The sequence below is a fragment of the Chiloscyllium punctatum genome, chromosome 27 (genome assembly GCF_047496795.1).
Source record: "Chiloscyllium punctatum isolate Juve2018m chromosome 27, sChiPun1.3, whole genome shotgun sequence".
In the NCBI taxonomy this organism is placed as follows: domain Eukaryota; kingdom Metazoa; phylum Chordata; class Chondrichthyes; order Orectolobiformes; family Hemiscylliidae; genus Chiloscyllium; species Chiloscyllium punctatum.
Genome location: NC_092765.1, coordinates 12153331 through 12296060, shown reverse-complemented (window position 1 = coordinate 12296060; position 142730 = coordinate 12153331). Strand labels below are relative to the sequence as shown.

Sequence of the window (142730 nt, the reverse complement as noted above, 5' to 3'; positions counted from 1 at the left end):
CTGTCCCAAGTCAAGGACCTTCAACAAAACAGAGTAGGAGAGAAATCTGTTTTTAAAAGTACAACTGTGTGGATCTCCCGCAGCAAGCCGAGCAGCAAACCAAGTCCAATATTGTTATACTATGTGACATTTACAAAATCATTGGGCTCATTTTAAATTCTATGGGCGCTGAAGAAAATGTAAATGCACAGTTGCAGATGATAAAAGAAATGCAAAAGCACAGCCTGGTGTGGATTGAATAGTTCAGGCAGGAAGGCTTCAAGCTATATCTCAAATCTGTGCTGTGTCAGCTGTAGCTCACAGTGGGAAGTACGCCTGCTTCTTAGGCTCAAGATTCAAGCCCCACACGAGGATTTAGAGAACAAAAACTCAGCTCCCACACCAGTGCAATGGGGAGGGAGGGCTGCACTATTGTCAGTGTGGTCTTAAACTGGAGCTAACTGCCTTCTCAGAAGGATGTAAAAGATCCCAGTGCACTATGTTGAAGAAGTGGAGTTCTGCCATGGCCAATATTTAACACTCATCTGGTATCACTGGATAAAATGCTCGGATTGCCTCGTGACTCATTGCTATTGGTGGGAGTTCGCTGTGCAAATTGGCTGCTATGTTACCTACATTTCAACCAGAATGGAGAGCTGGCTGTATTTTCACTAGGCTAGCAATCCAGGGCTCTTAAATTAGCACTGAGGATGTGGGTTTGAATCCCCTCCTCCTCCAAGGCTGCTTATGGAATTTGAATCCAATTAATTTAAATTTCTGGAACATACAGCTGGCCTCTGTAATGATGACTACGACAGTGATCATTGCCTTTTGTCAAAACGCATCAGGCTTACTAAGGAAATCTGTACCCAATCAAGCCTACATGTGACTCCAAAACCACAGCAATGTGTTTGACTCTTAACTGCCCTCTGAAAGGGTGAACAAGCCTAACCATTCAAGGGCAATTAGGAATGGGCAAAAAACAATGCCAACAATATCCAGATTACATGAAATGATAAAGGAGAATGGGGCTACGGAAATGTACTTATTTTAAAGTCTTCAATTGTTGATGTTTGGAAGTCCTAGTCTATGGAAATTAATGTGAAATTGGCCACATGTCTAATTGACAACGTGGAATCTTTACCACAAAGTATCCAGGAATAGAGAAAGCTTCAGCAAGTCTCCATGGTTGTAGAGTCAGTTGGATTGTTTGTGAAGAATTTCCATTTGACAGCAGCTGGTTCATAGACCCAACAGCCATCATTGCAACACATTGTGTGGGAAAAGAAAGGTGCAAACAGCAAATCTAAAACATAAAATGCAACCACTGCATCATTGAAGATTTTTCATGCAACTTCCCGCATAAATATTGTTCGCTTGTTTTCTGCAGATTAATGGAAATAATCTGCATTTCCATAATGCCTTGCATGACCAGTAATGTCCCAAAATTTTTACCCAGCCAGTGAAGTGTTTCTGAAACATAATAACTATCACAGGAAAGATAGCAGTCAACTTGTCCACAAGATGATCTCATAAGTAGAAATGTGACCATGGCTTTATCATTTATTTTTAGGTATTGCATCTGGCTTAAATGTTGACCAGTCTCAAATTGTATCCCTTAGAAACCACCAAATTGGAGCTAGAAGATTCAGGGTTAATGTCAGGAATGTCTTCAAACAAAGCTGTAACTCTTTGGGTAACAGGAAAGAAAGTGGCATTGCAGTACCATCAAACCAACTGGCACAATGGCTCAATGGTTAGTGCTGCTGCCTCACAATTCCAGGGACCTGGGTTCAATTCCATCCTCGGGTGATTATCTATGTGGAGTTCACACATTCTCCTCTGTGTCTGGTGGGTTGCCCCTGTCTGCTCTAGTTTCCTCCCACAGTCCAAAGATATGCAGGCTAGGTGGATTGGCCTTGCTAAATTCTAAATTGCTCACAGTATCCAGGGATGTGCAGGCAAGGCGAATTAACCACTGTAAATGCAGGGTTATGGGGATAGGATGGGTCTGGGGTGAGATATTCTTCTGAGGGTCAGTGTGGACTCAATGGCCAAATGGTCTGCTTTGACACTGTAGGATTTCTACAAACCATGATCTCATTAGATTGAAGCCTATAAAGTTCTGACAAGAGAAATGTAGAAAGAATAGTCCAGAACCCAGCCTGAGAATATGGGGTAGGCCATTTAGGATTGAAATAAGGAGAAATTTCTTCACCCAGTTGGTAGTGAGCCTATGCCATGGAAAGCATTAAAGCCAAAATATTGAATGATTGCGGATTCTATGACAGGTGCTGTTTAAATGGTCCCCCCTTTCAATATTCAACTAGCTATCTATAATGGCAATGAAAGGAGAGTTCAGATTCTGTACTGTATTTAGAAACTTTGTGCAACAGGGAAACCATGCTTGGCATATTGAAATAATCAAGGTCACTTGAATTGAATGTGCCAATTTTTAAAACATGGTCAGCTGTTTTACACTGTGCCAATTTAATTTCTTCATGGAAATCTGACTCACTTAGCTACTAGGAAAAAGTGAGGACTGCAGATGCTGGAGATCAGAGCTGAAATTGTGTTGCTGGAAAAGTGCAGCAGATCAGGCAGCATCAAAGGAGCAGGATAATCGACGTTTCAGGCATGAGCCCTGAAGAAGGGCTTATGCCTCAATGTCGATTCTCCTGTCACTTAGCTACTAGCCCATTTTATGCTGCTGGCCTTAAATAGTTTCACACCTTTACAGTCTCACTTTGTGTTTGTGAAGGTTGAATGTTGGAGGTTTTCAGGTGAATTTGATGTGCAAGTAATCATTAGATACTAACAACACCTAATAGGTTGTTAAATTGCACAGTCCAAACAGGAGAACAGTAGGAGTAGAGTACTTGCCCCTTTTAAAAATAATATAATGTATAAGAGGTGACAGTTTGCTAGGATCTCTGGAATGACCAATAACTTTCAAAAAGGTGATGGAGGCAGGTTCAACTGAGGCATTCAAGAGAGCATTGGATATAAATAGTGTACACAGGAATGGGGGGGGGGGTAAGCAGGAGGCTGGCACATGGTGATGATGCTTGATTGAAAAGCTGGTGCAGGCACGATGGCCTGAATGGCCTCTTTCAGCACTGAACCATCCTGTGATTCTAGCATATAGGGAGAAAGCTGGAACAGGCTACTCAGTTGGATGACCATATTGAATAGCATAGCAGGCTGAAAGGGCTGAATGGCCTACTCCTTCTCCAATCTGCCATGTATCTAATGGCAGACAAGGCTCAAGAAGCTCTTTAGATCAAGTAGATTGGACGGGGCAGTGTTTGTGCAGTGTGTCCAGGAAGCTTTTCTAACTCAGTATGTAGATTGTCCGACCAGAGGGGAGGCCATATTGGATTTGGTACTTGGTAACGAACCGGGACAAGTGATGGGCTTGTTAATGGGTGAGCATTTTGTTGATGGTGACTACAATTCTGTGACTTTCACCTTGGTTATGGAGGAAGATAGGTGCGTGCAACAGGGTAGGTTTTACAATTGGGGGGGAGGGTAAATACGATGCTGCAAGACAGGATCTGAGGAGCATAAGTTGGGAGCATAGGCTGTCAGGGAAGGATGTCATTGAAATGTGGAACTTTTTCAAGGAACAGATACGATGTGTCCTTGATATGTATGTACCTGTCAGGCAGGAAAGAGATGGTCGTGTGAGGGAACCTTGGTTGACAAGGGAGGTTGAATGCTGAAACTGTGTTGCTGGAAAAGCGCAGCAGGGCAGGCAGCATCCAAGGAGCAGGAGAATTGACGTTTCAGGCATGAGCCCTTCTTCAGGAATGAGGAAAGTGTGTCCAGCAGGCTAAGATAAAAGGTAGGGAGGAGGGACTTGGGGGAGGGGCGTTGGAAATGCGATAGATGGAAGGAGGTCAAGTTGAGGGTGATAGGCCGGAGTGGAGGTGGGGGCGGAGAGGTCAGGAAGAAGATTGCAGGTTAGGAAGGCGGGGCTGAGTTCGAGGGTTGGACTGAGACAAGGTGGGGGGAGGGGAAATGAGGAAACTGGAGAAATCCATAGCAACACGATGGCTGGAGGAAGAGCACCTCATCTTCCGCCTAGGAACCCTCCAACCACAAGGGATGAACTCAGATTTTATCTTAGCCTGCTGGACACACTTTCCTCATTCCTGAAGAAGGGCTCATGCCTGAAACGTCGATTCTCCTGCTCCTTGGATGCTGCCTGACCTGCTGTGCTTTTCCAGCAACACATTTTCAGCTCTGATCTCCAGCATCTGCAGTCCTCACTTTCTCCTCGAGGGAGGTTGAATGTCTAGTAAAGAGGAAGAAGGAGGCTCACATAAGGTTGAGGAAACAAGGTTCAGACAGAGCGTTGGAGGGATACAGGATAGCGAGGAGGGAGCTGAAGAAAGGGATTAGGAGAGCTAAGAGAGGGCATGAAAAATCTTTGGCAGGTAGGATCAAGGATAACCTCAAGGCCTTTTATGCGTATGTGAGAACATGAGAATGACGAGAACGAGGGTAGGTCCGATCAAGGACAGTAGTGGGAGACTGTGTATTGAGTCAGAAGAGATAGGAGAGGGCTTAAATGAGTACTTTTCTTCAGTATTTACAAATGGGAGGGACAGTATTGTTGAAGAGGACAGTATGAAACGGACTGGTAAGCTATAGGAGATACTTGTTAGGAAGGAAGATGTGTTGGGCATTTTGAAAAACTTGAGGATAGACAAGTCCCCCGGGCCTGACGGGATATATCCTAGGATTATGTGGGAAGCAAGAGAGGAAATTGCAGAGCCGTTGGCAATGATCTTTTCATCTTCACTGTCAATGGGGGTGGTACCAGGGGACTGGAGAGTGGTGAGTGTTGTGCCCCTGTTCAAAAAAGGGAATAGGGATAACCCCGGGAATTACAGACCAGTTAGTCTTACTTCGGTGGTAGGCAATGTAATGGAAAGGGTACTGAGGGATAGGATTTACGAGTATCTGGAAAGACACTGCTTGATTAGGGACAGCCAGCACGGATTTGTGAGGGGTAGGTCTTGCCTTACAAGTCTTATTGAATTCTTTGAGGAGGCGACCAAGCATGTGGATGAGGGTAGAGCAGTGGATGCAGTGTACATGGATTTTAGTAAGGCATTTGATAAGGTTCCCCATGGTAGGCTTACGGGGAAAGTCAGGAGGCATGGGATAGTGGGAAGTTTGGCCAGTTGGATAGAGAACTGGCTAACCGGTCGAAGTCAGAGAATGGTGGTAGATGGTAAATATTCAGCCTGGAGCCCAGTTACAAGTGGAGTTCCGCAGGGATTAGTTCTGGGTCCTCTGCTGTTCATAATTTTTATTAAATACTTGGAAGAGGGAGTCGAAGGGTGGGTCAGTAAATTTGCAGACGATATGAAGATTGGTGGAGTTGTGGATAGTGAGGAGGGCTGTTGTCGACTGCAAAGGGTATGATGCAGAGCTGGGCTGAGGAGTGGCAGATGGAGTTCAACCCTGTCAAGTGTGAGGTTGTCCATTTCGGAAGGACAAATAAGAATGTGGAATACAGGGTTAACGGTAGGGTTCTTAGTAAGGTGGAGGAGCAGAGGGATCTTGGGGTTCATGTTCATAGATCTTTGAAAGTTGCCACTCAGGTGTGTAGAGCTTGTAAGAAGGCCTATGTTGTATTAGCGTTCATTAGCAGAGGGATTGAATTCAAGAGTCATGAGGTGATGTTGCAGCTGTACAGGACCTTGGTAAGGCCACATTTGGAGTACTGTGTGCAGTTCTGGTTGCCTCACTTTAGGAAAGATGTGGAAGCTTTGGAGAGGGTGCAGAGGAGATTTACCAGGATGTTGCCTGGAATGGAGAATAGGTCGTACGAGGATAGGTTGAGAGTGCCTTTTCTCATTGGAACGGCGAAGGATGAGGGGTGACTTGATAGAGGTTTATAAGATGATCAGGGGAATAGATAGAGTAAACAGTCAGAGACTTTTTCTCCAGGTACAACAGAGTGTTACAAGGGGACATAAATTTAAGGTGAAGGGTGGAAGGTATGGGGGGGATGTCAGGGGTAGGTCTTTTACCCAGAGAGTGGTGGGGACATGGAATGCGCTGCCTGTGGGAGTGGCAGAGTCAGAATCATTGGCGACCTTTAAGTGGCAATTGGATAGGTACATAGATGGGTGCTTAAGCTAGGACAAATGTTTGGCACAACATCGTGGGCCGAAGGGCCTGTTCTGTGCTGTATGGTTCTATGTTCTATGTTCTAAGCCGAAAGGCTGACTCCTGCTCTTATTCCTTATTCTCCTGCATTCTGTCACAAGAAGCTGCAGTAGTTTGGGGCTAGTTGAAAATGTAAAAAGTGATACCAATAAGACATTAGCAAGCATATTCAGAGCTATGGAGTGAACATGGTTGGATGGAGCTAAAATGTAAATCATCCAGGATCTAATGGAATATTAGGACCGAAAAGCTGTTGCAAGATGAAGTGATGCCCATTTCTGGCACCATGTTGTATAGCTCATCGATTCTTGGTCAACCTCAGATTAATTTGCTGCACCATCCTCCTTTTAGATTGGAATCTACAGAGCCTGCTTGGTCTAGTGGAGGAGAGAAAGAAAATTGGGTAGTCTAAACTACTTCAGTTGTTGGTAAAGTGTTGGAAAAGGTTATAAGAGATAGAATTTATAATCATCTAGAAAAGAATAATTTGATTAGGGATAGTCAGCACGGTTTTGTGAAGGGTAGGTCATGCCTCACAAACCTTATTGAGTTATTTGACAAGGTCACCAAACAGGTAGATGAGAGTAAACCAGTTGATGTGGTGTATATGGATTTCAGCAAGGCGTTCGATAAGGTTCCCCACAATAGGCTATTGTACAAAATGCGGAAGAATGGGATTGTGGGAGATATAGCAGTTTGGATCAGTAATTGGCTTGCTGAAAGAAGACAGAGGGTAGTGGTTGGTAGGAAATGTTCATCCTGGAGTCCACTTACCCGTGGTGTACCGCAAGGGTCGGTGTTGGGTCTACTGCTGTTCGTCATTTTTATAAACGACCTGGATGAGGGCGTAGAAGGGTGGGTTAGTAAATTTGCAGATGACACTAAGGTTGGTGGAGTTGTGGATAGAGACGAAGGCTGTTGTAGGTTACAGAGAGACATAGATAAGCTGCAGAGCTGGGCTGAGAGGTGGCAAATGGAGTTTAACACGGACAAGTGTGAGGTGATTTGCTTTGGTCAGAGTAACTGGAATGCAAAGTACTGGGCTAATGGTAAGATTCTTGGTGTAGATGAGCAGAGAGATCTCAGTGTCCAGGTATACAGATCCTTGAAAGTTGCCACCCAGGTTGACAGGGTTGTTAAGAAGGCATACAGTGTTTTAGCTTTTATTAATAGAAGGATCGAGTTCCGGAGCCATGAGGTTATGCTACAGCTGTACAAAACTCTGGTGCGGCTGCACTTGGGAGTATTGTGTACAGTCCTGGTCACTGCATTATAAGAAGGATGTGGAAGCTTTGGAAAGGGTGCAGAGGAGATTTACTAGGATGTTGCCTGGTATGGAGGGAAGGTCTTACGAGGAAAGGCTGAGGGACTTGAAGCTGTTTTCGTTGGAGAGAAGAAAATTGAGAGGTGACTTAATAGAGACATATAAGATAATAAGAGGGTTAGATAGGGTGGACATGGAGAGCCTTTTTTCAAGTATGGTGACGGCAAGCACGAGGGGGCATAGCTTTAAATTGAGGGGTGATAGATATAGGACAGATGTCAGAAGTAGTTTATTTACTCAGAGAATAGTAAGGGTATGGAATGCTTTGCTTGCAACGGTAGTAGATTTGCTAACTTTAAGTACATTTAAGTTGTTATTGGACAAGGATATGGATGTACATGGAATTGTATAGGTTAGATGGGCTTCAGATTGGTGTGACAGGTCGGCAAAACATCGAGGGCCGAAGGGCTTGCACTGCACTGTAATGTTGTGTGTTCTATGTTCTAAAGAGAAGAGACTTTTACCTGAGACAAAGTGTATCTAGTTCCACAATAGCAACGTGTAACAAATTATTCTGCTATGTTGGACATTGTTACTGAATCTACCGGGGGTGGGGGGAGAACAAGATGGTAATGTTGACTTCCTTCAAGATTCAGAACTGCTCCCCCTCTCAAGTAAATACAATATTATGTCTGTACTGTTGTTACTGGTTAAGACCTGATGTATTGTGTACAGTATCAAACTCCGCACCTAAGAGAGAATATACTTGCCATAGAGGGAGGGCAGTGAAAGTCTACCAGGCTGATAACAGGAATGACAGGATTTCGTATGAGGAGAGATTAGTCCTACTGAACTTGTATGCACTAGAATTTAGAAGGATGAGAACAGATCTGATTGAAACATAAAACCGCAACAGGGGCTGGTCAGACCTGATACAGAGAGCTTTCCCCTGGCTGGGGAGTCTTGAACAAGGGATCACAGTCTCAGGTTACAAAGGAAGCATTTAGGACGGAGATGAGAAGGCATTTTCTTCTCTCATGGGGTCATAGAGTCACACAGCACAGAAATAGACCCTTCAGTCCAACTTGTTCATGCCGACCAAGTTTCCCAAACTAAATTAGTGCCACTTCCCTACTTCTGGTCCATATGCCTCTAAACCTTTCCTATTCATGTATCTGTTTTTTACATGTTGTAAATGTACCTGCATCTACAATTTCCTCTGGTGGTTCATTCTACATATGAGCCACCCTCTGTATGAAAAGTTGCCCCTCAGGTCGTCTCTAAATCTTTCTCCTCTCACCTTAAAAATATGCCTTCTAATTTTGAATTCAGACATTCTAGGGAAAAATATCTTTGCTATTAACCTTATCTTTGCCCCTCATGATTTTATAGATCACCCTTCATCCTCCTATGCTCCAGTGAAAACTACCTCTCAGAGGATGGACTGGGGAATTCACTACCATAGAAGGATGTGGATGTCGGGTCACTGAGTATATTCAAGAAAGAGATTGATAATGTTTCAGATAATAAAGGCCATCATGGGGTATGGAGAGAAAACATTATAACATTGAGAAAGATTCTAGAATTAAGGGTCTAACAATGAAAATGAAACTATTCTCAAGTTTTGGAAAAGTCACTCTGATTCACTAATGTCTTTCAGAGAAGGAAACTGCCATCCTTACCTGATCTGGCCTACATGTGACTCCCAGCCCATAGCAATGTAATTGACTTTTAACTGCCCTCTGGGCAATTAGGAATGGGTAACAAACTGCTGGTGTAGCCAGAAATACGCACATACCGTGAACAAACCAAGTAAATAAGATAGAGGATCATCCATTATCATATAAAATGGCAGAGAAAATTGGAAAGGCCAAATGGCCTTTCTTGTTTTTCTTGTTGTCTCGAGGAATTAAGGGCTACGGGGAGAACGCTGGTAAGTGGAGCTGAAATGTGCATCAGCCATGATTGAATGGCGGAGTGGACTCGATGGGCCGAATGGCCTTACTTCCACTCCTATGTCTTATGGTCTTATGGCCTACTGCTAGCTTCTAGCTTTCATGGATATCATCATTTTGGGTGGAGTTTAATGCACTCCTCAGCATTAAACCTTTAGGAACAACAGCACAGGATGTGGGGAGGGGAGATGAGTGGGCTCCTGCTCTTCCCAAAAGCTTTGAAAGTGTACAGCAATCAGTCAATGAGCGTGGACTATAATAGGAGATGGAATGTGGAGGCTGGCTTTTCCAAGGGGGTTTCTGAACCTTGTTTCCAGTCTCAGAATGGGGTTCATGAAACCAGTCTGGGAGATCACAGGGGTAATCAGAGGTTGCACAGCTTGAAAAAGCAGAGACAGAATGCCAGGGCAGATAACCGAGAGTTAGAACACATCACCCACCCACTTTCCTACACCTTTAAATCTGAAATAATGACTGAAATACTGGATTAGTGGTGCTGGAAGAGCACAGCAGTTCAGGCTGCCTGAACTGCTGTGCTCTTCCAGCACCACTAATCCAGTATTTGCTTTCCAGCATCTGCAGTCATTGTTTTTACCTCAATGACTGAAATAGCCGGGCCACTGTTGGAGGGACCCCCAGCCCCCAACAAAGATCAGCTTGCTGCTTAGAGGGTCTCGAAATCTCTTGTTTCTCTTGCTGCATGTTTTCAGATATTCTTCCATTCCGGGACATCTGCGGTATTTGGCTTTTTGTTGAATAGAGCAGCCGCTTGCCCTGGGTCTCTGAGAACTGCCGAATGAAACCTCTTGTTCCCCTTTGAACTGCAACAGGAGAGAGAAAAGCGAGAGAAAGAGTCTGTGTGTGTGTGTGTGTGTGTGAGGGAGCGTCAGGCTGGGAATTTGATAGCGGAGAGGAACTGCCTTCTGGCTTTGACAGATCAAAAGGGAATTGTTTCTCCGCAGTCTTTCCGATTGGCTGCAGAGCATCTTCAGAGAGTCCGGTTAAAATGAGCGTGGCCCTCCCCCACCGCATCCACTCCCCAGCTCCAGCTCATTGCTTCAGACTCGTCTGTGGGTGACTTCAATCTCAGTGCAGCGTGAAAGCTGCAGCATGTTACCACGGCAACAGCAGGAGTCAAATCCCAAAGGCAGCCCCAGGCAGCAGGCAGAGAACCTGAAGCTGGAGGGGGGATACAGAAGCACATTCCATTCACACCACCTCGCTGTGCCTAACAGCTCCTTGGGCGGCCTTTAACTGTTCCCTCCTAATGAAGCAAACGCCAAGCTTTCCTCCATCTGGACTTGCCAACTGTGATTACATCTATTCCTGGAGGCTTCATTCACATGGATTGCCCCCCCCCCCACCCCCCAACCCCCGCTCCCTTCTGCTCCAAACCTTAGTTCGCCAACACATCCACCCTGTTGATATATGAACTGCCTCCCGACATCAATCAAAAAATGAGAAGACTCATTACTCAGTTGGATCAGGTTTGACTGTCAGCCAAATAGCCATTTTTATTTCCCTGTTCCCAGTCTTTTTATGGAGATCATCATTTTGGGTGGAGTTTTATGCACTCCTCAGCATTAACCCTTCAGGAGCAACAGCACGGAGGTGTGGGGAGGGGAGATGAGTGGGCTCCTACTCTTCGTAAAAGCATTGAAAGTGTACAGTAGTCAGTCAGTCAGCATGAACAGTAATAGGCGGTGGAATGTGGAGGCTATCTTTTCCATGAGGGTTTCATTATTTTGTTTTAAACGTGCCAGCAGTGTCCTGCAGGTTGACCTCCAGGTCCTGGTGACTCCAGGCCAATCCTGGTGAGTTGGTGTAGTGTTATCAGATCTATGTAAATATGGTGGTATAAGTGATCACAAGACCCTGACATCAACAAAGAGAAGACATCAATCTGGAAAGAGCATGTGAATAGAGAGGTCGTAGACACTGCACTGAAGAAATGTATTTCAGAACACACTAGAGTCAGATAAATAAACTAATGTTACAGTATGTAAGGAGTTTAAGACCCTACATAGAAGTGAGAAGTAAATAGCGTCTAGGATAGTATTTTCTCACTCACCCGAGATATTCCAGATCAGTATCTCAATGTGCAGGTGGTCGGATTTTCTTAAAGCATCGTCTAATACTATCGGAACCCTTGTTTCAATATGTTGGCTTGTGGACTTTGTTTTTGGGCGGCGGGTGGGGAACAAAATGTAGCTGCACAAATGCTCTTTGATCATTTCTGTTCTGTAGCAAAACGGTGATCTTGAGGAGGAATGATCTAATAATAGTAGAGTTAAAAACAAAACTGCACATGCTGTGATTTTCAAAGGAATATGAGTGTCGTCAGCAAAGCTGGCATTTATTCCTCACCCGTGGTCACTGTCTGAAGGTAATGTGGAGCTGCCTCCACCATTCCATCCCCTTGTGCTGATTATGCTCTCACAGTGCTGATTTTTTTTTAATTTTAAAAATATACTTCATACATTTAAAATCTTTATATACATATATAATCACTAAAGAAGTTTGGTTCTGTCTGGTCCTTGCAAATGGAGAAACAAACAAGGCAGGGACAAGGTAGGACTAATAAATTAAACTGCATTTATTTCAATGCAAGGGGCCTAACAGGGAAGGCAGATGAACTCAGGGCATGGTTAGGAACATGGGACTGGGATATCATAGCAATTACAGAAACATGGCTCAGGGATGGGCAGGACTGGCAGCTGAATGTTCCAGGATACAAATGCTTCAGGAAGGATAGAAAGGGAGGCAAAAGAGGACAGGGAGTGGCATTTTTGATAAGGGATAGCATTACAGCTGTGCTGAGGGAGGATATTCCCAGAAATACATTCAGGGAAGTTATTTGGGTGGAATTGAGAAATAAGAAAGGGATGATCACCTTATTGGGATTGTATTATAGACCCCCCAATAGTCAGAGGGAAATTGAGAAGCAAACTTGTAAGGAGATCTCAGCTATGTGTAAGAATAATAGGATGGTTATAGTAGGGGATTTTAACTTTCCAAACATCGACTGGGACTGCCATAGTGTTAAAGGTTTAGAAGGAGAGGAATTTCTTAAGTGTGTACAAGACAATTTTCTGATTCAGTATGTGGATGTACCTACGAGAGAAGGTGCAAAACTTGACCTACTCTTGGGAAATAAGGCAGGGCAGGTGACTGAGGTGTCAGTGGGGGAGCACTTTGGGGCCAGTGACCATAATTCTATTTGTTTTAAAATAGTGATGGAAAACGATAGACCAGATCTAAAAGTTGAAGTTCTAAATTGGAGAAAGGCCAATTTTGACCGTATTATGCAAGAACTTTCAAAAGCTGATTGGGGGCAGATGTTCGCAGGTAAAGGAACGGCTGGAAAATGGGAAGCCTTCAGAAATGAGATAACAAGAATTCAGAGAAAGTATATTTCTGTCAGGGTGAAAGGGAAGGCTGGTAGGTATAGGGAATGCTGGATGACTAAAGAAACTGAGGATTTGGTTAAGAAAAAGAAGGGAACTTATGTCAGGTATAGACAGGATAGATTGAGTGAATCCTTAGAAGAGTATAAAGAAAGTAGGAGTATACTTAAGAGGGAAATCAGGAGGGCAAAACGGGAACATGAAATAGCTTTGGCAAATAGAATTAAGGAGAATCCAAAGGAGTTTTACAAATATATTAAGGACAAAAGGGTAACTAGGGAGAGAATAGGGCCCCTCAAATATCAGCAAGGCGGCCTTTGTGTGGAGCCACAGAAAATGGGGGAGATACTAAATGAATATCTTGCATCAGTATTTACTGTGGAAAAGGATATGGAACATATAGACTGAAGGGAAATAGATAGTGACATCTTACAAAATGTTCAGATTACAGAGGAGGAAGTGCTGGATGTCTTGAAACAGTTAAAGGTGGATAAATCCCCAAGACCTGATCAGGTGTACCCGAGAACTCTGTGGGAAGCTAGAGAAGTGATTGCTGGGCCTCTTGCTGAGATATTTGTATCATCGATAGTCACAGGTGAGGTGCCGGAAGACTGGAGGTTGGCAAACATGGTGCCACTGTTTAAGAAGGGTGGTAAGGACAAGCCAGGGAACTATAGATCAGTGAGCCTGACCTCGGTGGTGGGCAAGTTGTTGGAGGGAATCCTGAGGGACAGGATGTACATGTATTTGGAAAGGCAAGGACTGATTTAGGATAGTCAACATGGCTTTGTGTGTGGGAAATCATGTCTCACAAACTTGATTGAATTTTTTGATGAAGTAACAAAGAAGATTGATGATGGCAGAGCAGTAGATGTGATCCATACGGACTTGAGTAAGGCATTCGACAAGGTTCCCCATGGGAGACTGTTTAGCAAGGTTAGATCTCATGGAATACAGGGAGAACTAGCCATTCGGATACAGAACTGGCTCAAAGGTAGAAGACAGAGGGTGGTGGTGGAGGGTTGTTTTTCAGACTGGAGGCCTGTGACCAGTGGAGTGCCACAAGGATTGGTGCTGGGCCCTCTACTTTTTGTCATTTACATAAATGATTTTGATTCGAGCATAAGAGGTACAGTTAGTAAGTTTGCAGATGACACCAAAATTGGAGGTGTAGTGGACAGCGAAGAGGGTTACCTCAGATTACTACAGGATCTTGACCAGATGGGCCAATGGACTGAGAAGTGGCAGATGGAGTTTAATTCAGATAAATGCAAGGTGCTGCATTTTGGGAAAGCAAATCTTAGCAGGACTTATACACTTAATGGTTAGGTCCTAGGGAGTGTTGCTGAACAAAGAGACCTTGGAGTGCAGGTTCATAGTTCCTTGAAAGTGGAGTCGCAGGTAGATAGGATAGTGAAGAAGGCGTTTGGGCGTTTGGTATGCTTTCCTTTATTGGTCAGAGTATTGAGTACAGGAGTTGGGAGGTCATGTTGCAGCTGTACAGGACATTGGTTAGGCTACTGTTGGAATATTGCGTGCAATTCTGGTCTCCTTCCTATTGGAAGGATGTTGTGAAACTTGAAAGGGTTCAGAAAAGATTTACAAGGATGTTACCAGGGTTGGGTTGGAGGATCTGAGCTACAGGGAGAGGCTGAACAGGCTGGGGCTGTTTTCCCTGGAGCGTTGGAGGCTGAGGGGTGACCTTATAGAGGTTTACAAAATTATGAGGGGCATGGATAGGATAAATAGGCAAAGTCTTTTCCCTGGGGTCGGGGAGTCCAGAACTAGAGGGCATAGGTTTAGGGTGAGAGGGGAAAAATATAAAAGAGATGTAAGGGGCAACTTTTTCATGCAGAGGGTGGTACATGTATGGAATGAGCTGCCAGAGGATGTGGAGGAGCCTGGTACAATTGCAACATTTAAGAGGCATTTGGATGGGTATATGAATAGGAAAGGTTTGGAGGGATATGGGCCAGGTGCTGGCAGGTGGGACTAGATTGGGTTGGGATATCTGGTCGGCATGGACAGGTTGGACCGAAGGGTCTGTTTCCATGCTGTACATCTCTATGACTTTCCCTACTTTTCCACCAAATCCACAGCATTTCCTACTTATGCAAGATACTATTTACATATATTTGAGGTTGGAAGGGTCTGAGAATTGAACAGCCCCCCATTGTAGTTTGGCTGAAAGCCCACAGACAGTGTTCTTTCCCCACTGTGCCTTGGTAGCAGCTGTCCCAAGCTTTAGTGGGACCCTCAGCACATAATCCTGGACCTTGGAAAGTGCCAATGACACTCAGTCAGGGTCAACTCCTTGCTCTGGAAGACCAACAAGTTTTGTTCAGGCAGACCAAGGAGTGTCCTTCATCGAGGTGATTGTCCTCCAGGTGCAGTCAATATTTGTGTCCTGCATCATGGAGCAGTTCAGGATGAAACTCAACAAAAACCATTGCATCTCTCTCCAAAGTTTCTTTGCAAAGGCACATTCCAACAGGAGATCTGCAACACTCTCTACCCCAACTGTAGCTTCTTTGAGGGCAGCAGGCTGGTAGATTTGGATGGAGGATGGGTTCCAGGATTCTCACCCGGTGACAATGAGAAAACAGTGACAGCTACTTAAGTCAGGATGATGTGTAATTTGGAGGTGGGTGGTGTTCCCATGTCTTTCATATTGCATGAGCCAAATGGCACTTCCACCTTAAAATCATAGCATCAAAGAAAGATAACAACTCTCAAGAAGGCTATTCGGTCCATCAGCCCCATGTAAGAGCTACTCAACCTCATCCTGTCACTTCCTAGTATACCTACACATTTGTCTTCTCTTGTTAATTATCCACTTTCCTTTTGAAAGTCACCGCTCTATTTGCATCCATCACCCTCTCAGGCAGTGCATGGCGGATGCTAACCACCCACTGAGTAAAAAATATTCTTCCTCCTGTCACCCTCCATTCTTATAGAGTCATAGAGATGTACAGCATGGAAACAGACACTTTGGTCCAACTCGTCCATGCCGACCAGATACACTAACCTAATCTAGTCCCATTTGCCCTATTGCCAATCACCTTTAATCTGGGTTCTCACCACTTTTGTCAATAAGTACATTTTTTTCCCCTTTCTAAACTATTCGGGCCCCTCATGATTATTTTATTCTTGAGGTGCTGATTGCAATTCCAGTTTTCTCTACAATGATGTCTACATTTCTAATGAAAGGCTTATGCCTGAAACATTGGCTCTCCTGCTCCTCAGATGTTGCCTGACCTGCTATGCTTTTCCAGCCCCACACATTCTGTGGGTGTGGCTGCTCAGTGCTAATGTGGTAACTCATTCCCATCTTCTCAAGGGCAACCCAGGAAGAGAAATAAATACTGTAATATCCACACCCTGTGAAAGAAGTTTTAAAAAGCGTCAAATAAGAATCGCGTAACTTTTCAAAATACTTGTTTTCATTTTTAGAAATTTCATTGGTCCATGGTAATCACAGATTTATCACTGACATAAATTGTTAGTAATTAGAGAACCATAATCAGTTAATTGACTGTGTCATTAACTTTTGGAATGAATTTTGTATTTTTTTCCCCATGGTAACCACATAACAAAAGGAATTGTCATTGTTTGTTGGTAATCATGTGACTGTAATGGATGTTGTTGATTGGAGATTGAATTCTGACCAGGATAATGCTCCTCTTGTGGGGCAATTGAGGTCATAGTTTTAGGACAAGGGGTGAGAATTCAAAACAGATGTGAGGATGAATTACTTCTCTCAAAGGGTCATAAAACTATCGAATTCACTACCCCAGAGCCTGTAGATGCTGGGACATTAAGTAAATTTGAGGAGGAGATAGACAGACTTTTAATTAGTCATTAATTAAATTTAGTTGGTTCACTAATGTCTTTTAGGGAAGGAAATCTGCTATCCTTACCCATTTTGGACTACATGGATCATAAAATCCATACAATGTTCGGCCCATTGAGTCCATACCAACCCTCACCTCTAACCTATCCCATAATTAATCCACCTAACCTACACAAGCCTAGACACTATTGGCAATTTCCCATGGTCAATCCACCTAAACTGCACATCTTTGGACAGTGACGAAACCAGAGCACCCGAAAGAAACCCAAACAAACTTGGAGAATGTGCAAACTCCACACAGACAGTCGCCCAAAGATAGAATCATACTTGGGTCCTTGGTGCTGTGAGGCAGCAGAGCTAACTACTGAGCCACCATGTGGCCCCATGTGACTCCAGACGCACAGCAACGTGGTTGATTTTCAACTGGGCAATTATGGGTGCGCAACAAATATTGGCCTGGCCAGAGACATCCATGTCCCGTGAACGAATAAAACAGAAATAATGATTTGAATGATTATGGAGAGTGAGCATGAAGGTGGAGTTGAGGCCAAGATGACAATAACCATGATCGTATAAAATGACGGAATAGGCTCAAAGGGCTGAATTACCGGCTCCTGCCCCTAGGTGTTATGTTCTTATGTCAGGATCATGAATCCATCTGAACTTTCTAGAACACACAAACTGAGCTCCTTTTCTTTCATCTATTTCAAACAGTTTATTTTATTTTCTCAATAAAACCCCAGGTTGACTCAGACAGAAACCCTCTTTTTTTTATTCCCAATACTAGGAAAGCATCACTAGGAGTTCCTGCATGTTAAATATCTGACCAATAATTTTCAAAGGAAATTGCCAGTCCTATACAAACTGAACCGTTTCCCAGCCGATAACATTCAGCTTTAGGTTGCCTTACTTTTCAGCCTTTGGAGGGGATCTGAAAGGAATCTGTTTTTTTAGGAGCATATGCAATCTCCATATCCCTTGATGCCATTAATGTCTAGAAATCTATCAATCTCCATCTTGAACATACTTAATGACTGCGTTTCCACAACTCTGGAGTAGAGAATTCCAAAGATTAGTCTTGCACTGAATGAAGGAATTCCTCCTCATTCCTAAATAGCCTGCCTATTATTCTGAGACTGCATCTCCTGGTTCTGACTTCTAAGACTAGACATATAAACACAGTAGCTATAGCTGCAGATCAGAGACTAGGATCCTGCAGTGAACAACCTGTCTCTGGACTCCCTAGAGCCTACCCACCTACAAGCCACAAGCCCAACGATAAGTAGATTAGGTGGATTGGGCATGCTAAAATAGTGCATCATGTCTTGGGATATGCAAGCTAGGTGGAATAGTCATGGTAAATGTGAAGTTCGAGGGATAGTGTGGGAGAGTTGGGTCTGGGTTGGAGGGTCAGTGCAGTCTCGATGGTCTGAATAGCCTCTTTCTACACTGTAGTGATTCTGTAATTCTATGAACACTCCTGAAGCTTGTCACTCTCCAGGATATCACTGCCACAAACATTCAATCCTTCCATAACCGACACTCAGTAGCAGCAATGTGTACCATCTACAATGTGCACTGCAGAAATTCATCAAATGTCCTTAGGCAACATCTTACAAGCCCACAACCTCAACCAACTGAAATGATTAGAATGGCAGATGTATTGGGATCACTATCACTTGCAAGCTCCCCTCCAAGCCACGCGCCATTCTAACTTTGGAAATATATTGCAGATCCTGGATCAAAATCCTGGAATTCCCTCCATAATGGCATGGTGGGTATACCTACACCAAATATACCCTATGGCAGCAGTTCAAGACGGCAATTCACCAGCTTCTCAAGGGCAACTAAATGTTGGTCCAGCAAGTGCTGCCCACTTCCCATGAATGAATTCAAAATAATCTCAGAGGGAAACTTCTGTCCTGCATCTACTCTGTTGAGCCCTGTCAGAATTTTGTAAGTTTCAACGAGATCACCTTTCATTCTTTTAAACCCGAGGGAATACAAGTGCAGTCTTTCCATTCTGTCCTCACAGGACACATCAATCATCCCAGGAATTAATCTGGTGAGCCACTGCTGCACTCTCTCTATGGCAAGTATATCCCTCCTTAGGAAAGGGGTACAAAACTCCAAAGTACTCCAAGTGCGTTCTCATCAAGGTTTCCTACAACTGAAGCAAGAACCTGTGACAAGAAACAAAAATAGAAATTGCTGGAAAACCTCTGCTTCTCTGGCAACATCTATGGAGAGAAATCAGAGTTAACGTTTTAGTTCCAGTGACCCTTCTGTAGAACTGGTTTTTCCAGCAGTTTCTGCTTTGGTTTCTGATTTCCAGCATCTGCAGTTGTATTGGTTTTTGTTTTGTTTAACCAGTGACTAGATGTCACTTGACATTTACCATAGAATAAATAGATTACTTGTGCCCTATATACTCAGTGTTGCCCTAAGCATCACTGCAATGATAACATAACTAACCCATCCTGTAAACATCTGTTCACATCACCACAGACTCCTCAGACATGGGAGGACCACCCCAGAGTTGATTAAATTGCTTACAGCTGGAACACACTCGAACACTGAGGAATCTACCGGGAGGGAGAAGATTCAGGACAAAACAAGGATTTGGACTTTATATATGATAATAATATACATTAAAAGTGTAGTCACCACTGCAATGTAAGAAATACAGCTGTCAATTGGAAATAGTGTGCAGCAAAAAGGGGAAATAAGACTGATGTAGGCATGATGGGCCAAACAGTCACATTCTGCACTGTGACAATTCTGTATGCATCAAGCCTCCATTAATAGAGGAATAATGACCAGATAGTCTGTCTTTATAAAAGCAAAAGACCCTTTTGATCAAAGAAAAATGAAGGGCAGAATTACTCCTCATTTAGGCTGAGTATCAATTTCAGGGACTTTCATGGAGGGTTTCATAGGGCGGCTGTCTGTACATTCTCCCTGTGTCTGTGTGGGTTTCCTCCAGGTGCTTCGGATTCCTTACAAAGTCTAAAGATGTGCGGGTTAGGGTGGGTTGGCCATGCTAAGTTGCCCATAGTGTCCAAGGATGTGCAGGCTAAGTGGGTTAGTCATCATAAACAGGGATGAGCTGGGTTTGGGTGGAATGGTCTTCAGAGGGTTGGTGTGGTCTCGAGGGGCCAAATGGCCTTCTTCCACGCTGTAGAGATTGGATGATTCTATGGTTTGCCTCCATGACCTCTTGCGACCTTTCTCACACTGTTCTCCACTGCTCACCTCATCAAGTATGCATCCAGGCCCCACGATGTGTTGTTTGTTTATTTGTGCACTGAAGCAGTAGCTGGGAGGCGGGGGGGGGGGGGGGGGGGGGGAGGTGCGGGGTGGTGCTTACTGTTGCTGGGATGTTCACATTGAGAGTGCCCTGTTTAAACACAAACTCTGCAAGCCAGAAACTGCCATTCCAAGGCTCCTGCTTGACCACTGTTTGAGAGGAGATGGTCAAGAAAGGATGGCATCCTAGTTTGTGGACAGGGACTTTGAGGTCCAGGTGAACTAAGTGGTGGAGAGGGAGGCCTTTGTGACCAGTAAAGGAAGCCACCACATAAGATGTTGACAGCCTGGACTGAGAGAGAGAGAGAGCTACCTGAATCAATGCAGGTGTGAAGAAACATCTTGCAATGTTGAAGGAAGGTCAATAATCTTCTAGCCTCTGCTAAGGTTAGTGTCACCATTTTCTCTCTTCTACCTCACAGTAACTCCGCAATGCATACTCCATCCTCCAAGGCTCCCATGCAGTACCTTCACCTCATGGTTCTCACACACTTCATCCTTCCAAATGTCTCCGTGCTTCTGACTCGCTCACTGGGGATACCTCTCCAGCTTTCCTATAACGCCCTTCCAGATACTTTCATCTCACTCAATTCCTCCTTCTGCCAAGATGATAAAGAAATCCCTCTCCCCATTCCATCTTGTGCTGTATCAGATCCTGTGCATATTTGGAGATTGCGTCGTTTACAATCATTACTCCTGCTGCATCTCAGTGTAATGTTCCCGTCCTTCATGCCTGAGTTTCCCACTTTCCTCAACAAAGCATCGACTGACTCCTGATACCCTTTTAATGTGTACTGCTTAAACATCCAGCACTGATCATGGTCCACTGACCTATAAGGACATCTCTTGACTGAGGACATCCCAGCCTCTGGACTGACAGTTCCATCGTGATTTACTAGCTGTGTTCCTCAAAATGGTTGGCCTTGACCTGCAGGATTGAGCATGGCCCAATCTCCAAACTAGTAGATGACAGACCACTGGCTCCTGATCATACCAAGCACCTGATGACTGATGCCAATCCCTTGGGCTGAGATTGGACTATGCTTTTGACTGAGTGCGGCAGTACTTGCTGACTTACCTTAGCCCCCTACACTCAATTAAGAACTATCCCCTTAAACTTCCAGACATGGCCACTTGGTTAAAAACAGATATCGCTGGAGAAACTCAATAGGTCAAGGCAGCATCTGTGGACAGAAAGCAGAGTTAATGTTTTGGATCCAGTGACCCTTCTTTAGAACTGAGACTTTGATTAATTATGGCCACTTGGTTGAAGCACATAGTGTTTTGTTGTGGAAGCTGCTGGAATATGGTATAGGTGTGACGATGACATTGCACAGTGCAGTACATACAGCAACATGTCCACACCCTTGAATGTCAATGGTGGCATGTGTAGTAACTGTAATGTGGTCAGCCAGCTGTATCTAAGAATATGAGTTTCCTGGTCCAACTGGGGAACCCTATTCTGGATTAGTGGTGCTGGAAGAGCACAGCAGTTCAGGCAGCTGGCCAAACCGCCCCGTGGCCCAACATTTCAACTCCCCCTCCCACTCTGCCGAGGACATGGAGGTCGTGGGCCTCCTTCACCGCCGCTCCCTCACCACCAGACGCCTGGAGGAAGAACGCCTCATCTTCCGCCTCGGAACACTTCAACCCCAGGGCATCAATGTAGACTTCAACAGTTTCCTCATTTCCCCTTCCCCCACCTCACCCTAGTTCTAAACTTCCAGCTCAGTAACTGTCCCCTTGACTTGCCCGGACTTGTCCTACCTGCCTATCTCCTTTTCCACCTATCCACTCCACCCTCTCCTCCTTGACCTATCACCTTCATCCCCTCCCCCACTCACCCATTGTACTCTATGCTGCTTTCTCCCCACCCCCACCCTCCTCTAGCTTATCTCTCCACGCTTCAGGCTCACTGCCTTTATTCCTGATGAAGGGCTTTTGCCCGAAACGTCGATTTCGAAGCTATTTGGATGCTGCCTGAACTGCTGTGCTCTTCCAGCACCACTAATCCAGAATCTGGTTTCCAGCATCTGCAGTCATTGTTTTTACCCAACTGGGGAACCCTGTCTGACAGATAACAAGGGGCGTGTCAGAGAATCTGCTCACTCTGAGAGCTGACTCTGAAGAGACAGTAGTAAAGATAAGGACTGTTCATGTATAATTAAAGCATTACTTGGTGATGCTTGAAATCTGAAACAAGCACAGAAAATGCTGGAGAAACTCAGTAGGTCTGGCTACATCTGTGGAGAGAGAAACAGAGTTAATGTTTCGTCTGGTGTGACTCTTCATCAGAACCTTTGAAATTTTAAACAAGAGTCATACTAGACTCAGAACATTAACACTGTTTCTCTCTCTATAAATGCAGCCAGACCTATTGAATTTCTCCAGCAATTTCTATTTTATTTCAGACTGGAAACAGTGGTTGGCAGACAAAACATTAATGAACAATGAGGGGATGGTTCAGGCACAGTTAAGATATAATCCCTCAAAAGATTTTCCTCAAATCCCCTTTCAAATCAACTGTCTTTCACTTTTAAATAATGCTCCCATGTTATTAACACTTTGACTATGGGAACGAGAATATACCTGCTAACCATTACACTCTAATTTCCTATCCCAAGCTAATTCTGTATCCATGTTGCTTCACTTCCTCTTATTCCATGACCTTTCACTCTCGTTAACAGTCTGTTGTGTGACTGGGCGCCACATTGCAGGAAGGATGAGGACCCATCAGAAAGAATGCAGGAGAACAGCTCCAGGGATGAAACACTCCAGTTACGTGGAAAGATCGGTGATGTTGGGACTATTTTCCTTGGAGAGAAAGTGAAGAGGAGATTTGGTAGAAGTTTTTGAAATCTCAAGGGATCTGGACAGATTGGATCGTGAGAAACTGTTCCCTCTTGTAAATGGATCAAGAACCAGAGGGCAGGGGTTTAATGTGATTTGCAGAAGAAGCAAAGTAGGGTGAGAAAAATGTAGGGTATGGAAACAATGTATAGATTAATGGGGCAAGAGGTAGGAGATTGGCACTGAATGAAAATGTTCCAAGAGCTGGTGCTTATTCATTTACACTTACTTGGACCTCACAACATCTCTGCTATAGCTCACTGCATTGTCACATATTTCAGCACTTACAGTATTTCTGTCTTATGTTTTATTGCAGACAGAAAGTTTACTGTCCTTCCTGAAGTAACATCACAGGGGCTGGTATTCCATCACCAAGTAATGCTTTAGTTATGCATGAACAGTCCTTATCTTTACTACTGCCTCTTCAGAGTCAGCTCTCAGAGTGAGCAGTATCTCTGACATGCCCCTTGTTATCTGTCAGACAGGGCTCCCCAGTTGGACCAGGAAACTCATATTCTATTAGATCCAGATGGCTAACCACATTACAATCACGACACATGCCACCACTGACAATCAAGGGTGTGGACATATCGCTGTACATACAGCACTGTGCAATATATTCTGTTATTATTTAGTTTTGGTCTATTTTGCACAGGTCTGGTCATTTACTGTCCACCAAATGATTATTCTCACTCCGGCTTGACCAAGGTCATTTTCCATCATCATCCTAAACCCTGTAGCATTGCAATGCAAGGAATCTGTGAGCACCAGCATGTAGTAGTGCTGCACTGAAGTGTATTATAAGTTAGTCTGAGACTTGCCAGCTTGATATGGTGAGGCTGGTGTTCTGCTGGTACTGACTTCCATGGACAGACAATGCAGGCAGTCCCTACCCATGGAGCATGCCCTGAGACACTTTGAAATGCTGGCCTGGAGAACATTCTGATGAGCTTCATCTGCTTAGTACCCGCTTAGATTTAAAAGTCTGGAATTGTTTAGTTTTTCACTGGTACCTGGGAGAATCGAGAGCTGCTTAGAAATAGGAAGGGTTTATGGGATATAGGCCAAATGCTGGCAAATGGGACAACATTTATTTAGGATATCTGGTCGGCTTGGAAAAAAGGATCTATTTCCGTGCTGTACCTCTATGACTCTATGAATCTAAATGAGGTGAGATTAGCTAATAATGAGAGGCTGATGCATATAAATAGCATCCTTCACTGGCCACTTGGGTGTTTTCCCCCCTTCTGGAGAAACTGGATCAGTGTAGGACTGTGACTCTGTGTGTGTGCACACGTGCAAGGACTCTCCCTGTTGCTGCTTGGGGCCTGCCTCACTGCTGCTAAAAGAAAGACAAAAAGAAAAATATATATATATAAATAGCATCCTGCCACTTATGAGATTTTCGTTAAAAGCTGCTGAAACCACAATGGAGCTAAACTCTAGAATTGAGAGTGTGGTGCGGGAAAAGCACGGCAGGTCAGGCGGCGTCCAAGGAGCAGGAGAATTGACGTTTCTTAGATTCCTTCATCAAGAATTCCTGGTCAAAGGCTTATGCTCGAAACGTCAATTCTCCTGCTCCTCGGATGCTGCCTGACCTGCTGTGCTTTTCCAGCACCACACTCTCGACTCTGATCTCCAGCATCTGCAGTCCTCACTTTCACCTAAACTCTAGAATGCACACTGAATTATATTTCAACAACCGTTCTTTGAGCAACAAAACAAAGAAAAATAGATTTGGAAGAATAGGAAGGCTTTTGCTCCCTTCCGACTTCTCTTATCAGCTCAGAAAACAGCACCCAGTGAAGAAATGACGAGAAAAAAAAATTCATGGAATACTTTATCTACAGATTCCATTAGTGATGTGGATACAAGTCAACAATTAATCAGCTTCGTCTCAAGTTTAAAATTTGACATCTCAAAGATTTCGAGGGCTCTTAAGTTTTGTGGTCTTAGTTCTCCCTGCTTGTACCACTCTTTCTTCAATATAAACCTGCTCTGTGTGTGTGTTTGACATTGCATTTTTATTATTATTTCTCAAGTTAGTAGATAATAAAATGCCTCTTTCTTTCACTCGAGAAAACCTTGGTAACTGGTTCTTTCATTTTAATTCAAGTATGACAGCTGCATGTGAAAAGGAAAATAAAAATATTTGTTGTGGCTGACTGTGGGAAGGTTAAAAAAAGAAGAGCCAACTTCCCCCCCCCCCCTCCTCACCTGATCGTCTCGACAAGAAGCACTTCATTAACCATAAAGCACTTTGGGAATGTCCTGAGGTCATGTGGGTGTTACAGAAACACAAGGCTTTCTTTCTTTCACACACTCGCATACCTCGGCACACATCCACGTTCTTTCTAGGCAGTTGTTGAATAGATTTTGTTTCCTTCCCTCGCTGAGTGGTACTGCAGTTAACTGTAGCACCCTGAACGCTTGCTTTGGCTGAGATCAGCTGAACAATCACACGCTGGGTTTACCAGGTTTGTATGGCTGGGGTGAAAAAACAAACTGACAGTTGACTATTGTGGTACAGAAGCTAGCATTCCAACCTTTTGAGGATTATCATAAAATGTGCCTTAAATCTACAGCAAATGGAAATAAAGCAAACTAAATTCAGCTAATTTCACATTTTATTTGTGTGAAAGGATTCTGGAAGCAATTTAACGATACTGGGCTGAGAGTTTCCTTCTTTGTGCAACTGGGTACTGCACAGGACTTTGTTGTTCGTACTCCATTGAGTCGAATTCTTTCCTGGAGACATTTGATCTCTGGCACCAAGTGCAGCAGCAGCTCTGTGACGGAGCAATGTTTTCAGACTGGAGCCTCCTTTGCTGTTCTACTTGATCGACAACATAAATAACCATATCTTCCACAGCGGAGAGTTTACATTCCACCAGATGGAGTCTTCTTGCCAGTCTGTCTTGTGCAAACATTCCCCGACGTAGGCAGTGTATTTCTCTCAGGGATAAAGGCTCAGCAGCTTTGTTGGAAGTACATCTTCTCTTACAGAAATCTATACAGTTTCTATATAATATCTGTGGAAATAAAAAGGATTTAAATGCATATCCATAATAATTATGATATAGGAATATCATCTCCTTAGAATTGATCTGGGAGAGGCAATCTTTATCCAGTTATGTATTTTTATTCCTGATCCCTCTCAGTAGCATAGATGCGCTGTATCACTACATTAATAATTTTTTTTATCACCCCACTAGATCCCACAGGAATTTCCCAGATATCTTTCCCTTAACCTTTGCAATTTTAAAAAATGTTTTCCTTTGCTTCTCCCAGGTATGATTTCAGGTTGAATTGGGAGAATGCATAAAAAAATGGGGCCAGGAGCCAGCCATTCCTGCCTTCAGTTGGATTGTGGCTGATGTTCTTTCTCAAATACACTCACACAGACTTTCTCCATATTTCTGGATTCCTATAATGTCCAACAATCTATCCATCATTGTCTTGAATAAACTCCATGGACTGAACACGCATATCTCTCTGGATTAGAGAATTCCAAATTTATATTGGCTACATGTTACAACAGAATTCATACTAATAGTTTATTTCAATTCACAAACCAGCATAATTGGGACAGGCCAATGGACTCAAAGGACTTTGGTCTCCAATTTATGCTTGTGATATAAGTTTTCTTTGCTTGGTCTATATCCATTGCTACAATTCAATCTGGTACATCATCCCCAGTGGCTATTTTCAAAGTGCAAGTATATATGATGAATTTTTTTTAAAATTGATTCCTGGGATGAGGGCATCACTGGCCAAGCCAGCTTTTATTGCTCTTCCCTCATTGTTAAGGGTCACCCACATCACTACGGGTCTGGAGTCACCTGTAGGCGGGACCATAAAACATAGGACATTACAGTGCAGTACAGGCCCTTCGGCTCTTGTTGTTGCACTGATGCTGTGAAACCAACTAAAGTCCATCTAACCTACACTATTCACTTATCATCCATATGTTTATCCAAAGACCACTTAAATGCCCTTAATGTTGGTGAGTCCACTACTGTTGAAGGCAGGGCATTTCGTGACCCTACTACTCTCTGAATAAAGAACTTATCTCTGACATCTGTCCTATATCTATCACCCCTCAATTTAAAGCTATCTCCCCTCGTGCTAGTCATCACCATCTGAGGAAAAAGGCTCTCACTGTCCGCCCCATCTAATCCTCTGATCATCTTGTATGCCTCTATTAAGTCACCTCTTAATCTTCTTCTCTCTAACAAAAACAGCCTCAAGTCCCTCAGCCTTTCCTCATAAGACCTCCTCTCCATACCAGGCGACATCCTGGTAAATCTCCTCTGCACCCTTTCCAATGCTTCCATGTCCTTCCTATAATGTAGCGACCAGAACTGTACTCAATACTCCAAGTGCTGCCGCACCACAGTTTTGTACAGCTGTAGCATAACCTCATGGTTCCAAAACTCAATCCCTCTACCAATAAAAGAGAACACACTGTATGTCTTCTTAGCAACCCTATCAATCTGGTTGGCAACTTTCAAGGATCTATGTACATGGACACCGAGATCTCTCCGCTCATCCACACTACAAAGAATCTTACCATTAGCCCAATACTCCGTATTCCTGTTACTCCTTCCAAAGTGAATTACCTCACACTTTTATGCTTTAAACTCCATTTGCCACCTCTCAGCCAGCTCTGCAGGTTACCTAAGTTCCTCTGTAACCTACAGCATTCTTCCACACTGTCCACAACTTCACCAACTTTAGTGTCATCTGCAAATTTACTAACCCATCCTTCCATGTTCTTATCCAGGCAATTTATAAAAATGACAAACAGCAGTGGCCCCAAAACAGACCCTTGCGATACACCACTAGTAGCTGAACTCCGGGATGAGCATTTCCCATCAACTACCACCCTCTGTATTCTTACAGCTTGCCAAATTCAGATCAAAACTGCTAAATCACCCTCAATCCCATGCCTCCGTATTTTCTGTAATAGCTTACCACGGGGGAACCTTATCAAATGCTTTACTGAAATCCATATACATCACATCAACTGCTTTACCCTCATCCACCTATTTTATCACCTTCTCAAAGAACTCAATAAGGTTTGTGAAGCACAACCTACCTTTTTCAAAACCGTGTTGACTACCCCTAATTAAATTATTCCTTTCTAGATGATTATAAATCCTATCTCTTATAATCTTATCTCTTATAACCCTTTCCCAAAACTTTGCCCACAACCGAAGTAAGGCTCACTGGTCTATAATTACCAGGGTTGTCTCTACTCCCCTTCTTGAACAAGGAGATAACATTTGCTATCCTCCAGTCTTCTGGTACTGTACACAATGATCAAAGTGTTTACATAAAGATCAAAGCCAAATGTTCTGCAGTCTGCTCCTTAGCTTTCCAGAGAATCCTAGGATAAATCCCATCTGGCCCAGGAGACTTATCTACTTTCACACTTTCCAGAATTGCTAACACGTCCTCCTTATGAACTCAATCCTGTCTAGTCTAATTGCCTGAATCTCAGTATTTTCCTTGACAACATAGTATACACACAGGAAAAAGACAGATGAAAAATATTCATTTAGCGTTTCTCCCATGTCTTCGAACTCCACACACAACTCTTTCCCACAACTGTCCTTGACTGGCCCTAATCTTACCCTTGTCATTCTTTTATTCCAGACATACCTATAAAAAACTTTAGGGTTTTCCTTGATCCTCCCGACCAAAGACTTCTCATGTCCCCTCCTGGCTCTTCTTAGCTCTCTCTTTAGGTTTTTCCTGGCTAACTTATAACTCTTAAACACCCTAACTGAGCCTTCACATCTCAACTTTACATAAGCCTCCTCCTTCCTCTTGACAAGAGCCTCAACTTCTTTACTAAACCACGGTTTCCACGCTCAACCACTTCCTCCCTGCCTTACAGGTACATACTTATCAAGGACACACGGTAGCTGTTCCTTGAACAAGTTCCACATTTCAATTGTACCCAATCCCTGCAGATTCCTTCCCCATCCTGTATCTCACCTAATCTCATCATAATTGCCTTTCCCCCAGATATAACTTTTGCCCTGCAGTATATACCTGTCCGTTTTCAACTTTAAAATAAACATAACTGAATTGTGGTCACTATCACCAAAGTGCTCACCTACCTCCAAATCTAACATCTAGCCAGATTCATTACCCAGTACCAAACCCAATGTGGCCTCGCCTCTTGTTAGCCTTTCTAAACACTGTATCAGGAAACCTCCTGTACGCATTGGACAAAAACTGACCGATCTAAATTACTCAAACTATAGCGTCTCCAGTCAATATTTGGAAAGTTAAAAGTTCCCCATAACAACTACCCTGTTACTTTCACTCCTATCCAGAATCATCTTTGCAATCCTTTCTTTGACATCTCTGGAACTTTTTGGAGGCCTTCAGAAAACTCCTGACAGGGTGACCTCACCCTTCCTGTTTCTAACCCAGCCCATACAACCTCAGTAGACGAGTCCTCATCAAACATCCTTTCTGCCACTGTAATACTATCCTGGATTAACATTGTCACACCTTCCCCTTTTTTACCACCTTCCCTGATCTTACTGAAACATCTAAACCCCGGAACCTGCAACAACCATTCCTGTCCCTGCTCCATCCATGTTTCTGAAATGGCCACAACATCGAAGTCCCAGATATCAATGCATGCTGCAAGTTTACCCATGTTATTCTGGATGCATCTGGCATTGAAGTAAACACACTTCAAACCACCTTCCTGCCTGCCAGTACACTCCTGCGACCTTGAAACCTTATTCATGACCACATCACTCTCAACCTCTGATACCCTGGGGCTACAATTCAGTTTCCATCCCCTGCTGAATTAGTTTAAACCTTCCTAAAGAGCATTAGCAAATAATCCCCCCAGGATATTGGTACCCCTCTGGTCCAGGTGTAGACCATCCCATTTATAGAGGTCCCACCTACCCCAGAATGAGCCCAAATCATCCAGGTATCTGAAACCCCCCCTCCTGCACCATCCCTGTAGCCACATGTTCAACTGCTCTCTCTCCCTATTCCTCGCCTCACTAGCACGTGGCATGAGTCCAAAACAGAGATAACAACTCTGTTTGTTCCAGCTTCCACCCGAGCTCCATGAACTGCTGCTTTACATCCCTATCCCTTTTCCTACCTTTGTCATTGGAGCCTATGTGGACCACGACTTGGGTCTGCTCCCCCTCCCCCTTAAAGATCCTAAAAACACGCTCAGAGACATCACGGACCCTGGCACCTGGGAGGCAACACACCAACCGCATTCCCACAGAATCTCCTATCTGTCCCCCTAACTATGGACTCCCGAGTGACTAATGCTCTGCCCCTCTCCCCACTTCCCTTCTGAGCTACAAGGGCTGACTCTGTGCCAGAGACCTGTAACCAATGGCTTTTCGTCCTGGTAATTCGCCCCCCCAACAGAATCCAAAACGGTATACTTGTTATACAGGGGATCTCTGCGCTGACTGCTCCTTAGCACTTCAACAGACACCCAAGTATCTTCATTTCTAGGAGTAACTACCTCCCTGTAGTTTTTATCTATAACTGTCTCTGCCTTCCGAATGCCCTGAGTTCATCCAGTTCCCTAACACAGTCTTCAGGAGCTGGAATTGGGTGCACTTCCTGCAAGTGAGGATGCAGTGTCCTTCCCTAAAGGACAGAAGTGAACCAGATGGGCTTTTCCTGACAATTCACAATAGAATGGATTCATGGACTTTCAATTCCAGATATTTATTTAATTCAAATGCCACTATCTGCCGTGGTGGGATTTGAACCCAGCTCTGCAGAACATTATATGGGTCTCTAGATCAACAGTGCAGCAATAATACCACTAGGCCGTTGCCTCCCCTGTTGGCAAACCACTCAAACAGCAAGGAGACCCTTCACAATCAAACTTAGCCCCTTCCTAGACCTGTGGTTTGTTTGCAAAACCCTCTGGAAAGAAAGAACTACGTAGTAAAGAGGGGCAAGAGACTTGACTGTCTTAACAACCCAAATTCAGGAATGTTGCTCGTGACCATTGCATCCCCACACTGGGAAACTTGCAACGGTGATGGATGGACCACCAAAACCTGCCCTGCTTTTGGAATAGATGTTATTTAGGTTTCTGTCCCCTCTTCACCATTGATGAACCCTTGCAGGAAGCACAAATACACATTGAGCAAAAGGAGGATTGGGTTCATCTGAAACTTCCCTCGAGGTCAACACTGCTCAACAAAGCTCACACATGAGCAAAGGCTGAAACAACACTCTGCAGGTGCAGGGGATCTGAAATAAAGAACAGGAAGTGCTAGGAATACTCCAGGCCTTGGTAGTACCTGTGAAGATGAAAACTGAGTTAATGTTTCAGGGCTGTGACCTTTCATCAGAGTTCAGGCTTCTTGGTAAGAAGTTGGTGGTTAACATTCATGGAACTGAAACTGAACAGAGTCATAACCATTTTTTACATAGATTACATTGTCCCAAATGAGTGAAAAAAAACACTTTGGATGGTTTCCTTTAAAGGATCATTTTCTGGCCATTATATAGCTTCCTCCACACTATAAAACTACCAGTGATAATGTGTCATTTCTTGCTTGCCACCATATGCCCTCCACAGACCCAGCACTGGGTCCCAATACAGCCAATTGTATTTAGGTGAGTAACCTTCGGAAACACTTGCAGTGTTAAAATAAAACTTGTAGCGTAAATAACCAAATACTGCAGTGTGTTTGGCCTTGAAGGTGTTCATTTGCACATATGTGCTGCATTAATTTATCATGTGCCATCATTAAGGTTAACACTTTAGATGCACGTACAGTATAAACCTGTATCATTAAAATAAAATGGATAAGTGCTGGAAAAACATGTTAATATGTAATGGTGCAGGTGGAGATTGGTGCGAGGACTGGGAAAATACCAGCTGTATAACTAGTAATAGAGTCATAGAGATGTACAGCACAGAAAGAGACCCTTCAATCCAACTTGTCCATGCCGACCAGATATCCTAAATTAATCTAGCCCCATTTGCCAGCACTTAGCCCACATCCCTCTGAACCCTTCCAGATGCATTTTAAATGTTCGCCATGTCTCCATGCCGGTGCTGGACTGGGGAGTATAAAGTTAAAAATCACACAACACCAGGCTATAGTCCAACAGGTTTATTTGGAAGCACTAGCTTTCTGAAAGCTAGTGCTTCCAAATAAATCTGGGGGACTATAACCTGGTGTTGTGTCATTTTTAACTTTTAAATGCTGCAATTGTACCAACCTCCACCACTTCCTCTGGCAGCTCATTCCATACACGTACCACCTTGTGATTGAAAATGCTGCCCCTTTAAGTCCCTTTTAAATTTTTCCCCTCTCACCTTAAACCTTTGCCCTCTAGGTCTGGACTCCCCCACTCCAGAGAAAAGACCGTGTCTATTTACCCTGTCCATGCCCCTCATGATTTTATAAACCTCTATAAGGCTAGCCCTCAGCCTCCGACGCTCCAGGGAAAACAGCCCCAGCCTATTCAACCTCTCCCTGTAGCTCAAACCCTCCAATGCTGGCAACATCCTTGTAAATCTTTCCTGAATCCTTTCAAGTTTAACAACATTCTTCCCATAGCAGGGAGACTAACTAAAACCAGCAACAGCAAGATCCCTTTTGGAGGCTGGATTATTGAATGAGGCTTCATCCTGTTGACTACAATGTGACATGTCTTTAATGCTGTAGGCACTTTGTATTGAAACTCTCCAGAAGCTGACTCTGTGTCTGTCTCTCTCTCTCTCTCTCCCCACCCTTGACTCCCTTTTCCTCCAGTGATTTTTGACAGTTAATGTTTATCAGGAGAGCTCCAGAGCTAAATTGAAGCTGCAGAAAATGCAGAAGCTGGTTCAGTATTCCCTCCCCCACCTCGTCTGCCTCATGTCAGGAAGTCTGTTGCTGCAGGGTTTGTCAGTCTGTCAGCACATTAAGCCAGCCCTGTCCACAAAGCTCCTCTTTAAAATGCTTAGAGATAGCATCACAATCGATACCACCAGTTAAAGCATTATTTATTACCCCTGCTCTCTCATTCGATCTAAAAGTCTCTGAAATTATTTAGTGACAGAAATAATTCAGTAAGTACCGAGTATTCACTAAATTGGCCATTTTGACTCCTCCTGTGTGGGCCAGTCATTTAGCAATTGTGAAAGAATGTGAATAAACAATTATCATGAATTTATCAGTGTGCTAACCTTGATAATGTAACTAAATCTTCTGTAAAGCAATACTGAGCCTTCAGAGTGCTTCGTTAGCTTGGTAATGCTACACTGCAGTCAAGTGCTCTTTCTTTTGTCCCTGAGTTTCTAGCCTTTCCCCTCCCCCTTCCTATCACAAACCCACCCGCACCACAGCGAGTGTTAAATCCTGTGCAGTAAGCTCCTCAAAGCTATCTGATTCCAGCAATACTTACTCCCAAGGTGAGGTGCCAAGTTATTCTATAATGTGTCACATCCCTGGAGCGTCAGAGGCTGAGGGGTGACCTTATAGAGGTTTATAAAATCTTGAAGGGCATGGATAGGATAAATAGACAAAGCCTTTCCCTAGCATGGGGGGAGTCCAGAACTAGAGGGCATAGGTTTAAGGTGAGAGAGGGAAGATTTATAAGGGACATAAGGGGCAACTTATTCAAACAGAGGGTGGTGCGTGTATGGAATGACCTGCCCGAGAAAGTGGTGGAGGCTGATACAATTACAACATTTAAAAGGCACCTGGATGGGTATATAAATAGGAAATATGGGCCAAGTGCTGGCAAATGGGACTAGATTTATTTAGGATATCTGGTCAGCATGGACAAGTTGGACCAGATGGTCTGTTTCTGTGCTGTACATCTCTATGATTCTATGACTCCATGAGTCTATTGCAGCTGAGTGATAAGCAGCAGTTAAACAGGTGAGGGTGAAGGGGTGGGGAGCAGGGCCAAGCTCATGGATATAGAGGCCTAAAAATTTAAAACCTCCTGATCTGGTCACTTTTGTAATTTTTCTTCTGTTTGTTATGTTTTCCTTCCCATCGCAGCAGGAGGAGACCATTCAACCCATCGAGCCTGTTTCATCATCCAATTAGATCATTGTTGATCTCTATCTGTACCCTGCTTCCGAAACACTTAACATATTGGCGTAACAAAAAAAAATCCCTCAACTTTGAAGTATTTAATAGTTTCTCCCATTTGAGCTTCAGTGATGAAGTGAGTTCCACATTTCCTCTGCCCTTTGTCAGGAGGAGGCTTCATGTCAGTACCCCTTCAAGACCTAGCTTGATTAAGGGCAGGGCCTATTTGGGTGTTAATGCTAACCCTTGTGCACTCAGTCCCACTTTTGGCAGTTGTATTCCATTCTGCAGAATTCCCTCTCTAAACCCTTCCACCTCCATCTTCTTCTTCCATTTCTCTTTGAACAACCCCCAATACCTTCTTCTTGAGCTCAGCGCCCATTTTCCTACTCCCTGCAAAAGGTCCTTGGGAAGTTTTGGTACATAAGTTGCAGTGGCTGTTGTATTAAGCTCACAAACGGTGCTGAATTCTGAATGGGAATCAAACTTTGGTCAAGGTGGGTGGCTTTCGATAACACATCTGCCATCAAGCCATGGGATGATTCAATTAAGGATGTGGAAAGGCATGTCAGGAGCAGCATCAGGCATACCACAAAATGAGATGTCAACCTGATGAAGCTACAAGACTACAACTATTTTAAACAGTAAAAACTGAACAATCACACAAACAATGGATCAAACTAAAGCTTTGTAGTCCTGTGCAATCCAGTTATGAATGGTGAAGGACAACTAAACAGCTAACCAGAGGAAAAGGCTCCACAAACATCCACATGTTAAATGATGGGGGGGGAGCCCAAGACCTGAACATGGAAGAGAAGGTTGGAACAGTATTCCCACATCACTTTGGCCAGAAGTGCTAAATGAATGATCTACCTCTGCCTTGTCCAGTGGTCCCCTGCATCTTCAAACAGTTCAATTCACTCCACATGGCAACAAAAAACATGTCTGCTCATTGGTTATTGAAAAGGCTATGGGCCCAGACAATATTTTGGCAATAGTATTGAAAGCTTGAGCTCTAGAACTTCCTGCACCTCGAGCCAAACTGTTCCAGTACAGGTACAACACTGGCAACCACCCGAAAATGTGGGAAATTGCCTGAATAAGTCTAATCTGGCCAAATACTTCCTTCATCCACCCCAATCAAGGACAAAGTGAAGGGGTCATTGAAAGTGCTGTCAAGCAATAGTTACTCAGCGGTAACCAGCTCAATGATGTATAGTTTGAGCGTTATCAGGATCACTCAGCTCCTGACCTTATTTCAGCCTTGTTCAAGGATGAGGTTAAATCCAGAGGTCAGGTAAGGAGAGGCAAGAGCAACTTGACATAAAGGCAGCATTTGACAGAGAATGGGATCAAGGCGTCCTCACAAAACAGGAATCAGAGGAATACCCGTTTCCTGGGAGCCACTACTGACCAGAAACTGAACCAGACCAGCCATGCAAATATGTGACTACAAGAGCAGGTCAGAGGCCAGGAATTCCACAGTGAGTGGTCACGCCCTACCTCCCCAAAGCCTATGCATCATCCAAAAGGAGTGTGATGAAATAATCCCCACTTGCCTGAATGGCTGCAACTCCAACAATACTGAAGAGGCTTGACACCATCCAGGATAAATCAGCCCATTTATTAGCACCCTATCATCCATTGTAAACAATCATACCCTCCACCACCATAGACGCAGTGTGTACTATTTGCAAGATACACAGCAACAACTCAGCAAGATTCATTTGACACTGTCTTCCAACCTTTACAGGGGAGAAAAACAAGGGGTGAAGATACATAGGAACATCACCAATTGTTCCTCTCCGAATCTCACACCATTTTGGCACGGACCTTTATCATAACTCCTTCACTATCACTATCACTGTGTGAAAATCCTGTGGGCATACGATCAACAAAGGAAGAAGGGGGCTCACAATCAATTTCTCAATGACAAGTTGGAATGAGTAACAAATGCCAGTGACTCCCACATCCCATGAATGAATAATCAAAACTAACCTTCAATAGAGAGTGAATACTGTTTCTCTTGAGAATAAAGAGGGTGATGGAAACTAGGATTACCAAGCAGGCAATCAGTAAGGCCACTCCTGGGAAATAGTTAACAAACTCAGAATACAGTTTGTCGGACAAACATGCATCAGAGGACGGTGGTGAAGCGTTGCAGATGGAGTTCGTGAAGTCATTTGGAATATTTTCCATACGAATTCGAGACCAGGTTGTCGAATCTGTGGCCTTGCATTGATTGGGATTAGTGGCACACTTGGAATCATAGAAATCAGTCACCAATCCAGCCATTTAGATTAAAAAAAAGTGGAGATAATTTGACGAATGGTACCACATAAACACTAACCCACACTGACTAAAAAGCCCTGTACCACACAATAGATGGATTATGAGGTAAACCACAGTCATCAGATCTTTATGATGTTCCCTTATTACATATTGAATTGCAGCTAATTTGAATACAGATTTCTGATTCGCTGAATGATGCAGCTTAATTGAAGATATTATGAGCATGTCACATCCTTTGATGTCAAATTGAATTCAATCCCACATGATCTGTTCATGATGTAAAGTGACTAACAATTGGAATAAGTTTTAAAAAATAACTGGTTTATATAACAAAACAAAGAACTGCAGATTCTGGTGATCTGATATGAACAAAAATACAAATTGCAGGAGAAACTCAGCAGGTCTGGCAAAACATGTGAATTGTCTCGTATGTTAAGTATATCTTTTTTCAAATAAGGAGATCAAAACTGTACACAGTACCCTCCAGATGTAGTCTCAAGACCCTGCACAGCTGCAGTAAAACTTCCCAAAATTTACATTTTGTTCTTCTTGCAATAAATGACAATACTCCATTTACATTCCTAACCACCTGCTGAGTCTGACTTTTTTTGTGATAGAGTACCAGGACACTCAGATCCCTCTGTATTCGCAAGTTCTGCAAGCACTCTCTTTTTAATTAATGAACTGCTCTCCTAATCTTCCTATTACAGCTCATCAAACCAAAAAAGACACATTTATCCCCACTGTCTGTTTCCCATTAACCAATGGATCTACGGTGGTTGGTTAGCTCAGTAGGCTGGATGGCTATTTTGTAATACAGAGTGATGCCACCTCGCGAGCTGTGGGACTTTGCCAACTTTACCTTTGCCAATCCATCATCTCTGATAGTATGTTATCCCTACACCATGTGTTATCTTGTGTAGCAACATTTGATGTGGCACCTTATCAACCACTTTATGAAGATACAAGTGTACCGCATCTACATGTTTTGTTTCATCATCCATCTTGCTTCATCAAATACCCAAATAAATTAGTTAAACAGGATTCCTGTTTTACAAATCCATGCTGCTTCTGCAGATTACACGGTAATTTTCCAAGTATCCTGCCATAACCTCACAAATCATGTTTTTAAGCGTTTTTTTTTAAAGACAGATAGAGTCATAGAGTCATAGAGATGTACAGCATGGAAACAGACCCTTCGGTCCAACCCGTCCATGCCGACCAGATATCCCAACCCAATCTAGTCCCACCTGCCAGCGCCCGGCCCATATCCCTCCAAACCCTTCCTATTCATATAACCATCCAAATGCTTCTTAAATGTTGCAATTGTACCAACCTCCACCACATCCTCTGGCAGCTCATTCCATACAAGTACCACCCTCTGCGTGAAAAATTTGCTCCTTAGGTCTCTTTTATATCTTTCCCCTCTCACCCTAAACCTATGCCCTCTAGTTCTGGACTACCCAACCCCAGGGAAAAGACTTTGCCTATTCATCCTATCCATCCCCCTCACAATTTTGTAAATCTCTATAAGGTCACCCCTCAGCCTCCGTCGCTCCAGGGAAAACAGCCCCAGCCTGTTCAGCCTCTCCCTGTAGCTCAGATCTTCCAACCCTGGCAACATCCTTGTAAATTTTTTCTGAACCCTTTCAAGTTTCACAACATGTTTCCGATAGGAAGGAGACCAGAATTGCACGCAACATTCCAACAGTGGTCTAACCAATGTCCTATACAGCCGCAACATGACCTCCCAACTCCTGTACTCAATACTCTGACCAATAAAGGAATGCATACCAAACGCCTTCTTCACTATCCTATCTCCCTGCGACACCACATTCAAGGAACTATGAACCTGCACTCCAAGGTCTCTTTGTTCAGCAACACTCCCTAAGACCTTACCATTAAGTGTATAAATCCTGCTAAGATTTGCTTTCCCAAAATGCAGCACCTCACATTTATTTGAATTAAACTCCATCTGCCACTTCTCAGTCCATTGGCCCATCTGGTCAAGATCCTGTAGTAATCTGAGGTAACCCTCTTCGCTGTCCACTACACCTCCAATTTTGGTGTCATCTGCAAACTTACTAACTTTACCTCTTATGCTTGCATCCAAATCATTTATGTAAATGACAAAAAGTAGAGGGCCCAGCACTGATCCTTGTGGCACTCCACTGGTCACCAGTCTGAAAAACAACCCTCCACCACCACCCTCTGTCTTCTACCTTTGTGCCAGTTCTGTATCCAAATGGTTAGTTCTCCCTGTATTCCATGAGATCTAACCTTGCCAGTCAGTCTCCCATGGGGAACCTTGTCGAACGCCTTACTGAAGTCCATATAGATCACATCTACCGCTCTGCCCTGATCAATCTTCTATGTTATGCTGTGGCCCAAGTTTCTTTCTTTTTGTCTCCCGCTTTTGTCGAATGAAAGAATCTGAAAAAGCTTGGAACCAGATGGGGTACTACAACAATCAGTACAGGCTGTAATGGTTTCCATTAGGCTGGCTAATAATTCCAAAGATCACAGATTGTGAAATTTGAATCAATGATGGGACTCAAACCCAGGGTCTCTGGATTACCAGAGTGGAGCCGCAGAAAATGTGGGAGATACGAAGCAATTTTTTGCATCAGTATTTAGGACATGGAAGATATAGAATGTAGAGAAATAGATGGTGACATCTTGAAAAATGTCCATATTACAGAGGAGGAAATGCTAGATGTCTTGAAATGCACAAAGGTGGATAAATCCCCAGGACCTGATCAGGTGTACCCGAGAACTCTGTGGGAAGCTAGGGAAGTGATTGCTGGGCCTCTTACTGAGATATTTGTATCATCGATAGCCACAGGTGAGGTGTCAGAAGACTGGAGGTTGGCTAACGTGGTGCCACTGTTTAAGAAGGGTGGTAAGGACAAGCCAGGGAACTATAGACCAGTGAGCCTGACGTGGGTGGTGGGCAAGTTGTTGGAGGGAATCCTGAGGGACAGGATGTACATGCATTTGGAAAGGCAAGGACTGATTAAGGATAGTCAACATGGCTTTGTGCGTGAGAAATCATGTCTCAGAAACTTGATTGAGGTTTTTAAAGAAGTAACAAAGAGGATTGATAAGGGCAGAGTGGTAGATGTGATTGATATGGACTTCAGTAAGGCATTTGAAAAGGTTCCCCATGGGAGACTGGTTAGCAAGGTTAGATCTCACGGAATACAGGGAAAACTTGCTATTTGGATACAGATCTGGCTCAAAGGTAGAAGACAGAGGGTGGTGGTGGAGGGTTGTTTTTCAGGCTGGAGGCCTGTGACCAGTGGAGTGCCACAAGGATCAGTGCTGGGTCTATTACTTTTTCTCATTTATATAAATGATTTGGATGTGAGGATAAGAGGTACAATTGGCATAACTTAGAGGTAAGTTTTCAGATGAACCAAAATTGGAGCGTAGTGGACAGCAAAGAAGGTTACCTCAGATTACAACAGGATCTTGAACAGATGGGCTAATGGGCTGAGAAGTGGCAGATGGAGTTTAATTCAGATAAATGCGAGGTACTGCATTATGGGAAAGCAAACCTTAGCAGGACTTCTACACCTAATGGTAAGGTCTTCTGGAGTGTTGCTGAACAAACAGACCTTGGAGTGCAGGTTCATAGCTCCTTGAAAGTGGAGTCACAAATAGATAGGATAGTGAAGGCGGCGGTTGGTATACTTTCCTTTATCGGTCATGATTTTGAGTCCAGGAGTTGGGAGGTCATGTTGCGGCTGTACAGGACATTGGTTAGGCCACTGTTGAATACTGCATGCAATTCTGGTCTTCTTCCTGTCAGAAAGATGTTGTGAAACATGAAAGGGTTCAGAAAAGATTTAAGAGGATGTTGCCAGGGTTGGAGGATCTGAGCTACAGGAAAAGGCTGAACAAGATGGGGCCATTTTCCCTGGAGCATCCAAGGCTGAGGGGTGACATTATAGAGGTTTACAAAATTGTGAGGGGCATGGATAGGATGAATAGACAAAGTCTTTTCCCCTGGGGTTGGGTAGTCCAGAACTAGAGGGCATAGCTTTAGGGTGAGAGGGGAAAGATATAAAAGAGACCTAAGGGGCAACTTTTTCACAGAGAGGGTTATACGTGTATGGAATGAGCTGCCAGAGGATGTGGTGGAGGCTAGTACAATTGCAACATTTAAGAGGCATTTGGATGGGTATATGAATAGGAAGGCTTTGGAGGGATGTGGGCCGGGTGCTGGCAGGTGGGACTAGATTGGGTTGGGATATCTGGTGGGCAGGGATGGGTTGGACAGAAGGGTCTGTTTCTGTGGTGTACATCTCTATGACTCTATGACTCTATGCAATAAGCAGGATAGATAAAGGGGAATCAGTGGATGTAATATATTTGGATTTACAGAAGGTATCTGATAGGGTATCACATGTTAAATTATTTAATAAGATAACCTCATTGAGTTGGAGGTCATATGCCAGCATAAATAGAGGATTGGCTCACCATTGAAGACAAAGAGTTGGGAAAAGGGGGCATTTTCAGGATAGCAAACTGTAACTAGTGGAGTGTCACAGGGACCAGTGCTGGGGCCAGAATTATTTGCCATATTTATTAATGATGAAACAAAGATGGTGAATATACTATAGCCATGTTTGCAGATAACACAAAATCGGTGTGAAGGCAAGCGGTGAGGATGACAGAGTCTGTCGAGGGATATGGACAGGTTCAGTGAGTGGGCGAAAGCTTGGCAGATAGAATATAATGTAGGAAAGTGTCAGGGTATACACTTTAACAGGAAGAATACAGGTGCATATTATTATTTAAGTGGAGAAAGACTACAGAAAGCCTGGTTGATCCCGAGTATACAGGTATTGTCTTATGAGGAGTGGTTGAATAGGTTAGGCCTGTACTTATTGGCGTTTAGAAGAATGAGTGGTGATCTTATTGAAACATAAGATCCTTAGGGCACTGACAGGGTGTGCAGAGAGATTATTTCCCTTTGTGGAAAGGTCTGGGACCAGAGAGCATAATCTCAGACTCAGGGGCTGTCTCGTTAGGACAGAAATAAGGAGGAACTTCTTAGATTCATAGTCATAGAGATGTACAGCACAGAAACAGACCCTTCAGTCCAACTCGTCCATGCTGACCAGATATCCCAACCCAATCTAGTTCCACCTGCCAGCACCTGGCTCATATCCCTCCAAACCCTTCCTATTCATATACCCATCCAGATGCCTTTTAAATGTTGCAATGGTACTAGCCTCCACCACTTCTTCTGGCAGCTTATTCCATACATGTACCACCCTCTGCGTGAAAATGTTGCCCCTTACGTCTCTTTTACATCTTTCCCCTCTCACCCTCTAGCGCTGGACTCCCCCACCCCAGGGAAAAGACCTTGTCTATTTATCCTATCAATGCCCCTCATGATTTTATAAACCTCTATAAATGTCACCCCTCAGCCTCCAATGCTCCAGGAAAACAGTCCCAGCCTATTCAACCTCTCCCTATAGTTCGAATCCTCCAACCCTGGCAACATTCTTGTCAATCTTTTCTGAGCCATTTCAAGTTTCACAACATCTTTCCAATAGGAAGAAGACCACACAATATTCCAGCTGTGGTCTAACCAATGTCCTGTACAGCCACAACATGACCTCCCAACTCCCGACTTCAATACTCTGACCAATAAAGGAAAGCCTTCTTCACTATCCTATCTACCTGCGACTCCACTTTCAAGGAGCTGTGAACCTGCACTCCAAGGTCTCTTTGTTCAGCAACACTCTCTAGGACCTTACCATTATGCATATGAGTCCTGCGAAGAGGCTTTCCCAAAATGCAGCACCTCATATTTATCTGAATTAAACTCCATCTGCCACTTCTCAGCCCACTGGTCCATCTGATCAAGATCCTGTTGTAATCGGAGGTAACCTCCTTCGCTAACCACTACACCTCCAATTTTGGTGTCATCTGCAAACTTACTACCTATACCTCTTCTGTCAGAGACTAGTGTATCTGTGGAATTATTTACTTCACAGGACTGTAGAGGCTGGTCTTTAAATATATTCAGGGCTGAGATAGACAGATTATTAATCAGTAAGGGAATCAAAGCTTATGGGGAGAAGGTGGGATTGCCAAATTAGCCATGATCTCATTGAATGGCAGAACAAACTAATGGGCTGAATGGTCTACTTCTCTTATTTGATATGGTCCAGATTTTCTAAGTTTTCTATAGTAAACTCAGACAAACGCCTGTTCAAACCCTCCTCCAATGGATGGTTTTAATTTTCAATTCCCCAGACACACACTCTCTAGCACTAGCTTAAGCTACCCTTATGTAATTACTTGTAGAAACTCTTTGCTACTATACCTGTCCCTTTCCCTTATTCTCTCCAGCCAATCCCAGGTCATTCTTTGCTTCAAATATTTATCAAAAGATTCTGAGTTGCTCCCTTTGTAGGGAAACACACCGAAGCAGAAATTGCTGGAGAAACACAGAATGCCTGGTAGCACCTGCGGAAAGAAAAGAGTTAACATCCAGTAGCCCTTCTTCAGAATGTTATGTTTTCTCTCCACCGATGCTGCCAGACCTGCTGAGTCTCTCCAGCAATTTCTGTTTCTGTTTGTTTTAGATTGGCACCACCTGCAGTTCTTTGTTTTATCTTGGTGTTGAGACATTCTTCATGCAGAAGCTCCTTGTTCTTGACATCTGTGTGCATACCAAAATCTGGTCCAACATTCAAGTTCCAGCAATTCTCCCTAACCCTCTTTGAATCATTGAATGGTTGCAGCACAGCAAGTGTGCATTCAGCTCATGGGGTTCATACTGGAAATCTTTGTAAGCACAATTTTGCTGGTCCACTCTGTTGCCCTTTCCCTGGAGCCCTGCAATAGTTTTCACTACCAGCACTTTTGGAAGTCACATATAAATCCACGTTTTGCCATTTTTCCTCATGTTGGCTTTAGTCCTTTGCCAATCACCTTAAATCAGTATCTTCTGATTCTTGACCTTTCCACCAATAGAAACAGTTCCTCACGACCTACCCTACCTAGATCATCCATGATTTTGACTATTGCGGGTCAAATCTGTCAACCTTCACAAGAAAACAATTTATTTATCCGTATTACTCAGGTACTTACACCCAAAGCTCCGGGAAGAGACTCACAGGAATATTTTGTGGAATGGTTGAGACACAATTTAGACTGTGAAATTCTTTATTAAGATCCTACACAAAGACATATGTTGACAGATTGATCTTAACTTTGTATTTCTGGCTTAAAGAGAACACAACTCCATTTTAGTATTTTCTGTGAGATAATTAATCAGATAATTTATTATATTTGGAATGGAGGTGTGTTTTGTGTCACACTATGCTCTAAACTATTGTAAATTGGACAGAGGTTACATAGACGAGGTTCACTCATCTGATCAGCCAAACGTGTAAGAAAATCTGCATTAGCCTGTCATAATCTAATTAATTCATAACTTACATCATCTTGTCATACTATGTCAGAAATATAACACAATTACAATTTCACTTCAGTTAAATACCTGAAATTTGAACACCAGTCAGATCCTTTTCACAACAAAAAAGTCATAAATCAAACCAAAATCGCAAATTTATTAACTTTGACCTTCTGTTTTATACTTCATGTCTGTGATGAGTTGATAGAGAGGTGTTGGTATAATTACCATGATCTTAGTGACTTTCATTCATGCAGCTATTGTTTGTCTGAAACAAGTTGTTGAGCACTGATGGACAATTTGACCGCAACTGACCTCAATCGTATGGGATCCTACCATCCACAAACATTAAAATCCAGACAGCAGTTCTCTGGTGAGATTAAGGACCCTGGCTAATTGTTTTTGGCAGTGTATAGTGGTTCAGTCTCAGCCTGTGAGGATGTTATCATAAACATTTCACAAATCACAAGATTGCAAGATAATTATAGACAGCATGATAGTTTGTCCATTTAGAACTACACTAAAGACCCTCCATTGCTGTGAGCAATTGGTCCTTGCATGATTTCACAGTTTGCTTCCCTATTAACCCTTTCCTTGTGTGAATCTCCTGGTATCACACGCATTGAAAATGATCTCACAGGCAGCAAACAAAATGTATTGATCGTCCTTTATTCTTAATTAAGTTTACAGAAAATATAATAAATGACTGCGGGATTAATATAAAAACATGCCAATTAGGAGCAGCAGTCGACCAATCAGTCCTTCCAGCCTGCTCTATCATTCATAGAGTGATCGAGTCCCTAGAGTGCGGAAACAGGCCATTCAGCCCATCTGGTCCACAACAACCCTGTGAAGAACATCCCATCCAGATCCACCCCCAACCTGATTATTGTAACCCTGCATTTCTCAAGACTAATCCACCAGCCAACACATCCCTGGACACTATGGGCAATTTAACATGGTCAATCCACCCTAACTTGCACATCATGGGACCATGGTGGAACTGGTCATGGCTGACCTGCCTGTAACTTCAACTCCACATTCCTAACTACCTCCAGTAGCCTTTAACTCTCTCATTAGCCAAGAATCTATATACCTTCACCTTAAAAACATTTAACGATCCAGCTGCCACTGCTCTCTGGCGCAGAGTTCCAAAGGCTCACAGCCCTCAGAGAAAATAACATTGCCTCATCTGCATTTTTAATGGGAGATACAAGACCCTAAACTGTGTGCTCTAATTTTAGTTTCCCCCATAGGAGAAAACATTCTTTCATAGAGTCAGAGCCACAGAGATATACAGCACAGAAACAGACCCTTCGGTCCAACTTGTCCATGCTGACCAGATATCCCAAATTAATCTAGTCGTATTTGCTAGCACTTGGCCCATATCTCTCTAAACCCTTCTTATTCATATACCCATCCAGATGCCTTTTAATTGTCCCAGCCTCCATCACTTCCTCTGGCAGCTCATTCCATACAAGCACATCCTCTGTGAAAAAGTTGACCGTTAAGTTCATTTTAAATCTTTCCCACTCTCACTCTAAACCTATACTATCTAGTTCTGGACTCTCCCAACCCAGGGAAAAAACCTTGGCTATTCACCCTATCCATGCTCCTCATGATTTTATAAACGTCTATAAGATCACCCCTCAGTCTCTGATGCTCATCTTTCAGTAAGATCACCTCTCATTCTTCTAAACTCAAACTTTCTCTCATAAGATAAAATCCCATATTCTAGTTATCCATTGAATGAATCTTCTCTGAATTGTTTCTAATGCATATCTTTTCTTAAAAGCATTTCACACGTGGTCTCACCAATGTACCCCTGTAGCAAAGCATCCTTAATTTTATCTTCCATTTCCCTTGCAATAGTTGACAACATTCCATTTGCCCTCATAATTGAAAACAGAAATTTCTGGAAAATTGATGAACAGTCAGACTCAAAACGTTAACTTTGTTTCCTTCCCAGAGATAGTGCCAGACCTATCGAGTTTCTCCAGCATTTTATGCTTTTGTTTCAGATCTCCAGTAATTACAATTCTTTGTTTTATTTCAGCGCCCTTTTGATCACTTGCTGTACCCACACACTAACAATTTGTGATTCATACACAAGGACACCCCAATCCCTCTGTACCTCAGAGTTCTACAATCTCTATTTAAATCATAAATTGCTTTCATATTGTTCGTGCCAAAGTGGCCAAATTCACATTTTCCCACAATATAGTCCATCTGCCAATATTTTGTCTACTGATTTGATATATCTTTATCTTGTTGCAGACTCTTTATGTCTCTCGCACCACGTACCTTCACATGTCACCACAAAATTTAGCAACTATTCATTTCAAGGAACATGGGAATGTGGCCCTTCATGCCTGCTGTACTATTCAATTAGATCGTGGTTAATCTGTTTGCAATGTTAACCCGGCTTTCTTCTCTGCATCCCATACCCTGACTTGTCTATCAAAAATCAATCTCACTCAGCTTTGTATAAATGTAAAAACCCAGGCCTCTACTACATTTTGGGGAAGGGAATTCTATCGACTCCCTGAGAAAATAAACTTCCCCTCACCTCGGTCTTAAAGGCAAGGTCTCTTCGACTATGTCCCTAATTTTAGTCGCCCTGCTGGAGAAAACATTGTTAAGGTATCTACCCTATCCAGTCCTTCAAGATCTTATATTTTGCCCTTTTACCCAAAAATCAAGATGACTGTAAATAGTTGAGGGCCTATCACTGATCTCTGAGGTGTTATTACATCTGCCAACCTGAAAATGACCTCTTACATCCACCCCTGTTAACACATTACCCTTATACCCATGAGCCCTTATTTTCTGTAGTAAGTAATCTTTGATATGACACCTTGTGAAATGCTGACAGAATGCCTTCTCTGGCCACAGCACTGATATGCCTAATCCAGTTCACTTGTTAGAAGTTGATCCCCAGGATGTGTGCACTCCTGAAGCTGCTGTCATTTTCAGAGGATTAATGAATAAAAATGATGAACACCGATAGTTGTATTGTTAATACTGCCACAAAATCATGATGTCTTTTTTTGAAAAGCCAGCAGAGCAATATTTTAGATTTATTCACATTTTTAAAAAAAAGACCAGCCAAATTGCTGATTTTGTTCAAACTTTGTACTGAAAAGAACCATAAATACTGTGACAAAAAGAGCAGGTCAGTAGCTGGGAATCCTACAGTGAGCAACTCACTCCCACACTCCCCAAAACTGACCACAATCTACAAGGCATAAGGAAGGACTGTGATGGAATATTCTCCACTTGACTAAATGAGTGCAACTCTAAAAAAACTCAAGAAATTCAACATCATCCAAGATAAAGCAGCCCTTTTGATATCATTCACCAATTTTTTTGCTCTCCCATTTGTGCACCATGACTGCCATGTATGGTATCTCAGTGTATCATTTAAAGTGCAGCGTTGCAATTCACCAGGGCTCCTATGACACCACCTTCCAACTCATATACTACCCTGACTCAGAACTAAATTGCTGTCCCTTTGGGTGGAAAATCAAGGAACTGCTTCCCCCAACTGCACTCTGAGGCACCAACAACACCAGGACTCACCATGATGCAGCTCTTTTGACAAGGTTATGCTGTCCTTGGCTTTTTTTTTCTGAGAGGTTGTAAAAGCAGTGATTCTGAAAGGTCTAGGTTTTGACGGGCTTTAGGGCCAGTTTGATTCTAGCCAACAGGTACTGCCCCAGGCAAAAGGCTTTCAAGTTTAAAAAACACTTGCATAATGAAAAGGGAGTGACCAGTTCTCCAAGCTCAGCTTTTCTCTGGTTTGGTTTGGTTTGGTTTGGTTTGGTTTTGGCAAACAGAGTTGTAAAACTGCTGGATCCAAAGAGGCAGGTCATTGCTGATCCTCCCTCTCTCGGACATCTCTCCTGTAAGAACCATGTTAGATGTTATCTTTTGTGCCAAGGGGTGTTTATGTAGATTGTTGCAGGTATTTGGAATGGTATCATTAGGTTGGGGGGTAGTCTGTTGGGTTTTTGGATAGCTTAAGGTATTCTGTATTCTGCTCTCTTTTGTTTGTGTTCCATTCGGTAATCTCATAAGTAAATTCTGTTTTGTTTGAAACTAAGTGATTTGACCAGCTGGAATATCCAAGTTACACCTATTTAAAACAACTAGCAAAGTTAGGGTCTGAGCTACTTTCTTGAAATGTTTTGAGGGGGACTGGCCTGGTCCATTACAGATTTGGGAATTTGTGGAATTTGTTCTATAGTACTAAATTAGAATTAGGGTTGTTGGACTCTAAGGCAGCGATTGGTAGGTTTCAAGTGTCTTTTGTTTCGGGTGCTGAATTTGGTTGGTCACCAAGAGTTTTCTGAGGGTTTTAATTGACCTTGAGGGTTTTAAAAAAGGTGATTACCACCAAGCTGCTGGAATTAGCAGAAAAGCTGGAGTTGGAACTGCCTCCTTCCATGAGGAAGGGAGAGATAATTACAGTAATAGCTCAGCATTTAAATTTGCTGGAAACACCATCAGAATCTTAAGAGTTGGCTAAAGTTCCAGTGAAAATGAAGCAGCTTGAGTTAGAGGCAAAAGACAAGGAAAAAGCAACAGAAATGAAATGGCTTGGATTATCATTAAGAGCAGTGCAAAGAAAGAGAGAAAAGAGGGAAAGAGAGAAGAGAGGGAAAGAGAGAGAAGAGAGCAAAAACGAGAGGGAGTTTGAACTTCAGAAATTGGCACTTAGACAAGAAAATCAGCTTAAAAGGATGGCGATGAAGGCTGAGGGTAAGCTTAGCGAGGGAGAGAGTGAGGATGAGCAAACACATGGTAACCAAAGGCCTGGTGTGAAACTGTTTAAATATATTCAAGCATTGCCTAAATTTGATGAGAAGGATGTGGAAGCCTTTTTCATCTCATTTGAAAAGGTGGCTAAACAAATGCATTGGCCAGTGACCATGTGGGTTGATCCAAACAAAACTTGTAGGTAGAATTGGTGAGGTATTTGCATCAGAGGAGGCATCTGGTGCGTATGAGGACCAGATGAGCTTTTGCCAGAAACCTGCAGATAATGTTTCAGGATTCTAAGGTGGAACCCTCGACAAAACTACATTGAGTTTGAAAGGATCAAACAAAAGTAATTTTGAAGGGTGGATAAGAGCATTAAAAATGAAGCAAACCTATGATGCTCTGAGAGAGACATTTATTTCAGAGCTCAAAAATTCACTTCCTAAAGTAGTGAGAACTCATGTAGGAGAGGAAAGAATTAAAACGGCAAGATTGGCAACTGAAATGGCTGATAACTCAGTTGATCCATAAATCAAAGTTTGGCTTCCAAAATCAATTTCAATCCGTGAGGGATAGAAATTGGCAAAAAGAGAAATCCTCACATGGAAAGGGCAAGGTAGATCTCAGTGAAGATCACAAGGATAACTTACCACAGGATAAAAAAGAAACCCTTGAAGGGGAAAGAGAAGTTAAAAAGTTCTGGTGTTTCACTGCAATAACGTAGGCCACATGAAATCAGTGTTGGTGGGTTAGGAAAAGCACTGGGAAGCCAGATGTGGGAAGCCAGATGTAGGAAGCCAGCGAATTTTGTTGGAGTGGTAACAGAAAGCACAGCGAAGGCTAGAAAGCCACACTCGAATGTACAAGCTGGTCGGAGGTTGGTTAAGGAGGATGTGCCAGATCTTCTTAAACCATATACCTGCGAAGGTAAAGTTTACTCGCAATGGCCAGGATCAGCAATTAACAAGGTTACAATATTGAGAGATACAGGATCCTCTCAATCTGTGATGTTGAAAGACAAAAAAAATGCTAGGAACGGGAATTCAAGGCGAGACAAGAAACGCTCAATTATGTAGACTGAGGTTAAAGTGTCCAGTGAAGAAGTTGTGATAGGAGTACTGGACAAACTCTCAACTCCAGGATTACATTTTGTCCTTGCTAATGATGTAGCCGATTTACTGGTAAAAGTGCTGCCTACTGTGGTTGAAAAGCCACTGGAAACTCAGGCAACTGAACTACCGCAGGACACATATCCTGGGATTTTCCCAAGTGTGTGGTAATGAAGTCACAAAGTCACCAGTTGAAACAGGAGAGATCAAAGAGTAGAGATAAGAAAGTTGAAGTGGAGTTAGCAGAGACCCTGTTTGATCAGATGGTTGCCACAAACCAGGAGCAGATAGATGACAAAACAGACATGTTTAGCTCAGATAAATTAACTGAGTTACAGCAGAAAGGTGGAAATTTAGATCAATTGTATCAAAAGGCATACTCTCAAAAAGAATCAGAATGTATCCCTCAATGCTATTATCTTTAATGATGTCTTAATGAGGAAATGGAGACTATCACATATTCAGGCAGATGAGAAATGGGCAGAAGTTCAAGTCATATTGCTAGTGGTTTATAGAAAGATGCTATTGCCGGTAGTGCTTGACTAAGGGGTCATTTAGGGGTGAGAAAAGCTCAAGTTAAAATACAAAAACATTTTTTACTGACCTGGACTGCACAAGGACCAAGTTGAATTGTGCCAGACATGTCATACATGTCAGGTAATAGGAAAACCACAGGCAGTAATTAAACCTGTATCTTTAATACCTATTCCTGCATTTGAGGAACCTTTACAAGAATCTTAATTGATTGCATAAGACCCCTACCTAAAACAAAAAATGGAAATCAGTATTTGTTAACAATAATGGATGCGTCCACTAGATTTCCAGAGGCCATTCCATTGTGCAATATCACAGCTAAAAGGATTATAGAGGAATTACTCTAATTTTTCACTAGATATGGACTGCCTACAGAGGTACAAACAGATCAAGGGTCAAACTTCACATCAAAATTATTTAAAGAAATTAGGAACAGTTTAGGAATAAAACAATGTAGATCTACTGCATACAATCCAGAGTCGCAGGGAGCACTAGAAAAGTGGCATCAGACATTAAAGACCATGTTGAGGGCGTTTAGCCAAGACTATCCAGATGATTGGGATATGGAATTCCATTTATACTTTTTGCCAACGATGGACCAAATGAATCGACCAAATTCAGTCCATTTGAATTAGTTTTTTGGCACAAAGTGAGATGATTGCTAAAATTGATTAAGGAGAAATTGGTAAGTCATAATTCAGAGACCACATATTTGGACTGTGTGCCAAATTTTAGGGAGCAATTAAATAGAGTGGAGGAGTTGGCTAGACAGCATTTAAAACCAAGAAATCAAAAATGTGCAATTTTGCTATTGGAGATAAGGTGTTAGTGCTAATTCTAGTGATAGGTGAACCTTTAAAAGCAAGATTTAGTGGACGTTATCAAGTCAAAAGGAAACTGAGTTAGGTGAAATATTTGATGAGGACTCTGGACAAAAAGAAATCTCAGTGTGTCATGTGAACGTGCTCAAAAGGTATCTTGACAGGGAAGAAAAGGCAAAGGAGAATGTGTTATTGGTACAACACAGAGTGACGGACCAAGTTCAAAGGATTCTGAACTGGACATTCCTCAAATTAAATTGGACAATGAGGAAGTTGTCAAAAATTTAGATAAATTATGGAATTACCTTCCAAAGGAAAATTGAAATGTCCTGGAAGAATGATCACCCATATAGGGAAATATGTGGAAATAAGCTGGGAAGTACTAACCTAATTATGCATGATGTAGATATAGGAGATGTTGTTCCAATTAAGCAACATCTTTATAGGCATAACCCTCTAAAGTTGCCACAGGTTCAAAAGGAGATTGAACGCATGCTCTAGATGGCTGAATCAAAGTAAGTTCCAGTGACTGGAGCTCACCCATAGTAATGGTGCCAATACAGATGGTACCCAATGGTTATGTGTGGACTATCGCAAAGTCAATGCAGTTACAAAGACTGATACATATCCAATTCTGCGTTTGGAAGACAGTGCTGAAAAGGTGGGACAAGCAACTTATAAATATAAGTTGGATTTGCTCAAAGAATACTGGAGGTACCTTTGTCCAAAACAGCAAAGACAATTTTGGCTTTCGTAATGCCGAATGGACTATATCAGTTTAAAGTCACGCTGTTTGGTATGAAAAATGTGCCAGCCACATTTCTGACATAATCAATAAGGTCATTTTGGGATTACCCAATTGTGTAGTTTATATTGATGACCTGGTGATTTTTAGTCACTCATAAAAGGAACATTCGTAATATTTATCAGAATTGTTCGATTGACTTCAGGAGGCAAGTTTGGTGATAAAGCTGAGTTTGCCAAAGCCCACATCATCTTCCTGGGATATGTTATTGGACACGGACAAACGACCACACAGAATGCAAAAACAAATGTAACTGGGGAATTTCCCATGCCACTGACAAAAATAGCAGTACTACGATTCTTGAGATTGAGTGGATTTTACTGAAAATTTGTATTAAATTTTTAGCAGTGTGGCTCTCCTCTCATTGAATTGATAAAGGAAGGCAAGACGTTTCAGTGGATAGCAGACTGTCAGAAGATGTTTGACAGCCTGAAAGCTGTGTTAACCACTGCCCCAGTATTAGCCCCACCTAATTATGTAAAGCCTTTCAAGGTGGCATTTGATGCAAGTGATGTGGGTGTGGGTGCTGTGCTCTTACAAGACAACGATGAGAATGCAGAAAGGCATAATGAATATTCCTCCAGGAAACTGAACATTCATCAGCAGAAATATTCGACAGTTGAGACTTTGAGTTTGGTGTTGGCGTTACAACATTTCAGTGCTTATGTTACCAGTAATATGTCTGAGTCGATCATATATACTGATCATAATCCACTGAAGTTTGTGTAGAAATTTAAGGACTTAAAGTTCTAGACTACTTAGATGGAGCTTGATGTTACAGCCATTCAATTTTAAAATTGTGCATGTGACCGGACAAGAAAACGTGATTGCCGACGCATTGCCGAGACTTGAATGAGAAACTGAGGCATTCGGTGACAGATGTAAAACAGAATGTAGTTGTGCATGTTTGTATGATTATTGGCACAGTAAGGTATATGGGTGTTGTAGTGTACTAATGATTTAAGATTAAGGGGTTTTAAAATGAAGCCATTGTTGGATATTGATGGTTAATTTTTTGTGGGGTGGGAGGGGGGGGCAAGGTGGTGGTAAAAACAATGACTGCAGATGCTGGAAACCAGATTCTGGATTAGTGGTGCTGGAAGAGCACAGCAGTTCAGGCAGCATCCAAGGAGCAGCGAAATCGACATTTTGGGCAAAAGCCCTTCATCAGGAATAAAGGCAGTGAGCCTGAAGCATGGAGAGATAAGCTAGAGGAGGGTGGGGGTGGGGAGAAAGTAGCATAGAGTACAATGGGTGAGTGGGGGAGGGGATGAAGGTGATAGGTCAGGAGGAGAGGGTGGAGTGGATAGGTGGAAAAGGAGATAGGCAGGTAGGACAAGTCATGGGGACAGTGCTGAGCTAGAAGTTCGGAACTAGGGTGAGGTGGGGGAAGGGGAAATGAGGAAACTGTTGAAGTCCACATTGATGCCCTGGGGTTGAAGTGTTCCGAGGCGGAAGATGAGGCGTTCTTCCTCCAGGCGTCTGGTGGTGAGGGAGCGACGGTGAAGGAGGCCCAGGACCTCCATGTCCTCGGCAGAGTGGGAGGGGGGAGTTGAAATGTTGGGCCATGGGGTGGTGTGGTTGATTGGTGCGAGTGTCCCGGAGATGTTCCCTAAAGCGCTCTGCTAGGAGGCGCCCAGTCTCCCCAATGTAGAGGAGACCGCATCGGGAGCAATGGATACAATAAATGATATTAGTGGATGTGCAAGTAAAACTTTGATGGATGTGGAAGGCTCCTTTAGGGCCTTGGATAGAGGTGAGGGAGGAGGTGTGGGCGCAGGTTTTACAGTTCCTGTGGTGGCAGGGGAAGGTGCCAGGATGGGAGGGTGGGTTGTAGGGGGGCGTGGACCTGGCCAGGTAGTCACGGAAGGAACGGTCTTTGCGGAAGGCGGAAAGGGGTGGGGATGGAAATATATCCCTGGTGGTGGAGTCTGTTTGGAGGTGGCGGAAATGTCGGCGGATGATTTGGTTTATGCGAAGGTTGGTAGGGTGGAAGGTAAGCACCAGGGGCGTTCTGTCCTTGTTACGGTTGGAGGGGTGGGATCTGAGGGCGGAGGTGCGGGATGTGGGTTTCGTATTCTGTTCTCTTTTGTTTGTGTCTCATTCGATAATCTTGTTAATAAATTTTGTTTTGTTTAGAACTAAGTGGCTTGACCAGCTGCATCCCTCCTGGAATATCCTGCTTAAAACAAATAGCAAAGTTAGGTTTTGGGCTACTTTCTTGAAGTTGTTTGAGGATGTCTGGCCTGGTCCATAACAGACTGTGATGGTTCATATTTTCCTAATCAACCTGTTCAGAGATGTTATTGCACCTCTGCAGCAGATGGGATCTGAACCCAGGTCTCTTGCCTCAGAGGTGGGGACACTACCACTGCAGCACAGCTGCCCTCCAGGACAGCTGTGGTTCAAGAAAGGTGACTCATTACTACCTTCACAAACAAGTAATTGGAATGGGCAATAAATTATGGTTTTACGAGTGACACCCATACCCATGAATACAAAATAAACAGGAGAACACATTACTTTCACAGTCATTATTTCTGCCAAAATAGCATTTAATAACAGCACTCACTGAAGAGCAAAGCAGGCCATGCTTCTGAAAGAGATAAACACAGAAATTGCTGGAGAAACCCAGCAAGTTTGCCAGCAACTGAGGACAGAGAAAGTGTCAAATCTGTCAAGACACTTTTTCAGAGCTGTTTCTCTCTTCACAGAAACTTCCAGATCTGCTGAGTTTCTCCAAAACGCTCGTTTTTAAATTTCAGATTTCCACCATCTGCAGTATTCTGAGTTGCTTCTCAAAGTGATGCTGGCTTTCAACTGGCAGGAGGGATAGTTGAAAAAGAAATATAAAGGTGTGCACTTACATCACACGCCAGATGTACCAGGATGTTCTGACGAAGGGCCACCAGACCTGAAGCGTTAACACTATTTCTCTCCCCACCGATGCTGCCAGACCTTGCTGAGTTTCTCCAGCAATTTCTATTCCCAGCATCTGCAATTCTTGTTTCACGGACCCAGAAACTGATTAGAGGTGAAGGTTCCCCAAGTGTCGAAGCGTTTAGCTAAACTTTGATAAAGGCCCTGTCGCTTTTCTTCATTCACGTGACTGTGTGCTAGCTATACTCCTGTGAAATAAAATGTTTTGTCTTCCCGCTGGAAATACCCTGCCCATATGCAATTGGAGATGGTTCATCCAAGAAAGAAAGAGTCAGGCGTACAACCAGGGGAGGGCGATTGGCTCTCCTACTGCTCCAGTAGATTTGCTGGGTACAGTGAGCGGATTAGCTGCCAGGCCGTTGTGTCCCGTGTATTAATGTTTAGGTTTTAATCCCCACCCACAATGCTCCTGCCAAGAGCCGCCTCAATCCCTAGCGATCCGTCTTGTTGTAGTTACAGACACTGGGCTGAGAGAGGAGCATGGATGAGTTTCAGGCGGGAGAGGAGGTAATGCAACGAATCGAAACTAAACATTTCACTCTGGGCTTTTCTTTTTTGGGGCGGGGGGAAAAGCTTGTCTGTTTGACGCGGACGGAAATACCAAACTCCTGTGATCCTGCTGTGCTTAGGGTGGGTGCGATAGTACAGACAAGCCCCATCAATGGGAGCCTCACTCACCGCCTTGGGGTCGGGGGTTGGGTACATCTTATCCCTACCCCACCCCAGCTCCTCGGGGTAAGAGTGGGCCGAGCACTTCCCAGACCTGCGGATGGAGCATTCCCCCCCCCCCGGGCCAATGTAGAGAAATCTACAATAAACCAACACCTCCCCCCAAACCCCATGTCAGCATTGTGACAAACGTTTGCGGCTCATGGTTTTTTTAGTGAAATAGTGGCGTGGGGAAGGGTGGAGAAATGTTAACATTTTCATTATTGATCAGATGTAGTTTTCAAATGAATGCGGCGGGGATGCTGAATGTTTTAGCTTTCACATTTGTGATTCTAAACAAAATACAACCAACCCTTCGACTGGGAAAGTTACTATTGCTTTTCGTGCTTGTCATGAGACATACAAAATGGATACTAAGATACTGGGTGAGAAAGCGAAACAAAGTTTCTGAGAACGAAATCTAGCATGGCTTCATAGGAACAGGTCATCAATTTTCCTTGTGCTCTAAAGAATAGACCTTTCTTGCCTAGACGAGAGTGGCAACTACATCAGGTAAAGTCGCCATAAGGCTGTTGTCGCACTAAAGAGAGATGGGAGGGGGTGCTTTAACCGAAGGGTCACGATGCCTCAGGGTAGGGTAGAGTTGAAGAAGGAGAATCCATCATGGTAACCTCAGGCGATGCGGGAATTTAAAACATTTGGCATCACAAACCAGCTGTCCAGCCAACTGACCACCCACCACGTTACTGTGGGTCAGGAGCTATATATATAAGCCAGACCAGGTAACAGAAACAGATTTCCTCACCTAAAAGATTTTTTTTTAAAACAAACAATTGATAGTGTTTACATGACCACCGTTCGTATAAATTTTGATTCTTTAAATTTAGAAATTTTGATTTTTAAAAAAAAATTTGAACTCAGATTTTACTGTCTGCCACCGTGAGATTCAAATATTTGTTTTCCCAGTTTCTGGATTTGTAGTCCAGTGATATTACCATTACAGCACTGCCACCCCACAAGGCACCATATGGAAGAGTCCAATAAGCATCACCCATAATGATTTTGGGATACGATCTGGAATGAGTAAAACCTGGTCTTCCTCACTGTCTTTACATCTGCATTCATCATATCAACATAATCTATAACTAGTTGCCAACTGTATTTTGAAAATTATAAGCAACTCTTATGAAAAGGAAGTGATTGTAAGACTAAGAAATAGGAACAGCAGCAGGCCATTCAGCCCAAGCCTGGTCTGCCATTCAACAGATCATGGCTGATCAGACACCCCTCACGTCCACTTTCCTGCATTTTCCAATAATCTTTGATTTGCCGACTGATCAAGAATGTACCTTAGCCTTAATCCAAGATGGAAGATGGGAAGAATTTCTGGCTGTAACAGCTGCTCCTTTTGTTTTTGAGGTATTTTAGGTGTTGGAAGTAATTTCCTCAAATTCCAGGGGCAGCAATTACTGTTTCATATGCTGTTGCATTTTTTTTCTCTAAAGTTCCAAAACAATGTCAAAACAACAGCAGTTTTAAAAGAGAGAATAGATAAAGGAAGCACATAATGAGGTCAGTGCAGGAGAGAGGGAGAGAAAGAAACCCACATTGCTAACTGAGAGCAGTGAACCTGTGCAGTTACTGCCTTTGCTGTTGAATTCATGTAGCACTAGACATTGGAGTGCATCTGGGAAAATGCAAAAACAGTGAAATTCACAACTGATCTCTGAGGAACCTGTGTGAGAGAGGTCACAATACAGAAACAGATACATGGATTTTAAGTGTGGCCTTACAACAAGTCTGCAGTAGTGAGTAGAGTGGGTTCTTTCTTGATTAATCAAGAGACATCGCTCAATAAACATGTAAATTTAAAATATAAGTCATAAGTATTAATTTAACCTGGAGCAGTGTTTTGCAATAATAAGAGAGTGCTATTTTCTGGGTCTGTAGATTGAAAGAAGCAGAAATGACCTTTAGTAGAGTGATATGCTCTTCTTGTCGGATGTGGGAGTTTAAGGAGAGTTTACGGGTCACTGAGGCTCATATTTGCAGTAAATGCCATTGGTTGCAAATCCTATCAGGTCAGATCAGAGGCTGTTCAAGACAATGAAGAATTTACAAGAGCAAGGAGATGTGATGGATGGCAGTTATAGGAAGGTTGGGGGTGGGGGGTAAGTCTCAGATACAGTCACAGAGATGGGTTAACTCCAGGAAAGGTAAGAGAGGTAGATATGTAGTGCAGGAACCTTCTGTGGCCATCCCCATTTCAAACAAATATGCTGTTTTGGAAAATGTAGGGGGTGATGGATTCTCAGGGGAATGTAGCACGAACAGCCAAGTTTCTGGTAAGATGACTGGGTCTAATGTAATGAGAGGAATGTCAAATTCCAAGAGATTGATTGTGTTAGGAGACTCTCTAGTCCAAGGTACAGACAGACGTTTCTGTGTCCAGCAGCAAAAAAAAACAGAATGGTGTGGTTGCCTCCCTGGTGCCAGGATCAAGGATGTCTCAGAGAGGGTGCAGAATGTTTTCAAGAGGGAGAGGGGCCAGCAGGAGATCATTGTACACATTGGAAAAAAATGACATAGGAAGGGAAAAGGTTGAGATTCTGAAGGGAGATTAGAGAGAGAGTTAGGCAAGAATTTGAAAAGGAGGTCCTTGAGTAGTAATATCTGGATTACTCCCAGTGCTACAAGCTAATGAGGGCAGGAATAGGAGGACAGAGCAGATGAATGCATGGCTGAGGAGCTGGTGTACAGAAGGATTCACATTTTTGGATCATTGGGGTAGAAGTGAACTGTACAAGAAGGACAGATTGCACCTAAATTGGTAGGGGACTAATGTGGCAGGGAGATTTGCAAGAGCTGCTCAGGAGGATTTAAACTAGCAAGGTGGGTGGGACCAGGGAGGTAGTGAGGAAAGAGATCAATCTGAGACTGGTACAGTTGAGAACAAAAGGCGAGTCAAACAGTCAGGGCAGGCCGGGACAAAGCAGAGAACAAGGTGGGACTGGTAAATTAAACTGCATTTACAGGGGAACCTTGATTATCTAAATACTGATTATCCGAAAATCGGATTATCTGAAGGAGATCTCGAGGTCCCAATGGAAACATTACAAAGACGTGTTTCCAACAGTGATTGCGTCTTTTGTTTACAGTGATTAAACAGGCACCATCTCTAAATGACTGACCTCTCACTCACTCTGTCTCCCTGGAGTTCGACAGAGGGGTGTACCCTAAACCCCCCCATTCCCAGATAATCTCTCCAACATTGTCCTGTACAGGGTATGTGGAACCTGTCAAAAAGTTGCAGTAAAAAGGTAGACGCATGCTATTTGGAGACTTACTACACAAAAGCAGCAGCAGCAGTTTTGTTGTTGATGTCCAGTCTGGCTTCCGCAGAGGGGGTGGGGGGGGGCACGTGGTGTTGGATGGGATTGGGGGCGAGGGACAGGGGCAGGGGCAGATGGGGGTTGGTGTTGGACAGGGTTTGGGGACGGGCGAAGCGGTGGTGTTGGGGGATGGGGGCTCATGCACTGTGCTGCAGTCTCCTGAACGGGGAGCAGACTTTAAAACCTCACCCACCCCCCACCCCCCCCCCCCCCCCCCCCGAGTCGCAGAGGAAAGGCATTTAGTCGATTAGCTGAATAATTGATTATCCAAATGAAATAGTGCCTGCCCATCTTGTTGGGATAATCTAGGTTACCCTGTTTTTCAATGCAAGAGGCCGAACAGGGAGGGCAGATGAACTCAGAGCATGGTTAGGAACATGGGACTGACATATCATAGCAATTACAGAAACTCAGGGATGGACAGGACTAGCAGCTTAATGTTCCAGAATACAAATGCTACAGGAAGGATAGAAAGGAAGGGAAGGGAGGGGAGGGGGATTGGGGTTTTGATAAGGGATAGCATTACAACTGTACTGAAGGAGCATATTTCTGAAAATACATGCAGGGACATTATTTGGATGGAACTGAGAAATAAGAAAGGGATGATAACCTTAATAGGATTGTAATACAGAGCCCCCCCCCCCCCCTCCTCCCCCCCTCCTCCCTTAATAGTCAGAAACAAATTTGTAAGGAGATCTCAGCTATCTGTAAGAATAATAGGGTGGTTATGGTAGAGGATTTTAACTTTCCAAACTTAGACTGGGACTGTCAATGTGTTAAGGGTTTAGATGGAGAGGAATTTGTTAAGTGTGTACAAGAAAATTTTCTGATTTAGGATGTGGATGTACCTATGAGAGAAGGTGCAAAACTTGACCTACTCTTGGGAAATAAGGCAGGGCAGGTGACTGAGGTGTCAGTGGGGAAGCACTTTGGGGTCAGCGACCATAGTTCTATTAGTTTTAAAATAGTGATGGAAAACGATAGACCAGATCAAGGATTTGAAGTTCTAAATTGGATGAAGGCCAATTTTGATGGTATAAGGCAAGAACTTTCAAAAGCTGATTGGGTGCAGATGTTCGCAGGTAAAGGGACAGCTGGAAAATGGGAATCCTTCAGAAATGAGATAACGAGAATCCAGAGAAAGTATATTCCTGTAGGGAAGAAAGGAAAGGCTGGTAGGTATAGGGAATGCTGGATGATTAAAGAAATTGAGGGTTTGGTTAAGAAAAAGGAGGAAGCATAAGAAAGATATAGACTGGATAGATCGAGTAAATCCTGAGAAGAGTATAAAGGCAGTAGGAGTATACTTAAGAGAGAAATCAGGAGGGCAAAAAGGAGACATGAGATAGCTTTGGCAAATAGAATTGAGAATCCAATGGGTTTTTACAAGTACATTAAGAACAAAAGGGTAGCTATGGAGAGAACAGGGCCCCTCAAAGATCAGCAAGGCAGCCTTTGCATGGAGCTGCAGGAGATGGCGGAAATACTAAACAAATATTTTGCATCAGTAATTACTGTGGAAAAGGACTTGGAAGATATAGACTGTAGGGAAATAGATGGTGACATCTTGAGAAATGTCCATATTACAGAGGAGGAAGTGCTGGATGTCTTGAAATGCATAAAAGTGGATAAATCCCCAGGACCTGATCAGGTGTACCCGAGAACTCTGTGGGAAGCTAGAAAAGTGATTGCTGGGCCTCTTGCTGAGATATTTGTATCATCGATAGTCACAGGTGAGGTGCCAGAAGACTGGAGGTTGGTTAACATGGTGCCACTGTTTAAGAAAGGTGGTAAGGACAAGCCAGGGAACTATAGACCAGTGAGCCTGACGTCAGTGGTGGACAAGTTGTTAGAGGGAATCCTGAGGAACAGGATGTACATGTATTTGAAAAGGCAAGGACTGATTTGGGATAATCAACATGGCTTTGTGTGTGGGAAATCATGTCTCATAAACTTGTTTGAATTTTTTTGAAGTAACAAAGATGATGGCAGAGCCGGTAGATGTGATCTATATGGACTTCAGTAAAGTGTTTGACAAGGTTCCCCATGGGAGACTGGTTAGCAAGGTTAGATCTCATGGAATACAGGGAGAACGAGCCCTTTGGATACAAAACTGGCTCAAAAGGTAGAAGACAGAGTGGTGGTGGTGGTGGAGGAGGAGGAGGGTTGTTTTTCAGACTGGAGGCCTGTGACCAGTGGAGTGCCACAAGGATTGGTGCTGGGCCCACTGCTTTTCATCATTTATGTAAATGATTTGGATGTGAGCATAAGAGGTACAGTTAGTAAGTTTGCAGATGACACCAAAATTGGAGGTTTCGTGGACAGCGAAGAGGGTTACCTCAGATTACAATGGGATCTTGATCAGATGAGCCAATGGGCTGAGAAGTGGCAGATGGAGTTTAATTCAGATAAATGTGAAGTATTGCATTTTGGGAAAGCAAATCTTATCAGGACTTATACACTTAATGGCAGGGTCCTAGGGAGTGTTGCTGCAGGTTCATAGCTCCTTGAAAATGCAGTCGCAGGTAGATAGGATAGTGAAGGCAGCTTTTGGTATGCTTTCCTTTATTGGTCAGAGTATTGAGTACTGGACATTAGTTAGGCCACTGTTGGAATATTGTGTGCAATTCTGGACTCCTTCCTATTGGAAAGATGTTGTGAAACTTGAAAGGGTTCAGAAAAGATTTACAAGGATGTTGCCAGGTTTGGAGGATCTGAGCTACAGGGAGAGGCTGAACAGGCTGGAGCTGTTTTCTCTGAAGCATCCGAGGCTGAGGGGTGACCTTATAGAGGCTTATAAAATCATGAGGGGCATGGAAAGGATAAATAGACAAGTCTTTTCCCTGGGGTGGGGGAAGTCCAGACCTAGAGGGCACAGGTTTAGGGTGAGGGGGGAAAAATGAGACACCAAGGGGCAACCTTTTCACACACAGGATGGTACATGTATGGAATGAGCTGCCAGAGGAAGTGGAGGAGGCTAGTACAATTGCAACATATAAAAGGCATCTGGATGGGTACATGAATAGGAAGGGTTTGGAGGGATATGGGCTGGGTACTGGCAGGTGGGATGAGATTGGGTTGGGTTTTCTGGTCGGCTTGGACAGGTTGGACTGAAGGGTCTGCTTCCATGCTATACATCTCTATGACTCTATCCGCAAGGACTCTGCCCCTACAGCTCTGTGGCAACAAAATCCAAAGATCCTCGACCCTCAGAATAAATTCCTCCTTATCTAAGGATGGAGGCAAGAACCTTCATGAGCAGCAGCTCAGAGTTTGGAGAGTGGGAATTCCTACAAATGGGTTGATTAAAATGAGCTGTTGAGGGGGGAAGTGTGGCATGTTATTTTTGTAATGTTGGAGTTGATACAAGGAAACCACATCATGAAAGCAAGAGTATCCATGTTTTTATTAACCTGTTGTTCTTATCAACCTGTTCAGAGACATTCTGACACACCTCTGGCACAGTTGGGATTTGAACTCAGGCCACCTGGTCTAGGGGTGGACACACTAGCAGCGCACCATTAGAGGGACCTCAGGGGTATCTCTGCACTCCTTTTGTGGACATAAAACACCTGCAAAAGACAACTATCTTACTCAGCTCACAAAAGGAGGTAAATGTTGTTACAGCCCAGGTGACACTGTGCTTCAGATAGACATTGGATATTGTGGAGATAACTCCTGGGATGACAGGACTGAAAGATACTTGGAGGCAACAGTATGGAAGGGCTCTGTTCTTGGCAAGTAAGAGAATCCAATGATCATACTTAAATTACACAAAGCTCATGAAGTTCAGTGTACAAACAGAGATCATTTCCCATGTGTTTCTCAAAATGTTTCCTTCTTTCACCTGGCCCTCCCATATTAGAAAAATGCCACAGACTCCTGGGAACATAATACAAGTAGCTTTCTGTTAGAGAATGTTAGACAATTACACATTTATTACCTACACTTTGACTATCCTTCAGTCTTCTTCCATCTTGGACTGACCTTTCCTATCTTCCCCACAAACCAATTATCAGAAAAATTCTCAAATTTCTTTCCAATTTGCAAACTTTGTATCTTTAATCATGCACTTTTTAAGTACTAAAAGTATGAAACTAAGCTAATTTACATTGTATAAGTGATTAACTCATTGGGATTGATGCACAGGCGATGTGGCATGGTGCAAGAACATAAGAGGAATCAGTTACAACAGAAACTAGAGACACTTGCCAACTGTTTTGATGCACATGTTCATTCCACTAGGGAAACAACCGATATCGATTTAAATCATGGTCACTCTCTACAATGCTCAATACTTCACCAGGCAAGGACTGATGTCCCTCCTCATGGTGTTCGCAGACTCTTTCACATTGATCAGTTTTTAGTTTGTGTAAATACAGCTGTAATTCAGTCTTTTAAAAAAAAAGGCATCTCTGCTTTCTCTAGTCAGAACTCAATGGTGGTGGCATTCAGTAAGTGTAACTGACATCGATAAACCAAGGCCACATTAAATAACAGAGCAGTCTCATGGGACCTGATTTCTTTTGTTATTAAAAGGCATTCTTTACAGTGGATGTGAATTTCTAACTTTGAAGTAAACTGTTTATTAACAAAATGAAACTTGGTGAAAAGAAACATGTAGTTTTAAATGAGTCAGTGGCCAGGAATTGGTCCCCATTCTGATTTGATTTATTGTCACATGTACCAAGATACTGTGAAAAGTATTGTTTTGCATGCTATCCAGGCAAATTATAACTTATACAAAGTATATCAGTGTAATAGAACAGAACACAGAATATGGTGTTACAGCAGAGGTGTAGAAGAATGTCAACTCCTTTTGAGAGGTTCGTTCATGTATCTATTGTTACATATAGATAACATTGTGATAACAGAAGAAGCTGTTCTTGAATCTGTTGGTACGTATTTCTTTACATTAGATTCCCTACAGTTTAGAAACAGGCCCTTCAGCCCAACCGGTCCACACCGACGCTCCGAAGAGTAACCCACCCAGACCCCATTTCCCTCCAACGAATGCGATTAACACAATAGGCAATTTAGCATGGCCAGTTCACCTAACCTGCACATCTTTAGACCGTGGGAGGAAACTGGAGCACTCAGAGGAAACCCACACAGACACAAGGAGAATGTGCAAACTGCACACAGGCACCCGAGGCTGGAATCGAACCTGGTACCCTGGTGCTGTGAGGCAGCAGTGCTAACCACTGAGTCACCGTGCAGCCAAGAAACTTAAATATTTAAAGTTTCAGAGTGAGGATTGTTTGTGAATGGAACTACAATTGGGTTTCTTGGAATACGCACACTGTAGTAGTCAGCGAGAATCATTTAGTGAGAGTGGCTGCAGGATTTACTAGAAACCAAGCTGCAATTAAATTGTTAATGTTCCTGAAGCTTGCAAACTGACCAATATCCATTTAAGTGAGCACAACAGTAGATAAGTCCATGTGAGATAATAATTTGATTCTACTGGGAAACAAGATTGTATTAAAATTCATTATACATCAGTTTGGTGCCTCATGTTTCTCTCTTGTCTTCCAGGCAGCTTTTATTGTTGACGATGTAAGCACCATCATTAAAGAAGTGAGTGTATTACACTTTAGTAACATTTTACATGGTGAGCTGATTGATTTTGGTTTGTTGATCTTGTTCCCCTTAACTTTGCAGGCAGTGGAAAATACAATTGGAGGGAATGCCTACCAACACAACAAAGTGAATCAATGGACATCTGCAGTGGTGGAGCAATGTCTCAACCAACTAACCAAATTGGCCAAGCCTTTTAAATACATTGGTGAGCAATTAAATATTTAAACACAGCTCAGTTTTTTATGTGGCAAAAAAATCAAGTCAGTAAACAAAAAGATTACTGATCTTTTGCAATCTAAAAAGATGAGCTAGTCTGATCCTCACATTGGGTGGCACTGCTGTCTGTCAGGGACCTGGGTTCAATTCCCACCTCGGGCAACTGTGTGTGGAGTTTACATATTCTTCTAGTGTCTGCGTGGGTTTCCTTTGGTCGCTCTGGCTTCCCCCCTCAGTCACAAAGATGTGCAGATTAGGTGAATTGGCTATGCTAAATTGCCGATAGTATAGGTGGATTAGTCTGGGGTAAATGTAGGGGAGTGGGTCTGGGTGGGTTGCTCTTCAAAGGGTCGGTGTGGACTTGTTGGGCTGAAGGGCCTGTTTCCACACTGTAGGGAATCTAATTTTAAAAATCTAATTTAAACTATTTGTATTTTGAAATGCTAATGCTTTCATCAAATGTCACCTATAAAATTTTATTCTTTTCAATCTGCAATCCATAAATTCAAATCCAAGTATGGGTAATTAGCTTCCCTTCCCTTCCCTTCAGCAAACATACTTCAGTACAGATTATATGATTAACACAATGTAAAGCAATTTCACTGTGGAAAGTCCCAGTTTTGCAAATGCAAACACTGAGTTGACTATCACAAAATTTCCAACAATCCTTTCAAACAGAATTTAAAAGTGATTGTGGCTCATTGGAGTTGTACATTCAACCGAATTGGACCCCAATTCCACTTTGTGCAGAACTTAAACTGCTAGCTAAAGCTTAAAATATCTCCAGAGAAATCTCTATTATCCGGCATTTAGCTACGCGAATATTGGATTATCCGGCAAGATCGCAAGGTCCCTATGCTTGGCTAAACTATGTTATCCAGCATTCAATTATCCAGAATTCAATTAACCAAACTAAATACTCCCTGCCTTGGATAATCGAGTTTCCTCTGTAGTTATAGCATTTGAGATGTGGAATAGCTTAATCATTCAGTAATTGCAAGATGTTTATAAAGGAGAATACATCTGAAAAATCCTTTTGAAACAAATCAGTCTATCGTAGTCGGTACATATAATCTTGGTAACCAGCAGGGTTTTTTTTGATGAGGTCAGAGCCAAGATAATACTTGCACAATTGCAAAAGACAATGGTTCAGTGCTATTGCCAGACTCAAAACCTTTTTTTCCTTCCCCCTTTCAGTAACCTGTGTTATAATGCAAAAGAATGGAGCAGGCTTGCACACTGCTAGTTCATGCTTCTGGGATAATTCTGTTGATGGTAAGAAAAAAAAAGCAACTTTATTTTGTTTAATCCATTACTAATGGTAGAGCCAGTATATGATTGAAATTAATTGCACATAGGCTGAGCTGAAGGCATAAAATGCATCTCACTGTTCAGTTTCAAATTTATGGAATTTTGTGATGGCTTGTTTGTGCAAAATCCCAAGACCAACTTGTAAAGAATTCTGCTACAACAGTGGTCCTGGATTTTTCAGTTACGACAACAGTGGAACTGCCAGCATTCACAGTCTTTCTGCAAAAGAGATGGTGGCTTAAAGTGTCAATGGATTTGTCAGTTAACTGAGAGAACCCAGTTGCTGCAATGAATCCATCCAACGAACAATGTGCACTGTTGAAATTTCTGCAAACAATCTTTAGAAATCAGTGAATTGATAATTTCCCATTTCAAGGTGCAATGTCCCAAAAAATTAAAAACTAGTTCCAACTCAAGGCAGAATGACAATATAAACAAACTTATGAACAACCTCTCTGACCCTGCAAACAATTTTGAATATCAATTTGCATGATAAATTCTATCCTTAATCTTCTATATTTACTCCAGCATGACCCAATCCTATCAAATACATTTTACAAAGAGCAAAATGATAAAAAGATAATCAGTGCATTATTTGCTATTCAGAAATTCTTGAGATTGTCTGATTTGCTACTTGATGCCATCATTGGTAGTCACACTTGGAGATCCTCTTCACTAGCCATCAGATTAATAATGTTGGGAAAGGTGAGCTCCACATTGTAAGAGAATGCTCAATCTTTATTAGGACAGCATTATTTATGGATAGCAGTGAACATGGTCACAAAATTGTAAAAATCCAAACTACCGCTTTAACTTCTATATACTTTTCCAAAGTTAACATTAGATTCTACTGACACAATCACAAGTTATGAGTTGTCTTCACTGTTGCATGCTTCTTTGAACATGCCAAATTCATAACATTACCAAAGGAGTAATGCTTTCACTCATCTTATTGACAGAATTTAGGTTCAAGGGAGGGTTGCTGAAGAAAGAGACCTTAGAGTGCAGGTTCATAGCTCGAAAGTGGAGTCGCAGGTAGATAGGATATTGAAGGCGTTTGGTATGCGTTCCTTTATTGGTCAGAGTATCGCTTACAAGAGTTGGGAGATCATGTTGCGGCTGTACAGGAAATTGGTTAGGCCACTCAATGGAATATTGCATGCAATTCTGGTCTCCTTCCTATCTGAGAGATGTTGTGAAACTTGAAAGGGTTCAGAAAAGATTTACAAGGATGTTGCCAGGGTTGGAGGATTTGAGCTATAGGGAGAGGCTGAACAGGCTGGGGCTGTTTTCCCTGGAGTGTCAGAGGCTGAGGGGTGACCTGATAAAGATTTATAAAATAGTGAGGGCATGGATAGGATACAGAGACAATCTTTTCCCTGGGATGGGGCAGTCAAGAAATAGAGGGCATAGATTTAGGGCGAGGGGGAAGATATAAAAGAGACCTAAGGGGCAATACTTTCACAGAGGGTGGTAAATGTATGGAATGAGCTGCCAGAGGAAGTGGTGGAGGCGAGTACAACTGCAACATTTAAAAGGCATTTAGATAGGTATATGAATGGGAAGAGTTTGGAGGGATATGGGCCAGGTGCTGGCAGGTGGGACTAGATTGGGTTGTTTCCATGGTGTACACCTCTATAACTAAGTCTAGTACAAGACTATGCTCTCACTGAGCATGACAATTCAGACATTTTTCCTCTAGTTTTATCTAATTTGGCTGAAATTCAATGAAGTATTGATCCACAACAGTCAAAACCTCAAAATGATTCCCAAATGGCCTTTTTTTTTTAAAAAAAGAAAGAGAACCTAGAACGAGTCCAAAATGTTCAACTTTTAATGCTGACTAGTGCCGCATCTTTGGTTGACATGGCACTGTCCAGCAGGGGGCACTTCATTATTAGGAGCGCGAAACCTAATCAACTGGAGTCTCGCCTCCAATATAGCATTATAGGGTGATCTAATCTAAGATGGATATGAAATTTGGCACCTTGTGGTTTATAGCCTGTTTTTGCAGTTTCCTCATCAAATCCAGTAGGAACAGTTTCAGATACCAACTTCGGCACATCATGATAGTTAGCCCGGCATATGCACTCAATACTCAGTTTACTTTTAAATCATAGTATACCAAATTAATTATACAAGATACATTGCCACTCTGAATGTGCCGACAGGACAAAAAAAAAAGACTAGAGTTTATGGTTAGCACACTACTGATGACAAAGAAAGCTGTTTACAAAGACCTGTAAGATTCCTTTCCAGTGTTTTCCCCATTTCCAACAGCAGTTAACATCTGGACGTTGGGATGTGGGGGGGAATGGTGTGCAGCAATGACATTAGCAAGACATGAAACAGCCAATTGCTTTTCCAAACAGTAAATTGAGGTAATAGCACTTAGTCTTTCACTTTTATTTTAAACGGTCAGAGTAAATTAAATGATTGGATTAAGTTAGGAACCAAAAAGGTAAATGTTTTTACATGTGGAACTCGGAGAAATGATATTCGACAAGTATCAAATCAAACTTAAGGGGCAGTGAAGGTGCACAGAAGTAATGACGAATGTAGCACACAAAACCAGTTACACATCATCTTACCAGCTGTAATGCTTTCAAGGGGTTGTACATGACTATTAGCAGAAGAATTAAAAGTTAATCAATGCAGTTGATTTCTATTGTGGTAGGTCCTCTCTGGCTCATCCTCTGGTAAAGCACAGAATCACCTAATAACTTTTGGATTTCTGCTTTGCTCTGCAAAGGTGCAGACTTCAAAGGCTGCTGTCAGTTTCAGTGGAGCAGTGCTGGCAATTGTCAGTTATGGTGTCTTTATCAAAATAAACAAAGGACGCCAGATCTACCACAACTTAACCACCCTCCAAAATGGCCTAGCTACTGTAGCATAAAACCTGCAATAGAAACAGAGCATTGTCAGATCGCCTCACACACTGCAGCAATTCAAGCTCACCATCACCTTCATGGAGAATTGGTAATGAACACTGGCCTTCATGTCTCAAGAATAAGTAGTTTAATAAAAAATTATTCTAAAGGAAATGAACACTACACAGTAAATGTACAATTGTCAAACAATACACTTATCTTACCTGATTTTGTAATTATCACTTATTTTTGTTTTTAGGAAGCTGCACTGTCAGATGGGAGAACAAGACCATGTACTGCATTGTTAGCATCTTTGGCCTTGGTGTTTAGAACTTCAGTTATTGCTGCATTTTGTCTGTAAACCATCTATAAAATCATCTCTTAAGTATTATACCAAAATGCATTACTAAGGGCTGATTTTTGTCATTAACTAATACTGAAATGGCATTTAATAGAATTACAAATGAAAGTTAATGCAATGCAATCTTGATTTGAATTTTAAATTGTTCTAACTCATTTCTGATACATAATATCAGGAAAAGGGTGGCATATTATTTACAGAACTCTGCATATCTGGTGCCCAATTATCATTTCATTATCTCTACCCATTTGCATCATCCAAAAACTAAGCAGCTTGAGGAAACAGCTGTATATTGCTCAGTTTAAGTTTTTATGAAAACGATATACCCAAATAGGAAGTTCTCAGTTTCTTTCCTACACATGAACCATTTATTAGAGTAATGAAATTACAAAAAAAAGTGCAGAATGATCTCTACTTCAGGATACAGACGCTTAGCTACACAGACAGGGTGCATGACAGGTGGCTTAACCAAACTGACTGTCCAGTTACAGCTGAAGCGTATTACTTTTGCAAATAGCTACAGTTTCCCTGTCCTGGTCAGAGAATCCAGATGATCACCACAGATGGGTTGCAATGAGAGAAACAGAATTAATCAATATGCAGTAACTGATTCTGTGTGGTGCAAGTTTACAGGGATTTTAAATGGGAGTGGGGGCAGGCAGGATGTGAGTCGGAATTGTCTTGCCCAAAGTAGCCTGATCTCACCATAGCAAGGTGAATTGTTTAAGCAGGCCAGAGATCTCAGCTGGTATCTGTGGAACAGATGTTGGAATTGGGAGGTGAAGGGAGAGAAATAAAATCCACATCAATAGACAGTTACAGCAATACCAATTCATCATAAGACCTCAGAACCTTCAAATTAGAGCTGGGCCAGAGCTGATGTGAACACTTCAAACAAGGCAACTGAAATCTGAAACCCTTGCCAAAAGATGGCATTGAAGAGAGTCAGAATTAAGGTAGCAATTAGGTATGATCTTAAAAACAGGTTTTAGGGCTTGATTGGCCTCATGTTTTCTTGGCTGACTCAGAGGGTTTAAAGTTCAAGTCTCACTTCAGGGCCACAGCACAAAACTCATGGTTTGCATGCAACTACAATACTGAGTGAGTGTTGCACCACCGGAAGTGCCATCTTTTAGAAATGTTAAACCACAGCCGCGTCTGCTGTCACAGCTAGATGTTAAAGATCCCCTAGCACTGTTCAAAGAACAGGGGAGTTACTTTCAGTATACTGACCAAAATATTTAGCCTTCAATGAAAAATAAATCAGATCACTTACAGGACTGCCGATGACAGCCTGTTACAATGCCTACTGCACAATAAAGTACTTAATTAGCTTTAAAGTACTTTGAGACATCTGTAGTCACGGAAGTCATTGTATAAGTGCTCATCTTTTCTATCACTTCCTCAAACTGCTTATTAGTTCTAGTGTTGGCTGAAATTCTCCGAGCCAGAACATATGCACAAATTCAGTTGTGATATATTAGACACCAAGAATCATTGCAAGAAGCTGTTTAGATTTTCTTTAAAAACCTTAATACAATCTCCGGAAACCTAACTTAGAGGCATATTTGAAGCCCTTTAAAACCTCTTTTGTAAAAGCCAAGGACAGATATACCAATTAGTCTCAGTATGCATTAGATAACATTGACCAGTTGATGTCTATAGAACATTACAGCGCCGTACAAGCCCTTCAGCCCTCCATGTTGCACCGACATGTAAAAATCAATCTGAAGCCTATCGTTCCTACACTATTCTATTTTCATCCATATGTCTATCCAATGACCATTTAAAATTCCCTTAAGTTGGCGAGTCTACTACTGTTGCAGGCAGGGTGTTCCATGCCCCTACTACTGAGTAAAGAAACTACCTCTGACATCTGTCCTATCACCCCTCAATTTAAGCTATAACTGTGTTTGTTACATGAACATTTGCTAGCGACATACTTAGTTTATGTCTCAACTTAATGGCAGCAATGTCTGCAACCTTAAGAGATTAGAGACAGGAAACAAGGCTGTAGAGGAATGAGAATTTAAATTCATAAGAGATTTAGCCAGGAGTCGATATAGGACCAATGAGAACAGGATTGATGGATGAATATGACTGTAACAGGAGTTGCAGCAGTGTTTTGGACAATAAATTTTCAAGAGAAACTGATCAGGAGTGAAAGAGTTAAGTGTAAAGGTAATAAAGGTATTGTTAAAGATGTTAGCACATCAACTAGCTGAGGTGTTGTTGGAAAATGTTAGAGTTGGAGATGGATGGTCAAACAAGACACCAAGGTTGCCAATTGTCTGATTCAGTAGGCTGTTGTCAGGTGAAGGGAAGTAGCAGCTAGGGAACAATTTTACAGCAAGGACCAAAGACATAGATTTCTCAATATGTAATCAGCAGAAATTTCTACTCACCCAGTACTGAATTTTGAACATACCAAAATTTAGACAGTAAAAGGTTTGAGGGGGTTGATGAGGGATAGAACTAGATGTCATCAGCTGAAAAAGTGTTTTTAAAATGATTTTACTGAGGATCATGTAGATGAGATATGGGGAGGAGTCAGATAAATCTTTAGGGGACATTCAAGCTGAGAAAGCAAGCAGAGGAGCCACTGGAAGTGACTGCTGGTCACAATTAAGTATATACGAATAGAAATAGGAGACAGCAGCTGCTCCCAACTAGACAATAGTGGACAAATGTTACACTATGGTTAAGAATGTCAAAGACTACAGAGAGGATGAGAAGAGAGAGTGTAGGAATAGGTTAACTTCGTCACAATCTCACAGATGTTATTTATGACTTTGAGAAACCTGCTATAAGGGATTAAAATCATGGAATTCCAACAACGATGAAAACATTTTAGAAATGACAACATATTCAAGAATCAGGAAGACAACTACAAAGCTGGTTAAGAAGCAGTCATTCGCACGGATGGTGGGATCAGGGGATAGTTTTATTTTAAACTGAAAAATGATGCCAGGTTTGAAGAGTAAACAAAATTGGATAATATGGTAAGAATGAAGGGCAAAGTTGGCTGGTCAGTAGTTTAGATTACCTACAGTACGGAAATAGGCCCTTCAGCCCAACAAGTCCACACCAACCCTCCGAAGACAAACCCAGCCCCCCTATATTTACCCCTGACTAATCCACCTAATACTATGGGCAATTTAGCATGGCCAATTCACCTAATCTTTAACAGCATCTTAGACAATGAAGTATATAAACTGGTACAAAACCAAACTGCTTTGAGTATGGGAAACCACATAAATCACTGTGGTGGAAATACTCAGCAGGTGACTCAGCAGAATAAGAAATAGAAATAATTGAATCAATGTTTCAGGTCAACATGGGTTGGGATGAAAGGTCACTGGCCCGAAACATGAAGTGTTTCTTTCTCTGCTAGACTTGCCGAGTAATTCCAGTGTCGTGTTTCTAGCTACAGCTGAATATTTGATGATCTATTTGGAACACACTGAAGGATAATGGAACAAGGTCAGTCAAGACCAAGCTGCTTTGGTAGCCCTTGAAAGCAGCTCTCAATGAATTCTAATCTGTTTCCAATGTTTGAGATGCAAAACTTGTGTTGAGTTTGATATCAGCAACTGAGATTCACCCCTAATATTAGTTATTCCTTAAGCTCTTTTCAGAATTAACTTACAGGTTTCAGATTAAGGATCCAACACTGGAAAATGCTCCACAAACTGAGGTGCTATAGCATCACGTGGTAATGTTTGAAATTCTAACTTTTCCCCTAATTCATACAAGTTAAAAACGGAGTGTGGTAAAATGACTATGATCATTTGTTCACCTGTAGCTCAAGGCAAGAATGAATGTAAATGACAAAATTGTACTTGCTTAACCAACAGGATGAAAGGCGACTGAAGCTTTTATCCTCGAATATGTCCCTGAAGGTGACATATCTCAGTTAAAATTAGATAGAATGCAGAATTGACATTTTACATTCAAGGCAAAATGTAAGAATTCACAAAAAACAGAAGTCAGGTTTTCTTTTGGTACTTTTAAACTGAACAGTCAAGTGAGAAAGAAAATCCTGGTTTTATATATAATGTGAAGGGGTTTCACACAGGTAAAGTACCTAGCAGAGGAAGAAATCACTTCCTCAAACGGGCACTTGTTAGCTTCTGTTGCAGTGAGAAAGAGGATTACATTTCTTGGTCTGGAAAGTTTTTTTTAAAGATATCAGTGTCTCGGTGATTTCATCCAATTGCCTTGTTTCAGAAAAGTTGAAAGGTATCAAGGATAAATTATATTCACCTGCTTTGGCTTTGTTTGCATGTCTTGGATAAGCCTTTCAAAATGAAAGAAACAAATGTGCATGGGATGTAGAATGAAGAGACAAATCAGAACGTCTCAAAATAATATGAGAAAGCAAGAAGGGTGCTCCCTTCACTTCACAGAAGTCAACAATAAGAGGGAATAAGAATGGAAACGACAAGCAGTCAAGGAAAGTGATGGAAAGGAGTGGCAAAGCTACAGTTGTCTCACGTCCTCCAACCCATATATAGCCTACACCTCTGGCTGGTTTCTACCAATACTAAGTGATCCCCATATAAAAAGGAAAGGTAGAGTAAAAGGAAAAGTAGAGTAATATAAAAAGGGTTCACTGAGAAAAAAATAGGAGGAAGACAAAGAGGAAGAAGGAGAAACAAAGTCACGCAGCAAGACAGACGAGTAATCACATTCTGAAGACTAACTGTTGCATACCAGTGAGAGACATGAAGTGTCTGAAGTCCATTTAAATTAACTTCCTGTTAATAATGAAACCATATGGCAATATTTCCTTAACAGCATTGAGAGTTACCTACAGCACAGACTGCAACAATTCAAGGTAGCAGCTCACTACCACTTTCTCAAAGGAGGTTAAGGATGGGCAATGAATGTTGGTCCAGCAAGCGTCATTCTCAACACATGAACAAACAAATTTAAAAAAGCTCCAATTGTTAGAAAGTATCACTCTTGATTGCGAGATGCTGGGTTCTTTTCTGACGGGTATAGATAGAAGAGACAGAAGGGAAAAGAGAGAAAATATGGAAATCAACATGTGAACATGATTTGTTATTTTATTAGTTTAAATGTCTTCCTCTGGCCCCACTACCAAGTTGGAGTTTTCCTTTTGAAGTAGAGCATTTAGGGTTTAAGCACAATGGTTTACAGTGAACTGTTACAGTGTCATTATACAATAGCAGAACGTGGATTTAATGAAGTTTTTGCAGTCTGCAAGTTTATTAGCAGTGAAATTAGAAAAAATGAGACATGATTGGCATCTTACAGCAAGGAGATAATTTGATGGTAAAGCTCAACAGAGCAAAGGCCTGTCCGGAATTTGCTGCAATGACATTTAAGATGCAGTGAAATAAAACACTTGGCTCAGTCTTCAAGTAAACGTTTGTTAAAATACTAGAAAGTGTGTGACTGTGCATTTGGGAGGTTTAAAATTTTCATTTGCATTTCGGTTTAAACTTGGCAAAAAGTACATGAATGCATTTGTTTCAAACTGGCATTGCAGTACTTAAAACACAAAGGCACAAAACAAATAAGCTATACAAAGAACAAGCACGTTAAGGTCAAAGACTGCCTCATTTGCTGAGACTACCCATAAAAATTTAATACTTTGAACTTACTAAGCTGCATCCCATTAGTTTAATGGATTTCAAAACATGAGTCAATCCAATACTAATAGTAGTCTCATGAACTTAACAGAAAACTAACAGCTCAGTAGCCTAATCAGCTATCACAAAATTAGGTTAAAAATAGAACTTCATTCAAATTTGTATAAAGTTTTTTTATAACTGCAAAGTGTAATTTGACATTCTGTAATCAGGCTAGCTAGTAAAAATCTTCAGTTCACTTTTTCATTTTGAAATTAGTTACCATAGATTTAATTGTCAGTTCCAACTTATTCCTATACTGCTTAGAATTCCCAGCTATAGTTCAGGAAATTCACTTCAAAGTAAACAAACTAAGATATTCTTATAGAAAAAGGAGTAGGCTGTTCAGTCCACTGAATCTACCACGCCATTCAGATCATGATTAATTTTCTATCTCAACACAACTCTCAAGGATTCTCTCCAAAATTCCTTCTAATCTGTTCAGTTACTGGGAAGGTCCACAAACATCAACTGGCATTCTTATGACTTGTACTTCCAAAAGCTGCTAACAGATCTATGTAGTGTCAAAAAAAAGGGAACATGATTCTTTTTTTTCTCCTAAACCATTCTCTGCGCACTCCAAAAAAAAGCTTCTGGATGAAAGCTCCTATACAAATACCTCCTACACAGGTATAATAGTCAAGTTTAAAAAAAAACTTGAATGTTATTTGTAACAAGTAGCTTCCTTTAGAGAGTTGTGATGCTTTGGAATTACAAAACCCCAAAAAGTGCAATGCTTTCCAAGAGTAAAGAGCATGTATTTAATAAATTTCGTTATGCTTCAGGGGTCCACAGGATTAGTCTAATTTATCCAGTTATCAGATGAAAAATATTTCAATAGAAACAGATTAGAAGCCCACTGTAAAATCTACAGAATAAGAATTGCTGTATTTAAAATCACTTATTAGGAAGAACATTATCTTCTGTTTTCTCATGATCCTTGAAAAAATTCAACATATCACTATCAAGGCATATAGCAACAGGGACAGAATTAATTGAAATACACAGCAAAGTGCTGCAGTGGTCTATTGGGGCATTTTATAAGGAAAGTGGAATCCACGAAAGAGCTTCACATTAGTAAGCTCAGGAAAAATTCCATTTATAGCAACAAAACAATGGAGTCCATTTAAGATCAAATTTTAAGCCAATATTTGTGTAGAAAATCAAGTTGAACAGGTGGAAACGTCCAAGAACAAAGTAAGCCACAGTATTTGTATAAGTTGAGCAATTAGTTTCTATGTCTTTGTAATTTCAGAGTAGGCAACAGGTTTTACTTAAAATTGGGTTGATCAAAGCTCTATTGCAGCACAAGAAATATCTTCTTTATTGATAACTTAACCATCAAGACTATATTGATCCCCAGAAATCAATTAGGTGACCAATGTGCCTTTTTCTCCCCCAAATGCATCAATACAAGTCAACTTATGATACAAATCCATCAGTACAATGTTTTGTGAAAAATTGCCATTTAATTGACAGTGTGTACTATCTCAAAACCCATACATAAAGGAGATGTAGTGTACAATATATTACAGAAGAGCACCAGTATGTGCACATTCAAGTCAAGTTCTTTTAGTAAGAACTACTAATCCCCAATAAGTACCCTAATACTTGTTCCATATACACACACACAATCATGCACAAAAACCAGAAGAAACCAAGGTTTTGTTTCCCAAACGGAAGTTCCAGGTGTTTTCACTTTTTATTCTCTGCAGCACTGTTTTCACTGTTCTAAATAGGTTACAGTATAGTGATTTCAGTTTGCACAATAGATACACTAGTTCTATGAACTTCCCACACAAAGTTCATCACTCTTTTTCGTTGGAAACAGTTTTAGTAGGGGGTTGGAAAACTCTGATCTTTCAAGGACTACTACTGGGCGAAGAAAATGAAGTTGCTTTAAGGCTAAATCTCCACAGTCTGTGAGTGCCTTATCCAATATTGTTCGTAAGTTCTCCAAAGATGGAGACTGCCCCGGTGAAATTAGAGGCTCAATTGCTGGAAAACTGCTATGTACAGAGTTATTTTTGTTGCAGTCTGAATTGTACTCTTTATAGTTTTCCATTGTCGGTTCTTTCAATCCAGTGTTAACTGCTGACTCCCTCTTTTGCGAACTATATTTTTTGCAGCGCTTAGGTGGCTCCCAGTGCCACGTGTCGTCATCATTCTCAGTGTCTTCACTTTCTTGAATAAACTTCAGAAATGACGCTTCAAATCCTATTGGCTTATATGTGGTCAAGTCAAATGGTTTCTGCTGACCATTCTGGCTCTGTTGGCCATCTTTGGTGCCAAACATTGAGCCTTGTGTCAAAGTGGTATTTGTTCGCTGTGCCTCCATTTCAGATTTTCTTTTCAAAGGCTGCTTCAATTTCGTGAAAAGTAAATTATTCTGGCTCCCACTTTGTTTTGCTGAGTTTGTAATTAACCCTCCATTTTTAGGTACAAAAGCCCGATTTGCAACATTTTCTTTGAAGCTTGGACTTCGGTTTGTCATCCCCACAGCAGAACCGCTACTTACAGTTTTCCCAGTGGAAAGACTATCACTTCCATTTCCTACGCTGCAGTTATGCAACTGGTGTCCTGTTCCAATTGGCTCCTGCTCAATTTTAAACTCAGTTTTGACAGGTACTTCTCCATTTTGTTGCCTGAGAACACTACAACCTGGAGTTTCCTCTGTTTGCTCAGGGACCACATTTTTAGCATGTTTTGGTGCATCCGATCCCAATTTTTCACCATGTGATGGATCAGAGTATTTCTTGCACACTAGGAGCGTGTTAATGTTCTGCTCAATATATTTAGCAGTCATCTTATGCTGTATCTTATAGTGTCTCAAAACACTCCGCCGGCTTAGAACAACTGCTTGACAGTCTTCAACCATGCATGGAAACTGATCTCTCAAAACCTCTACTTTGCACATGGCAAATCCGTGGTCTATACTCTTCAACAAAAAATCACGACACTTGCCCAATTTTCTTGAATCCTTTTCAGAGTCATTCACAAGGGAACCATCCAAGGCCAGACAAGATTCATTTCTCTCACTATCCACCTCGTGCAGTACAGAGTCACTTGTGTCGTCAGAATGATGTTCAGTCACGCTCTTGCCGGAGTCGAATTCCAATCCTGTTGCTTTTCTAAACCCTTTATCTTCAAGATCTCCACTGCTGTGATTTTCAAAGTTAGATTCATGACTTATTGCTGAATTGTATGAGTCTAGATGCTCCTGGTAACTTTCAAAATCAGGCTCAACATCAGATTCCGTTTCACTACTGCCTTCATCAGAAACATGGTTTGCACCGACTCGTTCCAAGTTAGGCTGACTCAGTAGTGCAGAGCCACAGCTGTCTTCATCAGTGAGATGTGCTTGCCCAAATAGCTTATCAGGTCCAACCACAGATGAGCTATGAGCACCTCTATCAATTACATGGCTGAGGTCACATCTTTCCAAATTAGGTTTATGGTCATACTGAAAGTTTTTGCGAGGCCTCACTAATATTGACTTGTAGTGGGCTTTATGCTGTCTTTGGACATGGCGCAGGTAACTGGACCGGATAGTGTAAGTGCGGCTGCAACCATCTATACTGCACTTGAATTGTAAATCACCCAGGGTCTCTCTTTTGACTTCAAGATTAATCTCATGAGCTTGTTGCAGGTGGCGTCTAAGGTTGCTATACACATTGAAAGAGGCTAGACAGTCTGGCTGATTACAGGCATACTTTCCAGTTTCACCACCTGCAACCTTGTGAATTTCACTGTAGTGTCTCAGAAGCACTCTAGGATATTGAAAGCGTTTGGTGCAACCTTCAAATTTGCATTTGAAGATTTTCTTCACTTTGGTATTGTCTTTCTTGGCATTTCTTTGATCTTCTTCCAAACACATTTGTTCCCGGTTGTACTGGTGTACAGTCTGGTAATGGCGTATCAAATTTGGTTGGCCAGTGAAAGCCGCAGAACAGCCCTTATGAATGCAGTGATAAGGTTTGTGATATTTATTTAAGATGTAACACAAGTTACTTTTAGCACCAATCCTTCGGCTTCCTCTACCTTCTTCCTTGGATTCGGAATCATCTGCACTATCTGGCATCATACTAGATTCCATGCTACCATTCAAACGCATCTCCTCAGATTTTATAGATTCGGTGGATTCAGAACATTCCCTTTCAGTAGTGAAGGATTCATTCATTGTATTCTCTGAATCACTTTCAGTGTGACGCCAACTTCCACTCACTGTGCCAAGGTGTGAATGTTCATCATCGCCAAATAAAGTCAAGCTTTTTGTCTGGTAAGAAACACTCATTGGGTAATGACAACTGTCTTCATTCTTAATAGGCTCAGCATTCTCAGACAAACTAAGCCTTTCAGTGACACTCTGAGCACGATTCACAGTCTCTTCATTCATGTGCAGACTGTCATTCTCAGTTTTAATTATAATATTTGGCACATTCAGCTGTGGATTTGTATTGCTAGGAACAGAAACACAGTTTATATAGGAAAACTTGCCTTTCTGCATGTCCTCTTTACTGAATCTATGCATTTGTTTATAGTGAGTTCTAAGATTAGTTTTTCTTGTAAATGTTCTTAGGCAGATGTGGCATTTGAATGGTGCAAACCTGAGTTGAAATCTGCTTAACTGAAGAACCTTCTCCTTGGAGTACTTGTGAGTTTTCACATAATGGTTGATGAGGCCATCTTTGGTCATTGCCTTAAAGGCACATCCTTCGTTGTCACAGACAAATGGCTTAATGATTCCAGAATCCTCTTTAGATGAATCACTTTGGAAGAGCTCTTGAGAATGTGGTTGCAACTGAGAATCATTATCTGAACGTGCAGAAACGGAAGCATCGCTGGTGAGGATCGGTGTAGAAGGCGGCTTTGCCAGAGGTGAAGGTAAAGTGGAAGCACATGTCATCACTTCATTTCTAAACACTTCAGATTTATCTAACCGCAGCTTCTGCAGAGCTCTTATAAGTTCTTCCAGAGTTGGCACTGCAGGAGCACAGCTGGCAACACTTGCAGACTGGCCTTCATATCTCTTCATAGGAGCGGTCTCTGCATTATTCTCAGCAAGTAACGGGCATTTTATTTTGCGAGCCAGGTGGCCACCAAGTGATTTGGGATTTGAAAACTCTTTAAAACACCTGGAGCATACAAACTTATTATCCTTAAAAATGGCAGGCCATTTGGCATTCCTGTTGTTCTTAGGCTTCTTAGCTCTCTGTGTTTTGAGCAACACACTTTTACCTCCTGCAAGATCAATTACAGGTGGAACTGACTCGCCTTCCAATCTGAGAGAGGTCGGTAATTGTGATGCCTGCGGTCCTGCCTCAGTTTTAATTTTGACTTGATTTGATACAGAACTTTTCAAAACATCTCTGCAGTGTTTATCAATTCGTTTCTTAGCCTTGTAGTAGTTTGGATGAGCCATTTTGATATGCTTCCTGAGGTCCTTTGTCAAGGCATACACCATAACACAGCCATCAATCCCACAAGCAAGCTTATTTAAGGCTGGAGAGCTACCTCCAACCCCAGTTGGGATTTTGTGCCTTGCCAGGCTCCTGTTAATTTCTGGATGAAGGGTAGCTGCTTTCATCATATCCTCAATGTCACTGAGTTCTTTAAATGATGCCAACTTTTCCAAGGGCACAAGAAGATTTTCAGAATAAACATTCTGTTGATTACTATTTCCAGATCGATTCTTGCTGTCAAAGCCTGAATTTGCACCATCAGTACCTTGTACCACTGGATAACGTGAACCGCTTGGGCTGTATTGTGCTTCATTTTCCCTTTTAACAACATCCTGGGGCAGAGAATAGCTGCAACTTTCTGAAGATCTTTCTGATACTTCATTCAACATCTCACTTGTATTTTCTGTGCAACTGTCAGACAGGGGAATGAGTTGCTCTTCTGAAGTCACAAGCTTAGGGCCATCATCAACCAGACCTTCTGTGGTGTCACTCTCTTTTTTCAGAAATTTGGCCTCAAAGTCTTCCAGTCTTGTTATACCATGTGTTTGCAGATGATTTTGAAATTCACTTTTTGAAAAGTAGAATTTCTTACAGCCAGATAAATTACAGGAATAGGCTGCTTCCCTGTAATGCTGAGCTTCATGGTGATACAGCAAGCAAGATCCACTGAAAACCTTATTGCAACCTTTAAATGTACATCTGGATCGGAATTCTTTATGCTGTTTTCTGTGCTTCACTAGATCAGCAAAGGCCTGAAAGCTTGCATTACAGTCCATCTGAATGCAAATGTATGGTTGCAACCCGGAGTGTACCTTTAAGTGAGCTTTAAGATGGTAGTCACTGACAAAATGACGCCGACAGTACTTACACAGTGCCTTCCTGTTATTCATTTCAAGGAAATGTTTCACATTTTCATCATTGTCCAAGTGATCATTTTTCAAATGGGCTGTGAGATTTTTGTAGTATTTAAATGACCTCAAGCAATCTGTACCTGGGCATGGATAACTTTCTGTCCACTGCGAAACAACAGCTTCATCTACTTCAGCTTTGGGCTGGTCACATTGACCTTCTTCCACTGAGTCGGTTCCACTGAAGATTATGTAGTCATTTTCCTCAACTTCTTTTTTAGCCAAACCTTTCACTTCATCCACAGAAGGTTGCTGCTTTGGAGGAGTAGCTGCACTTAATACAGGAAGTGAAAGTTTTTCAGCTGCTTCTAGTTTCTTTTTCTGTTTCTTCTCTCTCTTCGGTTTCTTTATATGCTCCTTTACATGTGGAGTAAACTGTTCCTTTCTCTTAAACTTTTTTGCACAAACAGGGCAAGAAAATATCCCATCCCTAATGTGTGTCTTTGCATGGTGTACAATTCTTGCTACAACATAATCTTTCTTGCACAGCACACAGAAGAACATATTTTGAAGCCATCTGTAATATCTCTCAGACATCACCCTTTCTTTCTTTTTGTTTAAATTTTCTCCATCTTTCTCTCTTCCATCAGTCATTGTCTCTGGAATTTTACTCATCTGATCAAAGAGTTCATTACCATCCAATTCATCTTCACTGAGTTCATCTTCCGAAATGGCACCAGCTTGGTCCCCCAGATGCCCCCGACAATGACGTTTGAGTGTTTTCCAATCCCAGAATTCTGGATCGAAGGGCCAATGGGATTTCAAAACCAGTAGAAGTTCACAGTGTAATGAATTGGGAATAGGGCCATTTTCCTCATCATATTTTTGATCAGGCTGCTTATATAACTTTTCCACTTCACGGTAGGCATCCACTGTCGGTTCCAGCAGGAACTGAGTGAGCTGACAAGCACGTCGGACTTCAAGGTCATCTGGCATTAAGCATGCAATGGTTTTACAGATAGAAATCTTCATCTCTGCATTTTCGTTAGACTGAATACGAAGGGCTCCTACACACAGTTCAATAGAAATGGGGAGACCAGCTCCTTCTGCCTGCAAAACAAAAAAGAAAGTTTCTTGCTTGACTAAAGAAATGTGTACTGTTTTAAAGTCTCTTGGTAACACCAATTAAATGCACTTTATAAACAATATTATGCACAAATCAAAAATATACGAATTGTCACTAATTTCTTAATTTGGAAGTCAAGACAGACAGTGCTTCACATGAGCAAACAGTCACCTGCGTTTTCCTAACAGGCATTATACAAGCTAAATGAGAACAGATAACCTGTTGGCCACCTCCAGAGCAGATATCCTACAGGCTAGGGACATTTTAGTACCATTTTAAATAAAACACAAAATCCCAGTACGAGGGATTGCTCAACATTTTGGTACACCATTACTGAATACTCTGAAATCACAGCATTGGAAATCACCAAATCAACTTGAGAAACAATGTTTTGAGAAGAAAGCATCCAAATCATGTACATTCGGAGTTTTGCTCCGAGAGGAGAGTAGAGATAGAGAAGGTAAAAGAGAAGAGGGGCATGGGTAGGAACAGAAGCAAGACTCGTGAACAGAAGCACAGTAGTGAAATGGAAGGGGGTCAGAACTTTTGAAATGAGATAACTTGGAACAGTATTTCCCACAAAAAACTGCATTGATAGAAAGTTATGGGTAATTTTTTGTTTTGCATAAGATGCGTTCTGAAACGGAATAAGTTACTCTTTAGCCAGTGTCTCACAACAATTGAGTTCAAAGTATTTGCAACTTCAAGTTCAAGGCCTTCTAGCTTCAACTACATTCCACGATATGGTAGCCAGCTAAGAGTACATATTTCGATTGTATTCGGGTAGCAGATCACTGAACAGACTGTGTTCTAACATCCAGTTTAAGGTGTGCTAGTATAAATAATATTTGTGACATTTTGGCTCATGGTAGATCACAAATCCATACCCAATTTCAAATAATTAAAAATGAAGATGGGGATCCAAGATGGTGGCATCCTAACAGGATCGAGTTTGCTGGGCTCAGTGCTGCAACACCGACCCGACAGAGCTAGGACCCATCCAAAGCACTTTACTGTGCGTAAAAACACAGTAAAAGCAGTTGGAAACCTGAAACATTTTACTTACTTTTGACCTTGCAGCTGGAGAATGCCAAAGAAAGGTTGAAGCTCACCCAGGGCCTGAGCCATGGCCCAGCCCACTGAAACAGCTGCCTTGCTTACTTACCAGACCCTGGTTGAGGAGCTGACCAAACCTCACGAGGTCTTGGGAGGCAAATCCAGGAAAACATCGAGAAGAAGCTGGCTCCTGTATCCTCTTTGCTGCAAGACCTGGGAAAAAGGACTGATGAGCTCGAGCGCTGGGCTGCAGGGGTAGAGGCAGAGACTGACTCTGCCAAGAGCCAAATTGAAGCCCTGGAAACACAGGTCCAGGGTCTGTTGAATCTAGTCGACGATCTCAAAAACAGGGGCATAAGAAAGAACCTACGCATTGCTGGCATAGCAGAGGGGACAGAAGGTGAGCAGCTGATGGAGTTCTTCGAGAAGTGGTTCCCAGAGTTTGTAAGTTTGGAAACTCAGAAGGGAAGGATAACAATTGAAAGAATCCACCAGATCGTGATACGAAAACTAGTCCAGATCAGTGCCCACTCCGTGTCCTGGTAAAGTTCCATCATTATAAAGACAGAGGGTCATAGAAGTCTCTAGAATCCAGGGGAGGGGCCTAAAGACAGTATGTGACTGCTCCAGGGTGATGTTTTTTCAAGACTTCTCGGCAGTAGTGGTCCAGAAAAGGAAGTCCTATGATGGAGTCAAGAGGAGACAGAGCTTGCTTGGGATCCAGTATTCTTTAAAATATCCAGCAGTGCTTTAGATCAATCATGCTAGATCCATACATTTGTTCGACTTGTCAGAGAAAGCAAAGGACTTTGCAGACATGCTGACTTAAGTCGAATGACCAAATAGGTGTAGAGGACAGAGCTGTGCGGGTTTTCTTTTCTTTAAAAAAAGGACTTGATGAAGTCTAGTTTCTTGTAATAAGTTGCATGAAATGATGTCTGGGATGGATTGAATATTCATTTCTAATTTCTATTTAAGGTTTGGGTGACATTTATTTTTACTTTACTTGTCTATGGTGTTAGCTTTGCTCTTGGGTGTTATTCTTTCCTACCGGGTGGTTGGTGCATGTGGTGCAACCCTAGCTGGTAGTAGTTGAGGGGACATTTGGGATGGTTAGTAGGGTTGTAGGATGTGTCGGCACCCCCTTCGAATGGGGGGGATAAATTCCTCTAATCAGTGACTTTGGGGTTTTTTTTTCTGTTTTTGCTGTATATAGTTTTTATAAGTTTGTAGATTTGTTGGATGTAGTTATTTTAGTCTGTATAATGTTTGGGTTCTGTGGATTCTTTTGCATTAAAGCTCAGAGATCTGCAGTCTGGGTTCTTCCTATCTGGAGTCTAGATGGTGCTGTGGAAGGTGATGGCTCAGGATGTGGTTCAGTGGTGGACCTGGAATATTAAGGGTAGTCACTCACCTGTCAAGAAGAAGAAGATACATTGCAACCTTAAGAGAGAGAGGGTGGATGTTGCCTTATTACAAGAAGCACACTTGGATGATGCATAGCATTTGAAGCTGCACAGAATGGGTACAACCGGGTTAATTTTTCATCTTTCAATACGAGGAGTAGAGGGGTGGCCATTTTAGTTAGAAAGAATCTCCCATTTAAGTTATTGGAGTGCATTAAAGACACACACAGGAGATTTGTAATCCTTAAAGCTTTGATACACGGGTAAGAATACGGGATCTTAAATGCTTACTTGTCCCCTGGTCCAACCCCTTAAATTCTTGACAGATGCACTTTCTAGACTGGTTAAACTTGCATCTCAACATATGATCAGAGGGGATTTCAACTGTCTCATTGAGCCTACAGTTGACAGATTGCCCAAAGGCCCACTGATATCTTCTTTGCAATCTAAACAATTAAGGGATTTGTGCGCTGAATTGGTATTGGTAGATGTTTGGAGGCACCTTCACCCTACTGGCAGGGACTTCACATTCTTCTCAAACTCACATAAATGCCATACTAGGATTGATCTTTTTCTGATCCGCACAGCACATCTGGGCTCGATGGCATCATGAACAGTTGGCAATATCACTATTTCCGATCATGCCCCAGGGTAGTTAATGGTTAAGAATAAGGATGTGGTGGTAGGCTTGAGGCACTGGCGACTGGACCCCTTCATCCTTAAGGATAGTAAGTTTATTGAATTCTTTCCTACTGAGTTCAGGGCTTTCCTAGATATTAATTCAGGCTTGGCCAGTAGCCCATCTATTCTTTGGAAACAGCTAAAGCCTATGCTAGGGGGTTGGTTATCTTCTATTCAGCCAGTAAGAAGTCACAGAGGGGTGAGCAGCAACGCTTGCTCAAGTCATGCCTGAAAGTAGCTGAAAAGGCATACCTTGACAGGCTGTCGCTGGTGAAACAGCAGAGGATCACAGCGCTCTGGTCTACGCTAAACTCCATGCTCACTTGGACACGAAGAGGGAGCTTACATTTGCAAGTCAAAAGCTGTTTGAGCATCAGGATAAGCCGGGCAAGTACCTAGCAAATCTTGCTTGGAAAAGGAGTCCCCCTCAAGCCATTACCTCGATCAGAGAGGACACTGGAAATTTGACCTATGATTCTAAAAGGATTAATGCAGCATTCCAGAAATTTTACTGAATTATACCAATCTCAAAGCGGAAAGCGCAGACGGGTTAGAATGGTGTCCTTTAAGAAGTGCTTTGGGCCTTCTGGGAGTGACCCCTGAACAAGAGTTTCTCCACAATGCCCCATTGTCAGAGCAAGAGGTGCAGGAGGCTAAGAGGCAACTCCAAAATGGGAAGGTAGCTCCAGAATGGGAAGGTGTCAGGTCCTGATGGGCTCCCCAGTAAGTTCTAAGGAATTTAAAAGTACATTGTCAGGGCCAATGCTTAGCATGTTTAATGACTCTCAGTTGTGACCTCCTCCCACTATCACTAAAAGAGGCGAACATCTCTCACATTCTTAAAAAAGGGGAAGGCCCCGGAGGACTGCGCTTTCGATAGACCCATCTCACTCGTGAATGTGAATTTCAAAATTCTATCCAAGACTCTGGCATTAAGGCTAGAAACTGCACTGCCCTCCATCATTAAGGAAAACCAGATGGGGTTCATAAAAGGTCGCAGATCGACGGATAATGTCAGGAGATTACTTAACATGATCCAAGTATGTCAACAACAAATCAGTGCAGAGATTGGTGATCTCCTTAGATGTGGAAAAGGCATTTCACAGGGTCGAGTGGCCATATCTTTTGCATACTTTGAAGCGGTTTGGCCTGAGAAAGACCTTCATCAAGTGGGCGGAGGTTTTGTATAGTGATCCTCTTGCCGTAGTCCTCACCAATGGTGTACAGTCAAGCAATTTTGATATTTGTAGGGGCAGTCGACAAGGCTGCCCCTTGTCATCATTGCTTTTCACATTGGTGATCGAACCACTGGCAGAGGCAACACACAGGGATCCCAATATAACCACTCCAAAAGCGGGAATGAAGTCACGCTAGATCGCACTGTATGTGGATAACATTCTTGTCAAATCCAACAGTCTCAGTGCCATATCAGTACAATGCATCAAGCTATTTGGTGGCTTCTCAGGTTAGAAGATCAACTTAGCAAAGTCAGAGGCCAAAACAGTGGGTGGTTTCCTGAGAGTGCCTGATCGGTCGCAGGAGGGCTTTCTCCACTTCGGCATATTTATTACTCCCATTTTTGATCACTATTTAAAGCCATTTTTTCCCCATTTATTCAACAGAATCAACCATGACCTTCGTAGATGGGAGGTGCTTCTGAACTCTTGGTTTAGATCGGATAGTGCTCATTAAAATGAGCATTCTGCCAGTCTGTTGTATCCTACACAAATGCTTCCTCTACTTTTTACTAAGCAAATATTTAGAAGGCTGAATGGCTGGTTTAGTTCTTTTATCTGGTATCACAAGTGGCCCCTAATTAAATTTACTAAATTGCAGTTACCTTACAGACTGGAACAGACTGGGCCTCCTGGATATCAACAACTATCAGTTAAGCTCTCTACTGTCTTACTCGAATTATTGGGCTCAGGGTGACGCTCGCTCACGTTGGTTGGACATCAAAGCAGCTCAGGCAAGACACCCCCTTATGGGCCTGCTGTTCTTAGACAAAATGAGAACAGTTAAGGAATATTGCCATAACCCAATAGGCATGAGTACTGTTAAGGGGTGGAGGGCCATGGGTCAGGGTGCAGGCAATATTGTCAAATAATTTTTGACACCCATAGTTGGTATGCCAGGCTTTCAGACAGGGATGACAGATTCTGGGTTTAAACTATGGGCGGCTAGGGGCATGCTTCGCCTGGATGATTTATTTGAAGGGGACATACTGTTGTTTTTTGACCAGTTGGCTCAGAAATATGAATTGCCCAGTAGGGACCTTATTTGGTTCTTCCAAATTAGCAACTTCATACAAAAAAAAAGACCACACTTCTAACTGATCCTTATAGGTCCAATATTGAGATGATGATGTTCGGTGCTGAGAGCATATTATCCATTAGCAACGTTTATCTATTGGGAGAGGGCCCCTCAGACGAGACCGAATGGCTTTGTAGGATATGGGAGAGGGAGTTCGATGTTGAGATCTCTTCTGGGAAAATGCAAGAAGAATCTTGATTTGCAACAGCACCCATGCTTTGCAATTGAAGATTCGCCATAGGGTCCATTTGGCCCCAGACCACCTCACTAAATTTCAAGTGGAAGCATCTCCAATCTGTGCTAAATGTAAAGTGAACATTGGCACACTTACTCGTTGTCTTTGGTCCTGCCACAGACTGCTGGCATACTGGAGTGCTGTGGTAGGCGAAATAGAGAAGGCCTTCGGAATGGAGGTGAGCATGGAACCGGTATCTTTTCTTCTTGGCTTTGTTAATTCAGTTTCATTAGATGTACACAAAAAAGGCTTTTCAGTATCCTCACTTTTTGTGCACAAAAGAACATTCTATTAGGTTGGTAAGCTGGCATAAGCTAGTCATGGAGCACACCCCCAGGGACTTTCTGAAGAGTATGGTGCACCATAAAACTCAATTTCTATAAGACGTTTTGGCCCTTTTTGGACTGAGTACAGATTTGTCTGCCATACTAATGAGAGTCTTTATATAGCCGTGGCAATTCTAAGCAATGGGTTTGGTATCCAGAGGAGAGGAACATATGAATACATACAAACTTGTGCGCACGATAATAGAGGACTATTCTTTTGTTTTGCTGAGCTGTGTTACGGTTGTTATTCTTATTATTGTTAAGATTTTCCTTTTTTAGCTGAGCTATTAGTTATTTGTGTAATTAGCAGCTTTGCTTTTTTTAATATTGGTTTGAATGGTTTGATTTTGTATTTGTTATAATTTCAAAAGAAACATTTTAAAAATAATATTTTTTTAAAATGAAGGCAACACTGGTTAAAGAACTATCGTATTACAAATGAAATATTTAACAGCTTGCATTTTTAAAAATCAAATAACTCAAGCAAAGACTATAAAGTGAGCTAATTTCAAGATAACTGTTAAAGTAAGGCACTGCAAAAAAGAAGTTACCGAACAAACAGCTTTTCAATGTGTTTCAATTTCAAGAAATCAACTGGTTACTTACTTCAGATTGGATAACTTTTATAAGGAAGAATATGTGGTACACTGTTCTTGCAATGATACCAAGTTGACGACAGCGTTCTAGAAAGGAATCTAAAGAGGGATCCATTCTTCGCTGCAACTTGCTCCAAAACAGAGTAAGTTCCCTTGAGGAAAAAGGATGACAAACAATTATTTCCTTTTTAAGTACACTTTTAAGATGTCATACCATTTCTGGCTTTAAAAGGTGGCAGTATAATTAGATTCCATTCTCACAATCACTACATGCAGACAAAATAGTATGCCTCTCATGTTGTTTTCTCAGCCACACCATTCACAATTAAAACCACATACAAACAGAGGGCATTTGTTTAACTTACCAATTTTGACCTATTTTGGATAGGTACCAAAATATAACCAAAAATATGTTGAATTACAATATAGCAGTGAGAATGTTCCTCATGACAAAATAGGAAAATGATTCTTGCTTGTACTGAGATACCTATTCATATACATGGCAGCAAGAGTCACTCACTTGGATCCAGAGGGTAAAGAACAACTCAAGTTTCTGCTTCGGTCTCCAGATAGCAGACATGAATGAGGATCAGATCAGACTCAGCTGTGACACTATGCACGATAAATACATCACCTAGCCTGCTTCAATTTTGCTTTGATGCACATTATGTCAAGTTGGATGAAGAACTAAACAGCAAAATCCCAATGAATTTTTACTTTCACGAGAGCAAAAGGTCAGGGTGGCAATGAACTATAGTTACAGTTTCAAAGCAGAGATTAAACACAGGTGCTCAATTTAATCAATTTACAATCCATCAACCAGCCCGAACTATAGAAATACAAAAGGGAAATAATCATACCACTCACTATCATCGTGAGTTAGTACGCCATGCTAAAATCCAAATAATAATTCTCCCAGCAAGTGTGAATGTAAAGGCATGGAAAAATCTGATAACTCAAATATTTTAATACTTAAAATACCTAAAACTTACCAAGAGCAATAGACACTTTCCTGCTGTAGCTGATGTGTAAGGAATGTTGTACACAGGACAAAAGCAGCATTATCCTGACCATCAGACTCCAAATTACAAATAATATCCAGTACTTCCTTGCAATCAACATGGGCAATCTATCAGAAGTAGAACATTTTGGATATTAGACAGGATAATCATTGCAATTTAATTTAGATACATAATGCAAAGTTCATTTCAAAATGTGGGACAAAACCAAAACAGACACTCAATTTTCTGAAAATGACATTATTCCTGGAAACTTTTAGAACCACATTGTCCATAAGTAACAATGTATTTAATTTAAATATTGCAAGAACACAAGAGACAGATACCAATGAAGGTTATTCAAGTGATGTTCCAGAATGACCTTTCGATCCAAGACAATAACAGAGGTCGTAAAATTATTCCAGCATTTTAGTCTCCAACACTCAACCAAACATCTATTTCATGTGTTGATTGCTTTTGCAAATTAGATTAGATTACTTAGTGTGGAAACAGGCCCTTTGGCCCAACAAGTCCACACCAACCCTCTGAAGAGTAACCCACCCAGATCCATTCCCCCTGACTAATGCACCTGACACTATGGGCAATTTAGCATGGCCAATTCACCTGACCTGCACATCTTTGGACTGTGGGAGGAAACCAGAGCACCCGGAGGAAACCCACGCAGACATGGGGATTTGTGGATGTTCCTATTTTATACTATTATGATTCACAAAGTCACCTGAGGTGGGAATTGAACCCGGGTCCCTGGCGCTGTGAGGCAGCAGTGCTAACCACTGAGCCACTGTGCTGCCCCAAATCTTTTGTTATCTGTCTTAAAGTTTCATGCATTTGTGGATGTTCCTATTTTATACTATTATGATTCACAAAGTTCAAGACTTTACTATTCTATATGCTGTTTTATTTTATAATCTGTATCACATCATCTCTTAAATCCAAAAACCTTAAGTTTCTTTTGCTTCCCTTAGAACTCAGTACTCTGAGTTGGAGGACCGCCTCGAAGCTTCTCTCTAAACTGCCGTGAGCTTGAAGGACTCCCTTAAGCTTTGACAACCGCAGCACTGTCATCCATTTTCACTACTGCCCACCAGAATCTAATTTTGTGAAAATTCTATCCAAATTTTCATATTGGGGTCTATATTCCTTCGCAGAGTAATGGATCTTTCAAGAACAGAAAAGCCTCCACTTTTTAAAAACTACTTACCTCTTTTGCTGCCTCCTCATTGGGTCCCATGGTGCAGAGACAAGTGAGGTAGATTTGTCGAAAAGCACCTTTGTTGTTAATTTCTGCATTTTCTGCACAACATTTCGCTAGCAGCGTTGCTTCGAGCTTACGATCTGTCTTCATCAAATGTTTAATACGTATCTCAAGGAATGCAGGCCCCTCCTGGATCAAGTAATTGTTGACTATATAAACAGAAAAGGTAATTTGGTTATAATCTATACCTTGGATGACTATCGTGATATTTAATAAAACAAAGACACGTCAGAAATTAGGTTACCAAAATTAAAGTTAGCATCTACAATGCAAGGAAATTAATCCTGTCAGAGTGGTTTATACTCTGCCACCCAATTCTGATTAATGGTAAATGACTAAACACTCTTTCCTGGCTTGAATTAACTTTCAGTCTGATGTGGGCAAATACTGGATTTAGCAACATAATATTTGAAGGACTGTAGTTTCAAATGCAGCCTGAAATCAGTACAAAGACTTTTCAGGCATATCGTTTATATTAACCCAAAAAGTGTGCGCGCATCAATAGCTTACATTGCATATTAAATTGCAAAAATACAAGAATCTTAATTAAAAAGTTTCTTTCACAATTGAAAAATGTTGAACTAAATAGCCTGTTCTAAAACACAAGTTTGAGCAGTAACACTTGTACATTCGAAAGATAAGCCCTCATTTCATTTTTGTGGTATTGGCTACAGGTAAAAGTTCCAGCATAATTATTCTACTACATTGAGCACACATTACATGTTAGCTAATTATTTCTGAAAGCTATTTCTTGATCCAGAGATTGTATTTCTGACTTTTGTCCTGCAATCTCGTTTTCATTTTGCATCCTTTTCCCAAGACACCAGCATTACTAGTCCTTAAATGCTTTTTCATACCAGCAACCTAGCCCAGTAGCACCATCAGGCAGACAACGTTCTCAACTATTCAGTTGAAAACAAATTTTCCATTTGCATTCCAATAAATTATATAGCAACAATATGAAATGAAGAGCATAAGCACAACCTAATCAAACTGTTAGTTTTACTTCCCCATCCACCAAAAAGACTATTATTCCTGTAACCTAATATTAACACTGCATCAGAATGCAGTTTCTTTTAAATAGGCAAAACACAGCCCTTCCAGAGCTTTTATTCAACAAATGAAACCAACAGCCCTTTTATATAAATTCTTAGATTAATACTGGAGGAGAAAAAGCCCAACATACATAAATATCAAAAAGATATGGTTATAAGAGAATCACTCAATTGATATAAATTACTCTACAGGACAGATTTATGAATGATTTTATTGCAGTAGTGTCACCAGATTATCAAAGGAGTCCTCCAGGAAAAAAAGTACAAGTGCCTTGTTTGAACATCAGCAAAGAGACAGATCAACGGGCACTTACTGTTCAAACACTCTTTTACTTAAGTGGTACCAGATCATATCTGGCATCTATGACCACTGCTACCTACGAATGTAGCTTTTAAAAAATAGCAAAAGGGATTCTGTTCCATTAAGATCCTTATCTGTAGCACACCCAAGTTTTAGAAAGGAAATTAAATGCAAGTTAGAAAAGTGGAAAAAAGGCAAGGAAACCAAGTTACCTGTATATTGTAAAATACAGCACACCAATTTCAATTTAAACACGCTGTTTTCAATCAATATCATTCCGCACTGCAGAATTAGAATGATACATACAGAGGACCATGCAACACATTGTGTGTGGGTTAACTCTATGGGCCAGCTCTCCAATTAATCCCATTCTCTTACTCTTCCCTCATACACCTATCCATTTCTTTCCCTTTGAGTCTTAATCAAATATATTCTTGAATATTAGCATCAAAGCTGATTTTAACCAGCCACTTAAGGTCACAACTCCCTGCATAAAAATAATTCATGTCACAGCTTTCATTTTTAAAGCACATTTACTTCTCTCAATAAATGAGGATGCATCCCATGCACACAACTTTCTACTTTGAGATCTTACAAAATTTTAGTACCTCCTTTTCATTCTATCCCATGAAGTTAAAATGCCTCCTCCTTTACAGCTGCTTGGGCAGCATCCTCTTCGGGTGAAGGATGAAAAACACCTCAGTTTCTGCATTCACAGATTTTATGTTTCAGTCCCACCATTTCACTATTGTGTAGTTATAAGATAGTTTTGGATTATTTTTGTTGTAGCTATTATTCTATTCTAGTACACTCACTCTTTTGTTCCTTGAAAAGACTTGTTCTGAACATTCAATATTCAGCTTACCTCTGTTATACCTTTACAACAGATTTAAATTAAAAATCACAACACCAGGTTATAGTCCAACAGGTTTATTTGGAAGCACTAGTTTCCAAAGTGCTGCTTCTTCATCAGGTGGTTGTGAAGCAGGACGATAAAACACCATTTATAGCAAAAGGTTACAGTGATACAATGATTGAACAGACCTAGATCGTTAAGTCTTTCACCTTTCAGAATGGATTTGCTGGTTCCAGTTCTTTAATATGTAAATCTCAGATATACAGTATTTTGGCAATGAATCCCTAACCTTCTTTCAGACATTTAACTGTATAATTGAGTGTAAAAGACAAGGTAGTAAAGGCTGTACAGTCACTGTTTTTTCTCTCTGAAAAGGTACCAAAGCTACCAAAGATCAGCTTTCTCAGTCTCGATTTTGAATACCAGATTACTAAACAAACATAGGTGTAAAATTATGTCCTCAAATTTATGCTCAGAGGTTGGCATCTTTCCAGCTGAGAGGGATGATGGGCATACAATTTGTGAACTTTGGGAAGGTTAAACAAAAACAACTACTGCACTTATGAAGGCAAAAGCCAATCCTGAAAGGGCAAAATCTGTTTAAAATGCCGTACATGAAACCATCCACGGACAATGGTGCAGAAAGATATCTGCTGACCCCTTATTTGAAGTATTGGTACCTACTTTGCAGCTTCAGAAACCATATAATTGGGATGGCAAAAACCCTGCCCACTGTTGGTGTTGGCAATTTCAACTATTGCCAGGTAGTTTCTCATTCTTGACAATTATATTGATGCTGTCGTTTGATAGCCCATTCTCTGATTCAAGAATGTTGCCTCCCAAGTTTCACAGCCTTGGAGAAACAATTTTCCATATGCACAAAAAAGCCGAATCAAGCAGTCTTTGTTTGATCACTGCTGGCATGATCAGCATGCTTGCCTAGAAAGGTTTACTCAGGTGGTGACATTTTCCTTTCAATATAATGCCAAGGATGTTGAAATACCCAGGATTGAAGCTATAGGGCCTTTGTCCTTCCTACTTGTAAGTTATCCATTTCTGCCAAACAGCAATGTGAAGGTACACAGTTGCAGATAATCGCCTTGTCTGAAAAGAGGCTTCTTTCTTTTCTCTTCCATGCCTGTTTTGTTAGTTGATCAAAGTTGGCTATTTCCACCACGTATGTCGAGCTCATTATGAGCTATCAGTCTGTCAACGTAGACCCACGGTAGAAAAAAAGTACTGACTGCTTCTAATAGCACGTTGTTGCTGAATCTAATCACAAAGACAACATCCTGTCCCATAACTACATTGCCCCTGACACCAAAGGGGAGGAGAAAATGACAAACATGGGTCAATCCACTGGCCTCTGAAGATCAATTATCTTTATAAAATACAGAGGAACCTCGATTATCCAAATGACGTGAACAGAGAGTATTTTGTTAGATGATCTAATGTTCAGATAATCGAATGCTTGATAACATAATTTAACCAAGCATCGGGATCTTGCCGGACAATCCGAAAATCAGATAATTGAATGCCAGATAATCGAAGTTCCTCTGTGCTTACTGAATTACCTACAGTGTGGAAACAGGCCCTTCGGCCCAACAGGCCCTTCGGCCCAACAAGTCCACACTGACCCTCCGGAGAGCAACCCACCCAGACCCATTCCCCTATATTCACACTTGAATAATTCACCTGACTTGCACATCTTTGGACTTTGGGAGGAAACCAGAGCACCTGAAAGAAACCCATGCACACTGGGAGAATGTGCAAACTCCACACAGACATTTGCCCGAGGCAGGAATTGAACCCGGGTCCCTGGCGCCGAGAGACAGCAGTGCTAACCACTGAGCCACCGTGCCGTCCAGTATTTCAGAATATCACAAATTGAATGCATTTCATAGTTAAGTGTATTAAGGGCTTTTGTGGTAGTCACCCTACTTTTGAGCAAGGAAACCCAAGTTCAAGTCCACCTTTTCTAGAGGAATGTCATAACATCTCTGAACAAGCTGACAAACCTTTTTAATTATATCTAGAGACTTAGATGAATGAAGTTTAAATATACATGCAGCATGAATTATTTCTGAAAAGGTGGTTAAGAGAATCATTAAACTGCATTCATGCATACCTTCTTCAATGTCTGCTGGTTGTTTGGTAAGAATGCACTGTAGGAGTGGATTTTTCCATGCACCACCTTCACTTGTGATAGCAACAAGGGCCTGCAGTTCATTATGCCCAAATTCCAGCAATGTGATGTGAGAATCCTATCAAAAAGATAGCGAAAACTTTACAAGCACACCATGATGAAAAGCTGTACATTGTTTGGCTTTACCCTCAGAACAAGGTCACTGATAAATGTATTCACAAACACAACATCTAATCTGTTCTGCTTTTATAGTTCACAGCACATTTTAGTTACCTGTTCATTTCAACAATTTCATAAAGCATGAAACCAGCATCAATATTACAGCAACACTGTAATACTGCACGATTGTATTGAACTTTCAAGCCAATTCTCAGTTCCAAAGTATAAAAGTGTTGCAATTCTGTACACACTATTCTACAAATCTTAGCAAAATTAGCTTCAGAAAATAAATCTATTAACATATAAATCACATGAGCTATTCTATATGGGCCATTTTAGATTAGGCCCTTCATAGTAAACACAGAAATTGCCAGACTAAGAAGCTTCATAATAAAATGCACAGTAACATGCTGTAAAGTGTGATTCATTAATCCATTTTGACAATTTATCGTTAGAAATTGCATTTTACTTCAGTGGGCTTTTTTTCCCCTCTAATTCCATGAGAGCTACGTACGACAACTTTCACTTCCAAGTAGAAGAATTTTTTCTAGGAATGACACCAGAAAGATCTTTGGGACAGATGATCATTGCAGAAGCACTCAACTAAATAAAAGTTTGAGAGTGATCACTCACTCCTCCCAAAACCAAAATATACAGTTTATAAAATCATGAGGGGCATAGATAGGATAAACAGAGAAAGTTTTTTTCCCTAGGGTGGGGGGAGTCCAGAACTAGAGGGCATAGGTTTAGGGTGAGAGGGGAAAGATATGAGACCTAAGGAGCAACTTTTTCACGCAGAGGGTGATGTGTATGGAATGAGCTGCCGGAGGAAGTGGTGGAGGCTGGTACAATTACAGCATTTAAAAGACATCTGGATGGTTATATGAATAGGAAGGTTTTTGAAGGAAATGGGCTGGGTGCTGGCAGGTGGGACGAAATAGGTTGGGAAAAGGACGGCTAGGGTAGGAATTGGGTTAGTGCTGAAAATGTGTTGCTGGAAAAAGCGCAACAGGTCAGGCAGCATCCAAGGAACAGGAGAATCGACGTTTCAGGCATAAGCCCTTCTTCAGGAAGAAGGGCTTATGCCCGAAACGTCGATTCTCCTGCTCCTTGGATGCTGCCTGACCTGCTGCGCTTTTCCAGCAACACATTTTCAGCTCTGATCTCCAGCATCTGCAGTCCTCACTTTCTCCTCCTAGGAATTGGGCCAGTCAAAGACAGAAGTGGGAAGTTGAGTGTGGACCCTGTGGACATTGGAGAGGTGCTAAACGAACATTTCTCATTTGTTTTCACTCAGAAAAAGGAGAATATCATAGAGAAGAATGAGATATGAGATATTAGACTAGAAAGGATCGAGGTTAGTTACAAAGGGGCTTTATCAAGTCTAGGAGTGTAAGTAAACAAGTCCCCTGGGCTGAATAGGATTTATCAGAGGATTCTCTGGAGAAACTAGGGAGGAGATAGCGAAGCCTTTGATTCTGATATTCGAGTCATCATTGTCTAAAGGTTTAGTACCAGAGGACTGGAGGATTGCAAGTGTTGTACCTTTGTTTAAGAAGGGCAGTAGAGACGATCCAGGTAATTGTAGACCACTGAGCCTTACTTCTGTTGTAGGAAAGGTTTTGGAAAGGATTATAAGAGATAGGATTTATAATCATCTAGCAAGTAACAATTTGATTTCAGATAGTCAACATAGTTTTGTCAAGGGCAGGTCATGTCTCACAAACCTGAAATTTTTGAGAAGGTGACCAAGCATGTAGATGAGGGTATGGCAGTTGACGTGGTGTACATGGACTTCAGTAAAGCCTTTGATAAGGTTCCACATGGGAGGCTGTTGGAGAAAATGCAGAGGCATGGGATCGAGGGTGATTTAGCAGTTTGGATTAGAAACTGGCTTTCTGAAAGGCGGCAGCGAAAGGTGGTTGATAGAAGATATTCAGCTTGGAGTCAGTTACTAGTGTTGTGCCACAAGGATCTGTTTTGGGCCCAGTGCTGTTTGTCATTTTTATAAATGACTTAGACACGGGCATAGGTGCTCAATTACTAAGATTGCAGATGACACTAAAGTCTGTGGAGTGGCGGACAGTGTGGAAGAATGTTACAGGTTGCATGGAGACTTCGATAAACTGCAGAATTGGGCTGAGAGGTGGCAAATGGAGCTCAATGCAACTAAATGTGAGGTGATTAACTTTGGGAAGAATAACAGGAAGGCAGACTACTGGGTCAATGGAAAGATTCTTGGTAGTGTGGATGTGCAGAGGAATCTTGGAGTCCATGTACATAGATCCCCGAATGTTGCCACCCAGGTTGACAGAGCTGTTAAGGCATACAGTATGTTAGGTTTCAACGGTAGAGAGATTGAGTTCCGGAGCCGCAATGTGATGCTGCAACTATACAAAACGCGAGTGTGGCTGCACTTGAAATACTGTGTATAGTCTGGACGCCCTATTACAGGAAGGATGTGGAGGCATCAGAAAAAGGTGCAGAGGAGATTTATCAGGATGTTGTCTGGTCTTATGAGGAAAGGCTGAGACACTTGGGTCTGTTCTCATTGGAAAGACGACTAAGAGGAGATTTGATAGAGACATACATGATGATCAGAGGATTAGATAGGGTAGACAGTGAAAGTCTTTTTCCCAGAATGATAATGTCAGCTTGTACTAGGGGTCATAGCTACAAATTGAGGGGTGATAGATTTAAGACAGATGTCAGAGGCAGGTTCTTCACTCAGTGTGGTTAGGGTGTGGAATTTCATATCTGCCAATGTAGCTAACTCAGCCACATTAGGGAGATTTAAACAATCCTCGGATAAGCACATGGATGATGATGGGATAGCATGGGGGAACAAGCTGAATAGTTCACAGGTCAGCACAACATCAAGGGCCGAAGGGCCTGTTCTGCGCTGTGTTGTTCTATGTTCTATATCTGGTCGGCATGGACGAGTTGGACCAAAGGGTCTGTTTCCATGCTGTACATCTAATAATCAATTTAACAGTCATTGTGACACTGTACTTCAAATGTTTTGAGAAAAAAGACCTTTATTTGCCAAACATTGCCCTATTACTCTAAAGTATAAGTCGTTCCAAAGGTATCTGCCACATCATCAATTATCTGCATGTGACATTTCGTAGCACGGTGTTGAGTGTATTTGACATGAGGAATAATCACAGACAAGCTGGATCCTCTCCTCTCACATTTACATTTTACAACAGCTTCTGATTTCAAATCAGGAGTGGGATCCCCACGCCAAATTCAATTACAATGCTCCCACTGCTGCTTTGGTTTAGATTATGATTGGGAACTGAACACAAGGAAGTGGTCAGAATCAGGTTTCAGTTCAGAAGAATAGTTTCATCTCAGGACAGCAGATGGTTTGTGAAGTCTTCAAGCAGGAAAGTAGTCAAATTTTTTTTAAAGCAGTCCCAGCACACACAGGCTGTAAAAGACCAAATTTTTCTGATTCAGTGGAAAGAAATCAGTCAGTAGTTTTGTGTCTCTAGGAGAGACAATAATGGAGAGAATCACACCTGGTGAATGCGTAATTGCCTAAAGGAAAAGCTTGCAACTTGACAGATCAGCAAGTAATTAAAGACTTTAGATAGGAGTGATATTTTACTTAGATGGACTACCGGCAAATGATAGCACTGTAAATTGTTGAATCTTTCCATGTTTCGATTTTTCTACTTCATAATTAACCATTTGTGGTGATAAGTTGCTTTTTTTATTTATAGAAGATTTATTGGCAGTTTAATGTTCAGGGATTGATGACTATGATGACCGAACTACAAAGATACATTTTATGATCTATCAAGCCAGGTTTCACTGAGATGGGTCTTGCCGATATTTTCGCCAGCTGGGATCAGAAAAAAACCTACATATTAAAGCACTCCAATGAATGAAATCAAGGTTTGGATCATTATTGACTACAGTGCAATTGAGAATTAGAGCAAACAAAACTCATTTCAACAAATATTCTGCCATTTCCGACCGATCACTCACCTGTAACGTCTGTTGCAGCTGCTGCCATACCTCTTGTGGAATCTCATTTTCAGACAGTGACAATAGAAGTTCAAAACAACTCCTAAAATTTTAAACAGGGTTAATAAATGAGTCAGCTAACTCCTTTTGAAAGGTTCAGACTTATTCTACTGAAGATTTGTTGCATCTGTTGCCAGGAAACAAAAACAAATGTCTCTTCAGAAAAGCAAACATTTATTCTGTTGCCAATAAAGACAAGGAATCTTACAAGTGTAACTTATTCTATACAACTTATTCTACACAGCATTTCATCAAATCTGGTCAAAAGCTTATGCTCAAGTACCAAATAAACAGCCATAATATCATAAACCATAATGTTTTTAGTAAAGTGACATTTAGATGGTTTTAGAATTTCCACCATGATAAGTACAGGTGGTTAAGTTCCCCAACTGCACCTGAATGCGTAAAAACTGAATGCCCTTCCGAAAGGCATTGAGGGTCTAACTGCAGAACATGGACTGCAATAGTTCAAGAAGGCAACTCACCATCACCTTTTCAACGCCCATTAAGAATGGTGGCCAATAAAGTCTGGCCAGCTAGTGACACCAATGCCCCACAAGAATAAAAAACCTAAACATCCATTTAGCAACAATACTAACGACAAGGAGTACAGCACAAATTCTACCACAAGGCACCAAAACCCATTGCAGTCCACAATGCTAACTACTCAGTCACAGAGTTATATTGTACGGAAACAGACCCTTCAGCCCACCTGTTCCTTCCAACCAGATATCCTTGATTGATTGAGTCATATTTGCTAGCATTTGGCCCAGATCTCTCTAAACCCTTCCTATTCATATACCCATCCAGATGCTTTTTAAACGCTGTAATTGTATCCTCCTCTGGCAGCTCATTCCATATAAACACCACCCTCTGCATGAAAGTGTTGTCTCTCAAGTCCTTTTTAAATCTTTTCTTTCTCACCTTAAACCTATGCCCTGCAATTTTGGACTCTCCTACTCTAGGAAAAAGACCTTGGCTATTCACCCTATCCATACCCCTCAAATGTTAACCCCCAGTCTCCCATGCTCCAGGAAAATGCCGCCCCCAACCTATTCAGCTTCTATAGCTGAAACCCTCCAATCCCACAACATCCTTGTAAATCTTTTCTGAATCTTAGAGTTTAACTTCATCTTTCCTATAGCAAAGACATCAGAAGTGAACACAGTATTCTAAAAGTGGCCTCACCCATGTCCTGTACAACCACAACAGGATGCCTGAATTCCTATATTCAATGCACTGACCAATGAAGGCAAGCATGCCAAATGCGTTCACCACCTGCAACTCCACTTTCAAGGAACTATGCACCTGCACTCATAGGTCTCTGTTCAACATCATTCCCCAGGCCCCACCATTAAGTGTATAACCCCAGCCCTGGTTTGCCTTACCAAAATGCAAAATGTCACATTTATCAAAATTAAATTCCAGCTGCCACTCAAAGAGCAAAAAAATCCCAAGCTTATTTTCTACACTTAAGATTCTTGCAGTTCAATTTTCTTAGAAAAATGCCATCAAGTATAGAGGCACTTACACTGCTAGTCGATTCAGTACAAAATGAATATGAGCACATTCCGTAGTCAGGTAAGGCCTTGCGTTTGTGTAACTTTGGATAGAAATCCGATACACGTCCAATAAAGGCAGGAGTTCTTCAGAGGCTTTGCACTTCTCACCATATTGTACGAAGATCTACAGTGAAAGAACGGGAGTCATTATTTCAGAACCCAATCACCAAATTAGCTGCTCAGGAGATAGTGTTTTCTGTAATCTGCATTGATATGGAAACATTTTTAAGCATGCTTTAAGTCAACAGTAAGCTCAAAAGAGCAGCAGTGTATTAACTTGTTTCACCAGCTAGATTTAAACCAGTACTGAAGAACTGAAACACGTGGCAATTAGAACTCAAAAACAAAGTACCCATCACTATTACAAGGAATAATTCAGAGCTGAAATCTCTGGTTTCTAATCAGTATTTCATCTTCTCTCCTATTTCTGGGATTCCATGCCAGAGGGCCAATTCATTTGCCTTCCAGGATGGAAAATGGCTAATCCTCCAATGAAGCAAGCCACCAGTTCACATTAGTTAAAAAATTAAAATGTTTTGAGAGCATAATGTGGAATAGTTCTGAATTCTACCAGTGAATATGCACACCACCTGCATTTTAAGGTATCTCAAAAACAAGTGCCAAACAGCATCTGGAGTTGCTATCCGCAGATCCAGTGTTGATGAGGAGCAGATACTATATTTAGCAACAGTACCAATGACAGTGAAGGTTGACATTTTGGTTGCCCCCAAACCCAATACTGCTACATACTTAAGGTGCAGATTTGGTTCAGTGCATTTGGGTCACTAAGCAAAGTAATATATCAAAGTGATACAAAAAATCAACTCAATATGTTTCAAGGATGCTAATTTTTTTGAACCAAATTCCCCAATTACCAAAAAGGAAATTCAAAGAAAAAACATCCCATGCACTTATCTTATGAGTCCACATCTAGAAACATGACTGAAATGATCTCTGGCATATTCAAGCCAAAAGCAAAGAATGAAGATAAATGAATTATGCACTGAAACTGGCTAGCATTTACTTTTAATTTACTTCAATTTTCATATCTCCAGGGACTGTTAGTTATACATGAACATGTGAATTAAAAGTAGTACATTTGACCCCTAAAGCCTGCTTTGCTATTCAGTAAAATGACAGCTGATTGAATTGTGGCTTTAACTTCACTTGCCTACCTACTGAAAACTGGATTTGTCCTTACTGAAGGATCTCTATCTCTGCCTTTAAAGCATTCAAATTCATTGCTCTGTGGGGGAAGAAATGACCACAGAAATTGACTGAGAAATAGGGCTCATCTGTGCCTTACATGGGAGAATTCTTATTTTCAATTGTTTCTGTTAGTTCTAGTCTCTCCCACAAAAGGAAATAGACTCTTTAATGGAGTAAAATACCCCAAGGTGCGACACTAGAGAGGTATAAAACAAAATACAACCAAGCCACGAGGACATATTAGATTAAATGGCGATTAGCTAGAGCAAACAGCTAGGTTTCATGAAATGTCTAAAAGGAGGAAAGAAAAATAAGAGTCAGAGAGAGGGAATTCAACCCAATAGTGGAGTAATTAAAATTGGGGCTGCTCAAAAGGCCAGGAATATTTGAGAACATCTATTTCAGAGGAAGGTGAAGCTAGAGGTGGTGACAGAGATGGGAAGAGGCAAAAAACAAGTAGGAATTTGAAAACAAGGATGTTAACTTTAAAACTGAGGCTGTGCTTGAACAAGAACCCATGTAGGTCAGTGAGCAAAGGGTGGATCAGGACATGGTCAAAGCTCTGGGTGACCTCAAATTTATGGAGGGAAGAATCTTGGAAGCTAGTAATGTCAACCTCGAAACTACAATGGCTTGAAATAAAGGATTCAACAGAGATAGGGGCAAAGTCTGGCAACATTACAGGACTCATGTATAGGCTGAAGCTGATGTCAGGATAAAGGTTGGTTTAGTTCTGGGCATTTGCCAGGGAAGGGAATGGAGTCGTCATGCACTTCAGGTGCAATCAAACAGAATTAAATCAATTTTTAGATAGCAATTATATCATAAATGAGGCATGAGAAAAGATATCTGGACATTCATGGTTTAACATTTCAGAAGTTCCAACCTGATTCTGCATCCAGTAAAAGTCATGGCCAAAAGGTTAATAAAATTCCTCTTTAAAAAGGACAGGAAAGTATTGACGAGATGCAAATTCCAGTTTCCTATTGTGAGACACTTATGGAAGTATTTACTGCAAATATCAGTAAACGCTAACTTTGAGGTGAATGAGTCTTTTGATTCTTTAAGTCTTTAAAGTGAACTGCACTTGACAGGTCACCACTTTAAGCTTGTAATAGAAGAATTCATATTTCTTAAAATGTTCCTCGCTACCAGCTACCTGCACCCCACAAAACATTTTCAATACAAGAATTACATTTTAGGTTCTGTTATCAACTCTAGACAAGTTGTTAATCTTTCATCAGAACTGGGAAAAGTTAGCCAAGGAATAGGTTTTGGGCAAAACAAATTTTATTACATCTTTAATCTGTTCCAGTTCGGATGGAAAATCATTGGCCTGAAAAATCCACAGTTGCTATGCAAGCTAAGAATTCCAGCAGTTTTTAACCTGAGATTTCCAGAACAGACTGTATTTTGCTTTCTGATTAGAACCAAACTGCATTGATTTTACAATGACTTCAGGCAACCTGCCATTTTACTGTCTCCATGGGAATGTATAACATCCCAGAATGCTTTGCAGGACAATTAACATATGACACCAAACCACTTGACGAAAGATTAGAAGTGATCAACATTGACAGTCCTAAAAGGAAGGTGACAGTTTGGGGACCACGTTTTAGAGTTTAAGTAGTGATATCAGGGCTGTCATCAGTGGAGTAATTGAAATTGGGAATGATCAGGTAGTCAGAATTAGAGCAATGTAAATGTATTTAGTTCTGTGGCATGGTTACAAACAGATTTGAAAACATTGACAAAAAATTTAAAATTAAGGCAGTACTTAACTACCCAGTTGAACAAGGGTGCACTGGGCGAAAGGAACTGGATAGGAATTGATGGCACATACTGAGCTACAAGCGAGCTAAAATGTGGAGACCATAAAAACAGGCAACCTAATTGTTAGGATAGTTGACATCAAACCTAAATCTGTTGAAACAGCCTCCAACTTAACGATAAGAGATTGAGGGGCAAATAACATACAACTATACATAAAGGTTTCCACAGCTGCAGCAAAAGGATACTTTTCTGTACTGTGTTATCAGTAAGCCTGACAATAATGATAGTAATTTACCCACACTTTCAGCAGAGGCTAGATGTTAGGAATGAATATATCTGATGTTTATCAATGCTCTGTTCTTTTCAATTTATCACAGGAAAGCATTAGAATTGACTCAATGCTTTGCTTATGCTGCTACAGTCTGATCTCTTCAGTACTCGTCTGTGGTAGAGCATTTCCTTGCTGCATTACAATGCTTCTGTGCATATTGAACAACATGTTTTAAATGCAATTCAGGACCACGCAGCCATACTTCCTTCCAAAAGGAGTGGACAAAACCTTGAGATCTTTTCTTTGCTTTTGTTACAATCAGTGATTTTTTTCAAGGTCAAAAATGAACTCTACAAGATGCAAACACATCCTAGACATTCTTAGTAATGCAGTTCCAAAAATCCCTACCGACATTCAAATGAAAGTAAATTTGAGCTCACGACAGGAAAGGCATTTAGTGCCCAACATCTGTGATGCAGAACCTAATGCTAAATTTAAAGACATCAGATGTGCAACAAGTTCAGTAGGGATAAGGAAACATCTTATGCATTATTTGCAGCTTAATTATAGGAACTTTACTACAAAGAAGCATAATTAGTGAGAGACAGGTGAATCAATAGTCTCCATTACAAGTATAGACATTTGCAATCTTAAAATTAAACAGCTGTCAGAAAACCAAACAGTGCAGAAACATAATTTGTTCGTTAGTTTTCACAATGTAAAACAACAGGAAATCAAAGTTGTCCCTGACATTGAGTAAACTACTGTTTTGCAGATAGGAAGGTGGTCTACATTGGGATTCCTGAAGGGTGATACTAAACCACAACTTTTTGTGATCTGTTAATGGGTGTGCAAGCCTCAATTTCAAACTTGTCAAGTGACTAAGCTTAGAGTACACAAACTGAGGTCAACAATGATGGACACAGTCACCTAGTTCAGAAACTGAATATTACTTAAAAAAGATACTACAAAAGATTTGCATCTTTCATTCATCAGAACAGAATAGCAAGATACTGAGTTTCAAAGGTGAACAATTTATACTACATAACAAACATGCTGATTGATTTGAGATGATGCTGAAGAGAATGCTCAAGGGATCCTAGCTCTCATGCAGTATAAACTGTTGCTCTTTTCTGAAATTTAGTATTCTTGCAATTTTATTCTGATGAATGCAACGACGCCAAAAAAAGCCACTCTTTTCTCAGGAATACTGAAGTGATAGATTTAGGAGGACAATGACAGACAGACTGGTGGAATGCACAAGCAAGTGGCTAGGTAAATTTGATGTACAGAAGTGCGAAGTGATATATTTGACAAGAAGAATGAGGAGAGACATATGAAAAAACAATTCTAAATGAGGTATTAGAGCAGAGGGACTTGGATACACATGCACAAATCATGGTCAGTGCAGACAGACAGGTGTTAGTTAGAAATTTCAGCTTTGTAATTTGAAGCAGTGTGTATAAAAGATAGTTATGACCAACCACAAAAATCAGACTAAACCTCAAATGGTGTAGTTCATTCAATTGTGTGTCCATTCCATGTCACACTAGGAAGAATGGCGAGGTATTCGAGAAGATGCAAAAGGATTTACTTCATTCTCAGCTTAAAGATCCTCAGTCACTTATATCAATTTGATAAGCTGGGACTATTATCCTTAAAAACAGAAGGCCGAGAGGAAGCTTGAGAGAGGCTTTCAAAATCACAAGTGGGCTGGGCAGAGTAGATAGGAAAGAACTATTAGCATTGGTAGAGGATGTCTGAATCAAAAAATAGAAACACAAGGTGAATGGCAAAAAAAAGTGTCATGTGAATTTTAAAGTACAGCCAGTGAATAGGATCTGTAATGCACAATCTGCATTTCTGATGCAGGCAGATTCAACTGGGCTTTTCACAAGGGAACAGCATAAAGGTCTAAAGGAGAAAATGACCGATCAGAAAGAAAGAATGGCAGATGGGACTAAGAGTTGCTTTCGCAGGAAACTAGCGTATTTTGAGATTCCACACATATAAACTGGAAATGGATTTACACTTGAGACAAAATTAATTCAGAATGTGTTTTAGAATGGAGGCTGACAGCAAGAGACAGAAGGTAAAAACAATGACTGCAGATGCTGAAAATCAAATACTGGATTAGTGGTGTTGGAAGAGCACAGCAGTTCAGGCAGCATCCAACGAGCAGCGAAATCAACGTTGCGGGCAAAAGCACCACTAATCCAGCAAGTGACAGAACTCAGCTAAGACAAATGGTTATTTGTTTGACAAAACGTTCAAGTTCTAAATTGAAGGAAGGCTGATTTTGACAGTATTAAGCAAGAACTTTCAAAAGCTGATTGAGGGCATATGTTTGCAGGTAAAGGGATAGCTGGAAAATGGGAAGCCTTAAAAAATGAGATGAGAGTCCAGAGACCGTATGTTCCTGTTAGGGAGAAAGGCAAGGCTGGTAGATGTAGGGAATGCTGGATGACTAAAGAAATTGAGCTTATGGTCCAGAAGGAGGACCAAGCATATATCAGGCATAGACAGCAAAAATCGAGTGATTCCCCAGAAGAGTATAAAAGCAGTAGGAGTATATTTAAGAGGGAAACCAGGAGGGCAAAAAGGGGACATGAAATAGCTTCAGCAAATAGGGTTACGGTGAATCCAAAGGGATTTGACAAATACATTATGGATAAAAGGGTAACGAGAGAGAATAGGGCTTATTAAAGATCAGCAAGGCCACTATGTGTGGAACTGCAGATGGGGGAAGATACTAACCAAGTGTTTTGCATGAGTGTTTACAGTAGAGAAGGATATGGAAGATGGAGTACATGGGAGATAAAGAGATTGCTGAGCCCTTTGCTAAACTTTTTGTGTCAATAGCCACAGACAAGGTGCCAGAAGACTGGAAGTAGGATAATGTGTGCCACTATTTAATAAAAATGTAAAGAAAAGCCAGGGAATTGTAGACCAGTGAGCCTGACATCAGTGGTGGGCAAGTTGTTGGAGGGAATCCAAAGGGACAAGATTTAAGTGTATGTGGAAAGGCAAGGACTAATTCGGGATGGTCAGCATGGCTTTGTGTATGGGAAATCATGTCTCAGAAGCTTGACTGAGTTTTCTGAAGTAACAAAGATGACTGATGAGGGCTTCAGAAAAGGTGTTTGACAAGGTTCCTCACGGCAGACTGGCTAGCAAGGTTCGACCACATGGAATAGATGGTGGATTAGTTATCTGAATACAGAACTAGATCAAGAGGTAGGAGACAGAGGGTGATGGTGGAGTGCTGTTTTTCAGACTGGAGGCCTGTCACTAGCAGTGTGCCACAAAGATCAGTGTTGGATAAATGATTTGGATATAAATATCTGGTTAGTAAGTTGCAGATGACACCAAAATTGGAGATGCAGTGGACAACAAGGTTACCTCAGAGTACAATGGGACCTTGATCAGATGGGCCAAGGAGAGGTAATTTAGATCAATGTGAGGTGCTGCATTTTGGAAAGGCAAATCAGGACAGGACTCACACTTAATGGTTAGGTCCTGGGGAGTGTTGCTAAACAAAGACCTTGGTGTGCAGGTTCATAGTTCCTTGAAAGTTGAGTCACATATAGGATAGTGAAGGTGGCATTTGATATGCATGCCTTTATTGGTCAATGCACCGAGTATAGGAGTTGGAAGGTCACGTTGCAACTATACAGGATATTGGTTATACCATTATTGGAATACTGCATTCAATTCTGGTTTCCTTGCTATAGGAAGGATGTTGAGAAACTTAAGAGTTCAGAAAACATTTACAAGGACATTGCCATGGTTGGAGAATTTGAGCTACTGGGGGAGGCTAAGTAAACTGGGGCTATTTTCCTTGGAGCATCAGACACTGAGGGGGTGACATTATAAAGGTTTAAAATCATGACAGGTATGGACAGGGCAAATAGGCACGGCCTCTTTCTTGGGGTAGGGAGCTCAAAAGTAGAGGGCATAGGTTTAAGGTGAGGGGGAAAGATTTAAAAGGACTTAAGGGGCAACATTTTCACAGCGGGTGTTATGGGTATGGAATGCTCTGCCAAAGTATTGGAGGCTGGTACAACATTTAACAGGTATTTGGACGGGCATAGGAATAGAAAGGATTGAGAGAGATATGGACCAAATGCTGGCAAATGGGGCGAGATATATTGGCATTGATGAGTTGGATCAAAGGGTCTGCTTCAGTGCTGTATATCTCTTGACAATTTCAGGCAATTTCAGAAAAATGTTTTGATATTTGCAAAACTATTGTAGACAAAATGCATACAACAATGCAGCAAAAACAAAATATTAGAAATATTTGCTAGATCTGAAAAATCTGTGCAGAAGACAAATGCTTGCATTTTAGCTAAGTACTGGTTTGGCTTTTCTGAAAAGGAAGGAAGGAAATATCCAAAATGTTTCTGCAATTTGTGGCTGGGAATGCAAATAGGTAGATGAAGTTGGGGGAGAAGGTGTTCAGTTGGAGGAGGAGGAGGGTGGAGCGGACAGATAGGAATGATGATGGCCTGACCAACTGGACAGTGCAATTTGGAGACTTGGGACTGGGATTGGGGCGGGGGGAGTAAGAAAAAGTGAGGAAACCAGTTAAATCCACATTGATCCCACGTGGTTGCAGGGTCCCAAGGCGGAAGATGAGTTGTTCTTCCTCCAAGCACCAGATGGTTAGTTTGGTGATGGAGGTGAGCCAGGACCTGCATGTTTTTGGGAGGAGTGGGAGGGGGAGTTGAAGGAAAGAGGGGTGTTCGAGATTGTTCAGGTGAATTTTAGGTTGGGGCAAAAGGTTTTACTCAAGTTGATGACTGGCCGATACATATTCTTCAATGTAGCAGAGGAAAAGGTGGGGGATGGTGCTGGTGTAGCTGCAGAAGACTGACTGTTCCACATACCGTACAAAGAGACAGGCAAAGCTGGGTCCCATGCAGGTGCCCATGGCTATCCTTTTGGTTGAGGAAGTGGGAAGATTGGGAGGAGAAGTTGTTAAGGGCGAGGACCAGTTCAACCAGGCGGATGAGGGAAGGGTACTGGTTGGGACGGCATGAGGGGAAGAAATGGAGGGCTTGGAGGCCTTCGTCGTGACAGATAAATGTGTCGAGGGACTGAATATCCATGGTGAAGATAAGGTGTAAGGCGCAGGGGAAAAGAAAGTGGTGAAGGGCGGGCATGGTGTATCCCAAATGTAAGTGGGGAGTTCCTGGACTAAGAGGTTAGGACAGTGTCAAGGTACGCAGAGGTGAGTTCAGTGGGACAGAAGCAGGCTAAGATAATGGGTTGACTGGGGAAGTCAGGTTTGTGAATCGTCAGTAGGAGGTAGAATCAGGTGGTGCAGGGCTAGTTTTCGATGAGGTTGGAGGCTGTGGATGGGAGATCCCAAGAGGTGATGAGGCTGTGGATGGTCTGGTGATGGGAGGTGAGGTCGTGGTTGAGGAGGCAGTAGGAGCAGGTATCTGCAAGTTGGTCCCTGGCTTCAGAGGTGTCGAGGTCAGTGTGCCAAACTACCACAGCACCCACCTTGACTGCTGGTTTGATGACAGGGTTGGGATTGGAGCAGAGGGAGGGAAGGGCTGCGTATTGGGAGGGCATGAGGTTGAACTGGGTTAGTGAGTTCATGTCACGGCAGCGGTCAGAAATGAAGAGGTCAAAGGCAGGTAACAAGCCAGCATGCGGTGTCCAGGTGGTCAGATGTGGGAGGATCCTTGGACAGAAGTGAGGGGGACAGATGTGGAAACTAAAGGGGTAGCCATGGGCACCCGCATGGGCTCTGGCTATGCCTGCCTCTATCGGATACGTTGAACAGTCCCTCTTCTGCAGCTACATCGGCACCATCCCCACCCACGTTTCCCTATGTCGAAGACTGTAGCGGCACCACCTCATGCTCTCATGAGTAGGTTGAACAGTTCAACTTCATCAACACCTTTCACCCAAACCTCAAATTCACCTGGCCCAATTCAGACACCTCCATCCCCTTCGTGGACCTCTCCATCTCCAGCAACCAACTAACCACGGGCATCTACTACAAACCCACCGTTTCCCATAGCTACCTGAACTACGTCTCCTCACACCTTGCCTCCTGTAGAAATGTCATCCTTTATTCCCAATTCCTCCACCTCTGCCACATCTGTTCCAGGATGACCAATTGCACCTTGGAAAATCCCAGATGGCCTCCTGCTTCAAAGACCACAATTTCCTCTCCCACGTGGTTGACGATGCCCTCCAGCGCATCTCCTCCACGTGCCGCATCAAGACCCTTGAACACCGCCCGCCCCCCCATCCTCACCTTCCACCCCACAACATTCATATATATCACAACATCCTCCTCCACTTCTGCCACCTACAAACAAACCCCAGCACTGGAGATATATTTCCCTCCCCACCCAGAGAGACCATTCCTCCCGCAATTCGCTTGTCAGGACCACTGCCCCGTGACTGAACACTTGACTCTCCCTCCCACCTCACCAAGGACATGCAGGCCCTACCTCTCCTCCATCGCCAAATCCTAACCACCTCGAGGAAGAACACCTCAACTTTTGCCTTGTAACCCTGCAACCACAGGATTAATGTGGATTTCTCCAGTTTCATCATTTCTCCTCTCCATTATCCCAGTCCCAAGCCTCCAATTTGACACCGCACTCCTGACCTGTCCATAGTCTTTTCCTATCTATCCGCTCCACTGTCTTCTCCAACCTATCACGTTCACCCCCACCTTCATCTACGTATTGCATTCTCAGCTATCTTCCCCCCCCCGCCTTTATCACTCAGCCCACAAGCCTCATTCCTGATGAAGGGCTAATGTCCAAAACATCAATTCTCCTATTCAACGGACACTGCCTAACCTGCTGTGCTGTTCCAGCAACATACTCTCGACTCTGATCTCCAGCATTTGCGGTCCTCCTATCATCCCATTTCCCTATCCCCATATCAGTCGAAACAAACACTCAGATAAAGCATGGCTTTGTCTCCTTCATCTTTATGCCGTGCCCTAGAAGGAGAGAGAATGATTGCCCACGTGCGCAGAAACACAAGTTCTTGGTCTTCTCTCGAACTGCAGATTCTTAATGAAGAATTACATAGTCACTAACAGGGAGCAGCATCCAAATAAGGCAACACCTATATTGATTGGGTGACCGTTACAATCAGCGAACATCAACAGTAAAGATTAAGCCACCTGGTGTTATACAATGAACGTTCTTAACCTTGTTAACTGGCTTCACATAATGAATGCTTTTTCACCTCGTCAACCCAACATCTCATTTACTGAAAGTTCTTACCTGATCCAAGTCACGCTAGCTGAGCCTTTGTTTCTCACAACCCAAAACTTAACTCTTTCCCTACCTGCTCATACCTTATACACTTTCTCACTCCTTTTCTTCTAACTGTAAACCACTCAAGTTACACAATGTTCCAGTCACTTCACACAAGTTTCTTTTTTTCCAAACTGGATGATCTGTTCAATAATATATGCCCCTCGCTACTGCCATCTGATTATGCTGTTCTTGTAGAATCAGAATGTAGATTGTTTTCAGAATGGTACTACCACTACAACCAGGAGGTTCAACTTCCAGTGACCAATCACATAATAGAAGGGAATCGAACAATTGCAGCCCCAGTGGTAATTGGCAAACCATTTGTGCACTCAACGAAATTTCTGCATCCACATGATGTTGATTCCCATCACTGTAAACTCTTGACTATGATAAAGGTACAATGTATATTTAACCTAAAAGTTAAACATGAATATTTATAAAGTAAAATCCTTTTCTTTAAATTGGACGAATATTAAGGTCCAATAAAAGAATCATTTCAGTATTGATAGAATACATTAAAGATGTAACCCAAGGTAACAATATTGTTTAATGTGTATTTTTCTTTTACAATGATTCAATGATGATGCAGTTCACAAGTGTTCAAAGTTTGCCACAGTCAGCCAGACTCCTAGTTTCTGGTCAACTTCCTATCCTAATCGCAGCCAGATGAGTTTATACCTCATTCACTGAAATTTTTGCTGTTTATGACTGGTTTAATAGAAGTTGGAACCAAAATTTAGTCACTTTTTTTTGATAGTACTTAAACCCCAGTGTCTGTTAAATCTATGACTCAACAATATCAATATGACATTTAAAATTGAAAATAAATAAATTCATTAGAAAGCAGTTCTCAAATGCTTTGAAAAACTGGATCAGAGTTTATGCAGTACCCCTGAAACCAAAGTGCCACAAAGTACAAATAGGATATCAGACCAGTAAAGCCATGGTAATGGTATAATATGGCTGGTATCTTGGAGTACATCAAACATTAACATGATGTCAAGAATCATAGATTCAACAAACATTCTGGGATTTAAGTACTATCAAAAAAAAGGACTAAGTTTGGGTTTCAATTTATATTAAACCAGTAATAAACGGCAAAGATTTCACAAAGTGAATGAGATTACAACAGGATCTTGACCAGATGGGCGGGCGATCACTCTCCCTCCAGGGCCCAGAATAAAGATGAAGGAGGTAAAACTACTGTCTGAGCGCTTTCTTCAACTGAGGCAGGAACAGGATGACAAATATATTAAGCTAGGTCTGTAATATATAGATGCTATCTTCTGAAAATGTAGCAATAAAAAGCTTATAATTTCACGAGATCCATCTCATTGAAATATAACATTCACTGTGCAGTTTACCAGAGACTTTATTTTCTACCAAGTAAAATGCATCACAATTCAGTTGACCTACATCAAGCCTCACATAAGCAACAAGACAAATCCCAAAAGGGGATTTCATTGGGTATCCCAATGTCTGAACCATTCATTAAAATACTGGCAATCATTTGGAAAATAATGTGAGTTTTTAAACTGCTAGAGCAGACAAGTAGAAACTGCTTCACACAAAAGTTTCACCACTATGAAACAGCAACCCAAGAATCGATAAAGCCTGTGCAACTGGAGCTGATACTAACCAGCTTAACAGTTCTTAATTTACACAGTGCCCTCAAAATAGTCCTACATTTACTGTGTAAAGCATTCTTTTCAGAAACTTTTGCGAATGGCATTCAGACCTCACTCAGTTTCAGCAGGAAGACGATCCTAAAGATGTTCAGTACACAAGATTCAATACAAAACAGGATTATAAAAACACCCACACATGCCAAAGAATGCTCTTCTTTCCAACTGAGATTTAATGGGGCTGTTGAAAATTACTTTTCCCAATTTACTAGAATCTGAAGATTACAGTATGATGTGCACTATTGCACAAATTCAATAGCAAAGATTTTGCCCTCAACAAGTACTACTGCTCTGAATACAGCCTAATGGGACAAGGTAAACACCAAAAAAGAAGCTCAATTCTTACTGGTTATGATTAACTGACCTCCAGGATTGACAACCAAACCAGAATTATAGGAGGCAGACTGGAGATTAGATTCAAGGGTACAACCAAACCGGTCAGCCACAATCTTGTCAAATGGTGAAGTAAACTTGAAAGGCTGAATCAAAGGAACACTATTTGAGATAAGTATGAACCGTTGCTATAAAAATCCAAAGTTCATTTACTTTTAAAGCAGTTAAACACAGTAAAGAGGAGGAATACTCTATTTGGCCTTCGAAGTCTGCTCTGCCATTCAACATGTTCTAAGCTGGTCATCCAACTCAGTAACCTGTTCCTGCTTTTGCCCCATTAAGAATTTCTTTGCATTAGTAAAAGTCTCAATAGATATTATACTAAAATAGTTTAAGACCTTTCTAAGTGTTACTTAATAATTGCTTAATGTACCTACACATACCCCAATGAGTAACTTTCAGGCCAAGGGATTTGAATTTTCAATCAAACCACCTAATTGTGGTCTTGGGAACAGGAAGAATTTTAAACTCTCCTTTTCCAATTCACCCACTGCCAGCTATAACAGAACTGGCAAAAGAACTGTACATATTTACAAAATCTCAACTTTAGTACGCCACACCATATTTACTTTTATGGGATTAAATTTTAATTTTAGTCTGCCAGTTGCATTGAATGTTTAATTCTAGAGTGACAATTTTACATCGGTCATTTCCACTATAAATGGAGATACGGACTAAGAATGAAAAAGGTGACATGGATGCAAACAAGATTTTACCAAATTTAGGCAAAAGTGAGTACTGCAGATGCTGGAGATCAGAGTCACGATTAGACTGGTGCTGGAAAAACAGGTCAGACAGCATCCGGGGAGCAGGAAAATCAATGTTTCGGGCAAAAGCCCTTCATCAGGCTCGGAGCCTCTGATGAAGAGATAAATGGGGAGGGGGTGGGGCTAGGGCAAGGGCACGGGCACGGGGAAGGCAACAGAGTGCAATAGGTGGATGGAGGTGGGGATGAAGCTGATAGGTCAGAGATGATGGAGGAGTGGATAGGTGGGAAGGAAGATTGAGAGGTGGGGTTGATTGGTGCAGGCATCCCGGAGATGTTCTCTGAAGCGCTCTGCGATTAGGTGCCCTTGAATTTTTTTTTGGAGTTGGTGGGAGTTTTGTTTCCTGTGCACAGTGGTGTCCGCTCCAGGTGGCACTCCAACTACAAGCCTAAATGATGCATATATCGTATGCAGGAATGACTTTGTATGAAGTGATATCTGCCAACCTTTTGTCAAGCTTTAGCAAAGAAAATTCATGCTTTTCCAGAATCTCTGAACTGTAAACACAAAAAAAATGTAAAATGTCACCCTCTAACAACAAGTTCAATAACGCAAGGATACCATATGGAATTAATCAATCACAAGACCAAACAACCAGTAATAAATACAGAAATGCAGGAAACACTGAATCAGGAAATGATTTAGGCAATGTTTATCATGGTGCTCCCTCTCACTATTAAGGTTGGCAAATTGCACTTGCTCATTTCACTTAAAAACCGCTTTGCTTAGCCTGGTTTGTCAAAGAAAAATTAACAAACAAAAACAAGTGTTGGAAATACCAAACAGATCTGGCAGTATCTAAACAGAGAAAGATAATGCTTCAGGTTCATAAAACAGAACTGGATAATCAACACACAATACTTCATGAAGGGCTCTTGCCCAAAACATCGATTTTCCTGTTCCTCAGATGCTTCCTGACCCGCTGTGCTTTTCCAGCACCGCACTGATCTTGACTCTAATCTACAGCATCTGCAGTCCGCGCTTTAGTCTAATCAACACAATATTAATGGTCTTTCTCCACAGGTACTGCAAAACATGTTTTGGTTCAGATTTCTTGTACTCAGTATTTTGTTCTGTTTCTAAAAAAAATTAGCATCACTATTGTAAATTGCCATTTGCACATGGAAGGTAATTGATACATTGGGAGTAGTCTCACGAATTAACCTTGCTCTTTTTACAAGACAAATATAATATCTACTAATCCTCTGGCAAATGTAATTATACAGAGATAACTCAAGAGGTACAGGCAAGTCTCCATTTTCCTACTGAACCACAGTCAGGGCTTTAATGCATTTAGGAGAAAGTGAGGACTGCAGGTGCTGGAGATCAGAGCTGAAAATGTGTTGCTGGAAAAGCGCAGCAGACACATGCCTTACACAAAACGGCATAATAGACCTATAATACCTCTCCATAACTGACATTAATACCTCTCCACCAGAGATACAGAAACAGAATACAGGAATAGACCATTCAGCCCTTCAAACCTGTCCCACCATTCAACATGGTCATGGCTGATTATCTAACTCAATAGCCTGTTCCCACTTTCTCCCCATTCCCATTGATCCATTTAGGCCTAACAACTATATCTAACTCTTCGAAAAGGATTAATATTTTAACACCAATCACTTTCTGTGGCACAGAGTTCCACATGTTCACTACTCTCTGGTAACATTTTTTCAGTTCTAAACACCTACCCCATTGCCTTAGACTATGAGCCTCTATTTTGAGCTCCTTAGTCATCGAAAACATCCTTCCTGCAATCATCCTGTCTGGCCCTGTTAGAATTTTTAGGTTTCTGTGAGATGCACCTTCATTTTTCTGAACTCCAGTGAATACAATCTTAACTTGTCCAGTTTCTCTTCTGGTATGAATCCGGTCATTCCAGGAATCAGTGTGGTAAAACTTTGTTGCCCTACATAACCACAATTTCCTTCCCCAGATAAGGAGACCAAAGTCCATATAATACTCCAGGTGTAGCCTCACTGGGCCCCATATAATTGCAGCAAGACATCCCTGCCCTTGTACTTGAATCCTCTTGCTATGAAGGCCTAACAAACAATGTGAATGTACCATCTGTAGCTCAACTGGGTAAAAGGCAAACCCAAAACATCCAAGGGGAAATAATCAATATTTTGTTTAAGAACAAAGTGGATAGTGACTAAACACACTCTGACCTACCAATTACTCAAGTCTCAGCACATCAGCTAAATTTTCTGAATGCTTTTTGAAATACTTGTGGGAGGGTGACTTTTTTCAGTTGGTTCTTACATATTTAACTTGCAGAGCAGTTGATTTAGATTCCAGTAATAAATTCCAATAATTATCAGTTTGCACCAAAAAATAGAAATTTCTTTGACCATACCAACAGCCCTTGTATCCCAGTAACAGCACATCTATAGAAAGTTTTGTGAATACTAAACAATGTTTTACACTTGTCCCAGAGGATCTAGGGCTCTATACCACTAAATTCAGCTCAAGTACACCAATGCACTCGCTAAAACAGGATTTCCAACACAAAGATTTTAAAATAAAACCAGTAATGCTGAACTCCCTTAAATATTTAACAACACACCTGCGCGTGGCACCTGAACTTATCACATACGCACATCAGTAAGTAATTGCTCTGGGGCATGGAACGCAGAAACTAAATAGGCTTAATTGAATCTCAGCAGGATCACTGTGGAACTGGAATCAAAAATAGCGACATATACTTTAAGGAAAGGAAGCACACCTCAGAGTATTCTAACCAGAAATCAACTCATTTTGAGGAATCCTTGTTTTGGTATTAGTGCAGTTAGGGTGGTATATACGTCATGTGTGATATCTCCATCTTTGTAAGCCATGTGGCTCCATCACCATCAGATCCAATCACAGGTTCACACTGTATAATCCATGAGTACACATCACTGTCTCAAGGGAATGCCATGAAACATCTGAGATGGCATGTGGGTGGAAACTTACAAATACAATTTAAGTCCAAACATTGTCATTGGCAGCACGAGGACTGCTTTAATTAATTTGCTTTTAAAGTTGAAATTGTCTGCAATGATGTAAGCACTGCTTAACCTAAAGCTTTTTCTAGGTTCATGCAAATAGCTCTAAAATAGCTCTCTAGAGCAGGTGGGACATGAAACAGAGTCGCCTGCATAGTCCACACAAAAATCAAGGTCTTTTAAGGTCCACAAAAGTTCTATGCTTAGCACGTTAAGGCCATTACTAAATCAACGCTTTCAGTTTGCTGAGTCTAATAAATGCCCTCAATTAACAAAATGGCATAAAGTTAACAAAGAATGTGGAGCTGAGATTACATCAGAGCCAATCATGGCTAATCACGTGGATAAGCAAACTTACTTGACGCTTGCTTCTACGGATCAGCTAGCATCAGGAAACTTTATATTCTAACCATAACCTTTGACAGCTGAGCCATCAAAATGGCTCAAAATTTACTGATCCAGAACTTAATTTAACAATGCATGCAGGAAGCATGGATACGCATCAAGTTGCGACCATAAAGGTGTCAACAAGGTCACACAATTGCACATGACATCATCTTTAAAAAGCTGAGTCTCCAATGTTGTTGTTGCTGTAGTAGTAGTAGTAGTAGTAGTAGTAGTAGTAGTAGTAGTAGTACTTCTGAGTTTCTTGTATAGCTTCAAGGCCATGAACCTGAAAGGTACTAAGAAACTCCACGTGCATCACCTGCAATTAATGCAGCACATCAAACAGTAGGCAAAATCATGAAAGTATCATTGAACACTACAACTGCCAGCAATTTCAGTTTGATAACAAACATGTTATTGCAAGCTGCAAAGATAAACATTCCAACAGTAGGCAGAAAGCATTTGAAGATGGTTTAAAATTCTTTTCAGCATATGTAACAAAACCATGCAACGGCAAGACACATCACAACACTTGCACATCATATCACTGCGATATTACTTCTCACTGTGAAAACAAATATACACAGAACAAAAAGCTTTCAATTATGTAACATTTAAATACATCCGAAGGAGTTTCACAAGGGCATGTTATAGAACCTAGTATTACCCTTGTGGTCAGCGTGGGTTTTACATGCAAGTACTATTTGAGCCATCTGCCAAAATGAAATAAATTTCATTCGATTCACAAACCAAAGCTGGTGCAGTGTGATCCTGCAATAAGGTATGTATTTTCAGGTCGATGGAAACATGGAAACATTAAACTACAGGCATTGATCCATACTAAGCATTCAGAAATGATCAGCAATATTTACAATCAAAGCTAAGGAAAAAGTACTAATACACAGAGATTGTTTAAGTATATTAAATGAAAAAGAATAGGATCCCTTAAAGGCCAAAGTGGACATATATGTGTGGAACTGCAGGCGATAGGCAAGGTCATCAAAGAATATTTCTCGTGTTTACTGTGAAGACATGAAGACTTGAGGTTAATGGTAATACCTGAAGGAGGGTCCATATCACAGCAGAGGTGGTGTTGGATGTATTAGAATGTATGAACGTGGATAAATCTCCTGGTCCTGACCAGATACATCCAAGAACTTTGCAAGAGGTTAGAGAAGAGATTTGCAGGGGCCGTGGCTAATATTTGCATCACTGTTAGCCACAGGTGAGGTCCCAGAAGACTGGAGGGTAGCAGATATTGTGCCCTTATCCATGGGCTGCAGAGAAAAACACCAGAACTATAGACCAGTAAGCCCAACATTTATGGGAGGAAAGTTATTAGAGAAGATTCTGAGGGATAAGATATATATGCATTTGGAAAGACAGGGTTTGATCAGGAGTAATCAACATGGCTTTGTGCTTGGGAGATCATGCCCCTCAAATTTGAGAGTTCTTTGATGAAGTGACCAGGAAGGCTGAGGAGGGCAGTGTGGCGAAATGCAGTCAAAATAGATTTCAGTAAGGCGTTTGATAATGTTCCACATGGCAAGCTGCTATGGAAGGTTAGATCATATGGAATCCAGGGGGAGCTGGCAAATGGAGACAATTGGCTTGATGGCAGGAAGTACAGGATAATAATGGAAGGATACTAGTCAGACTGGAGGCCTGTGATGAGTGGTGTGCTTCAGGATCAGCGCAGGCCCATTGTTATTTGCTTTCTATATCAAAGATTTGAATGAGAATGATTCAATGCATGATTAGTAAGTTTGTAGATGACATGAAAATAGGCAGCATCATAATCAGTGAGGAAAGTTATCACAAATTACAGCAGGACCTTGATCAGCTGGGAAAGTGGGCTGAGAAGTGGCAAATGGAATTTACTACAGGTAAGTGAGAGGTGTAGCATTTTGAAAAGTCAAATCAAGGTAGGAATTTCATGGTGAACAACATGGCCCTAAGGAGTGTTATGGAATAGAGGGACCTTTGACTTCAGGTGCACAGTTCTCTGAAAGTGGAGTCACAAGTAGACAGGGCAGTGAAGATTTTCTTTAGAGCATAGGAGACTAAAGGGAATCTTATAGAAGTGTATAAGTTCATGAGAGGCATGGATAGGGTGAATGCACTCGGTCTTTTTCCCAGGGTTAGGGAATCAAGGACTAGAGGCCAGTTTAAAGATAAGAAAAGAATAAATGAGAACTTTTGTTTTTGCAGGAGGGCTGTCAGTGGAACTGATTGTGGTGGGTACAGTACATTTAAACGGCATCTCAAGCATATACTCCCTCACACTCGCACAAACTCTGTCTCAAGTACATGCTCACACCCCCTCCCCAACAGTCTCTCTCTCCCTTTCTCAACCACACAAACGCTCTCTCCCTCTCTCATTCCCCCAACACACACACACAAATCTATGTGGTGAATTTGCTTATTTGTATTGGCAGATACATTATATTTTGTTCAAAAAGCACACAATCTGTAGACAATGTGGCATTTTAAAATAAAACCAGCCTGACTCCAGGTTGAGACACAGAGTTGAAACAAGTCCTCACATCTAAAATGTATAGTCTGATCTGAGATGTCACTTTTATACTGGTAAGTTATCTTCAGGCAGTATAAATCTTGGGATTTACATATTAATTAATCAAAACCTGTATCGCCATTCTTACTGATTAAAGACTTAATAGCCATCTAGGCTTATTCAACACATTTGCATAAGTTTATGACCTGGTGATATTTTATTTATAAATTCTGTGTCCAATGTATTCTCTCTCACTAGCTGCCGAAGGAGGGAGAGCTGCTCTGAAAGCCTGTGGTTTCAAATAAACCTGTAGGACTATTACCTGGTGTGCCCTGATTTTTATAAATTGCCTTTTAAATGTTAAAGACATGGATAAGGAAGGTTTAGAAGGGTATGGGCCAAATACAGGGAAATGGGGTTAGCGTAGATGGACATTTTGGTCAGCATGTTCCATTTTGAGCTTCTATAACTGAGCTTCTGGTGTAAAATGTTCAATACATTTGCTTCCAATCCACAATTGCCTCAAAGAAAATACAACTCTGTCAAAGAGCCACAAAACAGGATATAAAATGGTCATGATTGACATGAAAATTTAATTATGACACTCACTTGACAAATCAAATTTTGATACCCAATTCACTTAAGCCCAATCAGCATTAGTTTTCATATTAACAGCTAAACCAAAAGTGAATGTAACTCAATGAGTAGAAAGAGAGGGGTCCCAGCAAATCCATATACTATATAAAATAAATGTGTCCTACCATTAAAAACAAAATCAGATCCTAATGATCTGGTTTATCTTGACAGTTGGCATAACATTAAACTGTCTCAGTGAAGGCAGGGCAGACAAACTGCCTTCAGTAAAACATAAAGCGGGAGAAACCAGAAGATGAATGTCCAACTGAAATACCATTCAACGCATGACTGGCATTCATTAGATTGCATAATCCTGTCACACTGTCAACCCAAAAGATTAATAACAGATCTTCAAAGTTTTATCTTAACTCATTGATGTAATATACTATTTCAAAAATCTTTGTTAATCTACATTCAACTTGCTCTAAAAGCACTGAACACATCCTGACATCCATGTAACATTTCAATGCAATAGCTGAAACAATCCTGAACTTAAATTTCCTGCAAAGAAGGGAGTTCAAAAGTTTTTGACACTGATAATAAGATCATTTGCTCCATCTCCCAATGTTAATGGATCCTTCAAAGTAAATCCAAAATGCAGATCCAAACTTCAACAGTTATCAATTCTTCCCTGGTCTACACCGTAGCTTGATTTTGTTGAAACCTGTGAAGACTATTAGCACTGGCCACATCCCCTTGAATTTACATAACCACATCATCAAATCATACTTAATCAACCATGACTCCACGTTCTCTCCCAACCCTCATATCCCTGGTTTTCTTATGTGCCCAAAATCTACTGTACAGAAACCAGCCATTGTTCAAGGGAAGACAAGGCAGGTCTTATACACTTAATAGTAAGGTCCTGGATAGTGTTGTCAAATAAAGATTTTGGAGCGCAGGTTCATAGTTCCTTGCAAGTGGAATGATAGGACAGTGAAGGCAGTGTTTGGTGTGCTTGCCTTCATTGGTCAGTACATTGAGTACAGGAGTTGGGAGGTCATGTTATGGCTGTACAGGATATTAGTTAGGCTACTTTTGGAGTACTGCGTTCAATTCTGGTCTCCCTGCTATAGGAAGCATGTTGTGAAACTTGAAAGGGTTCAGAAAAGATTTACAAGAATGTTGCCAGGGTTGGAGGGTTTCAGCTATAGGGAGAGGCTGAATAGGCTGGGGCTATTTTCCCTGGAGCATTGGAGGCAGATGAGCGATTTTACAGAGGTTTATAAAATTATGAGGGGCATGGATATGTTAGGTTATTTTTCTGACTTTTCACATGAGATGCAATTCACACACATCAACTACTACAAACAGTTAAAAAGTTTATTAAAGCATGTACAAGCTAAATGACCCCTTTGACACACTTCACAGGTGTGCGGAATAGAGTCAAATGCGTCCCGAACAAAGGAAACACATCCCCTTTAAACAGGTCAGTTGGTAATGCTCACAGATTCTCTGGCGACTCCCCCCACCATAACCACGTTACCCAAGGTACAATGGTAGGATGGGGTCATTCTCAGAGATAATGTAAATGTAAATGCCCTAACCCTGGGGAATCATTATGCAAATGATTTCCTGACTCTGAATCCCCAAGACAACGTAAGTGTGATATGCCTTAGTAGTAGGGGATGATAATGCAAACAAATTTGATTGGCTGGGGGCTGGCTACAAAGCATTTCTGAATGGATGGGACTGAATGAGAGTTTAATTTGATAATAGCAGTAGTGTAGTAGTAAATGACTGCCCAAATGAAGTGGGAGTCATCCACATTCCTGCATGAATGTCGACCCCCCACCCACTTCCTGTATGCTTAGCTTCTGGGAGAAAGACAGTATAGTTTAACCCTTTAACATTACATTGATGTCCAGAGAGATAGTACAATTTAATCTTTTAACATTACAGATACGTTGAATAACCAAGGTCTTGCTTCTGGGATAGGAGAGTCAAAAACTAGAGGGCATAGGTTTACGGTGAGAGGGCAAAAATTTAAAAGGGACCCAAGAGGCACCTTTTCATGCAGAGGGTCATGTATGTATGGAATGAGCTGTCAGAGGACATGGTGGAGGTTCGTACAATTACAGCATTTAAAAGGCATCTAGATGGGTATATGAATAGGAAGGATTTAGAGGGATATGGGCCAAATGCTGGCAACTGGGACTAGATCAATTTAAGATAGCTGGTCGGTATGGACAAATTGGACCAAGCTGTACTTCCCATGCTGCACAGTTCTAAGAGCTATTCAATCAATTACATTTGCCAATTCCATATAACACTTACAAGGTTACTCCTTGCAGTAGTTAATAAATTTTCAATACCTATTTGAAAATTATCCATTTGAATATCAACATTCCTTCAGCCAATGCATTTTACACTAACTCAATGCATAAAGGAATTTCTCTAGTCTGATTCTTTTCCCAGATACCTTGACAAAATCTTTCACCGGTGAAAAGATAGAGAGAGGGTGGAGGGCTGTTTTTCACACTGGAGACCTGTGACCAGTGTTCTTCCCACAGGGTCGGTACTCATTTGTTATTTATATAAACCATTTGGATGAGAAGATAGGAGGCATGGTTTGTAAAGGTGCAGATGACACCAAAATTGGTGCTATAATGGACAAAAAGATTCGATCAATTGGGCCAACGGAGTGATGAGTGGCAGATGGATTAGATTAGATTAGATTAGATTAGATTAGATTACTTACAGTGTGGAAACAGGCCCTTCGGCCCAACAAGTCTACACCGCCCCGCCGAAGCGTAACCCACCCATACCCCTACATCTGCATCTACATCTACATCTACCCCTTACCTAACACTACGGGCAATTTAGCATGGCCAATTCACCTGACCTGCACATCTTTGGACTGTGGGAGGAAACCGGAGCACCCGGAGGAAACCCACGCAGACACGGGGAGAACGTGCAAACTCCACACAGTTAGTCGCCTGAGGCGGGAATTGAACCCGGGTCTCCGGCGCTGCGAGGCAGCAGTGCTAACCACTGTGCCACCGTGCCGCCCACAGTTTAAGCTTGAATTAATGCAAGCTATTGCATTTTGACAAAACAAACAAGGGTAGGACTTATACAATTAATGGTAGGGCCCTGGGTAGTGTTGTAGACCATAGAGACCTAGGGGTTCAGGTACTTAATTCTTTGAAATTTGCACCACCGGTACATTCAACATGCTTGCCTTCATTGCTCAGAACTTTGAGTCTAGGACCCAGGATGTCATGTTGATGCTGTACATGACATTGGTGAGGCCTCTTCTGGAGTACTGTATGCGGTTCTGGTCACTGTTATAGGAAGTTTATTATTAGAGTGAAGGAGGTTCAGAAAAGATTTATCAGGATTTTGCCGGAATGGAGGGCTTGAGTTTAAAAGAAAATAGGCTACGTAAGCTGTGACTCTCATATTACGGGAGGTGATGGTCAAGGGTTGACCTTTATAAAATGATGAGGGGCATAGATAAGGTGAATAGCAAAGGTCTTTTCTCTAAGGTGGGTGGGGGTGATAGTGAATACTAGGGAGCCTGTTTTTACAGTGAAAGATTTGCAAAAGACTTATGAAGCAACTTTTTGATGGTTCATGTGTGGAATGAACTGCCAGAGGAACTGGTGGGTGTTGACAGTTACAATGTTTATGATACATTTGGATAAACGCATGAATAGGAAAGGTTTGAAAACATAGTCAGCATGTACTAGCTGTACGGAGAGGTCAGTCCCATGCTGCACGATTCTTCAGTTTAAAGTCTTTTACAAGTCTTCACTTAACCTTTTCTTTTCTATGGAGAAGAATTCTTATTTCCCTAGTTTTATCACATCACTCAAATCCTTCATGCTGGTATCCTTCTAATCCTCAAGGTAAAAACAATGACTGCAGATGCTGGAAACCAGATTCTGGATTAGTGGTGCTGGAAAAGCACATTCCTGATGAAGGGCTTTTGCCCAAAATGTCGCTTTCGAAGCTACTTGGATGCTGCCTGAACTGCTGTGCTCTTCCAGCACCACTAATCCAGAATCCTTCTAATCCTCCCCTGCATCCTCTCCAAGATCTTGAAATCACTTTTAAAGTTTGATGCTAGTAACTGACTACAACACTCCATCTGGGTTCTATTACTTGATAGATGTTCCTTTACTTATGTACTCAATGCCTCCACACATACAGCCAAAGATTTCTTATCACAACCTGCATTGCTGACTGAACTTTGGAGGAGGACAAAATGCACTCAGAAAACCAAATGACAGCAAAACAGTCTCAAAAAAACCAGAATGGGAATGCAAAACCATCACACATCTAACCAATTAAGACCACAGCCACCTCTCGGCTTTCTAATCATAATGGTACTTGACACGCATTAGTTTAGAATTCTCATTCTGGATAAAACAGATATTTCAAAGGGAAAACGTATACCTGGTGATTTATATTGATCAATATGGGGAATGCCATGGCATGATAATTTCCACTGTACACTTCGACATTCAAAATGGCAAACTGAGTTGTCATGTACAGTTTCTTTAACCTCTGCCCTTTTCAACATATTTTTATACCAGCTTAAAATATATCGAGCTTACACTGCATAATGATTCAGTCTGTAAATTTTGTTCAATTAAAGTCATCAAAATGGCAACCTGATACCTCCATAAACTGACAACAGCCTCAGACTATAATCCACTCTCCCCAACATTGTGGTGCATATAATTGGAAGTTACTTAAAGAATTACTCCATTCACACACAATGAAAAAGAGATACATTAATGGAATCATCTGTTATTTTATGGATGTCTGATACCTACATGGAATGCTAGCAGTGGTAAGCAAATTGAAATCTGTTCAAATCTATTTTATTTAAACATGCTATCCTCATTATAGTTGATGAAAAATTAGAAGAACTCTTCAAAAACGCAAACTACTATGCCTGCAACGACCAACCCCATGATGGAAGCATACATTCTGGACAGAATCACGCACTTTTAGAAAGGGGAATCATGTGATATCAGCTTCACGCAGGGCAGAGATCAAATAGATCAGTGTTCATCACATAGAAGGTTGATGTTCAAATGATCAACTCTAACATTGTATGAGTAGCAATGGACTGAAGCACACAAAGTTGAGTTTTTTAAAATTACTTTCACTAGAATGTGTGCCTCGCTTGCAAGGGAGTCTTGTGTTCAGCCAGTGCTAGAATGACAAATTACTTGTGGACTAGAGGAATCTCTGCTATCTGTTTGAATCCTATGACTTCCTTTGAAGAAATACAATTTCGCACCATGGGCACCTAAAGATTGAAGTAATGGAAATTCAAGATAATGGTATAGGAATGGATGTGAAACAGGTATGCAGATGAGACAGGCAGCAGGTGAAAGGGAAAGGAAACCAAGTGGAGATCTCTAAGAATTGGTCAGATGATTTTCATGTTTAGATATCCATGTTGCAAACTTTAATTCAAAGATGTCCATTACAAATTGGTCAAATTCACAGGCACATTAAAGCAAGTACATGTGGTGTACAGGAATTACATGTTTTACTATATTCATTTTACTGGTCATAGAACAATATTTAACAAAAACAAATGTATTGAAGAATGCACATAGAAAGGCAGCGCAAATAAATATACCCAAAAAGTGGCAAAGTAGCCAAGAATGATATTAGAACATCCAGATTCGTACCTACTCGTTACTCAACATGTCCAACTGCTACAGACCAGCAATCAAAGCCTACGTATAATTCAAAGATATAGTTAACAAAATTGTGCTGTACTAGAACAATGTACAAGTCAAATCAAGTCTCTATTACCATTCCTGAATTCTGGTCAACAAGATACCAGACAAGAATTCAAATCCTAATGGCAAGCCAAACAAGATTGACAAGGGCAAATCCCAAGTACCAGATGACCAAGCTGGAGAAACAGAAAGCTTTGTTGGTTCAGCCTTGAAAGACAGTGATTATAGGAGAGAGCAGACAAGATTAACAGGGCTGTAAAGAAACATGGAAATACTGCTGCAAACAGAAGCCTGACTGTAGGTGGCAGTGGACAAAATGGATAAAAGAAAAATTTAACAACACTATCAAGTCTTTCAAATAAGTTTTTCAATTATCCATCAGTCTAAAAAAGGGATCTGGGTGGTTTGGGGCGGGGGTGGAGGACATAGTAAAGGTAGTAACTTGTAAATTAAGTCTGACAAATAAAGGGGGGGGGGGTGGAGAGAAGAAGAGGGTAACTGGGAGCTTCAGGAGAATAAGTTATGATAAGCTGATGCAAGTACACCTGAAATTACTGCCAGTAATTGCTTGTCTAAAGAATTCAGTTCAGAATATTACCAAGACTGCTTTTTAAACTGGCAGCCATAGAACATTGTACTTTTTGGCTCAATTTACGATGGCTATTTGGGGAAAAAAAAGGAAGCTGATATGAGCTGCTGTGTAACCCAGTGGAAGTCAAACATCATTGTTGATGTTGGAACAAACAGAACCGATTGGCCACTATTCACACCATTGCTTAAGCAGGTGTCATGAGAGCTAGGCAGTCTGCTTTTCTCTGCTCCAGAAAATGTGAAACAGTTCAGAACTAGTCAAGATCATTTCCCACTTCGTTGAACTAACTGATATCAAAGTAGGAAATTGACCCAATACCTTCCTGGAATCAAACCTCTCCTTTAACACCTGCTTAGCTACTGCCTGGATAAATGTCCTGCATTTTGAGTAATCTGTTCTGGACCTCAACCTGCCTCTTATTTGATATCTACCCTGGATTCAAATAAACCCATTCCATAAAAACACATCTATATCATTTCAATTTATTAAATGATAAATGCTATATATTGCTACAAGAGACTCAATATACACTTGCTCAGTGAACCATTACTCACTAAGCATAGCACAGTAAAAATAATCCTCTTGGGAAATGGGAAAATATTTCCTTGGAGAGTTATCGCTGTTTAAAAGTAGTCCCAACAAACTTTACATCAGTATGCAAATTCATACAGTCAATAGGAAATTGAGTTGTGTTTACATGAGGGACACTAATATATGCATAATGGTATATTAAACAGCTATTTGACAAGCCCTTTGACAAGGCCTAATTTAATATGAAGGAAGCCTTTCAGAACTGTCCCTATTATTCCAATGATACATCTTTTTTGCACAGTCATCCATACAATTCGTTCTTGCAAAATACTCAAATTTACTATCATTAGTACCATGTTATCTCAAAGCAAAACAAGTATTGCTTGCTTTAATACACTGACACCAGATGTTTGAGCTAGCCAGCAGCCAAGATAAAACTTGTCAGGATTACTAAGGTCAACCAACTGTCTTACTTATAAGGTAACTGTACTTTCTATGATGCCAGTAGCTGTATCCATTATGAGCTAGCAATACTAGCATGCAAGTACAATTTACATTTATAAAGCAGCTTGATGCAGTAAAACATTGCAGTGTTCTCCACCAGAAAATTATCAAAACATTAGATAATGAATGACACAAGGAAAATTTTGAAAAGGTGACCAAGTGTTAGATCAAGAGATAGATCTTCTGAAGCATAAAGAGAAGTGGAAAAAAAAGTATAAAAAGGTTATCCCACATCAACAGGTCATTAGTTACCAGTGAAGATCAATTAAAATCACAGATACTTGAAAAATCAGACAGAAGAATACAGAAGTCTCAGATAGCTGCACAGTTGCAGTACATTGAAGATAAAGGAGGGTAAGGCCATAACAAGATATAAAAAAGGACAAATTAATTGAAGTGGTGGATAAGCTGTTGGAGGGGATTCTGGTAGACAGGCTTTATGTATTTTAAAAGATAAAGTCTGATTAGGGACAGTCAACATGCCTTTGTGTGTGGGAAATAATGTGTAAAGTTTGATGAAGGCGGAATGCTGGATGTTGGCTACGCGGACCTCAACAAGGTGTTTGACAAATTTTTGCACAGCACACTAGTTAGCAAAGTTAGATCGCATGGAATCCAGGTAGAGCTAGTCATTTGTATACAAAATAGGCTTTAAGATAAGAGACAAAGGGTGGTGGTGGAGGGTTGCTTTTCAGACTGGAGGACTGTGACCAGATGGGCCACAAGGATCAGTGTTGAGTCCACAGTATTTTGTCATTTATGTAAATTATTTGACTATGGATATGCAGAGATATGGTTAGAAAGTTTGCAAATGACACCAAAATTGGTGGCTTAGTGGGCTGTGAAGGTTATCACAGAGAATAATGGGATCTTGATCAGATGGGGAAATGGGCCAGCAAGCAGCTGATAGAGTTTAATTTAGACAAATGTGAAGTGTTGCATTTTGGTAAAAAAAACAGGACACTTACTGTTAAGATCCTGGGGAGTGTTGCCAAACAAAGAGACCTTGGGGTGCGGGTTCATAGTTATTTGAAAGTGGAGTTGCAGGTAGACAGGGTAGTAAAAGTGACATTTGGTAAGCTTGCCTTAATTTCTCAGAGCATTCTGAGAGTTGGAGATCATGTGGCAGTGCACAGGTCATCGGTTTTGGAATTGCATTCAATTCTGGTCTCCCTGCTATAGGGTTTAAAAGGGTTTAAAAAAATTTACAAACACGTTGCCAGGGTTGGAAGGTTTGAGAATAGGCTGGCACTATTTTCCATAGAGCATTGAGGATGAGGGGTAACCTGATAGAGTCAAGATTAGAGTGGTGCTGAAAAAGCAAAGCAGGTCAGGCAGCATCCAAGGAGCAGGAAAATCAACGCTTCGAGCAAAAGCCCTTCTGCCTGAAATGTCGATTTTCCCACTCCTTGGATGCTGCCTGACCTGCTGTGCTTTTCCAGCACCACTCTAATTTTGACTCTGCTGTCCAGCATCTGCAGTCCTCACTGTCGCCTAGTTGCTTGTAAACTTGTAGAGGCTTATAAAAATCACGAGGGGAATGGATAAATGGACAAGGTCTTTTCCCCCAAAGTAGGAGAGTCCAAAAGTAGAAAACATCAGAATTATAAAATGCTAGTTTTCACAATCTGGTTTTAAGATTTGAGACAGTACCTTTCTTCCACAAGCCTTTTTTTGGTTGAAGTTGGACTATTTGTAATCCTCAATGTCCATGTCAATTGTTTTTAACTAAGGTTCCCCACGGGAGACTGGTTAATAAGGTTAGATCTCATGGAATACAGGGAGAACTAGCCATTTTGATACAGAACTTGCTCAAAAGTAGAAGACAGAGGGTGGTGGTGGAGGAGGATTGTTTTTCAGACTGGAGGCCGGTGACCGGTGGTGGACCACAAGGATCAGTGCTGGGCCCACTACTTTTCATCATTTACATAAATGATTTGGATGTGAGCATAAGAGGTATAGTTAAGAAGTTTACAGATGACACCAAAATTGAAGGTGCAGTGGACTGCAAAGAAGGTTACAGACAACAACAGGATCGTGATCAGCCAATGGGCTGAGAAGTGGCAGATGGAGTTTAATTCAGATAAATGAGAGGCGCTGCATTTTGGGAACACAAATCTTAGCAGGACTTCTACACTTAAGGGTATGGTCCTAGGGAGTGTTGTGAACAAAGATCTAGGAATGCAGGTTCATAGCTCCTTGAAAATGAAGGTGCAGTTGGGTAGAATAGTGAAGGCGGCGTTTGGTACGCTTTCCTTTATTGGTTAGAGTATTGAGTACAGGAGTTGAGGGGTCATGTTGCAGCTGTACAGGACATTGGTTAGACCACTTTTGGAATTTCATGTGCAATTCTGGTCTCCTTCCTATCAGAAGAATGTTGTGAAACTTGAAAAGATTCAGAAAAGCTTTACAAGATATTGCCAGGGTTGGAGGATTTGAGCTAATTGGGAGGGGTTGAATAGGCGAAGGCTGTTTTCCCTCGAGCATCAGAGGCTGAGGGGTGACCTTAAAGAGGTTTATTAAATCATGAGGGGTACAGATAGAGTGAATGGACAAAGTCTTTTCCCTGGGGTGGGGAGGAAGACCAGAACTAGAAGGCATAGGCTTAGGGTGAAAGGGGAAAGATATAAAAGAGACCTAAGGAGCAACAGTTTGACGCAGAGGGTGGTGCATCTGGGGAATAGACTGCCAGAGGCAGTGGTGGAGGCTCGTACAATTGCAACATTTAAAAGACATCTGGATGCATATATGAATTGGAAAGGTTTGGAGGGATAGAGGCTGAATGCCTGCAGGTGGGACTAGATTGAGTTGGGATATCTGGTCAGCATGGACAAGCTGGACCAAAGGTTCTGTTTCCATGCTGTACATCTCTATGATTCTATAACTGCTCCATCAGTTTACATCCAGCTTGTTTGCTTATTGGGAATCAGGTAAGACTGAACGATGCGCTGAATTTAGGGTGAATGAATCAGGTAAACAATATTATCTGCATTGTCTTGGAGAAAAAAAGTAGAGTTCTGCATCCATTGAAACAGTAAGAGGCAACTTTTATGAAATACGTGAGATCAGAAGGACCTTGACTTGCAGAACAAAGACTGTTTCCACTTGTGAGAGAATCTAGAGGAGTCACTTTTAAAGGGGTTGCCCATTCAAGACAGAGATAAGGAGAACTTTTTTCCTAACTGCCTCAAATCTTAGGAAGTCTTCCTCAAAAAAATCATGAAATCTGATGCACTGAATGCAATTAAAGTCAGGGTGGTGAGGTCAAGGGTTAGGAAATAGGAAGAAATGTGGAGCGATCAGCCATGAATTTATTGAGTGGTGGAACAGTCTCAAGGTGGTGAGTGTTCAACCCTTGCTCCCAATTCATGACAGAGGGGAAAAAAGAGTAAAGAAGCAAATGAATATGACTTGAGGAATTCAGAACAATATCTGCCAGCAAGATACTATGAATGTTACAAAAGCTATTTAGACAACTTATTTAATCTTTAAAAGCTTTTATTGCAAATGAGAAGAGAACTTGCGTTGCTCTCCCACCTATTGTGACCTCATTAAATTCTACTCCTCGAAGTTCCAGAATTCAGAGATAATAATCCCCTTCAAGATATCAGAACTTCATAACATTTCAGTGGCAGAATTTTAAACAAAAAAGTTTAAAAATACAAGATTAAATATAAACAATTTAACACAAGTGTGATACATAAAATTTGGAATTATGCATCATTGAGTTCTACACACTGCTCTGACACTCATCATACGTACCCACAAAATGCTGGTATGATACTACCTTATTTTAAACAAAAATGCAAAGTCTAAGCAGTTCAGCTTCCCATTTCTACCAACAGTTACAATGGATGAAAGAAGTGATTTTAGTTGAACAATACTCAATGTTACATCCATCCTTATCTTACAACTTCAGGCAACTCAAACATGACAAACCACTGTAGAAACTAAAATATACATGAGACAATAAAATGGCAGTGAAAGTTAAATGCATAACTAAGATGAGACAATTAAAAAAGACATTAAGCAAAATATTTAAAGCTGACTTTAATGATTTTACTGAAAAATGATATGACCAATTTGTATGATCCTTGCAGATTTGGAACGGAACATTTATTTTGCTGTATTCAACGCTACCTAATAAACGAGCCCCACACATGCGTGAACTGAGATACATACACGACCAATAAAATTAAACACCAATACACCAACATGATATAAACAAACCAATACAGCTTCATCGCTTTTACATGGAGGCTCAGGATTCAGTATATTTTTGACTTCACAAGAGACTAACTTCCTGAAAAGTTAAATTGTGCAAAACAAAATTTGCAAAACTTCAACAGATTTGGGGCATTTGAGACGCTTCATCGAATTGGCAAATGCCGTCCGAAATAGACAGCATTCGAAGAAATAGTAACATATCTAATCAGTCACTGCAGCACTAAATTTACTGAGATCAGAATTATTTTGTAAAATGCTAGACTTCACAATCAGGTTTTATTATCTGAGATTGCCATTTTGCACGAAAAGAGCGCAATCTATTCATTAGAAAAAATGGATTATTTGTAAATCATTTGCCCCTGTTGAGTTGTGGAAAGGTTGTTCTTTCAGGCTATTGTTCGGGGCAGAGGCAACACTTCAGAAGCAGGGGGTGGGAGAATCACGATTAACTATTCGAAACCAGAGTGCGTGAACTGAACATATGAAAAAAGGGGCTAGTTTAACGGTTAACTTTTGAACCGCAATGATTGTAGTGTGAGGAGAAGCCAGGCGAAGTAACAGGGGTGGGGGTGGCGAAGATAAGATGGTTATTCTGTTAGCCCTCCCACATTTTCGGGCCCAGTGCGAGAGAGAAAACCCCACTAGAGTACATCCCTGCCCGTCCACCTACGTTCGTCCCCGACTCCGAGTCTCCCAAGAAAACAACCGTCCGCCTTCACCACCCCCCCCCCCCCCGCCCCCCCGGCCAAACCACACCACCATCCGGCCACTCGCTTCGATACCGCTGCAGAACTGTCGGCTCACCTCGCAGAAATGCTGGCAGTACTGCGCCGAGGACTCTTCGGACAGGCCGCACCTCCTCAGCTCGGCTTGGGCTCTCCTCAGCCGCTCGGTGAAAGGCTCGAGGGCCTGCTCGCTCTCGCCGTCCGCCATCTTCGCTCTCCACTGTTGCGCGTAGACACCGCTCACGTGACCAGCCCCTCCTCCTCCTTCCTTCCTCCCGCCCACCCCGCGGAAGGGAGGGGCCACCCCGTTGTGACGTCATAGCGCACTGGACACGCCCCTCACATCCCCGCCTTCTTATGACGTCGCTATATCCCCGCCCCCTCCCCGCCCACACTGATCTGTGACAGTCTCTCCTGTTTACATAGAAAAATCTCACTGTCCACAGGTTATTATTCCTTTATAACACATGCAAGTCATACACTACATACAGGATTACATTCCTTTGTAACATGTAATGCACTTAGTGGGGCAGCACGATGGCTCAGTGGTTAGCACTGCTACCTCACATCGCCAGGATCCAAGCTAAATTCCAGCCTCAGGGATTGTGTGAAGTTTACATCTTCTCCCCGTGTCTGTGTGGGTTGCCTTTGGGTGATCCAGTTTCCTCCCATAGTCCAAGTGTACAAATTAGGTGGATTTGCCATGTTAAATTGCCTTGTATTGCTCAGTGGTGTGGAGGCTAGGTGGGTTAGTCATGCTAATTACAGGGCTACAGGGATAGAGTAGAGGGGTGAGTCTGGATGGGATCCTCTTTGGAGGGTCAATGTGGACTCGATGGGTCGAATTGCCTGCTTCCATATTTTACAGATTCTATGATTCACAGTTACATAATGTCAGAGGTTGATATTACTTTATACCAGTTAGAGTATCGTCACACTGCCCACGTTTTTATTCCTTTGTAATGTTTATGATCAACCACAGGTTAATTTTCCATTTATACTTATAGTGCAATTACACATTGAAGGTCTGCTCTCTCAAGAGATAGAGACCAATGATGATGGCTTAACCTGAAGGGTCACTGGACCTCAGGCAATGGGAAAAGTTGAGGATGGGATTCATTAATTGTTTCCTCAATTTGTGTATGAATTTAACTCATGCTGTTGGCATCACTCAGCATTGCAAACCAGTTGTCCAAGATAACCAATCCGTGGGCAGTGTCATAAATGAAAATCAACCTGTGGGCAGTGAGTGATTTTTACTGCAACTTTATTTTTACTTTTACTTTTATTGTGTAATCACACACAGCCTGCAAAATTGATAATTCTTTCCAAGATATCACACATATGATTACGTAACATGAGCTGATTGTGTTGGGGTAATATATTAACATGGGTAAAAGATTGGCCAACTAATAGTGTTCAAATAAAGAGGACATCTTCAGTATGATGGTCTGTAACCAGTGGAGTGCCACAGGGATCAGTATTGGGACCAAAATTATTTGCAAGATCTATTAATAACTTGGATGATGGAATTGAATGTGCAAACACCAAATTTACAGTTTGCACAAATAATCAGGAAGGACCAAGGAGTCCACAGAAGGATATACACAGGTTAAGCGATTGGACAGAAACTTGGCAGATTGTAATGAAATGTGGGAAAATGTGCACTTTGGCAGGAAGAATAGAGGAGCTGAATATTATTTAAATAGAGAAAAGCTGCAGCTTAAAGGAATTTGGAGGTCTCAATGCATGAATCAAATAGCTAGCATCTAAGTTCAGTGGGTAATTGGGAAGACAAATGGGCGTTGATCTTTGTTTCAAAGGGAATTGGAGTGTAAAAATAGAAATGTGTAGGTAAAACTATTTAATGCATGAGTCAAAGCACATCTGGAATACCGTGAGCAGGTTACTGGCATTGGAGGCTGTCTTGTTATGACACAGGGTGAACCCTCCTGCTTAAGAAAAGATTTATCCCGTGCAGTAATCTGTGAAAATTTGAGAGGCCAAGAGCTATCTAAAGTAAAAGTAACAACTTTATTTCTTAAAGCATAACAGAGAATAATTAATGAACAACTATTTACAACTTCTTCCTCTAATCTTTCTTTTACCTTCCCTTTCTATAATACCAGTCCGATAAAAAATACCCAATTACGATTTACTGAAAAAATTCACATTACAAAACCAGCCAGATGTCAAATCTTCTTTTCTTCTTCATAGGGATTTCTGCTTCAAAAGTTATTGATCGATAAAGGTACTTTAAGAGAGCTATTCTCTGGACAGTCTGCAGAAGTAATTGGCTTGGCAGTTCTCCTCCCAGCTGTTCAATTTTCCCCGGTCTTATACCCCCAAAGCATCAGATTGTGTCACTGGCTTTTAAGATTGTCAATATGCTAAATTCAAACTTGATTGGAGATTGATATTTTTCGGGGTATAATTTAAACTGATTGGCCTAACTCAAATCTGTTTGGTTATTTCTAGGCAATCCAGCTAATCAAGCTATCGACCAAGTGTTACATTGTTATCTTATTCAGAACACTTGGAGCTGTCGGGTAATTCTGCTAGTTTTTAACTCTATTAAAACTACAGTATATGCACATCTTCATAACTCCTCCCCCTTAAGAAAAAATGAACCATCAAAATGAAAAGATGGCTTCTTTTTTTTACTATTCTTTAAACACATTACCCTAACATACAGATAACTTTAATCTATGTTCACTTTAACATCTTCCCATATAACTGTGTATATGTATATAACATTAAATAAAGACAAATCTCATCTAAACTTCACCAGTTAAATCTGCGATAACGCATCTGCTATTACATTCTAACAACCTGCAACATGCACGATTTTTAAATTAAAAGTCTGTAACATAAGACTCCAATGTAATAATCTCATATTCTTGTCTTTAAAGCATTCTAAGAACGTAAACGGATTGTGATCCATGTACACAACCACCTTCGATACATTGTTCATGACACTCACATTAAAACGTTGTATGGCCAGTACCAAACTCAATAGTTCTTTTTCGATTGTGGAGGTATCCTCTGGTGGATGTTGATCTTCTTCAAAAAGTAACCAACTGGCAGTTTGATCCCATCCTCATCTTCCTGGAGGAGTACAGCTCCAGCTCTTATCTCACTAGCATCGATGGCAACTTTAAAAGGTTTTGAAAAGTTTGGTGTAGCTAAAACTGCTTTGGTTGTTAATATGGCTTTCAAATGATCAAATGGCTCTTGGCATGGTTCTGTCCACTGAAACATTGTATTCTTCTTCAGCAAATTGGTTAACAGTACCACTACACTGTTGAAGTTTGGAACAAATTTCCAATAGAGTCCGCTGAGTCCTAAGAATTGAAGCACCTCTTTCTTCGAGGTTGGCGTGGAAATTCCTCGATGACCTTTATCTTTGCCCTCTATGGGGTCAACCTTCCATGACCGATGTTATGCCCCAAGAACGTCACCTCTGCTTTCGCAAATTCTGTTTTATTTAAGTTTATCATCAGTTTTGCTTCTCATGGTTGTTCCAAGACCTCTGCCAACTGTACCAAGTGATCTTGCCAGAACTTATTAAAGATCACTACATTGTCCAAAGAGACTGCACAGTTTGTTAATGCAGCCACAACTCTGTTCATGAGTCTTTGGAATGTGGTGGGTGCGTTCTTCATTCCAAAGGGCATCACTTTAAATTGATATAGCCCATTTGGGGTTACAAATGCAGAAATTTGTTTAGCCATCTCTGGTAAAGGTATCTGCCAGTAACCACATATTAAGTCCAACTTGGTGGTGTAACTGGCTTGTCTGACTTTCTCGATACAGACCTCTAATCTAGGAAATGGATATGAGTCCAATTTTTGTAATGGTGTTGACCTTCCGATAATCCATGCAGAATCATTGAGTCCCGTCCAGTTTGGGAGCTAAGACAAACTCCACTCGTCCTTGGTTCAATGATGTCCTTGTCAAGCATGGCCTCCACCTCCATCTGGACCTGAATAGTTATGAAAGGATTAAGCTGATAGGTGTGTTATTTTATTGGAGCAGTATTCTCTGCATCTACTTCATGTACAATAGCATTAGTCCTCCCCATCTGATTCTTACATATGTCCTTATACTGCAGTAACAAATCTTTCAACTGCATTCTATGCTCATGAGACAGATAACTTACTAACTTATCCTACTCCTCAAGTACTTCTTCATTTTTAAATCTATTTTGAGGCACACCAAAACCCACATCATCTGGATTTGATTCCTCACTTTGCAGGACAGTAACTAACACCTATTTCTCCAGTTCTTTCTCACTAGTATAACATGGTTTCAACACATTCACATGACATACCCGATACCTTCTTTTGATATCTGACATCTTCACTAAAAAGTTCATATGTCTCAACTTTTTCTTAATTTGATAGGGACCACTAAACCTGGCTTTGGAGGGATCTTCTATCGCTGGTTACAGTACTAACACCTCATCCCCTCAGAAAAACGTCCAAGTCTCACAGCCTTTATCTGCCACCTGCTTCATTCTACACTGTGCCCTCTTTAAGTGCTATTTAGCTAACTCACTTACTCGATTTAGTCTCTCCTTCACCTGCAATACATAACCGAAGTGTGAGATCCCCAACTTTGGTCCTGTCAATTTTTCGTTAATTAATTTCAAAAGGCCTCTCATTTCATGACCGAATATTAACTCAAAGGGAGTGAACTGAATAGATTAATTTAGGCCATCTCTAATGACAAACAATACGAATGGGATATCTTTATCCCAATCATTTGGGTAATCCTGACAGTATGCTCTAAACATGGACTTCGAGGTCTGATGCCACCTTTCTAGAGCTCCAGGGATTCAGGATGATACGCACTGTATTTAAAGTGCTGTATACCTAAGCTAGCCATATCAAGCTGTGATGCAGCCATGTAGAATGCTTTCTATGATGCATCTATAAAAATTGGTAAGAATCATTGTGGACATGCTGAATTTTCTTAGCCTGAGGAATTGGGGTTGTTGGTGTGCTTTCTTGACTGTAGCATCAATGTGACTGGACGAGGTTAAATTGTTGATTACTTACTCCTAGGAATTTGAAGCTCTCGATGACCTCCACCTCAGCACCATTAATCCAGGGAGGGATATGTCATCCACTTTGCTTCCTGAAGTCAATGATTAGTTCCTTCATTTTTCTGACATTGAGGGGGAAATTGTTTTCTTTACGTCACGTCAGTAAGCTGTCTATCTCTTTTCTGTACTTTGTCTCATCATTGTTATACTTTTATCATGTACACCCAGGAATTAAGGAATGAGACAAAAGCTCAGTAAAGCTTCTATCATTTGTATTTTCAATAAGTGGATCACGTACATTAATTACATTACACCTTTTTTGGCTATCTCCGTTATAAAAGTTTGAAATGAACTCAAGGTGTCTTTGATTCTTTGATTGTCTTTGGCATCATAATGTGATTGAATTTAATGCTAAGTTTCAAAGTGAGGTAGTTCAATTGGAAATAAGGGTGTTAAATTTGAATAAGAGAAACTATGAAAGCATAAATTGGCTGAGCTAGATTGAAAAATGGCATGATTGTACATAGGTAATGGACAGTCTTTAAAGAACTATAACATGACATATTCCATCAAGGCATAAAAACTCAAGAAAGGTCAGTTACCTGTGGCTGACAAAGGTAACTGGATTGTATATGATTAAAGGAAAATGCTTATCAAGTAGTTACACATGATAATAAATCTGAGGATTTGCTTGGGGATTATTACTTTAATTTGAGGAAAACCTGGGTAGTGACAGAATCATGTAGCCTGCTCCAAATTGTCCCCAACAAAAATTGATGACTTGGTTGCTATGGGGCATGGCAGGCCCAGAATGACTGACTGGGAGGAAGGTGCAAGACATTCAGACGCATGAACAATGTCAAGTGTAACAATACTGATTAGGGGTCAACTTTTAATCGCTGTGTTTCAGAGAGATACAAGGTACATCAGGCTTGAGAAACAGTTATACTTAAGCTGCCTGTTAAGTTCTAAGATAGATTGGAGTTGGGATCTAGAAGATAACCAATTAGCGTTTCTACCGGGATTCATATTGCCAGAGAGGTAGGCTTTGGAAAGAGAAAATGTCAACAGAAAGCTATTGTGGTATCAGGTTGCAATTTTTTTCTCTAGTGTCTGAACCTCAGGCACTCAACAGTCTGTAATAATCTGACAAGCAATGAGTAAGAGTTAGAGGCAGCCAGTCCTGCAACAGAGAAAATGTTAACTCTGTCGGACAACGTTCAAAATCTGAATGGCAGATTGTGTTCTGATTGAAAAGATATAGCTTGAAAGGATTTAAAGAGGTTGTCAGTTTGCCATCATGGACTGAAAGGTATAACCCTCAAAGTGAACATCAGTTGTGGGATTCCCAATTGGGAAAGAAAGAAAACGAAACTAGCTATTAGAAGCGAAGAGTTAATTTGGCACTAATTCTTGGAGAGTGAAGTGTCACTTAAGGTGAAGTGTAAAGAATAACTGTAGCAAGCAATTTTCAGTCATTTTAAAAGCTAAATGTGGAATTTAGAGTTTGGATAATGTTGCCTTTAGTTTGTTTTTACAGTACAGTTTTAATTCTATATCTCTTTTGGTCATGTCATTTTAGTCGCTGGATATTTAACTTTTTTAACTATCTTCTTTTCAATCTAATTCTATTTATAGGTCCCTTCTTATCTTCATTTAATAAAAATCTGTTGATCTCTTGTTTAAAATTAACTTTGATCCAGCATCAATTTTCTGCCTTGTTTTGTGAGTGCCAGAGCTTCCTAATTACATTTCTGAAATGACCGTTTCCACTTTTTGGACACTGACCCGTGATCGGAGATTTCTAATCAGTAGAAATAGATTTTTGCTTTCTAAACTTTCTGTTTCCCTTCATATCTTTTGGAAATTTTGATCAAATTACTCCTTAAACTTGCTAAATTCCATGGAATGCATTAATAGTTTGTGTAATTGATCTTCAAAATTTAATCCTTAGAGTCCACATCTAATTCTTGTCAGTCAATAAAACTGTCAGTAAAAGTGTTACACGCAGATCTGTTCATAGTACTTCAGGTGTGATCTAACCAGGGTTTTGTCAAACCGAAGCATGACTGCTAACTTTCACATTCTGAACTCCTGGATATCTAAGCCAACATTCCATTTGCCTTTTTGATCAACCTCTATATCTGTTCATGACATTATAATTATTTATGTACGGAAAGCCCACTACCATCTCCCTTCCACACAAAACTTTCATTGGATCTTCCTAGTTCCCAGCTTCTCACCATTTAGAGTCATAGAATCATAGAGATGTACAGCATGGAAACAGACCCTTCAGTCCAACCCATCCTTGCCGACCAGATATCTTAACCCAATCTAGTCCCATTTGCCAACACTTGGCCCATATCCTCTAAACCTTCCTATTTATATACCCATTCAGATGCCTTTTAAATATTGTCATTGTATCAGCCTCCACCACTTCCTCTGGCAGCTCATTCTATAGACACACCCACCCTCAGCACGAAAAAGCTGTCCCTTAAATCTCTTTTATATCTTTCCCCTCTAACCCTAAACCTTTACTCCTTTAGTCTGGACTCCACCACACCAGGGAAATGATCTTTTCTATTTATCCTCTCTATGCCCCTCATAATTTTATAAACCTCTGTCAGGTCATCCTCAGACTCCGACGCTCCAAGGAAAACAACCTCAGTGTATTCAAATCCTCCAACCCTGGCAACGTCCTTGTAAATCTTTTCTGAACCCTTTCAAGTTTCACAACATCCTTCCAATAGGAGGGAGATCAGAATTGCACACAATATTCCAAAACTGGCCTAACTAATATCTTGTACAGCCACAACATAACCTCTCAATGCTGATATTCAAAGCTCTGCCCAATAAAGGAAATCATATCAAACGCCTTCTTCACTATCCTATCTACCTATGACTCCACTTTCAAGGAACTATGAACCTGCACTCCAAGGTCTCTTTGTCCAGCAACACTCCCCAGGACTTTACCATTTATTGTATAAGTCCTGCTCTGATTTGCCTTTCCAAAATGCAGCACCTTGCATTTATCTAAATTAAACTCCATCTGCCACTCCTCGGCCCTTTAACCTATCTGATTAAGATCCCGTTGTACTCTGAGATAACCTTCTTCACTGTCCATGACACTTCCAATTTTGATGTCATCTGAAAACTTACTAACTGTACCTCCTATGTTCACATTCAAATCATTTATATAAATGACAAAAAGTAGTGGACCCAGCACCAATCCCTGTGGCACTCCACTGGTCACAGGTCCCCAGTCTGAAAAGCAACTCTCCTCCACCACCCTCTGTCTTCTACCTTCAAGGCAGTTCTGTACCCAAATGGCTAGTTCTCCCTGTATTCCATGGGATCTAATCTTGCTCACCAGTCTCCCAAGAGGAACCTTGTTGAACCTTGACTGAAGTCCATATAGATCACGTCTACCGCTCTGCCCTCAGAAAACGCAATCAAGTTCATGAGACATGATTTCCCACGCATAAAACCCTGTTGACTAACCCTAATCAGTCCTTGCCTTTCTAAACGCATGTAAATCCTGTCCCTCAAAATTCCCTCCAACAATTTACCCACCATCAATGTCAGGCTCACTGGTCTGTAATTCCCTGGCTTTTCCTTGCCACCTTTCTTAAACAGTGGCACCACGTTAGCCATCTCCAGTCTTCTGGCACCTCACCTGTGACTATTGATGATACAAATATCTCAGCAAGGGGCCCAGCAATCACTTCTCTGGCTTCCCGCAGAGTTCTTGGGTACACCTGATCAGGTCCTGGGGATTTACCCACATTTATGCATCTTAAGACATGCAGCACTTCCTCCTCTGTATTATGGACATTTTCAAGATGTCACCATCTATTTTCCCACACTCTGTATCTTCTATGTCCTTCTCCACAGTAAACACTGATGCAGAATACTTGTTTAGTACCTCCCCCATCGCCTGCGATTCCATACATAGGCCGCCTTGCTGATCTTTAAGGGGCCCTATTCTCTTCCTAATTACCTTTTGTTCTTAATATATTTATAAAATCCCTTTGGATTCTCCTTAACCCTATTTGCCAAAGCTATCTCATGTCCCCTTTTTTGCCCTCCTGATTTCCCTCTTAACTATACTCCTACTGTCCTTATACTCTAAGAATTCACTTGATCTCTGCTGTCCAGATCTGACATACTGCTTCCTTCTTTTTCTTAATCAAAACTTTAATTACTCTAGTCACCCAGCATTCCCTACACCATCAGCCTTGCCTTTCACCGAACAGAATCATATTGTCACTGGACTCTTGTTATCTCATTTTTTAAGGCTTCTCATTTTACAACCATCCCTTTACCTGCAAACATCTGTCCCCAATTGGCTTTTGAAAGTTCTTGCCTAAGACT

General features: G+C 41.4%; 2 protein-coding genes across 3 annotated transcripts; one reads left to right on the top strand and one right to left on the bottom strand.

The window, feature by feature from the left end:
• The first annotated feature begins 54955 nt into the window (after positions 1-54955).
• On the top strand, positions 54956-69090 carry dynlt1a (dynein light chain Tctex-type 1a). Of its 2 annotated transcripts, XM_072548096.1 has the most exons (5): positions 54956-55082; positions 64175-64216; positions 64301-64424; positions 65633-65710; positions 68876-69090. In XM_072548096.1, the coding sequence occupies exons 1-5, from the start codon at positions 55056-55058 to the stop codon at positions 68944-68946; spliced, it is 342 nt and encodes a 113-aa protein (XP_072404197.1). In that variant the 5' UTR covers positions 54956-55055; the 3' UTR covers positions 68947-69090. The 2 variants fall into 2 exon arrangements, with proteins under 2 accessions (XP_072404197.1, XP_072404198.1); XM_072548097.1 differs by lacking the exon at positions 64175-64216 and having other exon boundaries at positions 54993-55082.
• Positions 69091-76086: 6996 nt separating this feature from the next.
• On the bottom strand, positions 76087-133554 carry rlf (RLF zinc finger). The gene is made up of 8 exons (XM_072548094.1): positions 133386-133554; positions 101047-101201; positions 99477-99558; positions 95301-95436; positions 90907-91109; positions 89679-89815; positions 88697-88838; positions 76087-82057 (listed from the first exon to the last, which is right to left on the bottom strand). Exons 1-8 carry the CDS (start codon positions 133512-133514, stop codon positions 76421-76423), a joined length of 6621 nt encoding a protein of 2206 aa, XP_072404195.1. The 5' UTR covers positions 133515-133554; the 3' UTR covers positions 76087-76420.
• Between the last annotated feature and the right edge of the window lie 9176 nt (positions 133555-142730).

Bases quoted from the DNA above. Each gene is read 5' to 3' on its own strand.
- dynlt1a (XM_072548096.1), top strand. From the start codon at position 55,056: ATGGATGAGTTTCAGGCGGGAGAGGAG. The intron at 64,217-64,300 runs GTGAGTGTATTA...TTAACTTTGCAG, and splicing joins TAAGCACCATCATTAAAGAA to GCAGTGGAAAATACAATTGG. The intron at 64,425-65,632 runs GTGAGCAATTAA...TCCCCCTTTCAG, and splicing joins CAAGCCTTTTAAATACATTG to TAACCTGTGTTATAATGCAA.
- rlf (XM_072548094.1), bottom strand. From the start codon at position 133,514: ATGGCGGACGGCGAGAGCGAGCAGGCCCTCGAGCCTTTCACCGAGCGG. The intron at 91,110-95,300 runs GTATGCATGAAT...CTGTTTATATAG, and splicing joins ACCAGCAGACATTGAAGAAG to TCAACAATTACTTGATCCAG. The intron at 82,058-88,696 runs GTAAGTAACCAG...TTTGTTTTGCAG, and splicing joins TAAAAGTTATCCAATCTGAA to GCAGAAGGAGCTGGTCTCCC.